The sequence below is a fragment of the Anticarsia gemmatalis genome, chromosome Z (genome assembly GCF_050436995.1).
Source record: "Anticarsia gemmatalis isolate Benzon Research Colony breed Stoneville strain chromosome Z, ilAntGemm2 primary, whole genome shotgun sequence".
Taxonomy (NCBI): Eukaryota; Metazoa; Arthropoda; class Insecta; order Lepidoptera; family Erebidae; genus Anticarsia; species Anticarsia gemmatalis.
Window position 1 is genome coordinate 14,215,121 of NC_134776.1, and position 121,896 is coordinate 14,337,016.

At 35.0% G+C, this 121,896-nt stretch overlaps 4 protein-coding genes across 23 annotated transcripts; 2 read left to right on the top strand and 2 right to left on the bottom strand.

Annotated features, from left to right (window-relative positions):
- Positions 1-23,249: 23,249 nt before the first annotated feature.
- LOC142986751 (uncharacterized) lies at positions 23,250-80,097 on the bottom strand. 6 transcript variants are annotated; one of them, XM_076135369.1, is made up of 15 exons: positions 79,979-80,097; positions 50,929-51,099; positions 50,245-50,310; positions 45,772-45,846; positions 38,917-39,231; positions 37,778-37,907; positions 36,586-36,745; positions 36,375-36,499; positions 35,865-36,286; positions 35,442-35,699; positions 35,229-35,367; positions 34,954-35,114; positions 28,641-28,765; positions 28,233-28,448; positions 23,250-27,899 (listed from the first exon to the last, which is right to left on the bottom strand). In XM_076135369.1, the coding sequence occupies exons 4-15, from the start codon at positions 45,811-45,813 to the stop codon at positions 27,827-27,829; spliced, it is 2,166 nt and encodes a 721-aa protein (XP_075991484.1). In that variant the 5' UTR covers positions 45,814-45,846; positions 50,245-50,310; positions 50,929-51,099; positions 79,979-80,097; the 3' UTR covers positions 23,250-27,826. The 6 variants fall into 6 exon arrangements, 5 of the variants coding, with proteins under 5 accessions (XP_075991484.1, XP_075991487.1, XP_075991485.1 ...); XM_076135372.1 differs by lacking the exons at positions 50,245-50,310; positions 50,929-51,099; positions 79,979-80,097 and adding an exon at positions 46,137-46,221; XM_076135370.1 differs by lacking the exons at positions 50,245-50,310; positions 50,929-51,099; positions 79,979-80,097 and having other exon boundaries at positions 45,772-45,912.
- On the top strand, positions 48,633-97,326 carry Hk (potassium voltage-gated channel subfamily A regulatory beta subunit hyperkinetic). 11 transcript variants are annotated; one of them, XM_076135382.1, is made up of 20 exons: positions 48,633-48,676; positions 48,761-48,855; positions 50,075-50,176; positions 50,973-51,116; positions 76,384-76,416; positions 80,775-80,886; positions 81,151-81,289; positions 88,937-89,010; positions 89,774-90,007; positions 90,069-90,177; positions 90,794-90,942; positions 91,023-91,102; positions 91,178-91,310; positions 91,407-91,543; positions 91,616-91,727; positions 91,798-91,913; positions 91,989-92,125; positions 92,204-92,369; positions 92,448-92,514; positions 92,591-97,326. In XM_076135382.1, the coding sequence occupies exons 4-18, from the start codon at positions 51,012-51,014 to the stop codon at positions 92,316-92,318; spliced, it is 1,785 nt and encodes a 594-aa protein (XP_075991497.1). In that variant the 5' UTR covers positions 48,633-48,676; positions 48,761-48,855; positions 50,075-50,176; positions 50,973-51,011; the 3' UTR covers positions 92,319-92,369; positions 92,448-92,514; positions 92,591-97,326. The 11 variants fall into 11 exon arrangements, with proteins under 11 accessions (XP_075991497.1, XP_075991489.1, XP_075991488.1 ...); XM_076135374.1 differs by lacking the exons at positions 48,633-48,676; positions 48,761-48,855; positions 50,075-50,176 and adding an exon at positions 81,351-81,373 and having other exon boundaries at positions 50,932-51,116; positions 81,151-81,266; XM_076135373.1 differs by lacking the exons at positions 48,633-48,676; positions 48,761-48,855; positions 50,075-50,176 and having other exon boundaries at positions 50,932-51,116.
- Positions 97,327-98,162: 836 nt separating this feature from the next.
- LOC142986235 (sodium-coupled monocarboxylate transporter 2-like) lies at positions 98,163-106,906 on the top strand. The gene is made up of 13 exons (XM_076134600.1): positions 98,163-98,408; positions 98,499-98,658; positions 98,814-98,931; positions 99,008-99,075; positions 99,601-99,755; positions 100,087-100,227; positions 100,675-100,893; positions 101,731-101,858; positions 102,937-103,079; positions 103,230-103,411; positions 104,078-104,198; positions 106,163-106,306; positions 106,734-106,906. Exons 1-13 carry the CDS (start codon positions 98,227-98,229, stop codon positions 106,779-106,781), a joined length of 1,809 nt encoding a protein of 602 aa, XP_075990715.1. The 5' UTR covers positions 98,163-98,226; the 3' UTR covers positions 106,782-106,906.
- A 1,626-nt stretch (positions 106,907-108,532) lies between these two features.
- Positions 108,533-121,410, bottom strand: zyd (sodium/potassium/calcium exchanger zydeco). 5 transcript variants are annotated; one of them, XM_076134739.1, is made up of 10 exons: positions 121,195-121,410; positions 111,676-111,858; positions 111,283-111,470; positions 111,018-111,204; positions 110,874-110,957; positions 110,442-110,779; positions 110,202-110,364; positions 110,033-110,134; positions 109,806-109,927; positions 108,533-109,631 (listed from the first exon to the last, which is right to left on the bottom strand). In XM_076134739.1, exons 1-10 carry the CDS (start codon positions 121,211-121,213, stop codon positions 109,404-109,406), a joined length of 1,614 nt encoding a protein of 537 aa, XP_075990854.1. In that variant the 5' UTR covers positions 121,214-121,410; the 3' UTR covers positions 108,533-109,403. The 5 variants fall into 5 exon arrangements, with proteins under 5 accessions (XP_075990854.1, XP_075990858.1, XP_075990856.1 ...); XM_076134743.1 differs by having other exon boundaries at positions 110,442-110,674; positions 110,874-110,939; positions 121,195-121,409; XM_076134741.1 differs by having other exon boundaries at positions 110,874-110,939; positions 121,195-121,409.
- Positions 121,411-121,896: the final 486 nt, after the last annotated feature.

Below are 121,896 nucleotides of genomic sequence, written 5' to 3' on the forward strand. Positions count from 1 at the left end.
ACTCGAGTCTAGATACGTTAGTCTAAGAACTATAGTGAATGTTTTTCATTATCTTGAAATTATCATTTATTATAATTCCCATGTATAAAATATGTATAAAATTTGTATACAATTCGAAACAAATAGAGAGTCGAGATGCTTTCAATATGAAAAATACTTTTTAATCGCCAATTGTCTCGAATTTCCGGAATTCTTTCTCCAATCTAGGAATTAATGTTTCAACGATATTAAAAAGTGTTTCACAGAAGTGCGCACTTCACGATATATGTTCTCTTTCTTTATAAATATTGTCACATAAATATTTCTGTAAAATAAATACCAACACCCTCGGGTATGCACTATCCATTCACTTAAATCTACAAATCCGGCCAGCCAAGACAGAATAGCGTTTGTCTATCTAAATTTCATCTAAAGTGTGCAATAGTTGTTACTATTTCTTATTCTTTTCAAACCATTTTCTCTGGCATTGGTGAGTTTAGTTCTAGAACAACGTACTTATGTGTAAAATACTTAAAGAAAATAATGCTTCATCGTTAAACATATTATCGCCCGGTATCACCAAGAGGTAAACCTTTTCCGTCAGAAATCTTTCTAATAAAAAATCTCATTATCTCTTATTCAGACCGTAGAAGATTACATTATAAGTATCCTAGAAAAAGAAAAAAGCGCGGGGAATTTTTCAATAGCCGCGAAGTTGCGGGCTGGTGTTAGTTTAGCAGGAATTCAAGTGCCATGGCATTTGCGTTAAAGCAAAATTTCACTATAATTTCAGTGAATTCTCTTCTCCCACATTTTCAGTGTAAAATCAAGTATGAAACAAACAGCTGGCACAAAACATACATGCATTGCTCTTGATGCATTATACCGGTATGAGTATATGCACATTATGAACAGTGCCCGCGAGGCCAGTGCTAACAAATGACAAAGTTCTGTTTACGCGCCAAATCAATATTGATAGTGACATTACACTAATTAATTGACTAAAATACTTATTTCGTATACAAAATTAGTTTAATAACAATAACCTTAAATAAAATGCCCTTTTCTTATGCTTTTTACGTACACAAGATAAAGTTTCTTTAGACCAGACACCGATCATATTGTGTTAAAGATTCATACAAAAAAGACTTAACTTCTTATGAGCACTACTTTTCCCAACTTTGTATCAATAAAGGGACTAAAACTTTTAACAATTGCGGCTTTAAAATAGTCTTGAGGTTTTTGTTGTTCTCATCGAATTCTACTTTTTCGAACGGTGAAATGTTATTTTTATTTTTGTAGTCTGGCAGAACATTGTCGCATTAAATCTACTTCTATGCGACTATGTATAGCTTAAGAACAAATAAGTAAATACCTCATGCGGTTTCGCCGTGGAAGGATTAGAAGAATGTCGAGTACGCCAATAGAACATTCTCTTTGGTGCGGTTGGCCAGAGCCGTCACTAGACATAGCAACTGTCGCGGACGTAGCAGCTGCGGCCCGACAATACCGCTCTAACATTCACTAACATAACATTTGGTCGCGTCGTCGGTCGCGGCCGGTGTGTGGCCGACCACACCGCAACCAAGTGGGATGCCTCGCACCGAAGCCCGACACTCGCGCGATACACAATATCTGCACCAGATTTATTTAAATTTAATCCAATAAATGCTTTACAAATATAAAAATGCAGGATTAAATAACCTCGCTTTTTCACGTGACGGATAGTTGGTGTTTTAATTTGCATTTTGTGAATTTAAAGTTCTCTTGTGTGTGCCAACAATGACCCCGGCACAAGCGGCGCTATGATGACATTTTTCTTTGCCGCTCTCTGTTCCGGACTGTCGACACGTCCTGTAAAAACAGTTCATTATGAACTTAAATGAAAGAGAATTAAAAAACCTGAACCGGAACCAGTTGAATGCCATTGTTTTTATAGTCTGAATCACAATGCAATGTTTAGATTTTTCCCACAACACACGTGCATGAATATTAAATGAACTACAAATTGAAATTGACAATGTGAAAAGTAAAATAACATTGACATCGCGGTATCGTGACAATCGCGTGGACCAACATTGTAGTATTGCGTGAAACTTTTAATGCAATCAATGCATATCGAGATTCCCTTGTCCGAATGTCATATATACAGAGTATTTGACGTTTTGACACGCATTCTGAATTATTCAGTTCCATGGAATACGCTACAGGTGCTGTTCATTTTTCATACAAAATTTCAATCTGCGATATTACCTATCTGCGATTATTTTAGACTGCACTGAAATATACTTTGTGTTGCAATCTACAATATTATTTCTAATCGTTCGATTATTGCGACAAAATAATACTTTAACAGGAAATGGTAGACTGAGTATGCCTATATTGCAAAGTGAAGAAAAACATGAAATAAAGCCCAGAACTACTGTATAAGAATTCTATAATAAGTATTCCACTTGCAGAAATAATAATATATCCATTGGAAACGGATATTTCGTTTTCATACTCCTGGAAAAATTGAACTGCAAAAAGTGGCAGATGAAAATTAAATTTCAACGCCGTGAATCATATGCGCTATGAAATCAAATATTTTGGGAAAACATGCAAGTAAACGTATTTTAAAATGAAAAGAGCGCGCATGATTTTGCGTAGCATCCATTTGCGGTAAATAAAGAGAAACCTCGAGCCAAGCATACGCCAATACGCAAAATATAAAGTCCATTCTTGAAAAATTACATTTTAAATACTGTTTCTTAAGTAATTTGAAAAAATCTGATTAATTTTATTTTGTACATAAACAACGGGAAAATATTGAAGTAAGAAATGCACCTTATAACGAACTCAGGTATTAATTACCTGCGAGGACATTGTTTAATAATGCAGTTTTTAATTAAATATACTTTAAAAAACATTGTTTTCAGTAAAACAATCAACGTTTGTTTACTCAGAATTGTGATATAATAAAGCAATTAACACTATCCTGGAAATGGTCAGCTCTGCGAATGCTCGGTCAACAGACGTACGATATTGATGAACGAAATGCTGTTCGCAATTTCACAGAATTTCCACATTAACCGCGGCAATAACTGCTTTTTTTAAACGTACCTTTTATATTTTCATCGATGCCAATTTGAGTATTGATATAGGAATTTTTCACTCTGATTTACGAATTTTATGTCCATTTCCAAAATCATATCCCGTTTATTTATACCTTAATATTACTGATAAAAAGAACCCTATGTGAGGCAAAGAGTTTTACCAATATTTAATTAGTTCGTAAAAGCATTAGAGAGGTAGACTGGCCGTCGGAACGGTAGATATCTGACACGTTTGTGTGTATTCCACTTGGATAAAACACTTTAAATGAACCTATTAGTGCACGATGAAACTGTATAAAATGGACTGGTTTGCCATAAAACGTGCAATTATATTATCACTTTGAAATTATAATACCACACGGCTTTTTCATACAATAACTCTGCGGCGTATACAAAGCCCGGCGATGTCAAAAAGTATTAACCTCGTTTTCAACACAAAAATGTGTCCGACACTGTTAAAAAATAAACAATTTTGTATTTCATACCTTTTTAATTTAGAATGCAATATTGTTTATTTTTTAGTCCAGTGTATTCTCAAAAAATGATATTATTATGATCTAGACAAATTTAGAATTTAAAATATACACTTTATATTCCTAAGTGAATTTTAACATCACGAAACATAATTTAGTATTAATAATTCGCAAAAGCAACAATGGTTTATAAGCTCCCGATAAGAAAAAAAGAATTATGCTTATTTAAAAACTTTAAGAATTTTACAGAGATAAAAAAGAAATACAATTAAGATTGGAGCAAAAAGGGGTGGCTCATTTGTATATCTACTATGAGACTGCTATAATTTTATAATGATAATAATATGATTTATTGGTGAAATAAAAAGTATTATTCCACTTAATAATTTATTAAAATAAATAAAATGTTTATACAGGATTCTCCTTCACTGAATTAATTATGTTAATTGCCATTTTTTTGTCGAATTATTCAAAGCTTCAAATATACACACATCAACACTGTCTAGGGATATTTTGTATTTACTCAATTATCTCAAAATTTATTAAAGATAACATGCAACATGTATATATTTCTATAAAGCCCATTTATCTGACTATACCTCAGAATAAAAAAAATCTCTAATTATTTTGCGTTAACAATTTTATAGTTAAATAAAGAAAAAACTAAAATAATGGTAAAACTAACAATGAATGTTTTTCTTCAGAAAATGTGAAAAATAAGAAAAAGTTATTGTTTTTAGCAGTTTTGTGAAAAATCAGTAGTCTATAAAGCCATCTATGACATTTATAGCAGTCCTGCAGCGATTTTTCATAATTTGGATAGAGTTATCCAAGTCTTACTGCGGTATATTGTCCCAGGTCCGGCTAAGATGCAAAAAAGTGGCTCTTCCGTTGCAATGTTCGCAGGGAAATTCCTCAAAGCTCTTCTTTGGGGCATACTCCACGCGTGCTCTATGGGTTTTAGGTCAGGTGATTGAGCGAGCCAGCTTAAGACCGATTTGTCGTGTTCCTGCAACCATCTCGTCACCGCTCTTGCTGTGTGCGGACGGGTGTTATCGTGAATGAGGGTGAATTCTTGGCCCATTTGAAGTTTATGGGGGTAGATTATCGGCATTAGCACCTCATTACGGTATTTTTTAGCCGTAATGGTGTTTCTGATCCAAACGCGGTCTGTTCGTCCACCGAGAATAATTTCCGCCCAAACCATCATTGTCCCGCAGTGCTATGAATGGACTTCCTGAGGATATCGCAGACGGCTATCACTACCAGAGACTCGCCAAACACGTACTCTACGTGAATCGAAATGAAAACCGAACCGGGACTCATCGGTAAACAGTAATACAGACTACGGGTTATCATCCCAGAGCAAAAGTACAGGGAACCCACTCTAGTCTTCGTCCGCGATTTCCTCAGCAGAGTGCTGGAGTACGAAGCGGTCTGCGAGCGTGAAAGTTATCTTCATGCAGCCTTTTCCTCGCAGTTTGATCACTCACAAGCAACTGGTGCTCTGACTGGAGCCTCCGAACCAACTGCATGGCCGTAACATTTGGTTTTCTTCTCACGGCAATTTGCAAAAATCGCTCTTGTCGATAAGTGGTTATTCGCTTTCCCCCTGGATACCTTTCAACCACTTCACTAGTAGCACGGTAGGATGACTATAACCTAGATATCACGTTTTGTCTTGTTCCAATCTCGTCAGCAATACTCCGTTGAGCAGCCACAGCGTAGAGCATGCCCACTGCCCATTGCTCATGCTTAGCATTGCTTTTCTCGTTATATAGCGCCGCTGCATGATGCACACAATAGATTTAACTCGAAATTAATCGATAACTTGTTATAAAACTTAAATCTGGCACAAAAAAATATCCCGATACTACAGTAGTTAAACAAAACTTGCGGACTTCGCAACCATTATGCCGCGTAATTATTTAATTTTTAATTATTTTTTATAAGTTCAAATTTAGAATCATCCAAAAAGGTTTAAAAAATAGTCTTTTAACAAAAGATTTTTAAACTGGCCAGTATTTTTTGAGTTTAAGAACTTTATACAAAATATCCCTAGACGGTGTTGATGTGTGTATTATTTATTAATATTTAATCTGAGTCAAAAGGCTTATTTCATTATTATTATTTCATACAATTATTTTCTGTATAATCTATATTGGTAATTTGATATTTTCTTGTGTATGAAATGGAGCATTTCGTTGCTCACTTTTCAGTTAGTTCACGTCTCCATTAAAAAAATAAGTATATAATTATGTCGCACGGGTTGAGATTAATCATAAAAGTTTATCTTATCTCATTACATTATAAAATAAGATAGCTGCGGTTATTTTTTAGAAGTTTAATAATTTGTTTCGAAGATGAGCGTCTTCGGCCTTCCGTATGAAATATTTATGAGCCAGTTGTTGTACAAAAAAGCTGGACGTTGTGGTGAGTGTACGCAGCCGAGTGCCGGTACTCGCCACCACCAACAACACCTCTGCCACACAACTTTATATATTTCTCTTTATGTTAACCCGGAAACTTTTTCATTTAGTTTTCTCCACTTTTATTTCAAAGATAACTATCAACCGGGAAAGTTTGACAGAATTAGATAAACTTATTCTCCCGTGGAAATGAGGTCAGCTTGCTCGGTTACGTGTATAAGCAGAAGCTCTATTCAGTTAATTGTCCTTGTGATAGAAACTCGCTTCTGCTACTGGTTATTTTTGAATTCTGGCACACCAGATACTGGACCGAATAAACTATTTCTAACTTAAACCTTGAATCACGTGAAGTGAGCCAAGCACAAATATCTCACCTCAAATCAACTCAATGAAACGCGGTACAAACCGGATTAAATGCTCAGTAAATAAAATGTTCCGCTTGAATAATATTCAGAGGTTGCCAATTGTTGCAAAAACAAAAGACATCTGTTGTGTTCGAGCATTCGTTGGTCAGAGGAGCAATTTATTAGCTTATTGTTGGGTTACTCGGTATAATCCAACAATAAGAAAAACAATAGCGTGCGCAACGTCGACATTGATTTCCGTGCTGCTATTTATGAGTTGAGGAAGCTCTTGTACGTATCTATAACAATACAATTGTCCCCCTAGCGATAGAGGCTACGGCGTTATTGCGCCACTTACAACTCGAGTAGCTAGGAATAGAAGGAGATTAGCAACAGGAATTCCAGCGTAATAACAGGCAAATGGCAAGCTAATAATTGAAGCGGTCTGCAACTCTTGATTACCGCAGAGAACATTCAACCGCCGGCGTCGTCAGAGCGCCTTGCCCACTCCTGACTTCACCTTGTTAGCCGCCTAAGTAATGATCTCTGACCACTAACTAAGCACTGGTGATTAATAGGTTTATGGTCAGTCAAGCCGCTCAGAAAGTTTACGCTGCTACCTATATAGAGCAGCGTATCAATCAATTCTTATTTGAGAACGTGATGGCTTTTTTCATACATATGTGAGGTAGCCGCCACCATTTCCAGTTTTGAATTTTTAACACAGAATAAATTCGATGCGATACAGCGCTATTTTTGTTATCTTTCAAATGATACCGAATATACGTCAAGCAGTGAAATGTTAATAGATATTATTATAAATTATTTAACAACTGTCTGTATATTTCTATTTGTTATCTGTATTCTTTTTACCCGTCGATCTATTTATTTTTTTGACGTCAATGTAATATCATATGCAAAAAGGCACAAAAGTATTATATTTCTTTATTCCACAATATAACATAGGTAATCATCTATTGACTTATTTTGATTTATGTGAACAAAAACAAAAATGTCCTAGATACAAGAAAAGTATAAATTGTTAGATTAATTGTTGGAACTTCGTTATCATTGGCGAGGTCCAAATTCAGTAAACGGAAGATTTATAAGTTTGTTACTACAAGTTTCAGTCACAGTGAAGTTTAGAACGTAGTCTCAACGGTTGAAGACTAAATTAAATCGTAAATGAAAAAGAATCGATAATTAAATCGTTATTTTGCTTAAGGATAATTAATAAAGTTTTCTATAAATCTTTTTAGACTGTATAAATTCGAATTATAGCCCACGTAACTGGGTTGTGGAGGTCCGTACAGTCACTCCATTTAAATTCTAATATTCAGCAGCATCCCATAACACTGGTCGCCAACCCAAACAGTGTTATAAAAAAAAGCTAGCCGATTATGATAAGTTTTTAAGAAGGAAATTCGAATTATTCAATGCGAAAAGTTCTTAAAACCTTTAAAAATATTATGCAGGTATGTTTCGTCATATATGTCAAGAAAAGTTTTCACTCGAAAATAATAACACGTTGATTAACAGGCTTGTCATGGCAAATACTTCTTCCTTTGTTTAATCGATTGTTTTTGTAGAACTTAATAGAAATGGACTCATTTATTACCGGTCGCGATCTAAATAGCCCTGTTCAATATTGATATGTGCATTGTGCATATTTACTGAATACATGAATAAGACATTCCGTTTAAACGATTCTTTTTAACTTTTGGCATCATAGCGTTTTTAAACTAAGCTGCAGCAGATAGGAAATCTTATGAAAATAAGCTCCACTTTACGGCTCGATAAAAAATTGGCAAAAATGTATTTGCGAAAAGTACTCCTAATCCTTGAAAATAGTAATTTAAAAATTTCCTGACTCATATAATACGTAGCATTTTGCTTCGTTAAAATTTCTACGAAATGGTTACCTCCAATTTTACGCGTCAGTATTTGTAAAGCAAGTTTAGATATCCATTGTTTACGTCGATTAAACAGGATAAACTAGATACACGACGATAAATCAGCGCTGTAGAGACGTTAGTACGTCGTCCTTCATTATTAGCGCCTTCATGAACAAGTAGCTCTTCACAGCGCGCCTCACTCCTCTTATACTTGCAATTTTATTACTAAGGTGCAGTTTTAGCAAATACGTAGATTGATTAATTCTCTAGTGTCTACTGGAGTAAGCTTCAAGTCTCTATTACTCGTATAACAGATTTTTAACTTGATTAGCCATACTAATACGCAAATAGACCAACTATAAATATAATTCCGGTAACACAAATTGTGGTAGTTACACAAAGTTTAATAAATGCCGTATCACGATCTAGTTTTCGTGTAAAGCCATATAACGAACTTATAAATGAATTATTGACAGTTAAAACTTTCTTAATGATAGATTCAGAACGGTGTTCGAGAATTGAATTAGATAGAGTGCGGCGGCGTCACGACGAATAGTCTAATTGTAACAAAGTTAAAGCTGTGATTCAATTAACCCGTTTTGGTGGCGGCCAATTATTCCGTGTATAACTAACCGCTCCCTCACTACAGCGAATTCATTGCGTAGGCCTCACTAGCCATTTGCACACTCTGTGCTTCTTACAAACAACCACATAAAAATACTTCATGGCCTACATAATTGTTAATGAGCTATGTAACCTTCCATATTTCATTAAGCGTCCAAGGACACGAGGAAGACTAATTTTCGTCGTTTCTAGATTGAACCCCGCAATGATATTTAACGTTTAACAAGCTTCCGAGTATTCAAATCCAGAATTAGCTTCAGTAAGTCATTAGAAAACTACATAAAAGTTATCGACAGGCAATAACTCGGATACTGGATAGCACTAGTAAAGTTCCCAGATCGGTTTCGTAACAAATGGCTGTTCAACAATTGAAGTTCTCTCCAATCAAAGTCTGATGCTACACAGTATTGATTCCGATATTTATTTGGGAAGTTTTATGTTCTGTTAAAAATAACAGAATTGCTTATGAAGAAATATGTGTATGTATTTCGGTAAAGTAAAAGATTCCTAGAAAAATTCCAACCCTAACCTTATTAGAGAAACGTAAGTATTCGGTGTTTACATGTGTAGCTTTTTATGTTAGTATCTAAATGCCTTTCTTAGAATATTGCTCTGTGTTGTACACAAACATTGTCGTCTTACTTTTACCTAATAATAGACTTTATCCACCTACTTTTGGTTGTTGTTTTAAATTAAATCAGTGGTTTTGCATAATCTACGCGCTGGGTATGCCAATAGAACTAATTCAGTCTTGAGAATTTCAAGCCAAAGGTTATTTAAGTAGTCATAAATAAGTCCTATAGATAATAATCCAGAATTACGATAAGCAAACCTAATTCATTATTTAAATAATAAGCATCGTGTGCAGAAAATTCAGTCGAGTTACAATACATAGTAGGTAACCGCCTAACCGGTATCATTGGCACCTTACGCAGGGAGTTCGTGAACGGTCGGTGAGGTAATTAATAAGATCGACCGAGTTCCAATCTCAACTTTATCTATTCAATTAGGCAGATGGACGCCGGTCAACGGTCATTTGTAAGTAATCAGTCGTATATTATGTGGACGCAGGAGCCGGGACCGAATACGTAGTTAGCTAATGATAACCCGTGCGGTGCGTGGCGGCGGTGGCGGCCAACAAGTCGTGGCCACCTACCTCGTTAAAAGGCGCTTCGCTCATCTGACAGTAACGATGATCGATGGCTTCGGGACTTCCCCTGTAATATCCGACACCCCGAACCCACTAAACAGTCGCCTCACACCCCACCAACTCCATCGAGACCCAAAAATTCTCCAAAATCTAAACACGTTGGATGTAGATGGAGATCAATACAACTATGCTTGATTAATAACGTTGATTGCGTGTGATAATGCGTGTAAATGTGTACGGCGCGTCCTCGGCCGGGACGTTCGCTAAGCGCTTGTGTACGCCGATGTTACGTTTACGTTGTTACTAAACGCGCCTATGAATAATTTGATAGTTTGCTTAGTTACACGACCTTTATTAAGTAGGTAAACGTCTTACATGCTAATCGCCTCTTAGCTCTAACACTTACAACTATTACAAAAATTACAATGCCAATCTTGTATGTAAATACATTTAATTCCATAGGATATTATTGTAAATATGAACTGCGGATAGAATAATATAAATGGAACAATATTTAACTTGCATGCTAAGAAATAATAACTCACAACGAAATAAAACTGCTAATTAATTAACCTAATAGCATATAACTAACTGATATTCTCCATAGGTAAACATGAGCATGTATTATTTACACTGGTCTGTTTGTCGTTTTAGCTACGTTGAAATAGTCATAGCTAAAATAAATATAAACATGCCAGATTTCCAATCAAACAAGTACACAGAGAGTTTATTAAAATATAGTACTGGTTGTTATACAATATTAGTGAATAACAATATTTTTTAATTACACCAAAATAAAACTGAAGGCTTGAACATTCAAAACGCTGTCGATATGAACGGTAGTCATAGTCGCTAAATCCTTTGAAACCCGGCTCAGTTTCAATCCCGGGATCAATCAAATTTTTAACAGGAAAACCCTAGTTCACATTTTCCATTTTCCAAACATGAAACTCGGCTATGGCTGAGAGAATTTAACATTTTTATATTGTTTCTTCACTATAATTAAAGATTTGTATTACGAGGTACATCCATCACGTAAAATATGACTTAAAAAATGTTTTGTAGAAGTTGTTTGCGAGCTCTGTAAAGTAGCTTTTACTAGCTAATTCTTTGAGTGAAAAGCGACGATTAAATCTACAAACATCACTTAATTAAAACACTGCTTAAAATAATTCATAATTTTAGCGAAACATAAAACAAAGTACAACAGGAAAGAAAAACCTGCTTTTAAAAGGTTAGTTAATTACATTAAAAAAGTCATGTTTAACAAGAAAATAAAAACAAAAATGCACTTGGCATTCTAAGCACCTTAACTACTTAAAAAAGCTTAACAATCCAGCTAGTTTATTTAATTAAAGTACAAAATAAGATGAACAGTCATGAGTAAAAATATGTAGACACAGTCATATTTTTATTTTTCACATTTTTTTGTATAAAAATATCAATTTGACTAATACTATCAGCATCACGATTTTCTATAGCCGGTACAACCGACTGTCGAGAAGTTTACATTTAAAATTTACTGATAAAGTAGTTCGTACGGCACCCACTGGAGGCGCTGATCAGGTTTTAATACAAAATTTGTATATAACTAGACGGTTTTTGGTAGTCGGTAGGGGTAGAAAATCGCGCCACTTGAAAAAAAAACGCAGCGATTGTATAATTACGTTTAAGTTTATAAACAGTAATCAAAATTTGAGTCTCATGCACAAAATTTAACGCTTGAGAAATTCTTACAATGTATACATATTTTTGCTTCCAACTGTACAAGTTGAACATAATGTTTCATTTAAAGACATGGCTTAAAAACGTGTTCTCATTGTCATTTCATCTGTACCTGAAGGTGTTACAAGATTATTGTAAAGCCAATTTGTTCTATGCACTGTAGTATTTATTAATTTATGAAATTAAATATTTTGAAATTTGCTTGCTGGAGAGTCCTTAAATCAGTTTTTGAAGTCACTACATAGCATGTGGATGGACTTAAGACCTAATAAACGAGAAGTAAGTACTAGGCAACCAACTTATGCTTTGACACTTGCAATCAAGACCGAAATTAACTGCCAGTCAAAACACAAAACAAGAAAGTCTAACCAGAAGGTTTTTTATTATAGCAAATTTCAAAATATTTGTACACGTATGGGCTTAGTTTCCTTATTAGCCTTTATTGCGTATCTTCAAAGGCGCATACTTAAATCTGACATTTGAAAACAAACTTAATTTTCACAATGAGGTAAACATATGATTTTATTGACATTGTAACCCACCTATTATTGAAATGACGCAATTCAATTTTCGCGTCGGTAGAGCAACCATTAAAATGCTTTTAGTACGAAATGCGGCCACTTCAATGGGCTTTACTGACATGTTGAGTATTGTAGAGTCATAGTCAATGCTTGTTATACCACGATTATTGTTAATCGATTACTTCAAATTCAGGTCAATTTATGCAAAGCTGCAGCAATACAAATATAGCTTGCATTTTTATTTTGTAGAGCGATTACGAATCCGGCGGGTCTGTATTTCGTTAATGGAAAATTCATCGCAGTTAGCATATGCCAAATAATATTAGATGTTTTATTTCTAACGCGAGCTAAAACAACTTCATGGAATAACAAATACATAATCGCCCAAAGTATCAAATACTGGGAACCCTATACTTTATTTACGAATATTTTATAGAACTGACAGCTAATATCTAAGAAAATAATTCAAAAAGTGCGAAGTATTTTTGGCGTAAAAACGAAATTTGTAACAATATTCAAAAGAACTTAAGTACCTTATTCATATTTTATGTAGTATCTTTAGTCCGTGCTCAGACTGTGTTCTCACCTTCATTACCTGTTTCATTTATTCCCTCGTTTAGACGTCTGTAGCCGTTAACTAGAAAACTTGGAATACTTAGAAACGCACAAGAAGTTGATAATTCATAACAAGTTTGAATAAATGTTTTAGAAGCAAGAGGATTGCTTCGCGTATGTGTAATTTCCGACTAACTTTCAAAGAATATGTATGGAGAAAGATCTCTCTCATTCACTACACTACTATACAGACAGCAAGTTTATTGATGTGGAACAGTTTTAAAAAACTCTAAGAGGGGTTTTCTTATGTTGTTGTTTGAACTACGTATTTTTTCATTTAGAAAGATAATTAAGGTTTTACGTGACAACTATAAAAATTTACCCATTACCGTCCCACTGCTGGACTGGGGTCCTATCCCGAGATGAGAAAGAGAATAGCCCTTGAGTCTACCACGTTGACCATATCAAACTTTAAGTTATCGTCATTATGGAAACCCTGTATTTAAAACGACGAGAGCTAAAACACTTTCACAATTGACTTTAACAATAGCAATGTATAAAAGAATATGAATTAAACCAATTGAAAGCTAGAACAGAAACTTAATTAAGCGATATTATCCAGTATCACAATTAATCCTGCTTTATTTAACCATCTTCGTTTATAGAACCAATTCCAAAGACTTAACGACAAAAGTCAACAGCACTTAGGCTCATAATGTTTGTTCTTGAAACTAGGAACTCAATAGAAAGCTATTTATACAAGACGCTTTGGTGTTTATTGAATTTCCTTGCTTTTATAGATATTACCGGGGAAAAGAATCCTCTCAATACTCCTCCGGCTTTTTTCTACTTGAAGTTTAAACCCAGGCTATTACTTGTACTATTTACACATAGGATTATATTCCGAATATTATTCCGGGACTTATTTACTTTACGTACCTAATGTACGTATACAATAGTAATCTGCATCTTTAATTACTTTAAAACCAGTCATCGAAAATCAGACGTTTTGTCCTACATTTACATGACGTATTGGCGGTAAAAATCTTATTGTGGAAATCCTTCATCGACATAAAAGGAGTAAAACAATTTCCTGAAATATGGCTAGTAACATCGCATTGGGTTACTCTATAAAGTCAGTAAATCGCGACAACCTATGCTAATAATTTGCGAAGGCTGGAGGTGCGCTGCGATGATAAAAAGGGTCAGCTATCTAGCGAGCGGAAGTATGGCATCACGCGGCTCGATCGATCAGTTATGTAGGTACTCAACCTTTTATCGGAAACCTACAGGCCACACTATACGTCCTACACTATTAGCTTTCATAGTTCGCAGAACAGATACGTATCTACTCACAGGAATCGTTATTGGCGGGGTCGTGCTGATGACAAAACAAAGGCCGCCATGATTGCTTCTGTCATACGCCATAGAACGGCAGTTTGCTTAGGTCTGTATATACAAACCACCCCTTTATATTAGTGTCCATCTGTCTGGATCGCCGATGAAATGTTTGTATGCCCGGAGGCTGTGTCCTCTCCATAGGTAAACTGTAAGCTTTTGCCTATGTCCACTCGGAAACTCCTAGCTCATAGCCCTGTTGATTCTGTAAGCGAATGTAGGTAGGTAAAGATAACACCGGTAAAAGTTGGACAAAACACAAACAATTCAGAAGCATGTACTGCCGACTATCTATGTTTTTCCCTCTAGCACTTTAGACGCTTCGGTAGTAAAGTTAGCGGGATAGAGAAAACACAGGCAAACCAGGCAACTATAATAAAATCAAGTAGTTATGTAGAGCTGGTAGTGTTCTCATCGCAACCTGTCAGTGTGCACGGAAACTACTACATGAATGCATTAAGCGCTTAGCATTTACGTCGATGACACTCGAACAAATTACATTAGCGGGAGAACGCTCAAGTGTTTTAGTAGCGGCGGCATTACTAAACAAGCATTCTCTGCTATATCACCTATATGCTTTGAAATTCGATTGCCCTATGAATACAACCTTGTTAACATAATAAATGAATAACTAATTCGTTTTGTTCCTCTTGTACTAATGAAGGGTGATTATCACATTAATTAATCAATGAAAATGTTGCGCGCCTCAGACACTAATTGGACTTGAAATAAACTACTTATCCAAACTAAAAATATTAGTGGGAGATTAAGGTTAGGTACTGATTAAAGTTATCTAACTTTGCAAGGAGACGATTACATTGCAGAATTAGGGTCTCGCTCATAAATAATCAACATGATTGGCTCTTATGAAAGTAAACTATGGCAGTGAAATAATATTCTGCAACGGGCCGAAAATGTTACAAGTAAACTAATACGATATTTGGAAACAAATCAAGAGTCAATAATAATCTTGTTTTTTTCTTGGGTATTATTTTAATTGACAGTGTTTTACTTTCTTTGTCGTTACTGCAATAATAAACATACGTAATATTTGTATCGGGAAAATGGCGAATGAACTCGTTAATAATTTCCTCATGACTTTCTATGAAGTAAACAATTTCACTTGCGGTGAAAATATTCTCGGAAAAATATATTGATTTATGTACAATATAATAATGTATTGCGGAGCGGACAAACGGGTAGGGGCTTCCTGACAATGTCAGTTTTAAATTCAATGCTGTTAGTGGACGGTGGTACGCGACGTTTCGTTGAAATATCGAAAAATAAAATACCACATAATATCTTAAAAGGTTTAAGACGCTTCAGTACAGTTCGATGCAGGTAAATAAAGTGGAAGAAAATCGGGAACGATGAATAATTTTAAAACTTTATGGAACAATAAACCAACTATCGAAGATCCGTACGTATCCGGCCATAACTTTCACGTGGCTAGTGGAAAAGCGTTCTCTATTTCAAAGTGCCATATGATGTTTGTTATTAATCAACTTTCAGCGACTCCATCTATCATCCATGGGGCCTGTGTCTACCGAGTAAAAATCTGAATACAGTGGATAGAAAGGGAAACTATATTTTTTACTGTTTAATAAAAATGTTTCGCTACTTTTTACGAAATGAATTATCAAATAACCTCAATTGGACGTTGGCGGTTTAAAACACGAAATGCGGCACCCACGCTCAACTTTTTTAAAAATATCACGTTCGTTGTAGACAGAGGTATACGGTAGCAGTGCATCAATACGCCCACGATACCTATGACATTTTTACTTGTTTGTATGTTTTTCAGTACCACTACTGAGAATTTCATAACCGAGAAAAAAGAATCCAATAACGCTGGGAATATCGAACTTTCGCACATGGAGCGAACAATTTGTGGCTTAAACTTAGGCTAGATCAATATTAATGCATTACTGCAGACAAAAGGAAGTTTGCTACATTACATACATATTAGTAGGTAAATGTTATGAAGGCGATGACCTTTTTATAAAACAATTTGCGTAGTAATTATATTTATTAATATGGAGTACCTAGGTACTTCAAATTTTGATAGTACTTTAAAAATACCGTCATATTTTTGGTCTATTTTGTAGCATAATGAAAGAACTTTACTCGTAAGTTAAGAAATGAAGTCCTAAAGAGCGGTACTTAACAAAGTAATTTAGCTTGAAAGAGAACTATGTCGATTAAATTATAACAATCCGCAAATAGTGATTATGAGGACAACGGAAGCTGCATAACTTGGACAAACAGTGAATTGTGTATAGCGGCATAAGCTTATGTGTAGAACATGCAAGTAAACATAAACACGGACGAGACACTGCAATGCACCAAGGCCTTGATTACTGGCATTACGGCGAAACACCACACTAGACGTATCACGCTAATAATAACATTATTATACCACCGCTCCGTCTCCATTTAATAATATTTGAAGTCCTCATAGATTTAACTCCGAGTTAAAAGGATCTTAAACTTTATTTTTGGGGTAAATATTTATGTATTTTCATTCATAATATGAATGAAAGATGGAGAACGATATGTGTTTAACTATTTCTATGTTCCCAATTTAACAACTCAGCTTGTTTTACGAATAATATAATAAGTCGATTCTAAACTTAACTTGGGTTTTATGAAGTTTATTCGTAAGTCGGAAAAAACAATTACTACGTTTTAAAGAATTAGTTGTATGTCGCAAAAGTTTATAATACTTACAACCAATGTACCTGATTCGAATGGACCAAGGGTACCCATAAACTCTTTGGCATTTTCGAGCCGTAACAGCAGTTATAGGTGACCACCACATGCCATCTAAATCTCTTTCCACAATCAACTAGCCTCACCATGCATGCATTCGTGCCTGTGTAGAGCTCAACCATTCCGATTTTTTCATAAGTTGTAAGGGCTTTTCATTTATCCCGTAATAACATTAACGTCTATCGGTAGGATTGAAAAGAACTGTTCTAATTATTTGTGTGTTAATGTGTAATGTAAAGGTAACCAAAGACTTTGACAAAGTAATTAACAATTGACAAAAAATGGTCGCTATTTTGCGGTCATACGGTGGTCTGCACGTGGTTTTGAGTTTCACTGTACTCATTGGAACTGATGGGTAACGACAAACATGTATAACATTTGTTACTTCCTTCCTGCAAAACTCAGTACGAACAAATACTACCTATTATCAAAAATATACAAACAAAATAAATAAGAAGGCTATTTGTTCCGTTTATATATTTTTAATATTGTATGGATAAATTGTAATACGATGAAAAATACAAATATTGAAAGGTTTTATTAAATCGTTGTGATAGCGGCATAAATAGATATGAAAGACTTGGTCGTAGGAGGTGACTTAATTATGATGTTCTTCCAAATGATTAGGTGCTATTTATGATCACTCGCTTCAAATTAATTTTATTGAATGTTGGGAAATCGGCCGATTACGTAGAATATTTTTTATCATTATATAATGCTGCCCACGAATAAAATACAGACACTACACATTTAGAACGGTAATATGCTATTAGTACCTATTAACCACGTTATATTTAGAAAATCTCTTAATTTCTTCCTCTGTAATGAGATATTTACGACTCACGAATAAAAACATTGTATTATTCCTACAAATTTTCGTAATACTTAGTATAGCTATTTCAAGAATTCATAAACAACAATGTTAGTAAAATTCAAAAAGATTTTTTTTTTCGAGATTGTAAACACCTCGAAATTTTTAATTAGAGCGTAATTTGTTTTCCTTAGCATTTCGATCTTGCTTCCTTTTATTTTTGTTATTATAATTCTTATTTTTCTGTTTAATTCGTATATCATTTTTAAGATAGATTCAGTTCAGTGCTGAATTGACTCTGAGTTCAGTAGAGCGTGTATTAGACACTTAAGAAGATTAAATGAGGCCTGTCAAGAATGTCAAATCTTCAATCCGAAGTTTGGGGATGATAAATGATGCATGAATAAATCAGTCCTACTAAAAACTCCATCATTGGTGAAAAGTTTACGGTAAAAGACGATCAGCTAGTTGAAATGGTTTATTTGACGAAAATAGACTGCCTATCGACCTATCGTATAATATCATGACCATATTGTACCTAGTGTGTATAAAATGAAATACCTTAATAAAAAAAAATGTGACTGCTCCACGAAACGTTTCGTAATATTTCTGTATTCAAAACATTAAGGTTATTGTAATCCATTAAATTAATTGTTTAGTAATAATGTTCCTAAATATGCACCGAAATATTTCTGGCATTCTTAAAAAAGGTGAATGAAGCAGATCATAAGGGATACAAAAATGTAAACAATGCAAAAATAACATATAGTCACGAGTAGCATCCGTCTTAGCACACCTTCAAAAAAGTACATAAAGATGGTAGAAGCGAGCGCAGTCTAAACTCTAAGTCGGCTCCCATGGGAACAAGGCGTGACATTATGTATGTAGAGCAGTCTTAAGGATCCGCCACATACGCTGCAACAATGTAAATACTTGTGCTCAATGCATGCAATCTTAAGCCAAACATACTCACTTATAGATAGCGTTAGCTCCTTCACCAAACTTAGAAAGTCAGCTTATTTTTTATGCAAATCACACTTTTGTAAGCGAAGAAACGATTATATAGAACGATAGCCTATTTTCTACCAAAATGGTATTTAATAACCGCCTCAGTGGTTCAGAAGGTAGTTCATAAATAAGGCTAAGAAGTTACGAATTCGATTTCCGAGGTCTTTCACATTGGGTTTTTCTGTAAAAACATTTGTGTAGTAATCGTTGGTATGTTCTTCTGTGAAGTATATGTAGGAAAGTTAAATCCTCATTTCTTGGAACGAGAATTAAAACATGATGAAGAAACGAACATCATTAACTTTCAAAGGAATCGAAAAAGGTGGAATATTACGAAAGTTAAACGTTGTAATAAATAAAGTGTGTCTGTCTCACTGCATGGTCTCCTCTCGTAATGAAAGAGGGATTACGCCTGAGTCCACTATGCTAGCCATGTGCGGGTAGGGGACTTAACATTCCTCCAAGAATTATTTTAAAGATTACTCAGGACGTAAAGTTTCATCACGATGTTTTCTACCCTGAAAAGAAAATAATGAATTTTATTTCACACTTTTCTTACAAAATTCATTTTGTGTTTGCCCAGATTTTGAACTCACGATCGCTTACTTAGGAAGCAAATGTCTATAACTGTTAGATATAATTGCTGAAATCGTTTATTTAATGTATAATATTTAATAATAATGCAAATTAATTAATCTAATTATATTTTTACAGATCTGACTGTTTAGACTCCTTTGCAAGACTTCATGAAATTAAATGGTCATTATTTTACCCATTGCTCCGAGAGAATAATTTAAATTTAAAATATTAATATAACGCATTAAAATAACGAGAAATAATATACGTAACATTTAATACTCATGTACATTTCCAGTTGCTTTATTTATTTACTGATCATCGCCCTCAAGCAAAAAACTTTTCTCTTATAATATTTTAATGAGTACAGGTAACCATTATTTAAGACATATCATAGCTATCTACGCATGCAATACTCGCGATGTGTTTTATAATACTCGACAGGAAACGAAATAACTGCTTTTCTCAATAAATAAGTATTTGAATTAATCATATAAGTACAGATATATTATCATTTAAGGTACGGTGCGTATCGATATATTATATCCACACATAAAACCACGGTTTTTTTCCTATACCTAGCGGTAGACCGACCAAAGAGAACAAAAAACAGAAACTGAAAAACTGCATCACAAACTAAAAAGTAAACTTTAACAGATAGTGACTCTTGCAAGCGCATCGACTATACTATACTACACATACGCTACAATCTGTTATAACATTAGACACATAACATATTAGTTACAATCTAGGCTATTAGTTAATTATGGCTATCAAACGTGAGTGCCGTTTGCGTTCAGGAGACAATAAAGACATACATGGCCATGCTGTACCAACTTAGTTTAATGACATGCGGAGATAACCACTCATGGAATTGGCTATGTCCTTTTGACATCTGTCTGTAAACGGTTCAGAGATTAACTAGACTGCCCAGTTAGTAGATCACTTAAGTTAAGATGTATTGAGTCATGCTATGTCTAAGTGCAAGCACATCCTATATGAATAGATTAGATGACCTTTGCCTTTATGTGAATAACGATAAGTAATTACTTATAGATAGAACAATTATCTGTACAGACAATATTCACGTTCGCGGTATGATAATCGCGTGAGTAAGTATCACGTATTACTGACACGACACCAAGAACAATTCTTGTGTTGAGAAGTCACAAGACGAAGACATCAAGTACAATACACCGAATACGTCCATTTTTGGATTGCACGATTTATATTTTGATTTTGTTTTGTATGGTATTAAACCTACCACCTTCTAGCACCGGCAGATGTGTGCTGACCAACGTAAGCACCGCCACGGGCGTTGTCAAAGTATTCCACGTAGCCACATAAAACTTAAAATAGCGGTGTCTGTAAGTATGACTTGATAATAAATACGGCAGGTAGTTAAGGATATGATTTTATGATATTTAAGAGCGGAGAGCGGACGGCAGGGCGCGACGTCGGCGGCGGGGTGCGTCGCTACCTCCACAACGTAACGGAAACAGGAGGTAAAACCGTCAGAAACCGGCGGGAAGTCGCTAGTACATCCGGTGCGACGTTCCATAGAGCCCTCTCTATATTATTTTGCTTCATTGTTGTTGTTGATTTACATAAATGATTTACGAGCACCCCGCTTTCTTAGGTGAAGTGAGGGCGAAAAACATTTTAATTGACGAGGAATAAACTTGCTCGCTAATACACCTGTTTATTTTTATTTATACACGCTTTAAGCAGTTCCGCTTCGTACCGGTCATGCAATCTAAAGAAAAGTAACAATCTCTCAGCTGTACAGGTTTTTTGTGTTTGTTCATTACTTGGAATACTCTCGAATAGTATAACTCTACCTGTTGTTTCGCAACACAAATTCTTAAGAGCGCTTACTTGATGTCTATATTTGATTAGGTACAATTAAGTTCTCGTATTTCCTGCTTACTAACTAACAAACCTACAAAAAATAAACTACTACTTATATATTTCCATGTGAGATTGGAACCCACTATTACCTTATCACTGATTCACGGACGTTGTCAGGTAGCTTCAGTCGGTGTGGGTCATTCACATCACGCTGAAAAATTCACACTATCTCATTGATAAATTATTTTTGCCGCCTCATTGTAGCCCCAAGAGTCTTCGCCTCCTATGTTACAGGACTTACGGAGATCTATATTTAGATAATAGAAGGTCTATATCCTTTTGTTACTTAAGCAATAAGCAAATATAAAAAAATAAATTAAATCTTAACTTAATAAACTAGCTAACTAGTTAGTTTAATTATAAACTGACACAAATCCGACTGTAAGTAAACGTTCCATCAATAAGGTTTTACCAGAAGTCTAGATCTCGATGCGTGTTGAATTTATTTCGAACTTAGTAAATACTTCTGAACAAACCACCCTCGAGGTATCGTATATAGTGTCCGTGTGCCCGTTACGCTCACTACTCCTCGCTAGGGCACGATTAACCAGAGCATTGACGTCACCTAGTCCGGCCAGCGCTGGCCACTGGACCACACAAGCATTGGGGACCTATTATCGAAATGAATTTTACTCTTTAATCTGCGTTAAGTGTACACATAGGTACTACATATCTGAAATGTATGTACATTTTCTTCGACTAAGATCGTATCTAGTACCTAAGAGGATAAGAAGGTGTTCAGTATATTATATCCATTCCGGTAATAACATGGAAATTAATTATTAAGGAGGTAAGTATTTATATTACTGAGGATGGAAGAGTCAAATACCACGTAGGTATGTCGACTACGCGCTATGAAATCTGAACTCGGAATATCTTCTGGCTTAGAGGATTTCTAAACATCTTAATTTCAATGTAAGGTACTGAAAATAGAAATTCACAAATGTTGTATCTAGAGGTACAACTATTGGTAAAAAGTACGTAGTAGAAAAGTAAAGACACTCTTTTTAGAGTAGAAAGTAGGTAAACTCGTACTCTGTTTTAGGTACTTTTGTATTAAGGTTAAAAAATAGTATATCTGAATAATATTACGATATAATATGCCTTCGCTATATTTTTGTCATAATAATCTGCCACTGCGATTACAAAGGCAGAACAGAATTTCACGTCCCTAATTTACAACTAACGCCATCTACAAAATCATTTCGGAACTGAAAATTATTGTCTGGAAAATAGCTACTTTCTCAACGTTATTTTTATAGGTTTTCTACATAGAATGAGTTCATTATGTTTTTTTCTAAAGTTGTTAACGCTTTGGAAGACAAAGCTGCGTTCGTTTTCAGCCTTAATTACAACTTAAGTAAATTACCGTATGCTGTTAAGCCTTATTTGTCAGTCTTTTGTCCCATAAAATGATGTCATGTTAGTAAAAACGTCCATATTATTGTAATATTCTATAAGGAGTATTAGATACCTACAGACTGGGCAGTACGTATAGCCCAGGATGTTGGGAGGTTCATTTGATCGGTAATGCCCTTAATTATGTTCTTCAATCGTCTCAATCACAATCCTTACTTCTTATTAAGCATCTCCGTGAATTCGTTCAATGCAGCCGTTATTTATAATACTGCCCAATGCTAGCTGCTTATCAATTAGCGAAACATAGTATCCATGAAATAAGCGTTACAGTATTTAATTATACTGGCAGTTATTTCTTTGAATCTGGTAAGAAATATATTTTATTGATTAGATAATAATAAGTTATAATAGGTTTATAGTGTGTTTATGAATAAGAGGGTTACTTTTTAAGCAGTTCTCAGTGGCAAATATTGATGAACTAATCATCTATCCATTGTAAATGAGAATATTCATAAAGTTAGTAACAAATATTTCAATCGGGCACGGCGTGTATTACCATAGTACCTGCAGTCAAATAATGATTTAACCTGTGGGAAGTATGTGAAATAAAATACAAACTTTAGAGACGAAGTTGTTTTTATTTTGTATGTACTCATTAACTTATTTTAAATTATCACAATGATAAAATATAAACCGAAGTTAGGAGACTTAAACTTATGGAAGATAAATATTAAGCTACCTAAATTTTAATAGTGTGTTAGACACTACTAACTTGTACACTGAAACAAAACATCGCTTGAGATTTATATAAATGCAACATTATAATAGTATCTACACAGATTAATTTACACGTTCTGACAAAATATAAAAACAAAACCTAGTTCACAAAAAATACGATAGTCCAATAATAATAAGGTACTTTTCAGATTTGACCGGAGTCATTGAAATAACTAATTTGCCTAAATTGATATGCATTTTCTACAATAAAGTCTGCACTCAAAAATACTAAGTCGGTACGTTATTTCATCAAAAAGTCGTATAAGATATTATGAACTCGAAATATGGTAGCGACTCAAAAACCAATTGCTAATTAACGAATAATGAGATCTTCTTGTGACAGTGCAGCAAACGTACAATCAACCATATTTATCTATCAAACAAATACTTTCGTAAAACGTCACGTTTACATCGATTCATTTTTAACTGCACTGTAAAGGTTTGCACTCACCAAAGGGAAGCAGGACAAAAACATTGTAAGCACACATTATGTGGAATTATTTAAAAGATCTTAACAAGTACATTTCGTATGTTTGAATGAATACTTCAACGGTCCATGGCGTGCCGTCCCGTTGGTAAGCACCAGCCTTAATACTACACACTAACACCTATTATTTAAAAATTCAAAATAACAATTGTAATCTACATAATACTTAAACTTAACACAAGTCGCTGTATCTACTCAACTACAGCCACAAGACATTTGTATCATCACTATTTGAAAACTCGAAGTATTCGAGTAAGATTTGAAATAATCCAATCATTTACACCTTAAGTCTGTGCATGTGTGTATGAATTATAGAAAATTTAGTAAGCAACATGATTTAGATAAATTATAATTATGTAGGCAAGTTTTTACCTTTTATGTTCATATATTCAATCAAATTTTCAGGTAGTCTGTTCATTGTAAAAACGTACTTGTGGCTACCTAGGGATGAAATGCAAACAGGACACGATTGTCATAAATACTCTAACTCAACATCATAATATTAAGTTTCGACACTTAAAAACAATTCCAAAAATCTAACATTAATTACATTACTACTTATTCATTATTTTTAATCTATATGACGGTACTATGACAATATCGTTACATTTATTTACAAGTAATCAAACATTTTACAGTAGGATTGCGAACATTAACATTACACTCGAAAATATTCGAAACAAATACATTTTTTTTACATTTTCGTTTTGAACCTTTGGAACAAGCAGACAAGTTAAATAATAATTAAAAATGAGGCATTACATAAAAAAAAACAATACACATTTTACGATTCACCTAAAAAAGTAGATTCTGAACAGACATTAAAGCATTAGATCACCTACACAACTTACACAAAAAACTCAACGTTCAACTATAAATACTAGGTACTTGTCGAACAGCAAAACTAAGAAATTACCTAATATAATTATGTAATAATACAAAATTTTGAACTAGACCGTAAAAAACTGCCTATCACACAACTAAGAACGTTTATACAGTAGAAGATAGGAGGGAGGGGGGGTGTTTAACATAAAGCACACATGGCTGTGCATCGGAGATCAAATAAGCCCTACAAATGGCAACATCTTACACTATTATATTACTGGAAAGACCGGAAAACGGGCGTTATACACTTATGACATTGACATCAATCTAATTATAGTAAATTCTGCGTCAGAAACATGCGACATGGAAATTGGAAACGTTATATCTCTAGTTCAATAATTCGAGGCTAATATTTGCTAGTTTATACAACCAACTGAACGCCTTCACGTAATTTACTAGACGCGATCGTTGATTCTACTGACTCTGGCTATATTTCAGCATTTAAGTTATTGATAATATTTGCAAAGATATTTTAAACCGCTTTTTTGTTCTTTATTAATTATATCCAATACATGTACCTTAGCGATAATATCGAATCCAAACATTGAATATAATATGTTTATACCATGAATCCATATTCCGACACAAGGTATATTTAGCTGCGAGTAACTGTGTTGTACAGTGAGGCAAATTAATCCGAGACAATTAAATTCATTCGTGCTTTTCAGAATGTTTGCTCAGTCGGATAAAGTCATAATATGGAACTTAAAAATCAAACTGGTGTAACAGCATCCGATTTCTCAGAATAATTACATTCATTTAAGAAGAGCACTTAAAAATAAATAAAAATTGTCCAATTAACAATATAAGAATAAGAAAAGCTCGGAAAATCACTTATTATTTTTGGCTTTATAACTTACAAGTATCGAGCCACTTGTATATTCATTTAATTATGCTCTCTAAACTATGGTCGAAAGTAGATCTTACCGATATTAATTACCTACGAATTGTTATATTTATTAATATTTACCACGCTATAATGATAACATATTATGTATGGTGACAATATATCTTGACTACCGGCTATGCTAGAATTTATGATAGATCTAATTGCTGGAAATAAATAGTAAGAGATTATAAGCCACTTATTCAAAGACTTTATTATACTGAATAGGACAAATAATTTAGACCTTCAATAATGTAGAACTAAACAGACTTAAAGCCTGCCTGGAATAATGGACATGGAGGTACTCTCTATTTTAACCAGTCAAACATTTAATAGCACTCACACGTAACTTAGCCAAAAATACCTGTTTGGTAAATTACAATTTTATGAATGAATACCTACATACATAATTTATTTCCCAAAATGGTGGTGCTGAATAGAAACTTATATAGCCGGTAACACAAAAACAAAACAGGACGTTACTTTTCTAAAATTTGAACTATATAAAAATAATTCATTATAAAAGAAGACAAGGAATGTATTTCAATCATATCACGATTTAAAAAAGATATAGAACTAAACGGTATGATGACACAGCAACACAAATAGTTCCTATTTTCGAATCAAAAATTTGCGAAGCATCTAAGTAAATAGAACTAAATATCTCAAAAAAGCGTTACTGAACTACGTCAATGAAACAGGTAATGATGTTTGTTTGCTGTGAACACGTTGCAAGGAGCCGGTAGATACTTCAAATTGTCGCTGATTATTAATGAATACGATAATTTATCATAAATTTACTTTCTAAGGGATTTTAAAATGTATTTACATAAGACATAGGTTATCACCTACACCTAGATATCAAACGGTTGAATTCTGCGCCATTATATTATAGATAGTAGTTTATTCGATTAATACATGACTACATGAACCTTAAATACAAGTACAATATTTTACGGTGTGGTCGAATGCCAAGTTGTCAAACGGTTTTTTTTTCTACACTAGTTTAATCATCCAGTAAGATAACTATGCTTACTTTGGCATTGACTATGTGTTAACTAACAGTACAATTATGACGAATAACCTATGCCATCGTGAGAATACGCAGCAACACCCATTTTCGGTACCTACAGTCTTCAATAATCACAGTCCATACCGATCTTGCGTCGCTTTAGGCCACGTTTCGTTTATCATGAGAAAATCCGATTCCTTCACTATCCTAACCCATTCCGCGCTTCATTTAGTGTAATTTGTCTTACAAATTACGTGGCCTTTGTAAACACAAAGATTTACGTTTATTTAATCTTATACGAACCTAATCATGTTATTTCGGCTTGTGCAAATGATACTTATTTGTTCTAAATATGTATTGAATTTAATGAAAATTTCACTTGATTAAAAACAATATTAAAAATGAATATATGATAATGTTTAAATTTCATGATTTAGACGTTTACTTTATTTTCCCAAAATGATTAGGTGGAGTTGATACTCTGTAATTAACCTAGAAGTACCATAATCATTTGATTTTTTCCGGTTAATGCAAATTATACTTAATCCTTCTTTAACATCGTATTGTTTATTTTAAAATAATTTGACTAATTTGAATCGACAATAAAAAATTAAGATCTTACGAATCAAGTAAATTTCGTGAATTTCGGCTTATGAAAATGATACTTATTCACTTATAAACGACTAGTTTATGACCTATATTTCTTTGCAATCAATTTCGAAGTACAATGCCCTAAATACAAACAATTTTCAACTCTGCCCTTCTTTTGGTCTGTCAGAAAATCTTTAATACAAAGCCAATGTTATACTGTCACGGCTGCATTAATTCCACTCTTAAACACGACAATGATCCGAACATATCCTATACGTCCGCTATTTACAAATTTCAGTCCATATCAATTCATTAAATATATACAAAAATCGGTTTACATTATCGACCAGTAGATAGAGAGCGAATTAATATATTATATAGGATAATATTAACTATAACAACATCAAAAACTGGTGGTTATGTCTGTCACACATTTTCGACACTACCTTAAATTGTGACAAAAACAGTTACACTTTCCTAAAACTTCTATTCCATATTATAGTCCATAGGCATGCTTAGAAGCATACAATTTATTCGGGTGGCTGCAAACGAGCCAGCAAATGCTAATGGAGCGTCTTCGAACGTTTCGATCTCTTAAGCGCCTTCGACGTTCGCACCCACGGAAGCATAAAGTCCCTGGAAGATTATACAACAATATTTTAAATACAATTCAGGTATAAATTACAAATATTTATTTAAAATGTCTCAATAAATTGTGGTCTACTAACGGTCAGTTTTTTCATACATATCTAATGTAATCGCTAAAGAGTCAATGGCTTTAGTTTGTCTTACTTGACAATTAAGTAGTAATCTGATTCTTCATAAAACAATCAGTAAACTCGTGAACTAACACTGACATTTTTACTTTACCCTATACCATACTTTAGCTCTTACTTTTGATGAAGAAACTGGCCGTAACTGATTCTTTCTGGCGAAGACATTTTCTGAATGAAGTATAATAATACTTACGCGGGCGGTAACTCAGGCAGATCTTCGCCGAAAGCCATGACGGGGAGCGTATCAGTGATCTCAATGATGCGCACGTCTCGCTGCGGCTGCGGCCAGATGGTGAACACGGAGGGCTGCTGGTAGGCGGGCGACGTGAAGCCGCTGCACCACGGGTCCCGCTGCCGCTGCCGAAGACGCTCCACGTGCCTCTGCTCCCTTATCCGCCTCATATGCCATCTAAAATTGATATGTAACGCTTAGAGAAGTAACACATATTTATTTGGTAAATGGTGTCTTAAACACATGACTTCAACTGTTAAGCGTAATAAAAACGCCATTAATTGTAAGAAGTACAGTAGTACCTTCACAGAGGACTATCAATAGGGCTCAGTTTTAAAAAGTATCAAAAATAAGGAATATTATATCTACCTCAATTGCCTTCGTTCTTCGGCCTCCAATTTTTGATGTCGTTTTTCAAAAACCTTATCATCTAAATTTTCCGTACCCTCTAATGTATAACAACTAGTATAGGGCTTTTCCCTCCAGCGCGGAACCTAGAAACATTTCAAACGTGTCAATACGCGGCTGGGTATCCTTTAAAATGACATCGACAACAAGAAATAAAAATCGTGTCAATTGACTTTACCATAAAACATACAACTGAAATTAACAAAACGAAAGAGTCTCTATTTACTTAAAAATTCTACATAAACATTCAACAACAATACAACGTAATTATAATAATTTAAAACAGAAACGCGAAAACTACACATTGATTACACTTTTTAGGGATTTCCTTTGAATTTATATTCGACTCCGGATAACCGCGATATAATTACTGAATTGCTTAATGTTCCCATCCTTGTCTTGCTATACTCAACGAGTATATAGATGAAATCCCTAAAAGATGTTAGTAGTTTGTTTCGTAAGAACGTAGTAATCAGAATTGATTGAAAATAATTTTATACCTTCGCTTTGCTAGATTATTATCTAATATTATAGCAATGCGACCGTGCATTAACTACTTTGATTTAATGAACTCCCACCACAGACCTATGTTACAAACTTCCTATTAGTTACCATATTAATGCATGACTGCCTCAACCCCTGTATAGTATTAGATAATAATCAAAATAAACAATGTTTATGACATTTTACCTTCATAATTGCTTTTACCTCTATATGAATTTTGAAATTTCCTACAAGGAAATTAAAAATAGTGTTAATTTTTTATTTTAGCTGGTTCTAATATTGCGGGTTTCTTAATCGTGTATCACAAGAACCTACAATATTAGAAGTGAATTCAAAAAATTTGTTTAATTTCCATTGCGTCAAAATTTTACCTTAGATAAGGCCCGCGAGGTTCTGATTTTTTAGAGGGTATTGGCAATATCCTATAACGAAATCAAAAAGATGTATTAATTTTATTGCACGACATATTAACGTTTTATATTATTTCTGGAATAATCTTATTATTTAATGACATAAGAACCTTCAATATCACAAAAAGGCATTGTAATTTCAACTTCTTCTGATACTGAAGGGCTAATAATGCTCTGACATAGAAATGTCATGAGAGCCTACCACATAACGTTATTTACGATCTCTTCTAGTTTTAGAAACGAAAGGTGTCAATCGTCTTGACTGATCAAAATAATTACTACCCTATAGTTTTAAATGTGACTATACAAGAGCGGCCCGAAACATGACAAATCTATGCCCGAGCGGTCCATATAAGTTTTTCAGTGATTAAATCGATTGAGTAGTATAAAGACGCCTTAATGCGCCCGGTAAACGTTAATACCTACTGTACTTTATTTGAAACAATCATTAATTATTTGACTTAACTGATATTTAAAGTATTATAATTGTTTGAAAAAATATTTAAACGTTTACCAGCCGATTGAAAGCCAGTGATTTATTTTTTCGAGAAAAGCTGGGTCCAATCTGCCGACAGAGCGTCATAATGACCTGAGGTTATTTTGAAGGATTATGCATAGGATTTGAACTGGAACCCCGAAGTATAACTAATTTATTATATCCGCCTCATAACATTGCTTGCCGTTTAAGGTCGGGAACGACTCCCCGAATTAACATTTTTTTCGCGATCGTAATCGGAACGTGCGCCATTCACCAAGACATTCACAGAAAAATCTGACCTTGAAAACTCTCCTTGTACTAACCAGTATTTAAATAAATACTTTTCTTCATTCCGCACGGATTCCTATAATCGCGCGTTACAAACTTATGCCATTTACTGTGTATAAAGCGACACGCTAAAAGTGGCAGTGCTCGCAACTACGGCCCGCGGCGGATCCTGAAGCTGGTAGCACGCAGCGGTCATCGCCGCGTCGTACACTGCGGGCATTGTCTTCAATTTCGTTCTCCTCGACCAAAATTCGATCATATCGTGGTCCATTGCGGCGACGTTGTGCCAATTCCAAACAAGGCTGGCAGAAGGCTCCGCCGCGGGCTTCGCTTTATAGAGAATTGCCGCTGCGAGCACCGGCGCGTGAAATGCATGATGCCTTTCGCAGGCAGGCCGCAAATATCTTTCCATTTCGAGCAAACGCACGTAAAACCGCTTCTCCGCAACGTAATCAAACGCTTTGTTTTAAGTTAGTGCGGGCCACGACGCCCAACCGTCCCTAAACGAAATATTACTCTGCTTGTCTTTTACGCAGTTACAGATTAACGACTTCCGAAATAAGAAGCCGAATGAGACTACTGAAAGGGCGGCCAAACACAAAATCTGACCGTTATAACCAAACCTAACAATAGTTCCAATCATCATATAAATTGACCGGTGGATCAATAAAATGGAAATGCATTTTGTGAAGTGATATCTTCACCGCAGCCTAGTTCTGATTCCTATGTATGTTACAGCTATCCAAGCCCACACATATGTAAAGATATTCTTATAAAATTGTCTGTAATTTGATGACACCACTATTTCCGAATAAACATTATTTTTTTGGGGTTATTTTCTAATATTTATATATATTGCCTATTTATATTTACCTGTAACTGGACTTCCACATATGTGTAGTCTTGGTTTGTGAAGTGATGTAATCAAATGTTTTATTTACAGCTTGTAATAGTTAAATGTCGCCAGCTGATACATTTTACGAAAATTAAAAATATATTTTGAATTGTATAAATAAATTACAAGCTGTATCAATATTGGTTAGCAATAATTGCCAAAAAACGAATAGAAAACAACAGAGAGTAAAAGTTTTTGGGTGTTGCAAAAACATTTTAAACAATAATAACTAGAGTATATGAATTCGTTTTACAATCTTACGGCTCCCATTTTATGTGACATAATTATGCCATGCTAAAAGAATCTACATTAAGTAGCTAATTTGAACGTCCATTCAAGTTTATAACTTGAATAAATCACCCTAATGTTAGTTACACACACAACCTATCGAAAATTAATTGGCAGTAACAATCACATACATGTATCCGACTGGCGACACCTAACCCGAAGATGTTTTAAATACGTGTTTTACAAGCAGTTTCTTAAATTGTGACTTTTCTGAACCACAAACCTACTGATAATGCTATTACAACAAAATAAAATGAACTCTTAAAACAAAACATTATAAAAATTCTGTAAAATTGTATAAAATTACAAATTATGATAAGTCAATTGACGAGGATTATATATCATTTAAGGCCAATTAGAAAACAGGTAATGTTCTCTAGAGCGGCTAATATCCCATTAGCTCACTATAGAGACAAATAATACAGTAAAATTAAAAACGCAAAGCTTAAATAATTAATCATATAGCAGATTGGCTGCTACAAAAATAAAATATAATACACAATTTTGAATATGTTCAAATTAAAACCGCGGTATACTACTTTATAATGTGAAAAAATAAAAAAACACTGGTCAAGATTGTAATAACATTCCGCTACCCTTTAGAAGATATTATGTAGTACATGCAATTAATTATTTATTTACATGCAATCGCAAGATTTCTCCTAAATCAGTCATATTATCCTCAATTTAGAATACAACATAGACCACCCAACCTCCAATATGATAAGATGTTTCAAGGATACTATTATAACATATTATTATATTAATTAAACTTTCTATTATTCTGTATGTATCCAATTTTATATGAAGCCCATTGGTCCAATAAATAGGCTTATTTTTTGTATTTTATAATCCACATTTGCGCTTTGGTAGTGCTAAATAACTATGAATACCCAAATTTGAACACATTGTAGGTTTACTGTTTCCCAAAGCCAATCCCTGCATTCTTGTGACGCAGGACCTGTTCCGATTATGTGCATCCATCGAACAAGCGATCTCCGAATAGTCGTAGCGAGGTAATGAACACCCTAATTACAAACCCACCCAATGCAAGTGTCTAATACTAGCGATATCCATACATTATATTATTGTATTTTGCCATTTATCTTAAACAGCAAGTACGTCCGCATTATTACGTAAAAATAACTATAAAATTATATGTAAAACAATTTTGTCCAGTGTTACAATTAACTTTAATTTGATTTAATCTATTTTTGTAGTGTTAAAGTAAGTAAATACTACATACTTTAGTTTCAGCTATATCTGTGAATTATAAATACATAAATTACATCTGAGTTTCAAAGAGGCTTGGGTAACTAAAATAGACAGGTATATTGCATTTGTTTTGTAAAAGATCCACCAGAATACATAGAACAATATAAATTGAGCAGCTAAACAGTATCGGTGCTGAGATATTAACAATAACGCCCTCAAGTAGTGACTTTACTCAATTTTTTTAAGAAATTATTAGTACTGTAGCACCCAAATCAGAATAAGAATCCAATGACAACTAATGATGATGTTTCCCATAAGCATATTCAATATTGACCTAATCAGCTTAAATAAATTGCATACAAATTTCAATCATAGCCGAAGGTTCAGGTGTTTTCCTGACTTGGCTCAGCCACAAATAAAGTGTTATAAAACCCTAAACATCTCAGTACTGATCTAATTTAGCTAGCTTATTTATTGATGTTGCTGCTGGGTACAAGGCCAGCAGGCCAAGGCGAGTGAAAGCAAGCGAGTGATTTACGCTCGCCTTTGCCGTTGTGCAGGCCAGCCAACAAACGCTCCCCTTCGTTCATTCATTCAGTTTACAATCTATGTGAGCAAAGGTACTCCTTAGTGGAACAAATTGTTCACATGCTATCGTAAACTCCCATTTGCATTCATTCACTCAGTCTGTCTTTATAGTACCTACATAATATAATTATAATTGAAATTAAAAAGCAGTAAAATCATGTCATATAATTATTACTATCTTATCACAGGTTAAAAGTTCAAATCCTAAAGTACATACAAATTGCATGCTAAAGTTGTTTCTGTAATTGCCTTTTTTGTCAGTATGAAGCCCTGCCCAGCAATAGTAGATGTACAATTATTATGTGTTTCTGTCTATTCTAGTGGTATCCATTATAAAACAAGATACAAATAAATCTGGCCACTTAGAAACAGATAATACATTTTTTTTTACCCAAGTCCCTATATTTATGAGATATATGTATTTGATATGAACATTCACTGAGGTATCATGTACTGTTAGAAAAAAATAGACTGTCAACTTATTGTCATTCATCGGCTGTCAGGATCGTTTTTTCTATCCCGCAGTGGTAAAATATACAAGGGAAGTCTTTACAAAGGAATAAATAGCAATAATAAGTTGTGATTAGACTTTAGTGATTGAATAACGTCTCACAAATTAAATCGATCAGAAATATCGTAAGATTGCTAAAAAAAGCTCAATTTGACGAAAAATATTACAAAATTACTATTGTCTATTATACAGGTTCAATGCCTTTTATTAAATTTATGTTTAAAGGCACTCAATAAAAATGTTTTAAAAAGCATGATTGAAATATATATTGTTTTAGCCTCAGTACATAATATCTCAGCGTAAGCTATTTAAAGACATTTTAATGATACTTATGTCCATATTAATAAGCCGCTTTCAATAATAAAATTAATATGACTACTGAATGAAAATACTAAGCAAAGCATCAGCATTGAAACTGTGCTATGTAAAGCATAAGGCAATGATAGCACAAGTAAAAATAATCCTTAAGCTCTATATTTAGAGATAGCACGTCCAGCATTTGTCAGCTCGGCAGCGCTTGTGCATTCTTTATAGCCAAGCAAATTAATAAAAGTACTATTAATTTACATTGATATAACATTTACATTTTGAATTGTATTGTACACAAAGTTTCTTATATAGTCTCAACACTAAGTTTTATATGTTTTTCAGTGTTGTTTATATTGCGGCATATTAATACGGACTGTTAGTATGTGTATGCAAGCCACTATTGACTCAATAGCTTGCAAACATTCGCCTATACACCGTTAGTTCATCTCAGAGACTAATTTGACAAAAGGAAAATTTAAAATATTTATGTTACCAGTACTTTTTATTTTGTGGTACTGTCATTATATTGGTTATGTCTGTTCTCGCTGTATAATACTCATCTTAACTTTACCACTTAGTTTTTTTCTTGTCAAAGAAATAAGTAAGTTTTAATGAATTACAATGCTTTAAAGCAATTGATGCTTGAGACTTATAATAACCATTAAAGCTTGGTCCCACAGGAAATGCCATTTTAGTCTCTAAGACAATAAAACAGGGTATAGTTAAACAAATATAAATCAAGTTAAATATTTGCAGTTTTTTCAATTGCTATTTAACTACATGTATACCTCTACTGATGGTTTGTCTGAAGGCTGGTCAATGTCATCCTTTGTTACTGAGGGGGAAAGCCCTAGGTACCAAGAAATGTCGGAATCACCCATCGCCGTATGATAAGGTATGTGTGATACCATTCCTGGTACTGGCGATTTTTTACCGCGACATGCGGCTGCTAAAACAAACAAAAATAAAATGCTAAATGTCCCAACATTTGGCCGAAAATTTCGCTTAACCTGTTTTTTTTTTTGCAACCATCAACAATATTATAACTGATCTGGATATCCACCTTTTCCTTTACTTTGTCTTCCTTTCGAAGCCGACCCTTTTGCTGCACTTTGTTTTGCTCCTTTTATGAGGCCTGTAGTAGAAAGCGCACGCTTTCTGCCTCGTTTACTTTCCGAACCACGATTTCCTGAAGGTTCCCCCTGTAACACGTCACAAAAAGAATAAAGGTATCCGGATTTATTAGACAGTAAATACTAATGTAATGATTAATTACCATTAGGAAATCTGGTGCCATCAAGCTAGTGGTCCGACCCCCTCGTTTTCTAGTTGGTTCAGGTGCTGGCCTCGCCAGACCCCTCGCTCTACTGTCCCCTACAACCTCACCTTGGCTCTCGAACTCATTGAAATCCTGCTCCGATGATTGTGCACAGATTTCTATCGTTTTAATGTCCATGGTCTCGAGAGCTTGCGCTGCATTTCCGGCCATGGTTGTGTCAGGGGTGGTATCGAGGTAACTGGACAATTCGTCGTTCTGTGCGATTGGAAAAGATAAATTTAGCGAGCTATTAGAGTCTCCGCATTTTTCATCAAATACAGATTTCCAATCTACGTCTGGTTCATTTTTAACTAGATCCAAATCTTGGACATGCACTACATCATGTTTGTATGACATCATTCCTGAAGCAGGATTATTTACCTCTTGGCTGTCATGGGTGATGGTGCTCGACAGGTTATACCTGCTGCCTAGGTTGATCGGGGTGGTCACACTAGTACTGGTCTCCGTCGCCGGCGCGTCGTAAATGCGCCGTAAACTAGTGGTTGTACTGTTTCCCATGAGATCAGTACAAACCTTCAGTCGACCGTGGTTTGTCTTTTGTAACATAAGCTTCGGTATCGGCGACTGCTCTCGCATGTCTGCTTCACCGAGTTGATAAGGGTCTTCTCCAGTCGGTGTAGTATCGATCAACTGCAGTCGATCCGACAACGACCCTGTGTAGTGCGTGGGTCTTTTTGAAAATGCCGATGTTTTCGATTTTCCGTAAGTGTTAAGCATTCCTTTCTTTTTGTTCACGTTGAAAGTACGATCGAAAGATGAATCATCGTCGTACATTGAGGTTGCTGTAAATCAATTGCACATCCAAATTATTATGCAGAAACATATAATAATATACAAATACTTGAACATAATGTAATAAACAAAGCCTACATGTGGGAGGCGGCTCCGGCGGCTCTTGTTTTATAGCCGGTGTCTTAGGCATGCGACTCAAGCTGCCGATACTGGTTGTAGTTTTTCGCCTGCTTCGTTGTATCTTATGAATGATTGCGTTTCCACTGAAACAACATAAGCGGTTATCTTACACTGTAGTCAAAAGAAACAACAACAACAACAAACAAAAATGAGTAAATAAATATGTTACCTATTGGTTGTTACGGTGTAAATTGGTTCCGGGCGTGTTTCAGGTTTGGCGTCCTTTTTGACTAAATTTGAACGTTTATTGTCAATCATTGTTTTGGGTTCAGCTTTTACTTTTTCGTCTAAAATTGATGATACTCCTAAATTGCTTAAATACGCTGCATCTGAAAGTGTTTATTAAAACATTTAACGAGTGCTTAAATACACACTCTTCAATTCTTAAACAGATTGCAAGTAACATAATCATACACAAATAACTTTTTAAGCACTTTTTAGATTTCACTGAAACTTGTTACGAAACCAAAATATATACACTTTTTTACTGATTCATTTTAAATTAAAAAACAATTTTATTGCAATAGGGATGCAACATAAAGACTATCTTTAGACTGAATTTGATACAGCGTGGCAAATATGCTACAATTATCCCGACCAGTTACAATTACGCTGATGGGCAGTCTGGGACCGAGTTATCAAATAACCATACTAGCCGGTTCAGCAGTGATTCCCACAAGAAACATAATGCTTCCTAGCGCCAGTATTGTTTGTTGTCATCATATTACAGACAGTATGTGAAAAAACAACCAGGTAATATGATTTTAAGTCCATGTTCCACAAAACGTTCCGTTTCCTATGAATTTCTCAGTAATACTACCTTACTAGTGAAATACTGCACCTACACCACACAAACTATAAATTTATAATAGTGTAGATATTTATAAACTGCTTATCGATTTTCGCTATACGAAAATAGATTGAAATCGAAACACTGAACTTTACAATGCATATTTGATTAAAGTCACCCAGGCTTGCATGCGGCGAATGGCCAGCCATCCGCTACTTCATAATTTAATTTTCTATTCCAATACCTAACTATGCTTCTATCATTAACCAACTTCATAAAAAGCCAGAAATAAACATTACAGTCCTTAATCTATGAAAGTAAAGCCTCATTTATTTGTATTTAAAATTTATCACGATATCTACGTAGTGAAACCATATAATCATAATAGATTGCATATTATGTCAGCCATTTATAATTTCAATAACATACATTAAAAACGGTCGAATTGAGAACCTTCTTTTCGATCGATATCGATTAAACACATAATACTGCCTACGTTGCTCCCTTAATCTCCTTAAATGTGTGTCAGTATATTCAGTAGGTATATAAGTAAACTAAATAAATTAATTACCTGTTTCCGTAGTCCTGCTTGGGTCAAAATGGTTCGGTGGATATGGTTTGACATCTTTCGGATCTTTATATGGATATTTATTATTTCTATTCTCTGCCAGCAGTATCTCACCATAGCTATTATACATCGCCTGAAAAAGTACTAATTGCTATAGAATCTGTCTTTTTAAATAACTCTTGAACCTAATTTTTCTTTAGAGATTAGGATAAATCAAAATGCTTGTTTGAGGGGCCTCTAACATCAATATAATTATTTCTCTTCTACTTTCCTTTACACATACATACAAAAAAAAGAGAAATTCAGTGAATACTGAGAACTTCAGACAGCCGTTAAATGTCCCATTATTATATTCTGTTCTGCCAAAAATGTAATGCAATCTAAATGTTGTAAAAATTTAATTCAATTCAAACAGATAAATTCAACAGCCCTAAAAGCTCCAAATTATGTGATTTGTATTATCAGAAGATAAATATGAAACCAATCAATCACATCTAAGAATTAAAAAGAACTGGAGTTCTTCACTTGGAATAATAAAAATATTTTCATGTTCTGCATGGAACCAGATAATGCATTTACACTCATGTGCATAAAAGCTAAAGTAAGTTAATGTATTCATCAGTTCCAATGTTCTTCTTAATTTTAACTAGTATGTCTTAAGTCAGAACTATTCTAGCCTCCCAATGCCTGATTTGGTTAAGCAACAGTTATGTCATTATAATTGACAAAAAATCTCCATCATTAGGTCCTCTACAATCAAGCCCATGGATGAAATGAGGCCTAAGGACACTGTACTCAGTAAGAAATTGATTACTATTGCCTTCTAATTATACGTCCATCTTAAGCAATCATGTAATTGAAACCGATTAGCAGCGCCGACAAATTGACTCTACTACAATAGCTAGGCGTCTCTGTGCTTATGGCTCACAGACGCAGGATATAAGGCTAAGAGAGGGGAGATAGGCTGAACGAAGAACAAAGGTATGTAGCTTTTGGCTGAGAAGAATGACATACATGAGCAGAAGCCACAAATGCACTGACGGCTAATTTCTTTACCACGCCCCATCACTGTATATTTCTCCAGGCTATTAACACCCACAGTATGTTTGATAAACAAAATATTACAATAATAATTTAATTACCGGTGTAGAAGATCCAGGTTCGATTTTGATAGTCGGCACCGCTGTAGAAGTTGATGGTAATGGCGACACAGACGTCGAGGCCGACGCTGACGTCGACGTAGACGTACACGCTGACGCCGACGCCGCAGCCAAAGCCGTTAATGAAGATAAACTTGCAGAGGGATGTATAGGTATATTTAAAGGTATAGGTATAGGTAATGGTGCTATAGCGGGTCCTGTCAATGGATGTAATACAGAGGACCCAGGAATTGTGAGGTGTGACTGCCGATGTTGGGTGAGTGCTCTCTTGTCCATACGACTCACTTTAGTTTTAAGCTGTAAATGTATAAACAGAGAGTTTTAAGTAAATCATTCAGTGGTGTAAGAGACTGGTAGCTGCAGTTACTTTTATTTCATTTTTAATTATTAAGCAGCATACAGAAAATGTTTTAGTTACAGCAAAATGGCTTGTTGGTGTAAATTTGTACAATGTCACTATTGATATTTGACATAATCATCATAAGCAAGCCAAAGATACAGGAATAAAATTGGATTGGTTTCACAAATGAACGGTCTTTAAATTAGAAAAAACGCATCAGCCAATTTTTGATATGACATGTTGCATTAGTTATTTTGAAACTTAGTTAACAAAGATTTAAAATAGAACTTTCTGTAACCATATCCAACAAATATCAATGCTCATGCTCTAAAATACGCTAGCTGTACATCTTTAACCCACACTTAGCCAGGGCAAGATTCTTTAACATCACTATTAAAATCAATCTTAAAGCATTTTTCAGTCTCATATCATAGCATGACTATAATTACAATTATAATACTATTTGCATGCATTTGCATGAGTAAACACAATACTAAACAGCACTGTCACTATTGAACACTGTGGTGTGACTATAACAAGTTATTAAGTGCTCTTTATATGCAAAATCTGACTATATACATCTTTTATGCCTAAAGTGTTCAAAACTTTACATGTTTCCAAGAATAAACTTTCAAAAGAAAATATTAAACAAAATACTGCCTCCTATCTTAGAGTATTGTTCTTTTTTTATGCAAATAGTACTGCCAATTGATAATAGGTAGTTGAATTCAATCAATAAAATAAAATATAGCTTTTTTAAACATATAATTTGACACTCGCTTAGCTCTGAATTCATTAATTTATGAAAGTGCAATGCAAATGACATTTGCAGCAAATATTTTAGTTAAAAAACTAAATTATATATTAATGTTAGTTAATTACTAGATATGAAATAACTAGAGCAGCTATGAGCTAAGCATCTAAAGCAATAATATGAATAAGCTATAAAATATTTTATTTATTTCCTGACTACCCCCTTTCCCGCCACTAAGTGCCTATTATAAACTATTCATTTAGTAAATCTAATCTGCAAATTACACAATCTATATGCAGTTTACTAAACAGTAGGTAGGCACATAGAACTATGATAATAATTTATACTTTGTAATACAATTAATCTAATATTACATTCTAAACTGGGAAGTGCTGTAGGAAATCTATTTGAAATATCTTATCTACAATAATATTAATAACATAAACAGTAAATCTAGATTTTACATAACTTGTGAAATGTATAAATATATTATAATTTTTCAATCATCTGCCTACCTATAAGTGTTATAAATCATATGTGTTACCTGTATACTATGTGTTAACCAAATATAATAACATTGTTTTTCACAGTCAGCAATTACAAGCTTTGTTTGTCAACATTAACATCATAGGTTAAGTGATGTACATTACTTCCATAGCAGAATAAATGGTACTAAATTCTATTTAAATTATAACTACTTGTATATGTACACAAGCTGATGTGCGTAATCTATAATATAATAGTGAATAATCATAAATACTTATATGTATACATCTTATAATGTACCAATAACACTACTTAAAAAAATGCTATATACATTTAACTAAGAATTAAGAAAATGAATGTGCGTTTGTTATATATTATAAAAACTACACAAAATTAAGTGTTATTATGTTACAATCGCTTTGTCATATTACATTTGGAATGTAACATCATTTCTTTCGCCCTTAGAACAAGTTTGATAGCATATTATTTCATATAAAATAGAAAATTGAATATAAACTCATTAGTTGAGATGCTTAGGCATGCTAATAGAATATAGCTTGAATATTTTATAAACAATAAATTACAACTGTTACAACGCACAGCCACTTCTAAGTATAATGTTTTACTATAATTTCTAAGGATTGATTCTACTCACCGTATCATTTTCTTGTTTCAATGCTTGATACACTTTGTCTTTTTTAGATATAACATCATTTTGTTGTTGAATTAAATCCAGATGATAGACAAGTAGCTCTTTCAGTTTTTTGTTTTGGTTCTCAGCAGCTGTGAGGCGCTCTGAGAGCCTTGCGATCTCTGTATTTGTGCTCACTACTAAATCCTTCTGATCAGTGACAACACAATGTGTAGAGATTTCCACGGCCTTGTCCAGTGAAAGAGTTTGTCGGCGGTCGGAACCCTCCGAGTGACATGCGTATATGTGGTCAAACGGAAAAGTCAGTGCCAAAGTGTCTTTCGATTCCAAAGGATCTAAAGTAGACAGATTCGCTGAGAGATTCACCAAATTCGATTCATTTACACTACTGCGACTGTTCATTTTTATAGGGAACCAATCGTAAGTCACCTACGACGAGCCTGCCGGCTGTCAAATACTAACTAACCGACACTACACTTTTGTTCGTTTCATTACAACTGAATTGATCATCTGATATAACGTACACATTAGCACATATTAAAATCGATGTCCACAGTTAATCAACAGCATTACATTGTCAAAACAGCGACAAACCTATGTAATATAGTATTCTATTCTGACATTTCTTTCACGCACATGCAAAATGATAAAAGACGCATAATAGCTGTGCAAGTGATCAATTCACGAATATTATGTAGCAAATACGTCCGAAAGTAAATCATTTGTAATTATTAATAAGTAATTATATTACTTTTATGATAAAATCACTAATTTATGGCAAAGTTTTTGAGTAAATTGAATAAAAATTGAAAAAATTCATCAACTAGCGTCAAGGCGTCAACCGTAGACATTTTTTTATTTTTTTTCTGCTCACTACTCCTTTGCGAACAGCCTCCATGATAGGGCGGAGAATGAACGGTGGATATTCTCGCTAGTCTCACCGATAAATGTTTAGAGGTTAGAAGCTGTCATGAATTTAGTTCGGGTAACATTAACTATTAAAATACTAGAAAATACTTTAAAAAAGCGACGAAATTTAATAATATAGCCGGCAAATAAATTTGATATTCTGGAAAAAAACAAAATTTACTTTACATTACTACCTACCTACGTAAAAAATAATTTATATTATGCAATGAATTACCTTCGGCTTAGGTGTCCTGACACTTTTAAATAAATTATTTAATACATATTAATTACACAGTGAAGACAAATTAAATGGAAGATTAATAAACTCCGTACATTACCACCTCTTTGATTAAATAAAAACGGTTCTAACTAATATTATTAGTACCTACTAAGTACTAGCTAGTACTTAAATATTTTTTTTACAAATTATAGGTACTTTGTATCCGAGCCGTTCGATGGTTTTTTTTATTTTTAACGCTATTACATTAATTATTTGAGTCAGTAAACGTTTAATCAAATCACTAGCATTTATAATCATTTATTTAATCACAGTTAGAGAGCGCGATAGAAACAAGCTGGTGCATACCTACCTATTGATTGGACGTTAATATTATGGTGCCAAACTAAAATCTCGATACAGATGGCGCTACGAGCGACTGTACAATTAATTATTTTAGTTATTATATACCTCCCTATATGTAATTGTAATTTTGATTAGTTACGTAATAATAATATTCTGAGTGTTCGAGGTGGTAGTCGCGCGCTTTCAAAATTAGTGCGTTACCAATGGCAATACTGTATTGATTCCTTCATTCTCTCAATAGTAACGGATTTTCTAATCTCTATTATTAAGATATCTAAGGATTACCGATATGATTTTTTTATATTTTATTTACACATAACATCACGCCTTTGTTGGTCAAGTAGACAGCAATTCAAGTTACCTACTAATTTTTAACTTAATTTTAGCAACAATAAAATAATACATTTAAAAATAGTAGGTACCTATTAGGTATATCGGCCCCAAAATCAAACCAGAGACTTCGTGGTCGTATTAAAAACAATTCATCGGTACCTATAGATATGTTTGTTCAGAATGGTTTAAAACGGTACAAAAATGAGCGACGGCAACCAAAGTAGGTAAAGCATAGTCTCTCGTGCAACATCCAAAAAGAAATATCGGCAATCTTCCTCTGTAGTGTAACTTTTGTACATTACAGCCAAAAGTTGTCTGAGCAATACGTACCTACTTATTTATTAATGTTGATACATACGACACAAAATCTAACCTAGATCAATCAATGGAATTTTTTTTACGACATGATTAGGTATAACGATACCTATTATAAGAAAATAAATTCAGACTCTTTGGTTTAACTATTATACGAGTTTTCGTCGTTACTTGCCACATCCAACCTACCTACCTACCTACCTACCGCTCGCTCCCCTGCTCGCTTTAAATAAACCCGAGCCGGCCCTCAAACGTTTTATTTAAATTTGATATAATATATTATAATAATATTTATAGTATTTAGTTATTATAGGTAACCTAGTGATTGTGAGAAACGGGTAAACCTACCTAAATATACGTATGAGTATTTATTGCATCGTCTATCTGCTGAGTCAAATTTCGGACGAATCGGGATTTGTGGACTAATATTATTAAGCATTGGGCTGTCTTCAAGCGGGGCTATCAAATATGTAGGTACCTACCTTACTACTTATCTACATCGATCACTTGCACAAAAAAAATCTTGGATTACTATGGTTAAAAAAAAACAAGAACGTATCTTATCCCAAAAAAAAAGACTTATAGGGTAACCGGGTGACAATGAATATCGGACGAAAAGGTTATGACGTCGCCAAAAACGGGACGTTTAGCAAGCCTAGTATGCATGCAAAATTTACTTACTTGTTTAATTTTAGCTAAGTACTTACAAATGCTAATGTGTCTTCAAGGTTTGTGAGATTGATCATGAATCGATCATAAAATAGACGTAATACTTACTAAAGAGGTAACTATCGTCACCTAATTCGTCCATAATTCCGTCCGTTGGTTTACGATGGTCCCAATTTTTGTCCCATATTAGGGATACTTATCCGACGTCGTATATGCGTTTTTTTACTGTGATTGGGTCCGTAACATCATCAAATATTGTCGTTTTTATTTTTCCCGTGGTACCTAATTAAAATATTTAGTTTTTATTAAAATAAAATAGCAGATATTACTATGTACTCTAATTTTGAATCCTAATGGGATAGTAGGAAAAATATATAAATATTATTCAGTTCATAATAAATCTATAATAGACAATAACTTTTTTATTAAACCCTACCTATGTAATTAACTGTATTTATGGCTAAAATTACTTGCTAATTTTACTTAGGTAAATTATATCTAGGTAAAACCTTACGTTAGGCTTATTATAAAAGCCCTCTCGGCAGGGGCTTGAATAAAATTTAACTGGTAATCAGCTTTGTTCACAATACTCTCTATTCCTAACCTCGCTTAATTACAATTTACATATCAGTCATCAGAGTCATCACAATCAATACACAATATTGTAAGAACACAACAACAGTACCATAATATATCCGCTTTGTTCTTTCATTATTCAATACCCTTACAAAAAAGCAAAGGGTATCAAATATGTAGGTACAGTGAGCTTTTCCTCCTATTGATTACTCACTGGAACGTATTCAGCGCTTCAGTCAATTCTACGGGAAATGCACTCTGTCTTTTTAATACTTAATGGGCTTTAGGGCTTAATAAATACTTATACGTAGGTACATACCACACACCAGCTATAAAGCTAGCTCGCAACATTGTTCCCCAAAACTATAAAACTTCTACTAGGACAATGACTGAATCCAATTCGGGTAATTTAACATTGCGTAGCCTTACATACAATATATTATTATGGGCGACATTCATACCTATACATAGTACGACAGTAGGATTATAAAATATGAGAATAAATCTATTTTTAGTGAAAAAATTGATCCAACCGTAACTGTTGAATAAATTTGGTTACAAGCGATTGCTGGCCCTTAGATATTTTCACAGTTATTTCTCATTCCATATCATATTAGTTAGAGATAGGTACAAAGATGAGACTTTGACCTAATTTTATCAGGCACTACCTTCAGTATCAAAACTTTTCATACAAATTACCTACGTCCAGTGCCGATGGATATAAATGGCTTAAATGTTTTATATAGATGTACCGCATCAAACACGTAGGTCGGTAAACCTACGATAACGTGACATAAAGACTCATTTAAATTTAATTTTTATTTTACAGTCTTTTTCATTTCTACTCACTTGTACGTAACTATCAGTTTCTAAGTGTTAGTATGTAGTGGTTTCTAAAGTTCCATTTATCAATGCTGGCGGGAATAATAGCTAACACAAATTACAGGTTAGTACTTCCACTTTAAAACCTTTAAACCTTCGTTTTAACTATGTTAACTATCAAACAATTACATAACCTAATACAAGTAAGTTTCTTCAATTTATCCTCAATACCACTTTTATATGTGAGTTCAATTGTCCACAGCCTTACAAACATTAATTAGAATCTACCCTGGCTAAATAGGGGTTGTGGCTGTTAAACCCCGCTTCAGTTTAATAGTAATTTTATAGTCATTTGCCCTTTTAAGAAACTGTATTCTTAGATATCGTGTTGTACTTACCGACACGATCGTGTCCGAACGACCTATTCTTTGTCGTCTCATTTTGGCGGTTTATGTAACGTTCCTTCGTTCAGTCTGGATAACGGCAGTCACCACCAGCGGGTTGAAGAACACATATGGAAGTAAACAGTACATATTGGAGATACTCTAAATTAAACAATAACACTAGATAAATTGAGATGAAAACACCCTAATTACTGTAGGGTACATCTATTTTATGGTTTTATTATTGTTGTGGGTAGATAGGTACTTTAGTACGGTCACAAATGTTTTATTAAATTATGTATAACATGTATTCTGTTGGCAAAGATTGTAATTTTCAGTTTTATAACTTTGTAGTATTGGTATATTCAAATACAAATTACCTTGTTAGTACGTGGTTGAGATATTCACACTATTAATAAAATTGTAAGTACACACTTCTTAACCAAAGTAATGGTAACATCAAAGTAACACACATGCAAGTTATTTGATAAACATTTAATTAAGCGGGTGAGGGAAGGTATAATCAGAATGCATGATTATGGACTTGATGGTATCTGCATCTAGATGATCACAATTTTTTTGGGTTATATTGAAACTAGTTTTTTTTCGCCAATGACATAATAACGTTTTACGATGAATGCCTCGAATTTTAGAATATGAAGAAAACGCAGTTTAAATGCAATGAGAAAATGAGGGGACTGATTTTCTGTTTGTGCGTTTTTTAAGATTATTCCAATGGTTCGATATTAAATGGATAAGCAAGATTTATTTTCGTTTATTCAATTGATTTAAATTATTTTCTAGTTGCCCATTGCTGTCGATGATATCATTGTTAATCAAGGAGCACAAAAAATGTCCTTTTTAATGTATGGAGTAGCATATGATGATTATTTATTTATTAATCACATTATGATTAATTAATACATTTTTATTATAGCGATTTTGATAATCATGTATTATTTAACTCACTGTTATTGTAGTAAAACTTACTTCTGTAATTTATGCATTGTTTTTTAAAAGATGTTTTGTGTTGTATACAAGAATGTATGTCGTAAAGGTTATCTTATTCATGGGGCTAAGTGAATAGCTGAGATCTCATACTCTGTAACAATAATATTTAAATGTGTTAGGTTATCTAAAGTGTCATCTTTCAGGATGTTTACGCCTAAGAAAATACTAAGCCTGTAGATTCTGAGATACTTTTTATGTAGTACCTACGCATTTCCCCTATTCTATTATGTATGTAGCTCCTCAATTATTTATTAGGAAGATACATCACTTGCCTATAGTCTGGTTTTTTACAATAGAAATACAATGTTGTCAGTGTAACAAAGATTCCTGAAGTCAAATGTTAATGTATTTAAGTTTATGGTAATAGGTACCAGGGAATTATTGAATAAGATTTAACTTTGTTCCTACTGCCTGTCTTTTCAATGCAGAGGAAGTAGGTATAGAATGTTTTGTGTGCTACAAATGATAACATTTTGACATAGATGAAAATCTTAAGTAATTTGAATAAATCTTTGTTGTTAGCTGTCGAAGATTGCTTGTGCCATTTTCTTTTTGAAAACATGACATATGTCTGCAATGTTTTCAGGTATAAATTAAATATTATTAATATATTGAGTGGCTTTGAAGCGTCAAAACTCAGGTACTATTACTTACTTCTAATTATGCAGTTTGTAGAAGCACTAAATGATATGTATAATATAACTTAGTAGCATCAAAACTCATATATTTTTGCGTACTTTTGATTGGGCAGGGTACCTCAGATAAGTTAGTATATTGTCAGGCACCTTAAGATAAACCTAAAGGTAGCGTATCTTAGGTATTATTATAGTTTGGAATGATTAAGATGGTTCTACTCCATTTTTAACGGCTACAATAAATAGTCACACTATTCCACCCAACCCTTGCAACAGGATAATGAAAATTATTTATTTTTTAAAGCTCTAATAGCTAAAAACGATTAGAGAAGTTCTGTTTTTGTCCTTTATATTTCGTAATTCATTCATTTTGTTTCAACAACAATGCAGAGGCTAACTCTAAATTATAAAAATATTTATTATTTATAACATTTTTTACATGTTATCTTTATCTTTTTATGCCGTCACATAGTGTGTAAACTTGAAGCATAAACCCAGAACAGATAATGATTTAACCCCAAATCCCCCTCGTCTGGGTTCGGGTCTCCTTCAATGAAAGGGGTGGAGGCTGGGGAGAAATAAAAACAACCCCCCCAAGCTCCGGGGGAATTATGTTTGACAATCCGAGGTAATTTCATTTTTAACTGTGTATCTTGTACAATATTACGATTTTAAAATGGAGGATTGTCCTTTGATGTATTAGAAAGATATAGCTTTTGTGGTGTTTAAGATTTAAAAGTTGTATTGTTATACAAAAAGTCTTGTATGTTTCTGAACCATCTAATGAAAGGAATTTGTTGCTTCGAGTCAAGTATTGTTGATAAACAGTCATTTCAACCAAACAAACTTTTTTTTTTTAGTTTGGTACATGTTTTAAAATAATATCCAACAGCAATTTATGCCCATGATTATTGAAGAGAAACAGAACAAAGCTATTGGTTTAAACATAAAATTTGGGTAAAATAAGGCTTGTAAGGCAACGTTTGTTTGTTTTTCACTGTGTGGCCTTTACAAAGAGTCAAATACAAGGGACTGTAGCGTTGCTAAAACGCGGTGAAGCGTCTTGGCCAGTTGCCAATCAGTTCCATACAACGTAACTTCACTGTGAATCTACCATGAAAATAAACGTCTATGAATAAATTCTTACGGTTAATACGTTTCAGTCTACGTTCGAAGTTGTTAGACGTGATCGGAATTTTTCAGTTTCACTTAACGTTGTTGTGAATTTGTAAAACTGGCGCATCAGTTTTGGATATCGTACCATCCACCGACTGGTAGGTGTATGGAAGACAACAAACTGTGTCATCTTGTTTTTTATTTGTTTCGCGTGATAAATATTTTGAAACATTGTTGATTAGGAGCCAAACATGCCTCCAGCGGTGACGAGACGCCCCCTATTCCTGAGGAGGAGCTCGAGCAGCAAAAGATTGAACATGAGAGGCAAGTCCAGAAGGTAATGTCATTTGAAATTCATTTATGTTATAATTATTTTGATTAGCTCAAATTATAGTACCTCCTTAAGATATGTTTGAGTGTCTAGACAAACTAAATTGAATTTCTTACTATTGTTTGCCAAAAGCGACAAAATCATGTCAAATTATGTCAATTCAACTTCAACACGCACTTAATTATTTACCATAGTTTCATATCAAATTCATGAATAGTTAAGAACCATTTTCAAATATTTCTCTTTGACTTCAAAAAGTAATTTACTAGAAATATTATTAGAAACTGCCGTAAAAGAAGGTTAATCCTCATAAATAGTATAAATATTACACACGTTATATAGAAGGTATCATCTTAGATCTAGACAGGAAATGGCTGCCAGAAAAAACACCAATAAAGTAAAACAATAAACATTTATTATTTATCATGCATTTTCAAACATTGAGTACTTACATGCGAAGTACAGAAAATTTATTAGTCAATAACATAGCACTCAGTACTTAGTCACATTAATAACAACTCACAAAAAGCCAAAAAAAACTTAAAGACATTTACAAATAGTTCCTTAACTAAAACAGTATGAATGATGAAAGTATGACTGATGTGAATGAGTTAGGTCTTATTATTTATTCAATCTCTCAAAATTCAATGAGTAGGTAATTAACCTGACTACTCTCAGCTAGCCCGCCCTCTCAACCCTGTTATAAGTGAATCTAGTTAACTTGTTGAAGATAGTAAACTAAATAATGTTAGCAATTCACTCCCCGTCTACCGTGGGAGCCTTCCATTCATGAAATAATGGCTTCAACAAACATTCGTAAGTTAGTTCAACACATTAGCATATTGAACTGTTTCACAGCGTCACTGTTTCCAAATTAAATGTAATTACAACTGAGCTTTATTTAAAACGCAGCTCGCCATTAACTGCAAATTTAATGATAAGTCTCAATTATTTAAATCCTAGGACTCAACAAGTGCGCTAACCAAATTATTTGGTCACTCAAGCATAATTAACTTGATTGGCATGATGATTTTATTGTAATTTAATGTGCCAAAAACTTCTCAACAGTATATACTTGTCTGTAGAGCATTATGCGACTACCCTAAGCTATGGTACCCATAACTCTTGAATAAATACTTTAATTAACAGCCTGGTTGTAAGTCTTTTACTAACAACACTAGGCTAATCAATATATTTGTCTACAACACTTTTGGTAATATTTAAGGAGAAAGTGTGCCAAGCGAGGGAAGCAGAAGAGATAAGACAGCTCGACATTGAGTTGCTTCATCAACGGGCTATCGAAGCTGAGGAGGAGCAGAAGAGAGAGGTAACATCAATCACTTTTATACTTAGATAACCATTGATAAATGAATTCGAATCATGAATGTAGCTCACCAAGGTAATGCGACATCTTCAGACATTCCTGCCACCCGGCAGACCACAGCACACGTCCAACGGTAACTGGAGAGAGATATATTAACACTGATTAGTAAAAATCACAACACAATTCACACTTGATACACTTAAGACTTCGTTACACTTTGAATTTGCTTAATGGTTCACGTTATCTAACAGTACTGAACATTTGAATATTCCATTTTATTCACTCACTGCTTGAGGATTTTATTAATGTTCTCAATGTGGTTAGCTACCAGCTACACAATATGTTAACGGAGCACTGTGAGTGAACACAAATTGGTACTAAATTATTGCAAGTCACAACGGGCGGAAGCGATCGATAATGGCATATAACCTATTTGTAAGAAAAGGGTTTGTTAGGTTTTAAAATCACTGTAAACACTTTGTAATTTCTCACAAACAATAACACAATACTAGCAGAGGCATCAGCGGTCTCGGACACCTCCATCGGGGCTCAGATGACCCAGATTTATCCCGGACGCCGATCTACATACGAGGTCGCCATTTGCAATGCAACTATTTGTCATTGCACTAAGGACGATAAATCACGATATTTCATTACAAATAAATCTAGGCGCAGCGTTTCTGTATGTTAAATACCCGAATTGCATTGGAAATGAACAATTAAGATAGGCTAAAGCACGCAAGCACTATATTTACCTATTATGTAAGATGTCTAGTGTTTGTGTCCGGATTCGATGCAGATTGCGGAGGCCGTGCACGCCGTCGAAGAACTCCGAGGGATGAACACGTCGTGGTCGCACCACCGGCTCTGCGACCTGCAGCGGCAGGCGGCGCGGCTCCGTCACAGTCGGCCCTCGATCCCGGACACTACGAAATACCACCGCGTTAGTACTGGTTCATTACAACGTCAGACCTATCTATTTTCCTATCGACCTTTTGATAACGACACATGCGCGAAAGTGCAATGCAACAACCATCCATCTCAGTTTGGCCTATTAAAAACTGGCGTGGGTAGGAGCCGTGGGTGCGCACCGGTTAGGGGGTGGCGCCACCCACTTTAAACTTTTACTTTTTCTGGATTCGTTCTCCGATGCACTAAGATGGCTTCGCATTAAACATTATGCGTAATGTTCTAATTAAGGGATATTTTTCTTAGTTTAAGGGAAATTTCAATTGTTGTAGTTAACATTTCGTGATTAGGGGCTGTATATAAATTAAGTACATAAATGTTATTGTTTCCAAAATTTTCCGTATTATCATGCTAGTTTCTCACGGGGTAGGCAAAGGCTGAAGATGTGTCTCATTTCATAATTCCATAGATAGGTAAAAAAGCATGGCTTTAACTAAAAATAAGCTTAACACTTTAACGAATGGAATACCAAATGTATATCCAATTTTAATGTGATATACTGACCATATTGATTTGTCATCGCTTTAAACAATAACTCTCAATCAACGCGTGGCTAGTAGGGGTTGAAATTGGTGTGATTGAAATTGGAATGGCAAAAAATTTGCTATTTGCAGGAGATAAAAATAAAACAACATGTTATTTTCGTTAGTTTAGTTTTACGTATTTTCTAAAGCTATTAACGTATAAATTATTGTTTAGGCTCTTGTAAACACAATCATAGAAAGCTTCAAAGTAGAAACACATATTATGTTTTTATAAAAACTTTACTGATTTAGAGGTATAATATTTAATGCCTCTAACGATCAAGAAAGGCCAGTTTCGATATCTTTGTAGGCTCAAGACATTTTAATCATATATCAACGATTAAAAGAATATCAGGAGAATATAAATAGAACTTTCTGTACACTCTGTAACTTTAACTATCAGATAGAAATATACGTTAAATGGTAGATATCCGAGAGTCGTCAAACCGGCTCTTATGTTTTTACTGTCATTTTTCTTAGACTGCCTCTGTTAATCGTCTGACTCGACTGTTAATCATGAGGTCTCGGGTTCGATTTCCGGGTCGGGCAAAGTACTATTGGTCTTTTCTCATTTTTAATAGAATATTTCTCAAAAATGATTTATGTGTTCGGTAGATAGCGATAAGTTCGGCCACTATTACATGGGGCTAATATTGTTAAAGGCGAAACGTAGGTGTATCTCATACATCTCTAGGCTCTTGCTTTACCAACATTTTCGCTTCTTAACAACCCGAAAGATGACGTTATATTTATTCTTAATTTTAATTCATTTTTCGTTGGTATGAAAGGTAAATGTTTTATCGTTATGTCACTTTATAAACGAGCCAATTTAAGTGGGTTAGCTTTAATGGTGCATGTGGCAGTAGCCCGCCATAACGATTTAATGGGTGTCGTGGTTTTAATTACCATGCGAAGCCAACGCTTGTTTGGTTAAATAATTAAGTGCTGTTTTAGGGTTTTGGTTATACTTTTTACTCTTGTTTTGTACGTACATTTTTAAAGTATCAGGCTATTCAGATACTTATCATTTATTTCGTAAACTTTGTACGAAGTAATGAAATGGTCATATAATTTATGCTCTTTTGGAAATACTGGTTAGTTTTTGATTGTCAATTTATTGTTTCCTACAATTAGATATTGATGGTTAACGGTTACAGCTAGTAAATTGGTGTCTTATAAGTTGTCTCAAACAGATTAACTGTACCTATGCCTGATACATCTATACTAATATTATAAAGCTGAAGAGTTTGCTTGTTTGTTTGTTTGTTTGTTTATTTGAACGCGCTAATCTCAGGAACTACGGCTCCGATTTGAAAAATTCTTTCAGTGTTAGATAGCCCATTTATCGAGGAAGGTTATAGGCTATATATCATCACGCTACGACCAATAGGAGCAGAGCAGCAGTAAAAAATGTTACAAAAACGGGGAAAATTTTGACCCTCACTTATGTGACGCAAGCGAAGTTGCGCGGGTCAGCTAGTTAATAATGAAAGTCATTGTCGATTAAGATAACATTCGCATCAAAGTTAAAAAAAATCAATCGCGCTTCGGGGGACATGACATGAGTCAATGACCGGCGTTAAGCCAAAATTTTCCTCAGAGATTTCCTTTAAGACGTAGATATACGGGAAAATGAGAAATGTTATTTGAAATTCGTTCATCCATCCTCTCGGGAGTTGAAACCTTCAATGTTTTTTAGCTTGTAGTACGAGGAGTATTTGTGTTTCGATAAAGAAAGAGGCATGATAAATGATAATATTTTTGAAAATTCATCAGAAGGGTAAAATAGAGTGGCATTTATAGATTTGACTCGATGACTATCTTAAAATGTTATAACTCTTAATTTTGTTGAATAAATTACGCTTAAAAATATAGGTACATAGATACTAGTAAGATTGTTCAGAAAATAAGGCTCATCATTATATTTTTTTTATAATTTGAAATTTGAGATTTTCCGACACACACATAATAATCTATGTAAATTTTGTAACCGTGACGAAATTAATTAATAAGTATTCTAATTGACGCGACACTATAACTAGACTATGTATTATTGTCTCGCGGGGGGACGGTGGCTTCGCCCCTGCTGCGCCGACCGCCCGCGGCTTCGCCCCTAGTGCGCCGACCGGGTGCCGCGCGCCGCCACGACGCGCCGACGCGACCGCCCGATGCGTCGCACTGCGCCGACGCGAGCGCCCGCCGCCGCGCCACGCAAGCCTCCCAACTCGCCCCGGCCAACAACTTCATAGCGCGAAAGCCTCTATGTTACCCACAGTACATACATACGTACCATCACGTATGCTATACCCAAACGGTGCAGGCAGAGGTGTATGAAATATACACGTGTTTCGCTATTGCAATGTTTGTCTATTGCCATACATTTAACAAGCTAGAAAAGATTGAACTACTATTGAGACTGTTCTGATATAAATTAGAAAAGCCTTAAATCACTTTGCTTCATGATTAGCAGTCGTTTTACACTACTGCCTAGCTAGAACATTTGTCCGTAATTTTTGACAAATTTAAATATATTTATCATTACGCGAGCATTAGGTACATGCAATATCTAATGAATTCATCTCTTCTATATACATGGTCCGAACATTAAAAAAAATTCGTCAACAAGCAGTTACCCAGTCCGATCCTGTGGATTAAATGAGCAGAAATTTTCCGCCCTTAATGATGCACAAAAATATTACAAAAGCATCTATTAGGGGGTTAAATAGAGCATCAATGGATGTTTCGAAAATGTATCCCAAAAAGAGGGATCCAATACCTTAATTATTTGTATTTAGAATAAGAAAGGATGAGGCTCAAGTTCAAAGTCTGTGTTATTCCGAAATTTGAAAGTATGGAAAACAGTGTGATATGATTGGCATATAAGGGTACAGAATAAGTATTTGCATAGAATGCTCTAGATGTGGTCACGTTGGTAGTGGCGGAGGGTCCACTACAAGCAATTGGCTGGGAGACATCCCACGGTACGGAAATAGCACTGGGGTCGATTTGACTCGTTAGGTTCGGTTATGCTGCGGCTACACTAGATGGCGAAGATTCGTGTCATGACATAAGTTCGGGTTCGTACCATGACGAAGCTTGGCCCCATAAAAATAAGCGTCGCGATAATTAGAGATGAAGGAAGAGATGGTTGCGAATATGGTAGTTTATAATACTAGTCTCACAATCAACCAAAGAGCGTGTGAAGCCAAACGCACGAAATTAGTCGCGGCAAAACCTTTTGATGTGCGGTAAATTACCGACAGCAACGAGAAGGGCATTTTTATTCGTTAAGATGTTTTGCGTTTTTATAAAAAAACCTCCCGTATTCCTCTTGTGTCGCGGGGACTTTTACAACGATACAAACAACGGCCACAAAGTACAACCAACCAAAACGCAATGGTGGTGCCGTTGCGAGCACCTTAACTACTACGCCACAGAGGCCGTCATTGCGACAACGCAAATCTTCGCGTTTTCGCGATAGTGTGGCTCCAGCATTACATATACATAAATGCATACTGATAACATAGAACTATCCCGTAGTTTATCAGTTAAAGCGACAATATAATTATTTCACGTGTTAATATATACGTTGTTAAAATGGAAGGTCTGAATTTTAAATCCTGTTTATTAATTAGTTTATGATAAGATCAACTTAAACGATATCACCATTATAAACAGTTTTCATAATTAGCCTCACTTTCCGACTATAGGAAGAAACTAAGATTCTTTTTAAATTGAAAGTCACGTAACGTGTATCCCCACGGGGAAAGGCAGATAACAAAAAATTGCTTATTCATTTACGAGTAACAGTAATTTAGGAGTACATGTTTAATGTTCTTATGTTATTATCGTTATTATTGTCTGTCATCATCATTAATGTTAATACTAATTAAATAAGCGATTAATCCATAACTTGCTTAAAAGAATAGTAGAACCAATTTTGACCCCCTATGGTACCCTCCAAAAAGCCAATATTATTGAATTATATTGAAGCACTTCACATTTGAAAAAAAAATCTACTTCTTCATTCTAAAGAACATTGACCATTCATTAGCAGAAGTTGGACCAAATGTGACCCAGTAATAAAACATGGGAGATTATGTACTCTAGGTATACACTACTCTATACACATGTCCTAAAATGAAATCTCAAAAAATGAGTGACGATGACATTCATTTGCACTGTATGATGCAATAAATAAATTTAAATATAATATTATTAAGACAGTCATTAGTAAGATAATAATCATTATAAGAACTAGGGGTTTGGTTACTTAATACAAAGGGGCAATTCCTCGCAATAAAATTATCGGCTCTCTCTCTCCTCTAACCTGCCAATACACAATGTTATTGTATAATGGGTAAAACAATAACAGGTCCATTACATATAATTAATTTAAAAGGAAAGTTATTTCGAGGAATAGGCGAACAACTTATAAAAATTCGCATTTTGGCTATTAACATTGCAAATGTTCGCTAGCCCCTATGAGACCGACAAAACAAAATGTACTTTAGAATTGTATATCTCTAAAAGATCCACATAATCTTAACCGTATATAATATGCGTATCTCCAAAGGATAACCCTCAGGAATAGAAAATGCGAACACGTAGACAGACCCGGCAGGAGATTTTGTTTTGAATTATGTAAATTATAACTATTATTGGAATTATCAATGAAATCATATTATTAATATCTTTTTATTTTATCACTTAACATAGTCATTAGCCATTTTCGCTCACCGGTCGGTTAACGTTCAGCGGGTTAAGCAACGCTTGGCACGGCCTATCGTGGCCATCACTTATATTTTACTATATTTTTTTCATTATTCACCTCAAAGAGTACAATGTAGGGGACATTGTACTCTTTGAGGTGAATCACGCAGGGACGGGATATCAGATACAAATTTATAAAAAAAATTGTTTATTTTTGGACAACTCACATGCAGTCATCTGACTCCAAACTAAAGAGATCCGGTGCTAATAGATAACATGACAACTAATAAACATACTTATCTCAACCTACTTAAAAATCTATTAAATAATCGTAGTTATGTTACGGCCAACTACCTAATAAACCCCCTCCCTCTATAGTACCCTCCTGGAGGCTAAATTTTAAATAATACTGGCACACTTTACATTTACATAATAATTTGTACGTTTTTACAAAGGAAACAAATTATAATTAGCATACTGTTTACTCAAAAAAATACAATCTTTCCGTGTGTATTATAAACGTTGATATAACGTCCGTAGTAAAACGACCGTCCGTAAACGTCCTACATTATTTTTAAGAGAAATATTTTGCGGTACAGTTCCTATTTTTTTTTTGTACAAACTGCAATAAGTCTGAATGACTTTAGCACTAACGTTTAGAGAACAATTTATAAATTATATGCTTTCTTTCCTACACGCCATGGATAAAACTGAGAACGCATGGAAATTGTCTTTATTAATCAACTTAATGTACTCTTTAATGTATCTAAAATATTTATTGAACTATCAAACAATTAAGATTGGCTATAATGTATTGGAACAAAGTATTCACTTTAGAAAATTTTAAAAACTTTAGAACACGCATAGTTTATAATCTTGATACTTTTCATACCGGGAATTATTTTCACGCTTACAAAGTCACCATCAGAACTGAATAATAAATCAGAACATAGGTAATTATAATTGCATAATACGGTAACTGGGCGTCAGTCGTGACAATTAACATTAGAGACGACCGGCTCGGATTGATTAGATTAGGGACTCCGGTTGCGCGACGTCTGATTTGCATACGAAACGACTTTAAGGTCCTAGTGGTCGACGCTAGGAACTTGCTACTTGACTAAGTTGAAGGGTAAAATGTCCCAAACTCAAACTGTAATATAACTTTCATTATTCGAGCCGTTCGTAATCATTAAATCATTAAAAATGAATGTAGTAAACCTATAGTAACCGCTATAAAAAACGCGGTAAACGATAAACATCCTAAATGCTTATGCTACGTCAAATTATTATTTTTGTTATTAAAATGTTGAATGATTATAGACAAACGACATATTAATCACGCATTGGGTCCCAGCGGAAAAGCAATTTTTGTGGCAAGTTATGTTTAATCCGAACCAGATTAGGCTAGTAGTATTATAACCTCTGTAAATACACAAGACCAACTTCACGGACAGCAACATCACGGAGACCAGGCGTGACGCTGTACAAATAAAGATGATGAGAAAAATCAACTAAAGCGCTAGATCGCAATCCCAACGGTGCATGAGACTACGAGGCTTTCTCAGGGTGGACAAATAATATTATATTATGTTCCGCAGGGTCCCGTTTTTACTCTCATGGCTTAAAGACACCGTGTTTTAAATCAATTTTATCAGTCTGACTGCAACTTATCGATAGACTTAGTATTTCCAATCATTATGAATTTATCATTATAGTCTCGAAAGTAAGAAAGTCTCCAACCATAGGCATGGTAGACTCAAGGCCTGACCCGTCCCTTCTTCCGGGGTGAAATACTTGTCTAACAGTGGAACAATAATAGGTTTATTTATTATTAAATAATACAGAAGGGCCGTAAATCGGTGAGATCTTACTCAATGAAATGATCTTACCAATTTGTCAGCTAAGATTCGTTAAGGGACTTGATGTTCCTATTATAACAACACCGGTATTCATTTATTATGGATGTTTTCCGTCAGACAGATGGTTGGTTATATTAGTCTAATCAATTAGAATTTGCGGTTGGATAACGAATTAGTTGGCCAGTTTATCTGTGAGTTAAGAATCATTTTGTGGAATTTAATTTGTTGATTATTTTTTATCTTCACTAACTTAATATACCTTAAACTTTTTGTTTTAAAATAATCCCCTGGCCGATACTCGTCTATACCGGCTAATTTCCTTGAAACCAGCCAACGCAAGACTTCGTTGATAATGTTCAAATGTGTGGAAAATGCAGGTAGGTACACTTTCGGTTCTTTTACACTCTAGCCTGGTGGGATAGCTAGACCGCCACTACCAGTGAGAGAACTTTATGTGCTCTCCGAGGCACGAAGGTCTGTCCTTATCTTCCTAATTGCAGAAAATGACTTAGAAATTTTTCGTCGCATACGTGACAGGATTCGCACTCTAACTTGAGACTCTTGATGTAAAAAAGGTCTGGTATAAATACGAGTCGTACACTATAACACCATTTAAAATATGATGGCAAACTAGTGGCCGTAAACAAATTTCCCTACTACTAATTTGAAGAAATCAGTTTTCACAACAATTTGTATTGCCATTCCTATTAGTAAAAGCCTGATGTTAGCCTATAAATTGCCTCAAAAATAACTATTCAATATAAGTTGTCGATATTAACATCCGGCGTTCGGACAAACCAACAAACTCTTCAGTTTTATATTATTTGTATAGATTTAAAACGTATAAAATTGAAAGCACATAGGTACTAGTAGCAAAACTAGTGGTTTACGTAAAGTGGTTTTAGGAAAATCAAGAGCAGTCTTAATTATATTTTATTAATTTGTAAGCAACGAGAAACAGTCTTTCACAAACAATACACCTTTTTAGTGTTTTTATTCTAAGTAAAGCGCAGTAGTAAACAAAAGTCACCTACCTGAGTGTATGCGACAGAATGAAATATAAACTGTTCTTATTGTTTATTATTCCTTGTAATGCATCTACATTGCGTCTGTATAGAGTAGGAGCTACTTATAGCTGCAAATACAAGTGTCAGCAATCTGCCATTGCAGTGTCAAGTGACCCAAGTATCTTCCCATTGTGACGCGATGTGATGTACCATATTAAGATAATACATTTAATTTGAATAAATCGCACTTTATAAAAGTTTTACGAATCTTTTAGTGCTCGAGATGGACAACAGTGGGGCTGTGAGAGCTCTGAGGCTAGCGAATACTACGCTTAATAATTAAGTTACCCATTTGGGTACGGAGCTTTATCAAATATGCATATTTTTAACTGACTTTACAAAGAGGACGAGGTTCACAATTCTGTCTGTATTTTATTATGATTGTCATCTCATAACCTTATTGGATGGAGTAATGAACCGATTTTAATGAGTGATTGTATTCTAATGTATAATAGACCTGACAGTCAGCCTGCGACCACGGCGAGTGCAACCTGCGCCGTAACGTTGGGCATTTTAAGGTAAAATGCGTGTTCGCGTTAATTCCCGTATTCTATTATACATTAAACATGCAACGCGAGAGTTTAAAAGTTATGATTGTATTCTATTTGAAAGCTGGTGATTTCTATGTGGTTATATTTTAATAAGGTCAAGCTTAGAAGAGTAGTATGGACAGTAATTTTAAAAATGTGTAACTTTCCCTACATTAATGATCGTGGTTACGGCCAAGTGACATTCAGCTTTGTTTTTGAAAAAAAAAATTTGCACACAACAATTATTTAAATTCAAATGACCTCGTAAGTAAGGGTGACAGTTTGAAGAGCTCTAAACCGATGTTTATTTAAATTAACTACTGTTAAACCTGTGTATGGTTTATTTACTAAATTGATTGATGGGGGTCAGCCTCAATTGAATTTGGAAATTATATCCAAATTGTAACAACATTGGTAAGGTAAATACGATAAAATAGATATTTCTTAATAGTTAGGTGTCAGGTTGTTGATCAGTCTTGAGAAAAGAACTTAGCCGAAGACAACACAGAGCGTAATAGTTTTGTTATATAATTATGTATTTAGAAGTAGGTATATAAGTACGTTTATCAGTTGTCTGGTTACCATAGTACAAGCTCTGCCTAGTTTGGAATCAGATGACCGTATGTCAGGTGTCCATAAATATTTATTTATTTCTGAAGGATATTTATTTGAAGTTTTTTCCAAAACGGCAGTGTTTTATTTGTTGTAATCGTAGTTTGTTTGATTGTAGTAAGTAGTAATTGGATATTATATTACATACTTTTAACGATTTGTGACTAAGTAATACATCAAGTAACACTTAGTTCACCAAGGTGGAGCTTTAATGTACCTCTGATACGACTAGGTATACACGGTTACTTTATAGACCCTTACTTAACTTCACCAGTAGCCGACCGTCTGGTATGTGGATGCTGGTTGACCTTTTTGGAAAACTACTTGTAAGCAACAACAAATACTTGTGAGGAAAATAAAATATTTATCGAAATTACAAGTCTTGCCTGTTACTACAATTTTTTAATTAATAAAAACATTTGGATTTAATTAAACAAACCAGTTAAATCATATGCCTACGTCAAGACTAATTATAAAGTTACTAAAAGATTATATTCAATATTTTAATTGAATATAATGGAAATATTGGTATCGAGAGCTCGCTCATTAGGATGCATGGCACACCTAGATGAACCATATTGGTTCACCACCGCGTCACCGTCAGAAACGCGTTTTACTTTCATGGCTGCATTTTCTGCACGTAGAATGGGAAAATGAACGTCATTTAAAAATGTATATGAGCGCTTAATTCCTCTGCAACAGTCTAATACGAACGAATGTTAATTCGTTTTGGCTGTAGGAAAATTCGTTAACACGGCCTTTTGTAACTTTATTGAATAACCTATCAACGACTGCTGTTATTTATAAAATCACGCTTGTTGCATCTGTAGACAAGTTAAAACAAAAAAATATCTTTCCTATTACAATGCTATTTCAATATAATTCAAAAACCGAGTTTGAAATAAAATGACGCTTTAATGGCACCATAAAACCAACATTATATATCATCAATATATGCAAACATTTGCATTTTCAAAGATACCCCAAATACCATTCGACACATCTGGATCAAATTTCATTGGGACTACATATAAAGCACTAGCTTTCAAACAAAAAAAGAACTCTTCCTAACAAAAGGGTAGAGGCGGTAACCAAAACACAGACGAATTGAGAATCTACTTTTTCTTTTTGTAGCCAATTCAATATAGGGACGATTCTATGTTGGGCTGGTCAAACAATTGCAACAGAAGTCGCAGTAATTCATAGTCCTGGCCTACAATGACCTGTTAAACGAAAAGCTCAAAAAGAATAAGGCAAGTAAAGCGTAAATTATTGCTGTCTACGAGGGCAATAACCTCTTGCTTTATTCTTGCACTAGTCGTGTATCTCTAGCTAACTTTGTAATTGCTTAATTAAGGTCTCGTTGCGGATACGACAGAGGAAATTGTTATCATTCAACTATACTATTTAGTACTTTCCCTAGAGATATTTTATATTCAACTCTATGAATAACCAATCGTATTTTAACCAGTTTAAAGAACTGCATTCATATTAGGTCGGGGAATAGTATTTTCGCATTATAGTATGTATGAACTTGTTATAAAATCTTTTCTCTACTCAAAAAAGCTCGATATTTGGGTACCTCACGAGCTCATGAAAGAAACCTAATGAACCGTGTACTCATTTTTGATTCTTGAAGTCATAGAGATTTTATTATATGTTCATACATACTTTAATGCAAAAAGACTGTTTCCTCGACCTAATATTTATAGACTTTCAGTTGTTACTTAAGAATATAGAATCCTTAAGATAAGATATTTACCTGAGCAGTCTCACCCACATCTTCAAAAACTACAACCATATTAATAATCTAGCTCTAAATTATTCTAACACATTTTGCAAAGGAAACGTATCAAGTAGCCTACTTTCAGCGGAATGTAGAGGCCTGTATTGATTTCGCAAAATAGGTCGCTCAGTAATTTGATTGCTGACATTCATGCCAAGAACACCTCCACACGAGGAAGTAAAGAGAAATGCGAATCTGTGGATTGATTTTTACTTTAAAACCGTTAATTAACAACCAAAATTTACTTTTGTTAATTAGTTAATAGCTTTTGCTCAATCATTTGCAGTTTTGTATCGTTCTAATATCTCGATGTTCCTATTTGAAAACTGCGATTGTATGACGTATGAAACATTGTAGCAACCACGCTATCTTGATATTTATCAGTAATTACGTGCTCCATCATACCATGTCATAAAACTGAAAATCAATACACAACACATGGGTTATAACATGTGAAAACTTATGCCAAATCGCGTTGAAACTTAAAGAAAATCATTCAAAGCTCTTTCCCTAAGTGCTACACTGTGCTACGATTTGCTACGGTCATAAATTTTAAGATGACTCGTAGCACAATTTGATTCAGTGGGGACGCAATGAGCTCTCCCCTTCTACGCTGAAAAGCTCAAATCTTAAGGGAACCGTAGGCAATTTCACGGTACTTAGCGTCGTAGACTAATTAGGATGCTACTGAATAGACGTAAGGTTAAATAACATACTAACACAGTCATTTTGGTCATTTTATATTGAATACTGCAAGTTTTTAAGCTTTTAGTTATAACTTTGAAGAACTTTTGCTTTGAAGGCTAAAAGTCTCGTAAAAAATATATTTTCAGCATGTTTTACAACTCATATACTCCTCTGACCATTAAACAACAATAAAATAGTGCTAATACACGTTAAAACGTACAAAAAAAATAATTTTCGAGGGAGGTTTCGCTGTTTCAAGTAGAACAAAGTGTCGGGGATAAATTTTATATTGCGCGCGGTCTAAGCCGGGCGGCGCCTGCTGTAAGAAGAGAAAGAGAGTGAGATCCTCATGATCTTCAGATAGAAAAAAAAAATCTTCAGATGTGAGTCTCGGAAAAAAAATTCTAAGTCCAGGGAGACCGAAGTTATTGCAGAAAAACGGTTGGAACCAGTCGTAGGAGCCTGGAAACCTTACATACCAGTAAAAAAAAATTTTTTTTTGACCTCCCTTTCTGTCTATGTACCTATCTCTTAAGAGTAGGTATTTATTTAAAGTTTAAAGAATATTTTATTATTTTTAATTTTTTATTATAGAATAGCACCTTTATAATTATCTAATGATCTTGATTATCTTGATTACTAATATACAAATAAAAAGAAAAAGAAAGAAAATTTTAATTCCCATTCCACTTGTGCCTCATTCTATTTCTTAAGATAGGTCAACCCTCTTCTAACAGTATATAAATAACATTTTAAAGTGTTAATAGTAAAATCTAATAAAAATAATACACCTTATCAATAAGAGAAGAGCCAGAATTGAACTGAATTTGACTTTAATTCCAATCTCTTTTATAAGCCAATCATTGGTTGCAGCAAAAACTAGCAAAAACTAAACTTCTAGTCTCAAAAGGCACCTTACTAATTAGGCAAACACCAGAATTGACCATAAACCCCAGAATTTAAGCACTAAAACATCATCCTACATTAATAACCCACTATAATACAACTAGTAATATTAGAATCATTAACATAACTCACTAAGTTATGTCACAAATGCAGGTCAATGCCGAAAATAATTGTGGTTACGAAATGCCGCAGTGTCGCATAACCTGAATACAATGGATAGGTACATATGTACCTATCTAACTTTCCAAGAGAACAGTTTCCATTTATCTTATTATCGTCGACAACTTGGTCATAAAGATTTTCAAGCCGCCTGAAAGGCATTTAACGTGACTTCCAAAGCATGAAGACGCTCAGAATACACAAATCACACAAATACCACTTAGCAGCTCTATGGTGGTCTATGGAATGACCGCGATAAAGTTGCTTAACCCCCAGATCGTTTACCGACCGGTGAGCGCCACTGGCTATTAGCGAACTACTATTACTGCCGACCATCTAATGTAGGTAATCACAAAATCTATAAAACATTCATATAAAAAGTGACACAACAACTAAAGTTTCTCAAGCCTTCTCTCCTTAAAGCATTTAACATACTCTCTAAAACACAGAGACGCTCAGTTTAAACACCACTAAACGGCCTTTATGACGATCTATATAGAATGACTGCGACAAAGTTTGCTTAACCCACAGATCGTTTACCGAACGGCTAGTAGCGAACTACTAGTACTGCCTACCATTCAAAAGAAAACACTTGTAGTTAAGTATTCTACGCCAAAGCCGACTCGCCGACATGTCGACGACAAAATATCGCACACTTTTTTTCGAGTATACAAGTTACACGGCATGATATATTTTTTCATGTTGAAGCGCCAATCTTTATTTTGTAGACTCAAACAATACTCAAAATGTATCCCAATGTTAAAAGACGAACTTTTACTTTCAAGAAACAAACGCCTTGAACTCAAACTTGAGAATGACAAAAGAAAAATGTAGAACAAAAACAATGTTTGAATGTGGCCGGTTACCAGTACTTAACAAACACAATGTCATCCGGCGTAGTATACCCGGAGGTGTAAAGAGATGGGTGTGATATTCACCCAAGTTTCGCGATTAACAATCTTAGTTCAGTTTAATAGGGGTAGTTGGCAATGGCAAGCTTATTGCTAGTTATCAGGCAAGTTACCAAAGTCCGGGCTGTTATTGATCAATATTCATAATACAAAGAACTAGTACTATCCATCCTCCAAAATCTTCCTTAAATGTATACAAGTGACATAGGTCACGTCACATAAGTCAAGTAGGTGGTAATACCACGGCTGAGCGATTTATGACCCGCCGCTAGTCACCCCTCTCGCTACAACGTTTGTATAAGCCATAAACACCCCTCGATAGTTAGGGGAAGCTGGTTTTAAACTCATGTTAAACATTTATGATCGGTATCAACATTTATTAGTACTGCATAGCTAGTTATTTTAGAAGAAAATCAATATAGTGTAACATCTTCATACCAATATGCGCCTCTGCTTACACCTTCGAGTATTACAGGCGTGATAAGATAACAAGTTCCTTAACACAGTTCTTGAGGGTATGCTAAGTCCTCAACCCGCTCTTGGCCAGCGAGGTAGACTCAAAGCCTAACGCTCTCACTCATTTCAGAAGAACACCTTTGGTCAGCAGTAGTACAATAATGGGTTCATTAAAAGTATTTTACTACATAATTCCAAGTTTTCAACAGTCTAGCTTTTGATAGTCTTTGTAAAATTGGAAACAATGGTTGTAATCACGCAATATTAATTTACTTCTTAGCGTGTTATCAAATTTCTTCAACTTGTCTAATGATATTCTCAATAGCAGCCCTAAGCTTGATAATGACCAGTATGCGGCAAAAAGCTCATCCGTAATAACCTTAAACGGAAAACCCATTTCAATTTCTGCTTACACTTTACCTTACGAAACACGTGATGTAAACAGAGAAAATCTGAAATAAAGAAAACAATACATCTATCCAAATGAAATAACCCTCACTAAATACAAGCTCAATCATCTTAAAACACTCAAATGTTTCATATAAGTCTCTCCATATGAGTTAGTAGTAAAACCTACAATATTTTTAGCAAAATCGTCTCTTACGTAAAGAGTTGCATAACGAATACCGACTATGTTCTAGTGCGACTGAAGACCGTTAAAATCAGCTGTTATGCGAACAACCACGGCATGACCTCGACCGATCGCTTGCCTGTTAACCACGAACATGTTTCAGCAAATGAATGCAAAGTGATATCGACGTCACTGGTGAACGATTGTATTGCTGCCATTCACTTTCGTGAAATGAAAAGTGAGTTTTCTTGCTATGAGCTTGTAGGCTTGACGGTCGAACTCGTCTCTATCACTTACGTTTGAGCAAAGTCAAGAAGAAAATATGTCAAGAATGTTGACCTCTGTCAGTGTACGAAATGAAACACTATTATCTAAACCATTATCTAATATCTTGATAATTGCAAGCTCTGCTCCACCCTCAAATAGAATAAATTGCTAGCTTACAGCAAAGAAACAGAGATTAATTACTGTCCAACTACTTAATGGTTTCTATGCGAAACGAATAAAGCTGGGCGGTAAATCCACGAGCTTAGTGAATGTTAGAGACTTCTTTTTAACTTACTACGATAGATATATATTTCTGATTAAAAGTAGTACCAAACCAAAGACTATTTAACCTACAGTGTCCCAAAGTTGGGCAAAGATTTTCCCCAACCTCCTTCACCAATCTCTATTCTCGGCCTTTTCCTTCCACCCATCCCACCACAAATCTTATAGCCTAAAAATGTACTAGACTTTTCGCTAAACTGGAAAAAAGTTCATATTAACATAATGTTCTCGTAGATTATACAACACGTGTGGTTTCAAGTACCGCGGGCAGCTGCGGTTAATAATGTGTGCTGCTAAAAAAAGACTACTTAATTCAGTTGCCGGCTATATCTACGGAATAAAAAGATACTATTCTATTAGGTTAGGTTTTCTGTCAGAAGTAGTTCAATATCAGATTGGTATCAGAAGGTAATCTGCCTTTCAACCTAAATATTGATTTCCTCGTGGTTGGCGGTACCACCGCAAAATCAAACCTAACACAAACCTTCAAGTGTAGTTCAAATTTAACCCTAAATAGGAGTTGTTAGCTTCCGAAACCTCCCACCGTTTGCTATAACCGGTAACCTACACTCATAACAAAAGCTTATGCGCTCATATAGCTGAGTAAAAGCAAACATCAAATAGCACCGCGCGGTCTGCATGAACTCCTAAGAGACTTGTCCGACACGAAAAACAATGCTAACCATGTTCAATTGCGATGTAAAACGCGCACTTTCCCTAGAGTCACGTTCCACATCAACGTATTGAAAAATGGCTCGTAAATGGCTCGTAAATGGCCTTACCGATCGAAACCAGCCAGATGGAACCCGTCAATAAGCTTCTGTAAAGTTCTGTATCTTATTTTTGTCATATTGACTAATAATATCTGACTAATGATAAGAAGACGGTACCTTTAAAAACGAATGAGTTTACATCGTTTCCTATACCCACCAGCAGCATACCGATAAAACACATATAGCTAACGCACCCCCATAAAGATAAGTGAAAGCAAACATTGAATGGTGCTGCGCGGTCTGCCTGAACTCCTAAGAGAATTGTCTGATACGAAAACAATGCAAAACAAGTTTAATTGCAATAGAAAACGTGCGCAATCGCTCGAGTCGCGTCTCAAACGAACGTATTAAAAAATGCCACCTAATCTAAAGTTTCTACGATAGTCCATTGCATTGCGAAGGAAAAAATTCAAAGCACACAGGAAACCCCATGCAAATGTACGTTTCTGAGCTTATTGCGGCTTAGATTTACCCACAATATTATTTAATGAAATTATAAAATTTTATCTCCTTCGGAAATGAATGAAAGATTCAGATTGGTATCCGTCACGCTGACTAACCTAGGAACTTGTAATATAAAATAAAATGAACCCATTGCTGCCCCACTGCAGTGCAAGTGTTTTTCCTTTCGGAACGGAAGACAGGCTAGGCTTACAAGACATCGAGTCCTCCACGCTAATCAAGGGCAGGCTAAACTTTGTATCCTTTTCAATAAATGTTACAAAGATATTTCATAAATGAATGTATAGAGTTTTACCAAAATGTCTTTTTAACCATTAGACAAAATGATAGTCATTTCTTTAAAAAATAAGTTTCAAATTGTGATATTAATTAGCTGCCTTCATCGACAACAGTTTTATTTCGTCATACCAAAAAATGCGAGTAAATATATCTAATAGTAGCACATTAACATAAACTGGTGGAAGGCTCTTCTATAAACAATGAAAAACAAGTAAAACAGCAGTGAAACAGTGCATTGTCGCTTGACACATGTTCTTGTGGAACGTACAAAATGTCTGTCTGCTGTCATGATTTGAATATTCAACTAGATATCACTCGCGAACGCGACCACCTCATCATCACTTCAAACACATCTCGATCTTCCGAATGCCACGCGATGATTAGTTTTTACTTATGTAATAGTGGAAGACGCTTTTAGACAAAAATTATTGGTGATATCGGCCCAGTACTTAGTAGTTCCAGAGGTAAGTGCATTAAATCTTTGAACGTCTCGTACTTTCATAATTTGAACTCCTGAAATGTCGTTATAACCCCTAACTTATACACAAAAAAGTAAAATAAAAATGTTGATATTAGATACTAAAAATCTAATTCACCTTTCAGCCTCCTTCACACTCATAAGTTTGTTTTGAGTAAAAAGTTCAGAGACAAACAGCCTTACTTTCGGATAATAAAAAATTGCGCAACGATTCTATATGTCTGTAGGTAACATTTATAAATACACACCAACCTTTATCCTAAATGCCAGCAATAATTAAAAAGCAGCTTGTATACCAAATACCAATGAAACACCCATTAGACCTAAGAAAAAAACAAAATCAATCATAATAACTCTTCCACTATAGTATGATTAGATTTATCATGGCCTACTGTTATGAGGTATTTCACATTTAAATAACTAGCATGAACTAGCGTTAAAAACTCATTGGCCTAGTAGCCTCTTGTATATAAAACTGTTTGAAGGCAGGCCTTTTTTATTATCAAAATCATTAACTGACTTTTTCTGCTACTAGTAATCATATAAACCAACAAACACGGGGTAATTTTCCAGTATTTAAGCGCTTATCGAAAACCGTTCGGTTCGGACCAGGCCAGCTACCGGACACGTCCAACATCCGGGCTTCGGCCTGGTATGTCCGGTATTCGATTCCGGTGTCGCCATGTATCGAGTTCCGATATTACAGAGACTCATTTGCTCTACCTCTGGAACTGGTTGTTAATTCGGAAATTGTAACTGAGTACGATCATTCATTTACCGTATAAAAATGATCAGGTTAGTGTCACATCATTTTTGATTGATTGTCAGTAGCTCCGCGCATCAATCATAGATCATCGATCAATTATATCAACCACATTGTAAACCTTTTGAAAGAGAAGAAAAGCCGGTGCCTGTCTTGGTAGCTCTTTTCATAAGTCTCTATCCGGGCTAGCGGTAGATTTAGTAAATAACTAAAATAACCACTAATGAAGTGTCAACATTAATTGACCTAAATTAATAAATGATTTAATTTTGATTTCGAAGTTGTTCAAGCCGTCCTAAGGCCTGCGTCTAAGCTTTACGACTGTTGTCTTAATTAACAATGACCAGAACCGTATTTTAAGGTGTCTTTTTAAGCACGATAGCAGCTAAAATATGTATAACCATCTAGTGAATAATCGCCTTAAGGTTGCAAAACCCACTGATCTTTTACCGAGCCGTGAATGCAAAAAGTTACACCCCTATTATATGAGGGTAATTGAATAATCAAACTTTTTTATTTGATTCGGCATTAATATTTTTTTAAACACTTATTAGCGCTATAATAACTAAACTTCACTAGCCAATGCCTTAGTAACTCTTAGATAAAAGTTCTATTGATACCTTGTAAGAACTACAAGATGTTGTGTCTATAACCTTTTAAATTAATTCATAATTAGATAGTATTTAAGCTGTTATAACACTGAGGAAAGAAAGTATTCCCTTTAACCTTGACGTTTTCCACCCTAAGCCAACGGCCTCACAAATAAAGTAACCAAAGATCATAGATTCAAAACTGAAATTACAATTAATATGTGCAAATCCCTCCAGTATTACCTGCCCGAACGCAAAATGTACCGACTCATATAATTTAATCGTACCGAAGTTACTTCAGGAGGGCAGAGAGTCCCGAAGGGCCCTCAGTCAGGGGGAGGTAATACTCGTACTTTTAATGGGCTTTGGAAGTAAACTTTGAAAAAATCCAACGTGCGTCCTATTTGAAGCCAAGATACGATATTGTGTGGGTTGTTTCTTTAATCGCAGTTTTGATACGTTTCATTACGTTAAAACTAATTAAATATTAAAGAGGATTCATAAATCAATTTAACAGCTACAAAGCCAAAATAACTAGGATTTTTATACAAGTCGATACTTTATAATTTATTTTGCTCAGACACCCGACACCTCAAAGCCAAGCCGAAATAAGATTATACTTGATACATACATCTTCTTGAAATTCGCGTATAAATGTGACGGTTTCTCAACGAAATTCACTAAACAAACTCAAACTCCTAAAACTTTGTACTTAAGCAACAAACAACAACATGAATGTGTACCAAGACACAAATATTAAATTTGTTGGCGACTTAAGATATACTTAACCGAAATGTAGTAGAAACAAGGATTTAGAAATATCCAGATTTTTTTTTAAATATACATATGTGCAAATCCTTGATACGTCATAATTTACTAGACAGATAATCAAAATACTAAATGTTGTGTAAAGTTAAATTATAATATTATTAGTATACCGTATTATAATTTTGAAATCTTATATTTTGTAAGATAGACGAATTAACACAGGTCGTTAGCAAAAATTTACAAGAATATGAAAGTAGCATTGTTTAACAGCAGAGTAAAAAGAAATAAAGGCACAGTAGTCAGGCAAAATTACAAACATAATAAAATGAAAAAGAAAACTAAAAAAGAACTAAACTCAAACAAAAGAAAACCACTATCAAGGCTATTTAAAAACCAAAAAAATAAACTGAGCGAGAATTCAAAAAATGAATTCCATTTAGAAACTAGTGAACGCGTTGGCAACCGTGAAACCGCATACCGTTTATCAAAAGATTTTCGGACTAAAGGTTTTAAATCTCCTGAAGCTTTGAGGTTCAAAAATTGTGTGAAAACGTTGGAATTTCTCGACCAAAGCGTTTTATTGCCTCATGGTTTGTAAAAACCTCGGGAACGACCGATTTAGCTATTTTATTTTGCAAATTTTCGTTAATACACAAGGAAAGGGTAGAAAATACTAATGAAATACATAGTTAAAAATAAATAACTTCTTTAAACCCACTCCATACTCTAAGTTACCTATAACACTTAAGTTGCCTGTTACTAAACCACCGGCAGCTAGATCAGAGTACTTAAAATGCTCTACAAAGTATGTAGGGGAGCTTAACTTTTTCCATTAACTCCCACACATCTAGGACGTAACGTGTAAACTTCAGAAATCGCGCGATTTTTCTATTTTCACGTTGGGTATCTCCCAAGAGATTATCTCAATGACCGGCCATTGACCTTTCACCTCGAACCCTTATTTCATAATGTAAAGCTGTCTACCTGTCTATATGTTTCACGGCCAAACCGATTTAAACGAATTTGGAAAATTACTGGAATCCATTTTGATATTTTTTATTTTGAAAGATGATGCTTCCCATCTGTGCCCACTTGACCCATATTTGAAGAGTAGATATTAGGTAGATATAATTAAAATGCATAATTTAAAGTCTTTTAGGTAAAAGCTATTCTGATAAGATGGGGAAAATCTCGCTAAGTTAAGAAGACATTAGCATCCCCAGTGATATTCTATCCCCACTTTAGCGTAATCAAAAAATAATAAAGATTAATTGAATCTCTGTATTATCATCATATTTGGGATAATGTGTTAGCCGTATAGATATTCAAGCTCTGAATCGTACAAGGTCGATTCTTAAGCCTACCGACCTATATTGGCTAAGGCTAATATGCGTTACATAATGAGTCACACCAGCACATCAAAATATGACTATTACACATACTGCATTTAATTTGTGTACTTATGCTGATAATAATAGTTTTTGTTTTATCAAAATCGGATCAAAATTACCGAAGTTACAGCGTTATAAAGTTTCACTGCTTTTTTAAATTTGCGTTGCTTCGCGCGCTATGCGCTGACGTCACGACGCAACAGACACGCTTGTTCGACTGCGGGTGATGCGGAGTTTTGATTTGAAAAGTGATTTGCATTTAATATTTAAAGAGTCTGAGTATGTGTTTGTGTTATAAATTTAATCATCGTGTTTTTTGTAAAATAATATATCCTCGATCTCCGTCGCCACGCACACAATCATCAACTAGACCCAGGTAAAGAATGTTGAACTCGTATACTTCAATAATATTTATGTGTGTAGTTAACAATAAAATTGAAAGTTTGTTAGAACTGGCATTACAAATAATGATTGTAACGTACCTACCAAGTGTAAATTTGGAAAACATAGTTTTAAAATAATATTATAAAAAAACAAAATTGTCACCCCTGCCTCTGACTTAAGTCAGGTTGATGGCTATCATATGAACGCATGAATCTACTCTGTAGGTAGGTAGTCTTATATGATAGGGTGTGTAATGAGAACTTTTAAACTAACATTTTAATTTTGATATTATTAGATTTAATAAACATGGGTTCTTTTTTCAAAACAAAAAACCAACGCCAACTCAACCGCCGCACTCGGCTCGCCGCCTCCTGTGAGGTCATTGAACTGCTTATTAAATAATATCAACTGTTAGGTAGAAGTTCATTGCTAGGTATGTACGAACATGATATGGCATCTTGATCTTGAGGAAGTGTTCAAAAGGCAAAAAACTTATATTTAACATTTGCGCTTGACAGTATCAGAACCGGGCTTTAAGTTTTAGACTAGGTGTCTTTTGCAAAAATATAAAACAGTTTACATGGTACAGAAAAAAACGATTTTCGGGGTGTTTTTTCACTGGAGTTAGTACACATAGGAACAATACAATATTTTCTAACCATTTTGTTTGTCCACTATAAGCAAAACAAATTATTTAAAGCGAAACCGCGAGAGCGCAACGAGCCTATGTAGGTATCGGCAAGTACTAACGAAATAGCAGTGTCGTGAGATGACGTCACACGGCCGTGCGGCCGCTTCGCCGGAGTTTGGCGCGAAGGCCATACTTTGACGTTTAATATCTCGGTCATTTTTGAAGATACGAAAAAAATTAAAACAGATTTTTTATCCTTGAAGTACCTAGTTTTTAAATATGCTCATAACAAAAATCATTGGTGTGACTCATTGCGTTAATTCCAACAATATGCCCACATAATATTAACTGAAACGTCTTTATGGAACGTTGTTAGAGGTTTCTTTAGGCGTTAATGCGTATTTATTTCTATTGAACACTTTTGAACTCACTTTTTTTTATTTTATTTTTTTTTTTTTTTTTTCGCCAATGTGTATATATAGTTTTAATTTTAATAATTTCATGTAAATATTTATTTATATAAGTTCTGTACAGTTTCTAAAACCTCTTGTACCTATTAAATAAAATTAGAAGCAATAAAAAAAAAAAAAAATCACAAAAAGATTAGAGGACAATAGTAACAATGTAGTTTCTAAGTCCTAAGTGTTCTTTACAATGTTGGTTGGTACATTGTAAAGAACACTGCCTCCAAGTCTTAAATAAATGAGTGTTATAGTAACGTTAGTAATTAATTTTAAAAAATACTCTATAACGAGTTACATAATATCATTGTTATCTACAAAAATCGTAACTTTATTTTCTCTCAAAACTTACTGGATCGGTTCTGATGAACTTTCTTTTACAGACTAGTGTTAACATACAAAATCCACTATCTTGTATGTTTTGTCGATGCACCTGGTCCATTTTTATAAATGAATGGTAATAATACCTAGACTTAAAAATCTTGCACTGTTATATTTTTCTCTATTTGTAAATTTGAATTTACTACATTACTTTACTACTTATTTAATACATTTTGAACGAAACTACGCGAATCGTATTACTTTGAGGTTAATACTTCGCAATTTTACACGAAGAAAGCTTTTATGGCATATTTCAGAGTAGCTGATGTTACTAGCAGTCAAGTAACCTAATAACTGAAGATATTATTTACGAGTAAATAAATAGAATAAAGTAACTAACTGAGTAACACTAAAACCAATCTCAAGAATTCCATAAGACTATGCCTTTAACAGACCTAAGACTATGCCTCTAACAGACCTTAGTGATTTAATCGATTAGAAAAATCACCCCACTTGTTTCAAAAGCTGACAGCTGACTTCCCCTAACAGTTGCGAAAGATTTCTTTAAATGAACTGCTCCTACAAAAGTCTATCTCTACCAGCTCTGAAGATCTAACCTATTTTCACGCGCAAATTAATTGACATACAGTAATAGAATCGTACCCTACATTCTACGGAAAAACCTTTTACTTTTTAAAAGTAAATTTTAAATGGATACTAATAGATTTTATCTATTCCTGTTCGGATACGGGTTAAGTGTCTGCTCGCGGGATGAGGGATTCTTGATGCGATTACTATACATGCTTATTCCAAATATACTACGTCAAAATGTCACCCTTCATGAGACCGCGATAGGGTGGTGAAATCTGTACGAATAACTTCGGTTTTTCAAACTAGCAGTCTGTCAACTTCAAAATTCCCGACTACGAAATGTATGGAAATTGTAACATCGACAAAACTGACATAAAAATTCAGTTATCGCCTTCAGCTGGGGTGCGATGAGGCAATACAAAATCTATGACGATTAGTGAAAAGTCGTGGGTGAAAGTTGGTACAGTTTTATCATTTAAGACAATAGATAGATAGGTAAGTAGACTTGCGTAGGTGGTGCCCCCGCATAGACGTGTTAAACTACAATTAAATACGTATTAGAACATAACAGAAGGAAGTGCCTAGGCTATTTGAAAGGACTATTTTTAGAGACGCTAAGTAATAGTTATAATTTTTTTAACATGTTTTTTGTAAGATACTTAAATAAGTAAACCACTAAAATAAATTATGAAACAAAAAAGCAAAAACCAGTTAAAATAAGTAAAAATAACATGTAAGAGTAATAGGGAAATAAAGAATCTCTAGATCTGATTCATATTTCGTATCGGATAAAGTGCTATTTATCCAAAGTCGTATCCTTTTTACTTTCTAAATTTCCATCTTATTTATCTATTATTTATTATAGTGCATCTAAGTAAAACAATATTTTAAATAGAACTTGAACTGAAAATGCTTCCTTATTAATATTTACTAACATCAACAACCTTCTCCCTTAATGGTATTATTATCTACTAACATCAAAACAGAGTGACGAAATGAAGTCATTTTTTATCTGGAGATAGTTTCAATATTGAAAACAGCAAAGACTATTTCTCAACACGGAAAAATAAGAAATAATTTCCCCAGGAAAACCAGTAGTAAGGACATGATATAACCGTGTAACTGCAGTAACGTATGTAATAGTTCGACGCGCAGCTAACAGATGGCGTGTGTAACGCCGCGAACAGTACAATGTAATATTTAGCCAAACTTCCCACATTTTACGAATGTAGTTTTAAGTGTCATCTCGTTCATAGTAACCCAGTATAATGGTCTAGATTCATTGGTGGTCTATGCTAGTAGGCCAGTGAATCTTTGGGTCAAGCAAACTTAGCGCGGACATTCTATAGATGGCTGCATAGTTGTATTTGAGCTGACCATCTCCATACTTCGGAGGGCATGTAAAACGTCGGCCCCGGTTTTTATTAATTAATATTACAGTCACCAAGCCATGTCAAAAGCATTCGGGTGGCTTGAACATCTTTGACACTAGGTTAACTAAGTTTATACAAAACTTCGAAATGACTATATTCTAGTTGCGTTAACGTCTAGCCTATTCTAACCTGTCTAGCAAGAACACTGACATAAAACCATTTAACCGCAAGACAGCGCCTATCAGTATTTGAAAGATGAAGATTGCCTTTAAAGTTATGTGTCTCTCAGATACGAAAGCCTAACTCAGACCATCTCCATTTTGAGCGCCAGTTCTACTAAATGTGATAGATTCTTTAAAGACTAACACCAACGGCTTTACACAGCTCAAACTAGCTTTTCTAATTGCTTTGGCTTTATAATAATATCATTCCAAGATGTACATCGCTGACATTAAACTTTGATACCAAAAGAAAAATTCATCCCCAAAATCATTAATCGAATTATGAATCTTTCCTTTTTTTAAGTCGGTTAACTCTTGTTAGAAAATAACCTAGTTTCTTGGTCAATCTAATAGGAATTGTAAAAAGTAAGACAATGTGATGTTGATGAAGTTTATATAAAACAGTCCTATTTTTCTTATAGCCTGCTGACTATCTTAGCAAATCTAGAAGTATGGTAAATATTTTAAGTTAATACAGTTTTAGTTTTCCAAAAACACATTTGAGTGTGTATAGTTTTGTTTTTTTATATTTGTTTTTTCGGTGTGAAGATTTGCATGTCGTTTTCTTAACTGTAAGGCGCTCGTCGGAACTAGTCCATGGCTTGTAATGGTTATCAATCGCTCACGTTTTTTTTACTTGTAAATTAATTAACAATAATTGAAATGTAAGCAATTATTGTTAATTAATATTTATTCATAGTGAGAATGAGTAGCAATTTTTGTTTTCAGTCATCAAATAGTGCATGATTCTGATTGACACCAAAAACGTTTGATAAATTATTTTTTAAGGTTATTTCGAAATCTAACAAATTGATTATATTTTTCTACTAAATATTCTACTTACGAAAACCTAAGAGTATATAAAATAGTTAGCTTATTAGACCTTCTACCTTTATAACATAAAAACGAAAGCTACCACAGAAAACCTCGGAAGAAACCATAAAATTGCTTTTGTGTTTCCATCGATGCATGTTAAGTACTGCCTAGATTTATGTAACTATAAAGTGGGAAGGGGTGGGTGATCTGGATATGAACTCTAACCTTTAAGTAGGGGGGAAGCGCGAGATGAGACGGCAACAGTCGGTTCATCGGCTACATTCGTTCCCACATGCGCGGTGCAACGCGTCCTATTGTCGTCTCGCTCTAACGGGCGAGTCCATTTGTGTATTACAATAGTTCGTTATGTTCGTAACTACAATACAAGGTTCGCTAATAGTTGACATATGCGATACGCGAGTTCATAATTTGCGTCTTACTTAGATGTGACTTACTTTAATCTTATTATGACGCATACAAAGAAGAATGACATTAACTTTGCAAGTTAGGCCTCCAACTTTTTTTTAAAGATTGTTTTTATATAATGAGGTCTATTATTAATTTTCCGAGACAGAAAAATATCTGTTTGTTTCAAATGAGCAGGTTAAACTAGCCAGCCAAAATTATGCTCATAAAAGTTTAAAGCATAATTGCGGAGTTAAGTTTATAATTTAAAAATGACTACAATGAATTAGATTACAGAGCTAAAGTTTATGGTTTTACACTTTTGTTATCACTGTTTATATTTTTAATTACGATTTAAAGGATTTTATTCCTCTATTGTCACAATATACAGTTTATTAAAGATCAGGTTTAATTACAACATACAAATTACTTTGATGAAGTAGCTAAGGCTTATCTTTTTTCATAATTCTATAAGTGTTTACTTTCAAATGTAGGTAAGTGTAGCTCTTTTAGAAATATAAGAACCTTGTAATATGATAATAATCATGAAAGTTAAACTATAATCCAAGACGAAAATAAAGTCAACCGTTTTAAAAATAGTAATCGTTGTTTAAAGAAAGTGACATTTAATAACAATATACTTTCTGTGATAAGACGCAAGCAATCTTATTTTAAAAGCCGAGACAATATCTTACAGTTGACCTTTTTGTTCAGCAAGACGGAAAGACAGCAATAGTTTTAGTTGGAGACAAAAGAAAAACGTCCCGTCTTTGTTTCAATACTTTCAAAGAAACAACTTTGCAGGAGACAATTTATTTTGTATTTTTTAACTTAATACCTTCCGAGATTCATCGTAGGCTTTGGTCATTAATAACTCAAATGGACTGTATAAATTCTTGCAGGCAATTACTTTTTTAAATTTTATATTGCACTTTCAAGACAAACACTTCCAACACAGCATTTAAAGCAAAATGCAAAGTTTGTCTCAAACTATTAGTCGAATAGATTGAGAAATCAATTTTTCTGTTAAGAAACATTAAATTAAATGATCTTTAAAACAGTTTTGGGCAACTCACACATTGTTATCTGCTGTCAAACTAAGCAGAGCTTGTACTATAATGACCAAATAACTGATAAACATGTTCTATACTTCATTAACAGTAAGCACACTATCAAATCTATCTAATGGAAGATTGGGCTTAATGATAAACATAGAACACAACCTATCACCGTTGTAACATAGCCTTCTGTCTAGCTTCAAGGAAAAATACTGAAACAATTGACATCCTAATCTTTAGCTTGTGTAATTGTAATTAATGGCTATTAGAGATGGTTTAGGTACCGTTAAACCAAATATATTATGTTTGTGTAAAAGATTTAGATGGCCAAAGTAAAATTATCTTTGATTAAGAAACATCCTCGTTTACGGCAAAAAGGTCTATATGGGGATAAGAAGTTTAGTGATATTCTGTATACTATTTAAATAGCTTCAAAACTGTTCTATGGCTACGTTCAAATGTTATAATCGAAGAAAACTATGCTAGTAACTTAAGAAACATTTGATTGAACTTGTTTAGACTTATTATCCAAAGAACTTAATCTGTGGCAATAATAGAGGGCTGAAATAAAAATTTTAGGTGATATGCCTGACTACAAACAAGTTTATGTTAATCAATATTAATAATCAATATTAATAATCAATGTTAATAATAAAAAATCAATGTTTAAATTTAATGTATATCATATTTTGATAGCTCAAAACAGTTATAGCGACGGTCAAATGTTGTAACCGAAGAATACTGTGCAAGTACCTTTTAAAACATTAGATTGACCTTATTTATATTTATTAACCAAATAACTAAATCTGTTGAAATTATATAGGACTGAAATAAAAATGGTATTATTATGCTTAAGTCCCTGATTACCCGTTTGAGTCAGGTTCAACAATCTTTAAATCAAGAAACAGATATGTAAAGTAAGAACGTGGGTTTAGCGGCGCGTCTCAATTTGGGAGCCGAGACGCTCCAAATCTCTTATGTAAATATACACAGTATAAGACGTTGTTTTCTTCCCGAAAACTTGGCTGACACAGTATCGCGTCTTGATAGAATAATGTCACTAAATGCATGAGATTGTTTGATTTAGTAAGACAGAAAGTTTTTTATGAGTGGTTTTTGCTTGGATTGCTTATAATTTGGTATTTTTATTTCCTAACCTTAATTGAGAGCAGTGAATTTGAACAGATTTTTTTTTGTACTGACTATTTGAACATTTAGTTTAATCATTTTATTAAATTAAAAATAAACTGACTCGCGCCAAAAACCAGTAAAGCGGGAATTTTTACAGAGTACAGAAGTACTCTGTAAAAATTCCCGTCGGCGCTCAGAGCCTCAAATCCTTTCACTGCCTAGATCTTTATTAGGCCGCCTAATGAACTGCCTAGTCGTCAAATTGAATCGTCGGGGAGTTTTTTAATTGAGCCGTCGCGTCAATGGAACCGGCACAATTGCACTCAAAAGCTCGTAAAAAGGTAATCAAAAGAGTACGCGAATAATTGGATGAGTACGCTTGAGGTAGAAAAATGTACCGTAAATGTTTAAATATTCATCATAGACTGGTATTTTTGACAAATGTAAGTATGTTTGATAATGATGTAGAAATTACATAATTTTGTAGAAATCTTTGTTTATCAATGGAATATGCTAGGATAGGTTAACAAAAACAATAATAAAATATACAGCACAAAAACAAAGTGACATAAAATGTTAAAAAATTACAAATAATTGCTTCACTTACCAATTACATCTCGGACTGATGAACAAATTATCTTTGTAATATGAATTTACATAAAATTTAGTTTTAATAAAAAGAGTCACTGCCGGACGCACCAGTTAAAAGTTCAATCACACTAACAACTAGTAGTGCAAGGCGTCGCAGTACCTGTGCCGATTTACCGACGCATCCCGAGCCTGGACGAATAATCAATACAGGGAATCTGGGCGTCTAGATAAACCTAAATACACCTATATCACTCAAAACTTCACCAGAGCACCACGTCTGCATTCAAATACTGATTGCGCACTGTGTTTTTAAATTTTGTGATCAAATCTCTGTTACTAGACGAAAATCTAGACTATACGGAAGTCTACGTGACCAGCCATTACTCTTGTCATATTTTATTGAATTTCGACACATGCGCGAATATATTGACCTATAAAAATTGCAATCAGGATAATTTACAGGATGCACATTTTCTAGGTCGCGCCACTCTCTCCTTGGCGCCGCACGGTACGCGTCTCCGCGCATAAACAGTGCTAAAAACCTATTAAATAAAGAAGAAGTAGAGAACAGAAGTGAACTACGTGTTTGTGAATATAAATCACGCGATGGCGGTTTGAAATTTTGATTTACCTGTTGATCGGTCGCTGAACTTTGAGTGCATTTACAGAATGGCCGCGCCGCCCATTTCTGTGCATATCGATTGTTTCCTATCGCGCTAATTTCTCGTGTTTTCAAGAAATATCTTTCAGATGGAATTAAACTGTGAATGATTGAAATGATTTGAAACAAAATGCTGCAACATTTTCTGCAGAGTGTGCTGAAGAAAACTAGCAGTGCTCAACTTACTAAGCCGCAGTCCAGCCAAAGCATTGAAGACGGCGACGCAATTTACATAAACCTCAGTCATTTAGGACCTCACCAAGGTACGTGTCTCACTAATTGTTCACCCCTCACATCTGTCTCAGCGTCAATATAATTGTCAATATTAAATGGCTGTATTAATTGTATGTTACTGGTGGTCCTCAAAATATATTAATTTGCACCAGATTCTCAATGCTCTAAAGAGCACGATGTATGTAAAATGCTTTAAGTTGTAGTTCATCTCATTTTAGTCAGTGGCGCCGCGCCCATTGCCAATAACGGGTGATGGGTGTGGCTAATTAACAGTAACATAAAACACGTTTCAGATGAACCAGTGGACATCGACGGTTGCTGTGAAACGTCGATCTGTGCCATCAATGCACAGTCGCTACCCTGGAGAGCGTCTGCTAGTGACATCAGTCCACATTCATCAAAAGATCTGGTTCGTGCGCCATCATGTCCTGGGTATGCAAATCTTATCTTATTTATATAATTACTAACATATTTTCATTATTATTACATGCAGGCGCCAAGACGTCGTAGGTTACGGTAATGATCCCATATTACTCTAATTTTTATTGGTATATTTGGTACGTTGGGCATGTATGTATGTCATCGGAGATCTCTAAGTGTTAGTTATCCCCTATAGTCAATGTTTGTGTGTGTAATTAATAATCTGTACTTCTGTTCCTCCCCTTTGCACAAAAAGCTCTCTATCTATATTAAACCTTCCTTTATGAACCTCAATGTTCTATAACGACTATACGAAGTGATAGTGAAACTATACTGAAATAGAAAGTTAGTCATAAGTTATTCATGTGTAAAGCTGCACAGCTACTCGAAGACTCATAAATCTCAGTTAATATTAGGGGCGGATATTCAGATAGTTAAGGTAGGATATAATGCTAGGAGCGAGTAGGTATATTCTCTAGGAACACGGATAATTTTATGGATTAATATTTTCTGTAGTCAACGATAAGTGCCAAGCCCAAGCAAGGTGCGCATTAGGACCTGATAAACTCATATTACTACTGATATTTTAACATGACGTTATTACATGAAAACGCTAACTGCTAGCTGGTTCTACGAATTTACTTCTTCTTTTGAACTGCTCAATGTCATTTAAAAATGATTTGAGCTAACTAACTCGTTTGCCTCCTTGACATGCCTAATAATTGTAATAGTCATTGTTGACCACGCCCACTTGAAATATTAATTGTTAATGTCATTCCAAGATATTAAGTATCAATGAGTGGCATAAATCATTTGATTTGATTAATTATTTCCACCCTTATAAAAACGAGATCATTTCAACTTATGTTGCGTTACGTTGTTTTACCTTACGTCTTTTACTTCTGCGTTTAAAGTGTTCAATCTAATGTACAGGTAATTCGAACTGCCCCACCCTCATGCATCTCTTATATAGCTTAACGGCCGTGACTTTAATTAACCAAATTGTTCATTGATTGATAACCACGCCCTATTTATATAATTATATAATGACAAGATTTTAACAGTGCTATTTGAAGGACTTAAGCTGTTGTCAAAGTTATTTAAGTCTCCCGAGGTTTCATGACATGACTTAACGATTACAGTATTATTTGACAGAAACCGGGATTGATTGTTGACCACACCCTACTGATGCCTTTATGGCAGGGGTTCCCAACCTTTTCTTAGTCCGGGACCACTTTTATATTATTCTTGTTACCAGGGACCCCTATGTTAGTATATTAAAGATAAAGTGTAATAATCAACCTGAAATCCTTTTAAAATTTATAATTTTAAAGTCATTTGCGGACCACATTTTGACGTCGCGGACCACATTTTGTATTTGGCGGACCCCTGGTGGTCAGCGGACCTTCGGTTGGGAACCACTGCTTTATGGTGTGATTATGACATAAAGCTTGACATTATGACAAATAATAAAAACATGATCCGTACATATTCTGCAGTCTTATTCTACGAATTTACCTTTTCTTTTGAACTGCATGCGCTATTGTCACAGGACTTAACGACTGTTTATAATATTATTTGACATAAACCGGGATTAACATTTGACCACGCCCTACTGATGTATTTACAGTGTGGTCATGACATACAAGATGTTAACTGTCAATGGATTTAGTAAACTATTACCACCGTTTAAGAATCATTATCATAACAAATGCTGTCTGTTTTTATCTGTTTAAGTACTTAAGCTAATATTAAAGTTATTAAAGCCACCGTGGCTTCCTGATATGATTCGGCTGTTATTTTAGTTGATAAAAACGGGATCGATTTTTGACCACGCCCTACTGCTGCATTTATTGTGTGGTCATGACATATGTTGGTACTGCTTAATATTATGACAAGATGATAACTGTCATAATGGATTCAGTAAACTACTACCTCTATTATATAATCATTATAATTACTTGGTCTTACGCCTTTAACTTAGTCTTTCTAAGTACTTTTAAAGCTAATGTCAAAATCATTCAAGCTACAAGGCTCCCTGACATAACTGAATGACCGTTATTTGACAAAAACCGGGATTGACATTTGACCACGCCCTACTGAGGTCATGGCATGCATCTTGTGTGTTGTGAATGTTATATTTGATTTAATTTACCAATTCCATCGATATAAAAACATAATCGTGATAATTGTTGCCTTGTCCTACGTGTTTTCTTCTTCTTTCGCTGAAGGCTGAAGCTTATGTCAGGGAAATTGAAGCCATCACAATTATTAAAGCTACCGGGCTTCCAGACATAACTTAACGACCGTTATTTGACAAAAACCGGGATTGACATTTGACCACGCTCTAATGAGGTAATGACATGCATCTTGACATTATGACAAGATGTCATATTCGACTTGATTAACTAATTCCACCGTTATCAAAATATGATCGTGATAATTGTTGCCTTGTCCTACGTGTTTACTTCTTCTTTAGCTGATGGTTGGAGCTAATGTTAGGGAAATTGAAGCCATCACAATTATTAAAGCTACCGGGCTCCCTGACATAACTTAACGACCGTTATTTGACAAAAACCGGGATTGACATTTGACCACGCCCTTCTGGGGTCATGACACGCATCTTGACATTATAACAAGATGTTATATTTGATTTGATTTACTAATTCTACCGTTATAAAAATATGATCGTGATGATTGTTGCCTTCTCCTACGTGTTTACTTCTTCTTTGGCTGATGGCTGAAGCTAATGTTAGGGAAATTGAAGCAATCACAATTATTAAAGCTACCGGGCTTCCAGACATAACTTAACAACCGTTATTTGACAAAAACCGGGATTGACATTTGACCACGCCCTACAGAGGTCATGACATGCATCTTGACATTATAACAAGTTATCATATCTGATTTGATTATGTTACTAATTTCACCGTTTTAAAAACATGATCATGACAATTGTTGCCTTCGTACGTAGTTACTACGAGTTTACTCTTTCTTTGGCTGAAGGCTGAAGCTAATGTTACGGAAATTGAAGCCATTCAAGGGTCCCTGAAATTATTTAATGTTATTTTATTTAAAAATGCTGGAACAAATTGTTGACCACGCCCTGTTGATGTGTGTATTGATTGGTCATGAATGACATACATTGATATTTATTTTATGATTTAAGATGACATGACAACTGTCATGACTGACAGTTTAGAAATGTACAACATTTTTGTTTTACCGTTTCGGTACGACGGTTTTTATCATAAAAAATGGCGCATTTTATTAATTGAAATAATTAACTATTTAATTGCAATAATTTGCTTATAAATACGGCGCCGCTTTTCGGATCTAATGTCTATTTATAATTTTGAACTCGCAAGGTATTACATTACTTGTGTTTCAAACTAGGTAGTTATGTGACTAAGCCGTGTTCAAGATGTTTGGAAAAGTCTACAGAACATTGGACTTACAGCCTAGCCCCCCCTTATTTTTTGATGAGTCTCTTGCTCAGCTGTGGGACATTAAAGAGTTAATTAGCCTTAAACATAGTCAAAACTTATTCCTTTAACACCTTTTTTGCTTCTTTAAAGCATACTACTACAACCCTTTTAAATAGTAACGTGTACAGTCGGGCAAGGGGTTTTCGGGTCTTTGCAATTCCTGTTGGAATTTTCTCAATGACCCAGGGTTTGGCAACTTGCCCAGTGTACTTCGACGGGGCCGCCCCCTGTTCCTCTGGAGCGACATTATTAACGGAACGGAACGTGTTTGTATTTCATACACCCTCGAGTATAATACAGACTTGAAGTTACAAAAAATATTTATCACCATTACTATTTTAAAGTACTTAATTCCACCTATCGCGCCTGTCTGTCAGTTTGTTCGCGATTAATTCAAAAACTACTATACGGTTTTTTCATGCGGTTTTCATTTATAGTAACAGGGATTCCGAAGAAATGAGAAAGGCTTAATGTATAATTTGTTAAGATTAATCTGGTTTAACCCTTGCGAATAGGAGGCGGGCTGCTAATATAAAAAAAATCAAACGTGATAGATAGCAAATATTTGTTCTTTTGATTGCACTTGTATGGGTAGGGGCCGTCTGTGGTAATATTTTGCTCAGTGGAACTGAATAAATAAGTGAAGGGTCGTCGGGGGTGACGCGCTCCCCTGCAACCTTAGTACGTGACCAAAACAAGCGATTAATTCGAACAATAATTAAATTTTAACAATCATGATAACTAAACAAGCAACTTTTTTCGTAGGTTTTTGATTTAACGGATTATAAAAGTTGTTGAGGCTAAAATAATAATGGCTTACGGCTCAAATTATAATAATTTCTCGTAACAATAGTAATAAAAAAATATGCACTTATTATAGTCAAATTCACCGGCTGGTTATGTGACTAGTGGGGAAGTAAAGTTTATCGCAGTCAACTAATTGATGGGTGGGAGGAAACATGTTTATAATGTGCTTCTTCGTGAATTAGAGGGAAAGCACAATTGCTAAGTCAGCTGTTAAGATAAAGCTGATGCCTTTATATGGCTTCTTTCACAATAGTTTGATCACTTCAATCATTTACCTCCACCTGGCCCCTACACGCATATACTTACGTAAAATTCTGATGTTGTTCTTCTTTACAAAGATAATACAGAATGGGCAAGTTTACGTAATAAACAATGTGCCCTCAAGTTAAGAAGAATTAAGTATACTTTAGTTTACACATAATCACAAAGATGGCAACATTTGTCGATAATGGCTCACTTACTTTCAATTTATAGTGTACCAATCACAAATCAATGTAGAAATTCACCAAAAGATTATCACTTTCAGATATCATGAGAGCTCATCCGACACCAAGCTGACCCTGACTACCTGGCCTTGTATGCCAGTGCCATCAATATTTATAGCTGTTAGTTCACAACTAACAATGTAAACAACCCGAGACTGTGATTCAGGCAGAAGTTCAGCAGCGCTGTTCAAACTTTATGAACATGTTTCGTTCAGTTTATGAACCGCGAGAAAGTTATCACGCCAGTAAACCTGAGACATCGGCTTAAAGATATTTGTTCTATAAAAGATATAAGAACTTTAACTTACGGAGTTATACAGTAAAACTTCCGGTTTCATTTTTAGATTTAATTTAATGTGGCCACCTAAGGCTATTGAAGACTTGCTTTTCTTATGAGGACTGTACTTACTCTTGAAATAATTTAGTATAGTGGTGCAAATATTTATAACTCTTTTACCGCTCGGTTGCCACAATGTCTAGGTCGATTTAAGTGCATGTACAGGGTCACAAATGTTATGTAATGAATTCATTCGACCAGCCAGCATACTTGTCAAGTTGTCAGTATACGGTTGTGTACCAATCCAAACGATAGAGTAGGATAGTAGTAAGTTCTTCTAATACTATATAGAATGTCTGATTGATAGATGCACAAGAAATGTCAAATGCTAAGGAAACGTGAGGAGCATCGTGAGACCAACTAAGTCTACAAATGGGTCATAACAGCACATGCGCCATGCGCATGTGCGAGGGAGAGGCGCTCTGCGCAGCTCCCTGCGCCGACAGGCAACCTATCGCTGGTGTCCTCACACCCGCAATACAGTCTAGCAGGTTCGCAGTTTGTTCGAAGACGTGTCGCACCGCTACACCGCAAATGTTGAGTACGTAGAACATCCAGGCCTACCCTGGTGAGTGCGATACTCCTCACGGCTACGGTTCTCTTATTCGTGTTCACTAAACGACAGTTTGACATACTATTTACTTAATTTTCAACGTGACTATAGACTTGCGCTTAGATGTTACGACAACGTGGATCACCTTATCTCGTGTTCCCTTAGCTGACTAGATGTTAGCGTTAGGGCATGCATGCTTCTCTGTGTTTACCTTACTATCCTTGAGTGTGTAACTGAACTAAACCCGCCGTGTCCTATCCCAGTGGGGTGAATTCGTGGGTCGGTGTGCGGAGACGTATGAACGTTTCGTTACAGATAAGATGTTTGTAGGGAGTTAAGATGCCGTTGCTAAGCGTAGGAGCGGAATGAGGCGACACGAGATGCAATGCAAGGGGGTGGAGGTCGGCGGCGGCAAGGAGGGCTCGCAAATGTCGCGAAGCGAGTCCACCATCAGCCGGTGCACCCCACATACTCCTCTCGGCCCCCCGGACAGCGTGAGCGTCGACTCCAACCCCATGCCCACCATATATCGGTAACCGTATATCCCAAAATCCGCCAACAAGAGAGAAGACGTACTTAAATTGTCACCACTACATGCTGCTCTGTCTGTCTCAGCAAAAGTTTACTTAATTTCCAATGTTTTTACAATCTAAGTGAACGTAACGATACATACTTGACTAAAAACCTTGAACAACAAAAAGCAAGATCAATGTTATGTCTTCTCTCTGAGGCCAATAAAGCTGAGAGCGCACTACGCCGCATCGCGCACCGCGATCGTCGCATGCGAGTAGGTATCACAATAAGCTTTTATGTTAGGCGGGTGTTCAATTCCAAAATGAATTGTGGATCAATCACCTAAGCCGGTGGTGTCAGTGAGGGGAAACGAATTGACGATGCCGCCTAAGATAACGGCGGTTATAGTTTTACGATCGCTTGGCTTGCCTCATGCTGTTCGTCGGGAGAGTTGGCCGACCCGCGACACACAGGTAATATCAAATGGTATTGTGTCACATTGTCTCTTCACCACCTTGCCTTACACCTACTCCCTGGCTTTCAATATGTTTCCTGCTTTTACAACTAGTTGACTCCGCCATCCCGTAACAAGACTTATAAATAAAGAGATTTATGACTAAATCGAAACTTAAATATTATTAAGACAATTAATTTAACAAAATAGGTCACTATCACAAACTAGAACAACTTTAGGTTCAATGCATGTCTATATCACAGTAGTGCCTTGAAATCTAATAGAAAAATGTATAAAATCCTCATGTAAAATTAGTCTATTATATTACCTCATTATGATAGATGGACACGCTGTATCATATTTATATTTGTTAAATTTAATTTACTTGTTTATATCTAGATGATGTTTATACTAAAATTTTGATAAAACAAAACACATTTTTTTGGCATATCGTTCATTAAAAGTAGTTTGAAGTAGTACGAAACTCGTTCATCATCAGTAGATTCATGGTCCACCGACTCTTAAATATGTCATCGGATAAAATATTTGTAACGATTGTCGTGAATTTAAACCGAAACATAATTATAATCTCAATCATTAAATTAATATTTGAGTCAGTCAAAAGTGTCTACGTAGAATGGTATTTCCTACGAGTGATGATACAAAAACTGCTGCCTAAAAATAATAACATCTCTCAATAAATGTAGCGACACAAATTGTGTTGAGCATAAAATAATAGGAGTAGTGGCGAGCTATAAATTATAAAATTTTAGACACTTTTAAACTTTCTTATAGCACATCGGCGGTTTTATTTATAAAACAATGCCACGTATTAAATAAAAAACTAAATTTGTTTTCTAATTTAGTCTCTGCGCGAAGTTCGAAATGCCGCCAGTGAATTGAAAAGTGTTTCAATCGTGACTCTGAAATATATTTTCATTAATATCATAAAAGCGTCGTTCAGTTGGGACTGATGAAGAAAGTGCAAAGATAGTAATGTCGAAATGTTTATATTTGTCTAGGTGTCGGGCCCCAATCGCCTCACTTGATTGCATGGACGACTTCAGTGCAAATTCACAACAGATGCTGGATCAAGGTACGTCAGGCGAGCTCAATGTATGATTTAATAATACCAAAATGTTTTGTACACGTGGTGTCACCGACGAGCGGCGCGTTTATATGTGTCGTGTATCAAATAATAATATCGTTAGGAAACGTTTGAATTATTTTGCATTGATTCCATTAAATTGTGACGATATAACGGTGTTTACTAGCTTTTGATCGAGGATGTGATAACCTCAATACATTGAGGAGTGCAGGCGAAATGCGTCACATCTCTTCCATAATGCTAATTTATGAAAGATACTTCTAGATTGTTTTTGAACAGGACAATGTCCCACTCTCATGAATCAACAAATAGATTCAGCTTGTAACGTTGCCCGATGAATTTGATGATTGCAAATTTAGTACTCTAGTAACAAAATAAGCATGAAATGATTTCTGTGTTTACGAAAATAATATACACAAAGTACAGCGCCTGAGTACCAGTTAGTTCACCGGTTGAATTCAAAGAACAACTAAAGAATTCTGAGTGTACACAAAACGTGCTGTCCATCTCGTTGTGACATGTCACATATTGTTTGTTATGTCGTCACATTAACCTTGAAAATGGCACTCTTATGTATATTACTTTATATTGGTGTAAAAAGATTTACAAGTACAATTTAATGGTTGTTTAAGTGAAAAATGTAAAATGATTTACCAATTAGATCCGCGCTTAACTGGTTACACTGCAATTTGAATAAAAATAGTGCAAGCGATTTTGGAGATGATTTATTAAATGGACGTTTTGCTCACAGCTGGAGAAGTTAACATCTCAAGGCACATGTCAACTTATATGGGAAACCACACTACCATGCCATCAGTGGTAACTCCCGGACTACGCTACAAAAACCTCGGCAAATCAGGACTCAGGGTGCCCAACATCGGCCTGGGAATATGGAACATGCTAAACGAGGAATGTGCCGAAGATGTTATTATGACTGCTCTGGAAAACGGCATCAATCTCTTTGACTTATCAGAAGCACATTGTGGTATGTTGCTTTGACGCGTCTCTCTGTTATAAGAATTGTCTATATTGCATCTATAAATAAGGACCTTATCTTTCAGCTAAGGGCGAGGCTGAGCTGGGTAAAATACTAAAGAAAAGAAACGTTAGAAGGACGAGCATAATAATTACAACGAAAATATACTGGAGCACCAAGTAAGTGATAGTGGGTAACAGGTGTAGATGACTCTCTGTCACCCTGTCTTTTCACTTACCTGTTACTTGTTATAACATAATACTACTTACTTTACTGCACGATGATTCATAATAGATGGACTCTTCTATCATAGAGTAGATGACAAACATTACTTAACACGAAGACAGAAGAAAATGTAATGAGACTTCGTAGATGGATGTGTGATGCTCTGTTACTTAGAAATGTATCTTGATGGTATATTGGTACAGTAGTAGATGGAACAAAGTATAATATTGACGTCGATTTCATTCATATGTGGATTGTTTATGAGTTGTTTTGTTTACTTATGGACTTGTCTGTGTACTTGTAGAAGAGTTTGACTCATGTCACCTAGCAGCATTGATGTTCCCATCGTGACTAACATTGAGTATGTGTACTTGTACTAATAAATCTCATTACATTTTAGTTTAGCAACCACGGACTAACTGTAACTTGTACATTGTAAAGATGAGTGATGAAAGCTTTTACTTAGCTGTTAGGATGAACTTGCTACAAACACTACGATACACTAACGCTTGATTATTGATGCTTGTCGCTGGCTAGTCGCTAACATATTCTGAACTCTCCATTTACTAGGTTTGCTCATACTAATAACAGGTCGGATGAAAGAGGCCTCTCTCGTAAACATATTGTTGAAAGTGTAAAGGCGTCGTTGGCAAGGCTTCAGGTTGAATATATCGATGTAGTGCTCTTGCACAAAGTGGACCCTGTTTGTCCCATGGAAGGTTAGTTCACTCTCAATATCCTTTGTATTTAAGTTCGGAGATGGGGAATATACTTAATTCAATCATCTTGTTTTCAACAGAACTAGTCCGAGCGATGAACTTTGTCATAAATCAGGGATGGGTCATGTACTGGGGCACGGCTCGTTGGTCGCCCTCTGAGGTAATCTCTCGTTACGAAAATATTGTTGATGCACTCCTCCTTTAAGGCATTTCGACATGTAAATTATATTTGCAGATAATGGATGCTTACACAAACTGCAGGCAGTTCAACTGCATCACACCAATTGTTGAACAAACAGAGTACCACATGTTCTGTAGGGAAAAACCTGAACTGTACATGCCAGAGCTATACCACAAAATTGGAGTTGGTAAGAAATATGCACCTACATATATTCTGTGTATCATTTCCACATAACACAAGAACATGAGATACACATGTCATAAACTTATTGGTCTGTTTTCAGGTATGATGGTGTGGTCCGCCATAACGACGGGAAAAGGCCTGGGCCGTGAAGAAATAACTGGCCTGTTCGCTAAGTCACGTTTTAACAGAAAATATAGTACATTCAGCTGGTGCGAGGAGGATCTCGCTGTGCCTGAAGTATATTACTACATGTTTTATTCTTTTTATTGAATTATGTTCTATTTCGTATATATTTGCTTATGTTTATAGACTTGTTATGTGCAGATGCGTAGCTCCGGCAGCAAGGAGCAAGTGACGGGAGAGGAGCCACGCACATACGGTGACAAGCTTCGTGATTTATCAAACTTAGCGAACTCATTAAGTATGTGTTTTTCCTTTTGTGTATATTTTTAGGTACATAATCACTACTAATTTATCCTTTATGACAACAGATTGCTCAATGAGTCAGTTGGCTGTGGCTTGGTGCCTAAAGAATGAATCAGTCAATTGCCTTCTCCTGGGGGCCACAAGCGTCGAACAGTTCAAAGAAAACATACATGCTTTACAGGTACTTTATCTTATTTACATCTATTTAAACACTATTACGTTAAACCTTATATAAAACTGTTTTCTTCGTAACTAGATTGTACCGCAACTGACACCATCGGTGATGGTGGAGATTGAAAGACTGCTGGCAAACAAACCGCAGCGGCCGCCGATGGTGTCGACATTAGCTATGCGCAATCAACAGAATAATAACACAGTGCGAGTGGACATGACGTAAGTATGCTACTTACATTTTGACTTTGTGTTGGTTATACTGATTCTAATACTAAAAGGTTGTTATTTCGCAAACAGTGGAGCCACCACATCAGGCGCTGGATCGCCAAAGCCGGAGGGTGAGGCCGCCGGTGAGGGCGAGGCGTCGACCCCCGGTAAGGAGTCCGGGAGAGCCTTTTGTGAGATTCAGTGACCGTGGTGGCGCGGAAGCACTGACTCTGCTTCCAAATCTAGTAAATCAAAGGTAAGCAAATAACCTAGAACAACAAATATAACGCTTATAAATTACCTTCGAAAAATACATCGGCTTTCTATTTTCTAGGAATCACTCAAGGAATCAAAACCGAAATTCTTCCTGAACAACGCTGGAGAGGTGATCAAACGTACAGGTAAGGCTTCGTTTTCACTCAAACATTTCTTAACTCTCGTGATTCAAACTAACCGGTGTCTTGTCTATGGGTGCAGAGCAAGATGGAGTATCAACTGACGTGGTAGTATCAGTGTCATCACTGAAGGGTAAGCAGCCAGCAAGCGGTGGCAGCAAGGTGAAGAAGTCAAAGTCGGACACGGCACGGCCGCGATCCGCTTCTTTACAAAGGTCTTCTTCCGGCCAGCTATCCATCGCTCGAGATCGCAGAAGGTCAAGGCTGGACTTATCTTCACCAGCTGACTTGTAAATTCCAGTGGTTCAGGACGTAAAGTGAGTGCGCAACATAACTTTGATTGAAAAACCGCAACGTAACATGTAGAGTTGCTTGGAGAATAGACAATGGGATTGATTGCGTTTACAATTGTGATTCCGGGGAGATTCGTCTACAACTGACACGAGTACTAACATAAATGTATTATAATTATCTACACGAAGCGAATATGTCGGATGATTGGCACCTTTTACCGATATTTCAGCTCGACCTGTACTCTAACTATACAAAAAAACGTCACTTAACAATATAACATTAACATTCAATTGGAAAAAGGAACGATAGGTTCTTCGAAATGTAGAATATTTACCTACAGTGACTTACGTAAACTAAGTGCAGATCCAGAAGTGATCGTCAAAACATATTGTGAAGTAAAGTTGAATGGACTAAAAGTGATTGAGAAAGCGCTGTGATGGTTAGAGATATTTAATCAAAAGTATTTCTATGGATGGATTAAATCCTCCTTGTATGTTTAACAGCAAGTATTTAAAATCGTAAAATTCTCTGTACTAGGATGTATTGAAACTCAAATTTAGCAAATAGTGTAAAGATCGTCAAAGTAATTGTTTAAAATGTAGGTAATGTTCGTAACGACATGCCAGTAGCGTTAGATAGAGATGTTAGGATATTGATCTTGTATTATTTCTCGTACTCGTAGTGAAGGCACTCGTGACAGATAAATTGTCCAAGTAGATACTTAGCAAACGTAATTGAATTATTACTATATCTTTAATAATCGTAGTGTACAACACGATGTTTAGAAATCATGGTCTCCCAAACAGTAGACAGCAAAGTTTAGATTCGAGGCAGCTCTACTTCGTATCGAGTTAGGCTCTCACGTTTTATATGAAGGAATTCTTCCACACAAGCTTGTAAATAACCGAATGGATTTCAATGATTCCTTTGAATACTGATATTAGAAGTTGAGTATTTTATGAATAAAAAATTGAATGGTTTTACTAATCTGAATATCGCTTCCACTGATCCGCGTTTCTCTTAATAAATGATATTATCTGGCTTAAACATGTTAGCTTTATTTTTTCGCTGCACGCCATATTTTCTCGGTATTTTTATATTTGGTCTACTTTATATGCGAACAGAAATAAATTTTCATCAAAATAAAGTCGGAATTCAAATAAAGCGGTAAGGAACCCGTCATATAATTATAAATAAATAATAGGTATGAACGTTCTGTGCGCAGTCGGAGCTATTATTCGAATGTTCGTGAGCGGAGCAGGACTGATTTCGACATAATAATCGGTATCTATTGTAGTCCTTTTAACATCGAATGTTATCGCATGAATTGAGCGTAGTCAGATCGCTCGTTGTTACCAGGTAGCAAGGATTACATCACTTTGCTGCTTCATTGCTCCTACGTTCTCATATAAGCATAAAGTTTTGACGCTAAGCTATAGAAAATTTACGAAATCTTGATAATAACGCGTATTGCTCGCTTTATTCACCAGTAGATGCCAGTCTTAGGTCAGGGCTGCAGATTAGTGCTATATTTTAACTAGTATTACTTACTATGGCGCGATTATCTCTACGTTGATTTTTCTTAGTTATTGATATCGTATTTCTTCTATCCCTGATTTATCTCATGAGATAGGATTTGTGGTAGAGGGCTAAAGGTTTGCATCGTAACGGGAGGTAATTATTAGTATATGTCTGTTATGTCTTATCCATACAGAGGTTTATAATAAACAAATAATATTTGCAGTATAAGTTATCGATATAAATATATAACAACAATTGGATTAAGTATGTGTCTATATATTCAAATTATCAATTATGTGTCGTGCAGATTATATAATAATATGTCATTGGATGTTCTAGTATATTTATTCGCAATTAAGAATAATTTTAAGGAAAAGAAAATGTCGCAGAATTCAAATTATGTATAAGTCAAAATGCGTCGAGTACTCTCCGCGTTAATAACATATAAGTATTAAATATATTATAACTAATTAATATATTAACAAATTAATATATTTTTATGGACATTACATTTATATATATACATTTATATATTTATTTATTGATTTGATTTATATTTTGATTGAATTACAAATTATACAGGTATTATAAATAATTTGAAAGTTATTATTACTATTCATTTCATTTCTTTATACAGACGCGAAGCAACTCTTATTGATTTTTACAATTGGTTTCTTAAATATTTATTTCATATATTAAATAAGATTATATACTTGGTATTGTGGTAAGTCCATGTGCAATCGACGTTCACGATAAAACCTTTGATTACATTTCGGTACAATTACATCATTAAAATTACAATTTTAAACAAACAGCTTTTCAATATTTCATTCGGGTATTATATAAAAATATATTATTTTCGTCAGTAAGTAATGTTTGTCAAAATTTTCAATGATTAACCTCAGAAGTCACTTACATTCAATTAAAATAGTAGTATTTTTCTTTATGTACTACGAAAAACAGTCATTCAACCAAAGCATTTATACACCAGTACTATAAAACAGATAAAAAATATCATAAAATAAAAGTACATAGATACAGTTACGATCGTATGAAACCAGTATAGAGTATCAGTCATTATTTAATAGAGCAGAGGTGTCAAGAGTGCCCGAAGGTCGAATGCACATAGCACTCCGTGTTAAATGCGGTGCCATGGTTATGCAAACAGTAAAAAAAAATATCGCTATAATTTCATGATCTTTAAAATTGCAATCGATAATTAACACGATAAAATAATAATTAACTGATTATAAATATTACTTTTAGTCTTACATTTGAAAACATAAACGTTTTAACCCTTAACGCTTAAAAATATATTCAGCTAATCAGTTTAATAGGACCTGTGACATCACAACTATCAAACCAATGGATCTAATTGATACAGGTTCTTTCCGTTTATATGGTCGAGATGATACTTACCATTGTTTAGAAAAATATGTTGTAACACTCGAAAATGAACAGCTCATTTTTTCAAAAAGATTAACTAACTATTAAAGGCCCCATTACTTTTCTTATATTTATTTATTAACACGGATTAGAATTTCGATTTTATTCAGTCATTAACTTAAATTTTCGTATAAATGGCATCGTGTTTAAGTAGATGATCCCTATTGGTGTGCTTCGAAGTAGTGATGACCATCCATAGATGTGTTTAGTTCCCCACGCGATCCCATAGATTTAATATAGTTTTAAATTAATTTTAGTGTAAAAATTTCATGAGATACACCAGAGATACCTCGAATGAATGTACATACAGTTGATGTTTAGCATTAATTGTAAAATAAAACGATCCGATGTTGTAAAGAGTATATTATATTTATTAATTTGTAAGATTATAATGATTTAAGCCAGGTTCACTTGGTCTGCATTATGTATAGCCGTTAAAAAAGATATCAGATATTAAATATATTGTATAGTGAATAACAACGTACAATATTTGAATAAATTTAATATTCTCGGGTACAACCAGGTGAAACCATAATAGGTACAGTTAAAATATCAATTTAATATTATAAATAATGACTTTGCCGGAACCGCTAAACTTGGTCAATTGCCTGGAATTTGAATGAATCTAAACAAAAATCTCTTCATTCCAGAATATGTCGCAATTTAAGGCAATTATATGAGTATCTTCATGACTTTAAAATGCAAACCAATAAGGAGCCGGCTTAATCAGATATCGCGTAATATTTAATGAATATGAATATGAAGAGTTATATTAACAGTAGTTGCGTTAGCTTCGTAAGCTTTGTAACATACGTTCGGAGTCCTGTACCTGTCTATAAGAGATATGTATCGTGAAAGATAAATAATTGATAGCCGATCATTGTGTCGTTAAGCAGCTTGTGAAATATCGAGGCACCGCTAGTAGATAACACCTAGGAAAGCGAGGCACTAATACCCAATGTTTAAACCTTTAGAATAAAATATTGTATAATACGTTATACCCTAGCGGCACAGTACTTAAATTGTAATATTAAGAAGAATAGGCACTTGATGGCCTTGTACAATACAGTTATATATTCTATATCATATCCTACGGGATTATATGTAATTATATTGATAAATACTTCCTCTGTGTATCGTGTCCATGTAATGAGAGTCACAATTCAATATGTAACAATAAATTACCAACTGATTTTCATCCGTTACATGGGCACACAATTCTATATTATAATATTAAATTACATGTTCTAAGGTGAAAATTATTGTGTACTTAAGTGTCGTCTAATCTATAAGTGTATAAAGGTACTAAATAAATTAAAACAATATCATATCTTTGACTATTCGTAAATGTCTTATAAATTAGGGGGAAACAATATTATCATTGTAATACTTTGAGGATGTAAAATGTCAACTTATTACTAGTAAAATAGTCATAGCTTAATTCTAACTAATATGGCTTTTAAGCGAAACTGCACAGCCAACTTAAAATATTTCTATTCGTTTTAATGTTTAAGCCAGAAACATGTATTAACACAACTTACGGAAATAAAGTGAATAAAAGTACTTTTGATTTTTATTAAGATAACCCTTTACTCAATAACTAAGATTATTTAATCGCCAGATAACTTTAAGTACCTCTATTTGAGGAATATATTACTATTATTTGATATTATGATAGTTAATAAATATAACAAAACTCCGTAAATAAAGTCATCCGGCGACTAAAAAATCTGTCCTAAAACACTATAATGATTATGACGTTCATTTAGGGCAAATGGTAAAGCGAATAACTTGTACATTTCTTGTTGAACGAAGTTACACACAATCTACACTATAATTGCTTTTACTCATAGTTTCTCGCTATTAACTATGCTCAAACATACTTACATACAAATGCAGAAATGTGCGCCATACAGCAAATTAGCTTCCACCATACTTTACGGCCTACATTGTTCTCTAATGACCTAGCGACACACATTTTATCCTAGTCCTTACATAGTCTCGCTACTAGACAGATACACTGTAGCTTATTGTGCGCTCACTTTCCTACTTTAAAGTCTCATAATAAACACAGATATACTATACAATTTACATTTAGCAATTCGTTAGTTCATATTTATATTGTTAATAAATATATTTGTTAATAATATACTTGTGCAAGTTAAACATTGCATCGAATGTTGGAGGAGCGCACATTGGATACGATGTGTCATTAACATATTGTGTGGGCCAGCCGTGAGTCGCGGAGCCCGCGACATGCGACTACACCGGTAACTGCTCAATTAACCATCCTCATCCCTCCAACGGGCCACTCCGAGATCCTTCCAAGGATAAATATAGCAACGTTCCAGCTGCATGTTCCGCTCCGTAAATGCCTATTGTATACCGAGATGGAGTTTAAGTGTCATAGTGAACGGACGCGCGACCTCTCTCTGTGTACACACGTAAACCAACAACATGACGGTCATATACTTCGACTGGCTCGACTACCTCGTCTTCGGGGCGATGCTTCTCTTCTCCGCCCTGATAGGGGTGTACTTCGCGTTCTTCGCAAGCAAAAAACAGAACACTACCGCCGAGTATCTCATGGGCGGGAAAACTATGGGGATGTTTCCCATATCTATGTCGCTGATTGCCAGGTACTAACTACTTATTCCATTTAAATCGCGACGAATGCTTTGTTTTAACTCGTAATTAATGCTTTTTAAATATGAATTTTGTTGTTCCAGTTATATATCAGGTATATCGTTACTAGGTCTGCCAGCCGAAATGTACACGTATGGCACTCAGCTGTGGACTATAGTACTGTCTGAATGGGCTGTATCACTCACTATAGCCGTTGTTTACCTGCCTGTATTTTATAATTTGCAGATCACTTCTACTTATGAGGTAAATAAATATTTGTTTTGTTGTCAAATAAAATGGAGTAGTGATATTAGTGTCATTTGCATTATAATTTGCACAGTGAAAATAAAGAATGGTTAGATTAATAATGAGGAGTGAAATAATTTCTTAATTTTTTTAAACTATGTTTGTGTTTTCAGTATTTACGTTTGAGATTTAGCCAAAATGTACGACTATTGGGTTCCATAATATTTATCATCAAAATGCTGTTGTACATACCGATAGTCATTTACGTGCCAGCGTTAGCATTTAGTCAAGGTTTGTTGTTGACATAAAATTGCCTTAAGCTTAGCGAAAATTTAGTGCAACTGCTAATGTATGCCTTATTTTCCAGTGACGGGTATTAATTTACACATGATAACACCTATAGTTTGCATCGTGTGTATTTTTTACACGACTCTTGTAAGTATATCTGTGTCATTCCGATCTCTTTACTGACCCTATTCTATCCCCGCTACAATAAACAAATTGCTATAGTCTAGAATCGTCTGGGATCGAGGTCGTCTAAATCAGACTTATGTAGGTACACTTGGAGGTAATATGTTTTAAACTGATTTAATAGTATATTTTTATATGGAAACTGGAGCTAAATTTCATCCGAATATAGTACAATTATATCCCGTTGATTCCATTCCCGTGGCAATTTTGATCGAAATCTATACAAACTTTGTCTCGACTGTTACAAGCATTTTTTTTAACCCATTACTGTCACACTGGCGGGCAAGGGTCTCCTCCCAAACGAAGGGGAGGGATTAGGCCTTGAGTCCACCACACTGGCTAAGTGCAGGTTGGGGACTTAAAGACAAGCATATATAATTAAAACATAATTATACATTTTAGTTTAGTTGCTTAAAAATTATGGTCATACATAAATTTCTGTGATATTTTTTTATGAATATATAGATTTATGCGAAATATATTCCACAGGGGGGTCTGAAAGCCGTGGTGTGGACGGACACACTACAAACTGTACTTATGTATTTCGGCGTTGTATTTGTACTTGCCTACGGTACCTGGCGTCTCGGGGGAGTATCGAATGTGTGGGAAATAAACAAACGGGGAGAACGACTTGATTTTTTAAAGTGAGTAGATAATTCCGTTTCAATATTTAATCTGTACTTGTATCAGCCGATGCTGTGTGCTTACTGATTGTGACGGATAGCTGTGTATGTCGCTCTTATCGCGTGTCGTTTTTGTCGATTTGATTCCAGCTACTGAACATTTGTAATTACTCAATAATTATTTTTTTAAACATTTCCTTTATCACAGATTAAGATATAACACCGCAATTGTATAGTTCTATTAAATAAATACAAAATTAACTGACCATGATAATATATGTTAAGTTATCATTGGATGGTGTTCTTTTATAAAGTTATCATTTCGTATTGTTGATATTTTGTTTCTTTGCAGTATGGACCTGGACCCTACGATCCGCCACACGTTCTGGTCGACTGTGTTTGGTAATTATTTCAGTTGGCTGGCTTCGTGCTCAGTCAATCAGGCCATGGTACAAAGATGCCTTGCGTTATCCTCATTAAAAAGAGCTAGGATGTAAGTAATTTTATTACACGATTATACCATACTTAGTTTTTTATAGACTTCCTTATGTGCAGCGAAATGATACAGTCTTGATAGGTTTATTGTTCTAGTCCTAATAGCATTAACTTATGTTTCATGTCCAACTTAATTCAATTAAAAGTATCTTTATTATTAGTTATTACTACTGGCCTAATCCATGTGATTTCGTAAAGTTATTTTTCAGATACTTCCATAAATTAATAAATCAATCATTATTGATATTAGAAAAATATCTAAACTTAGAAAAATATTGCTTTTGTAAATATTCTTTCTGCTTAAAAAATTTAGTTCTAAGAATATCATCATTGGCCTGTGTCCATCTATTAGATACAAATGATTCATATGGTGTGAGAATAAGTTTATTATTCAATTTAAAATTGTTGCTTAATAAATCGATAAAACCAATTCATATATTTTTAGCACAATATACATAATGGCAGTTGGTCTATTCATCATCGTATCTCTCTGCTGTTACACTGGGCTGGTGATCTACGCCACGTTCGCGACCTGCGACCCGCTCTCCACGGGCGCCATTAGGAAGAGCGATCAATTGTTGCCGTACTTTGTCATGACCATCACCGGGTCGATACCTGCATTGCCTGGGATATTCATGAGCGGAGTCTTCAGCGCCGCCTTGAGGTATAGTTACGGTGAGAAACGCCGTTTTTTTAACATTATATGTTAATTTTTTTGGTTATTATATTTGGTGTTACGTGGACAAAGTGTCATAAATATGTTTGCAATATTTAGTTTAATTATTTATTAGTAGTATTCGTAATGGTGTAAAAAGAAAGAGGCTTATGCTTTAAAATTACTGGAGTAGAATGCCTAAATAATTCTTAGGACTAAAGGAAGGCTAAGGCTAATTTGTTCAGGGTAGTCTTCAAACAGGGTTTTTTACGTAAATTTTTTCAACGCAATTTTTGCTACGCTTTCCATAGAAACATAAAACAAAATAACTTAATATTTGGAAAGCAAGTAATAAAAAGCTGCTGTTATTTTAATACCACTCACGCAGGGTAGAATTACACAAAATAACATAGGCTTGTCAAAACTATAGCTACGATCAAGCGGCCAAACATCAGAGACTTGATGGCACCGAATGTTTTAACTTATTAATATTTTTCGATCGATGCACCTGCCTCTGACCGACTTATCTAGTTTCAAAACAATAATGTCAATTGTTTGTATAAAATTGGGTAGCTGCCTGGGTTAACGAAAAAATATTAAACTATCGTACTCGAAAAAGGTTTATCTAAAATGCTCACGCTTTGTACCTTTTTCGTAAATAATGTTGAAATTGTAATTATTACAGACCGAAACATTTTATTAGACACTCATTTGATATCAACGAAAATCTGCAATCGTGACGTCACTACGTCGTATTTCTATACTAAAATGTATTTTTGACATTTCATAAAGAGTAGATTTTACTGGTAGGCAACTACCGTATTACATGCACTTGTTCTCTTTTAGTTCTATGTCCACTGGTTTGAACTCCATGTGTGGAGTCATTTTCGAAGACTTGATCAGGCCGGCGTACAACAAACCTATTTCTGAAAGGACTGCCAGTTTTATCATGAAGATTACTGTCGTTATAATTGGTGCGTATTCATTTTTCACTAGAAATCAACAAATTATGTTATAAGTGACTAAATATTGGGACTTGATTTAAACATGGTATCGTAAACGCAGTTACCTATTCTCTTTACCATTCACTTTTGGACTGGAAGTAGATGCTTGGTATGAAATTACAATACAGATATCGTAAGCAGTGTAAAATCATGTCAGTAAAAAAATACTGTATCACCTACTTTAATTTATGAATCTTGAGGGTAGCTTTAATAAAGTATATGGGTACAAGTAAACACCATTAACCGCATTCCAAATCAAAAGGCTTTGTGAGTATCTTGTACGTGTTTAAAAAACTCAAAGCAATTGAAAATATCAATACCACAAAGTAAAAACCTGTGACAAGTATCGCTACTCATTATGTATCAAAACACTCGCGTTAATTACAAATGACAATCATTTGCGAGGTTTCCTTGTTCCGCTACATATGTTGTCGTACCACACTGATTTATTACTTGAAACACATTGTTGCCTGACATTAATCAACGTACACCTAAACAGAAGTGTTTAATTAACTTGCATGTTTCAGCAACACTGTTTAATGAGCCCAGATTTATTTGTAGTTATAAATTCCTGCCTCTTCGATTTAGACTGGTAGTTACGTTAATTTACGTTAACAAGTATACTAAACTTTCGATGTTATCGTGTCCAGTAATTGACATTTGGATTCACTTAAAAATAGCCTGGCATATGAAAATGGTGATGATACAAAACTATTACAAAAATGTTATCTAGTCATCAGTAGATTATCGCTCCCTGACAACTCAATTACAACTATCGTTGACTTAGAAACAACTAACGAAACGTGTTCATTATTTTCTATTAGACCAACAATATTTCGCTAATTAATTGCAAAGTAAAGTTGAATTACTCCTTGTATATCACTGTCGATACTAACGCACGATATATGTTAGTTCTAAACGGATATTTATGTTGAACAATTCATTACAGTGTGCTATATTATCTATCAAATTGCGGCCTTAAACTCGACAAAACATGGTAAAGAAAAGTTTTTTGAAGGGATCTTACTAATCCATTTCTACTTTTTAGGTGCTACATGCGTCGCACTAGTATTCTTAGTGGAACACATGGGGGCCCTGATTCAAGCAGGAAAGAGCCTCGCTGGCATCACAGCTGGTAGTCTGCTGGGACTCTTCTCAATGGGCCTGTTTCTACCTTGGATCAACGCTACTGTGAATATAAACACTTCCCAAGCATGCCTTTCATAATATACCGAAATGCACGTATTTGCATGACATTTATTCGAAGGTGACTAAAGTTACTTTATGAAATAATGCCCGTAGTTTTAGGTCTAGATGTAAAGACAAAGTTGTTTTACACAGGGTGCTTTGACGGGCGGTGTGGCATCAACATTGCTAGTCGGATGGATCTCCCTCGGTACCCAGGCAGCTATGATCCGTGGAGAGATTGTCGTTGCTCCGAAACCAGTATCGGTATCCGGCTGCCCAGTGAATACGACACTGCCTACGACTGTTGCATCCCATCTCACGGTAGAGTTTGACAGGTAAGAAGAACGAGGAATCTATTAATTTTAGTTCACCGGTGCTATTTCCTTAGTTAAAATAAACGGCAATGACCCAACAATCAGCTCGCTAGTGGTCATAATTCGTTTATTGTATTAAAACTGCAATGAATTTCTTTTATTTATATTCACAGATCTGTGTATAATTGTGAAATGTGACAATAATATATTATTGCTTTTTAATTTTTCCTGATGTATTTTAGTGATCGCGTGTATAAGGTGTTTAGTAAAATTTTGGTGAAATAAAATTTTGTCATTTTCTCCCGATATATTAAAAGAAAAGAATTATATTAAGGATTTTGCTATGTCTATGATTGCAAATATACTGTATCGTGGATTGAAGACACACGCGATCACAATACACTCGCAATAATTGAACGAACAAAATATAAAAGTGAAATAAAACTTTAACTAACCTAACCTAACCCCTCCCTCGTTCGGGAGAAGACCCTTGCCCAGCAGCGAGACAGTAAAGGGTTAAAAAAACATTACAAGATACTCATAGAAAAAGACCTAACAGAAATTGTTCTTGAAAAAGCAAAACCTCGTGATTCCTTCAACTATTTACATCACAAGTGGCTGTTATGAGTATTTACATCACTGGTTTATTTTTAGTGTGGGAACGATAACGAGTGGTATTATTAACAGGTCAGGCACATTCTTCCTGTACAGACTGAGCTACTTGTATTACACGCTTGTCGGTATGATTGTGTGTATCATCGTCGGCTCCGTCGTCTCATATTTCACGCAACCCAACGACCCAGCAATGGTAAGATTTATTCTTAAGTAGTTGTTGTAAACAGATTATTTTCTTGAAGGTCAAGGTTTGGAATTTTGTAGTTTTTAGGTACAATAACATCATGCATGCTAGTCCTATGTAGTATAAGACGAGGGCATATACTGGGCTCGTTACCTAATTCTGATTTACTATAGAAAAGAAATGAGGAAATCCCAATAGTCAGCACGAAATTCGACAAGAGACAGGTATTTTGGCCTCAGAAAGGCGACTGTGATTGACGTTTTTATTCAAAATACTTTTTCCTCTACTTGATTTAGCCTATGTGGATCATAGGCTTATGGGTCTGAAATTTAACACAGGACTACCACGTTTTTAAGGTGCTATAAGCGTTATCTTTTAAAAACAGTCTAGTCACTCCTTGTACATAACATAAACTGCAGCAGATAACAATTGTACTAATCATAACTAGTTTTAACAACCCCTATACAGTTTCAATACAAACTTCTTAACGAATGACTGCAGTCTCTATTGCAGCCCTCCTAGGACATATGAAAGCATCTTGTTACGAACCACGAGTTCGTACGTTTTCTATTGTGAGGATAACGATGTAGTCCATACCACAGCATCCAATTAGCGCTGTATGGTACAGGATATAACGACAGAGTTATTGAATTGAAACTCTTCGTGTATTCCCCTTTACCTAGACGTCGTCAATAAAACCTAACGACCTCTTTGAGTAACGACTACTGTTTTACTAGAGTACGTTTTATCTAAACCTATGTTTTATTCAATGGTGCTTTTCAGTGTTTACGACCCCAAGTATGGAGGGGTACATTTAGATGTACTATTTTGTTCCAGCTATTACAAATGTTAATTAAAAAAGAACATCCTGGAGTTCCTTAACCGTGATATAATGCGATTATTAGTATTAGCATCTCATCTAGATAAGTCAACGAGCGTTCATCCTGTAATTCCCAAATAAATTAATAACAAAATATAGGCATGGTGACACTTGTGGAGACAGTTACAATTAAGATAAGCCTGAACTAAGAAAACTTATCAAGTTTTCTTCGTTACCAAATGTGTCAACTGGTTACCTATTTAGAAACGATATCCCATGCAATGTTATTGGAAACCAATAACGTGGCATTCGTGCAGCCGTATTTCCAAGGCTGAGCGCTGCATAACATTTATTTTTTAAAGCAATATTATCGATTTTTATATTGCTGCAAGACATGTCAGTATTACATGATGACTTCATAGTAAAATACAACAATTATGCGTTATATTTGCATCAGCCGTTTATCATGTCGTAAATTAAATTACATTCCTGTTGCATGTACCTTTAACACTTTGAACACGTCGCATGCAAGATCGCTATCTGTTCCTTAATAGACGATTAGCCAAATTGGTAGTCAAGGCGTGTGAAGTGTATTTGAACAGTCAGTCACATATAAAGCTACGTTTACATACGAAGCATAGATAAAATGACATTCACAATATTTTGAAATGTATGCTACGCTGTACGTGCTACGGGTTGGCGTAGCGTGGCGTAGCGTGGCGTAGCACTAATTATCTTCTCAAAATTAACTAAACAGTATGTTGGTATACATCGTAGCTAGTTTCATGTAGGAACTGGGCATTTGTTCATGGTGCAAGATAATATTCTTTAGAAAGTAGTGCACTTATTAAGATTATATGCCAGCGCTGTTACGGCCTGGACACGCTACGTGCTACGCCACAATACGCCAGCTCGTAGTGTATTATAAGTTCCGTGAATACTGCGAAACAGTCGGTACTACAATACGCAGTACCACCTAGATTATTGTTTAGTGGCATCTGATTTGGTGTAAACAGCAAGAATAATATCCATGCTGTTTTCGTTACCACAGGTATCAGACAAAGTTTACGTTTAAACACACCTTTATCTTTATATAAGGACAACAGTCATGTGCGTTCAACAATGTGAAGTGTTTTAATGGGTCATTGATCAGGTGCACCGGGACTTGCTGACGCCGGTGATCCACCGCTGGCTGCCGGAGCAACACCCGCACTGCCGCCGCCCCCGCCTCACACAGCACGACATCGAGCTTCACGCGAGGGAGCTCGAACAATTGAGGGCACACGCTACGTACAACGTACGTAGTATTTTTGACTGCAGCTACCTTTGGGCACATCCTGTATTAAAGTTTATGGTGATTTCACCCACGCATGTTATAAGATGTCTCGTGATCTTTAATTCCTATGTAAGTATATAAAGTAGGATATGTAAACTGAGGTTTCGATATATTAAAGTTTTAGCCTAACCTTCTAAAAGAGCGTGTGTGTAAAGGCACCTAACGACTTACATGATTTGGGTTTGGTTTACTCACGTGACCATACCTCAGCGACACTAGTGTTTAATTTGCTCATAGCCCTTTTTTTATTAGCGTAATGACTAATCTCTTACCTATAGTAATCTTAGAACTAGGTTTCAATTACGTCTACCTCCATGGTAACAATGTGCGGTGTCATTAAACTAAATCAAGGAATACAATATCATGATAACTGAGTATTATTTTTCAGAAAACTGGTGGACCTCCAGAAGCAGATCCAAGAAACAATAACTATTAATTTGTACCTGTCTATGTGATAGATTTAAATAAATATTATTTGATTAAGAAAAATGTTCAATAATTATAATTTATTAATTATAGGTAAATAAATAAATATTCTCGATCATTGCTGTATTATTTAGTCATTGTAGATTACATGTTATGTGAATTGATTTAGGTCAATTCAACTTAACATACTTACATACATATAAAATCACTCCTTTTCCTGATAGTAGCGGGCACAGGCCAGAGAACGCCAGTTAGTAAAATCTTTACAAACTTCCCTTGCTTCACTCTCATCCATACTACGCACCTGACCTTTTTGCAAGACATAACGGGGATTGATGTGTGTATGTATTTACATAACAATATCAAACAACTTAAACGTATAAAAGTTATTCATAACAGTAACTGATCCTGCCATTATTTGCCCATAGGTCTCATATTGGAGGAATCCTTTAAAAGGACAACAAACCAGCTTTCTTCCACACTACGCAATACAATAATAAAATGATATTATGTTTTTCTAGTAAATACTTTTTTTTAAATACACGCCTGAAATTTTATTCTCTCCAAGAGATCGGCCAGTGAGATAAGCAATCACAAAGACTTAATCAGTCCTTATAAAATTATTAAAATGCTCATGAGTAAAGAGCCATAGTGAAAACACTAGCATCGTATTTTCTTTGGGATCAAATGAGTGCCTAATATAATGGTTCAGACTGTAACAAATTTTATTTCTAAATGATTAACGGAAAAATATAACGTAGCATGAGCATTTCCAATAAACCTTACAAGTACAAGTTTAATCATGTTTCATAACCCTACTGAGTAGTCAGAATGTGGTTCTTGTTTTCTTTTACATCCCAAATTCATATAATACCTTATAGTTCTTTTTATTGGTCTCGTCATTATAAAACATAAAAGTTACCACCGTTTTTTTATAAAAAAAGGTAGGTGCAAAGTGATTTTGTTTGTAGGAGGCGGTACCTTTTATTTTATTTTTTTGCATCACGCTAAAGGCATAGAGGCCGTTTGAAGGTCAAATATGATAAGTAGAATGTTAAAATAAAATAACTTTTTGTCAACATTTGATAAATATTTCAAAACATGTAAAAGATCTACGTCAACTGATTCTAAAAAGTTCACATTAGACAAAACTAAGTGTAAACACGTGTCCTCGTGTACATTTAAGCAAGTAAAAAAAATAAACACTTGTCTATGTCACTCACTCACGTGCCTTTAGAGAAACACTAGATGTAAAATAATTCGTCTGTTTTCTTTTTTAGACTAAATTTGTACCCACCTATTTATATTCCATTCTTTCAAAGCTGATTTGAAATTCTATTAGGACTGTATTCAAAAATATTCGAGGTTGTCTAAAATAGGATTTGGAAGTAGGTATCGGCTGTCGTACAAATTTTTATTTCAACTAGCTGACCCGCGCAACTTCGCTTGCGTCACTTAAGAGAATGGGTCAAAAGTTTCCCCGTTTTTGTAACATTTTTCGTTGCTACTCCGCTCCTAATGACCGTAGCGTGATGTTTTATAGCCTATAGCCTTCCTCGATAAATAGGCTATCTAACACTGAAATAATTTTTCAAATCGGACCAGCAGTTCCTGAGATTAGCGCGTTCAAACAAACAAACAAACAAACAATCAAACAAACTCTTCAGCTTTATAATATTAGTATAGATGATAGTTTGTATGAATCGTTTATTACTAAAAAGTAAAGGATTTATGTAGGGAGATCTAGATAAAACAATGAAATATCTATAGATATATTTAATTACTCTTAAAGACAGTTACAATACGTCGTATATTATGTATTTACATCAACTTATTTGTATCGAGATTACTGTTTGTGAGAATACTAACAATTTTATCGTACTGGAACTTTCCAGGTTTTATACCTATTATACTTTTTGCTCTTATATGTTTTCACAAAGCAAACACGAGATGTGACACACCAGACGTTTAACTATGCTTAAAAGTAATTTTCTTCTAAAAATAAAATTATCTTACGTCATAAAAACATCAATCGCATTACAATTTAATAAAGTTGAAATATATTTTCGTTAATTGCATATGTAAAGATAGGGAAAGAATTGAGGAGAGTTGTAATATAATTTTCGCGCTGACAATCAGAAAGGTATCACATGTCGTCCTGCTTTGTTTTTAATATTATTTACGTTCCTACAATAAAGTGTCAGAAATAAATCCTACTGTTAGCGGCTACTTATACTTCAAGTATCGTAGAATGCTCTTGACATTATGTCCTAGCTATACTTCAATGCTATCTTATTGAATCTACGTCGACTGCTAACAGAACATACTCGGCGAGTATGCGATAGATACGACCCTGTGCAATCAATCAAGTTTGCGTCACTTCTACATTACTGTTAATAATTAATAAAAACAAAACTAAACAAAATGATACGCGCGCCTTTGTTTTAGAAATAGCTATTGTAAATTCAAACATAACCGAATAGATGTAACATATGAAACCGAATACTTATAAAGTACACGCATAAGTTTCAGCACACATTACATGTTATGATCGTGAAACAGTCTGCAAGAGGCAACACGATGACCATTTTTACACTTCTTCTTGTCATTATGTCCAGAACACTTGGTAAGCCTAAGATTTTAGTTCACTTCTCTTGCACGTGCGAACATTGACGGGGAAGAAGACGTTAAGTTCGATAAGAGTGGCGAGCACCAGGAACATGGCGTACATGGCGAGACAAGCGCGCCCCACCGCCGCGTCCAGCTTGAACTTATTGAACCAGAACGTTAAATACAGCAGCAGAAGCGTCGACAGCAACGATATCGCCGAGTACTCCAGCCCCATCGAGTTAATCTTCACCTGTTAACATCATTTTATTACATTTACACTCGGCGTAGCCTGCGAGCTTAACTCAAATCGCTTAGCAATTTGCATTTTAATGTCGCAATTTAGCAGAGCTCAGCCATTTTCATTTACATAAAATATAAAAGTTGTCATTCGCAATTTAAATTGACATAAAAATATTAGTCTAACCCAGTAGTGACCCGGCTCTGCTGGAGTGAGTGAAGCCTTGATAAGCCACGGGAGCCCGAGGCAAAGTAGAATGTCGAAAGTGTTTGATCCGATAGAATTACTGATGCCCATGGAGCCATGACCTGTTTCAAATGACAAATGTATTTTAAAAACACATTATACATTCCTTTATCAAAAAATAGCAAAATGAAAAAGTCCACAATACTAAATGAAGGACAATCGTATACCTTGTTTTGCTACTATTACGCTAGACACGGCCTCCGGTACTGAAGTGCCAGCTGCCAGGAACGTTATACCCATCACTGAGTCTGGTATCATTAATGTGTCACCTAAAAAATACGATCATGAATATTTGCCCATCTTTCACGAAACTTACCAACATTGTTCCTGTCTTACCAATAATGGTTATCATCCAGGCCACGATGTAAGACAGCGATCCTATCCATACAATACACATGATAAATGTAAGAGGGAACCAATTTTTGAACCGTGGCTTCTCGCAGTCCGGGATTGTAAACAAAAATACAAGATGTATCGGCCAAGTTACAATCCATGCCGTCTGAAACATAGCACAAAACGTTCATTAGCCATCAACGCAATAAGAACAAAAGGTAAGCCCTTGTTAGATAAACCCACCTTTGTGAAACAGCTTCTTCCAGATGGCCACTTCCATAGCGAGTGTTCGTATTCGTCCACTGCTTTGTTATTTTCTTCAGAATTGGTTTGTTGCACGCTTTCGTCAATGGTGGCCACATCCATGTCATTGTTCTTAGACTCGATGTCAATACAAATGTTATTTCCCTTTTCACCGTCCACGGCTGGTTGCTTCGCAGATTGCGATGTCTCAATTTCAGACTTCTCATTTTTATCTGGGTAAAGAGATAACGTGGGTTTTATATTCCCATTGTGTTGATGATGATCCAGAGGTAAATCATTTTTGTTTAGAGGTGAAACTTGTTTATCATCTTTAAGTTCTGGAAATTTAAACAATAACACAAGAGATGTCTTATTGTCGCGGAAAATATTTATGAGTGATAAGAATGAAATGATTAAGTATCAAGTACCCACCGTTCTCTGTGCCCTCTTGTTTCTCGTCATTCTTCTTGAGCATGTTCGACACGCATTTCCAGCTTCCTGAAAAATAACATCTTTCTATAACAGACCAATATAGCGCACTGTCTGCAGATCCTGCCACCGGTCTTAAATACCCACCTTTAGCGAAATTCTGAATAGATTTGTCATAATACATGATGCATATGTAGACACCGTACAGCATGACGAGAAGGAACGCTTCGTACCACTGAACGTATTCATCGTGCATGATGCAAATGAGAATAGATACTGTGATTCCGTAAGCCAGGCAATCTCGTGTCAGCGGCCACCAGTCGAGAGGTACCACCTGAAAATATTATGAGATAGATTGTAGTCTCGTTTCGTGAGTACTTAGAAAATTTGAAGGTATGAAGAGATGAAGTACCATTCCAGCGCCGATACCACAGCAGGCAGCAACAGCAAGGATGTTGAAGACAGCAGAGCCCACGATAGTGCCGACGCCAATGTCTCCCTCTGTGATGAATGTACCGATGACGTTGACGAACAGTTCAGGAGCCGATGTCGCCGCTGCCATGAATGTAGCACCGGCCACATCGTTAGTCATGTTCAGAGCTGGAACAGTTTAAGGTGATATTTTAACAACGCACATAATATTTTAACTACAGCGTAATTAACCGAAGAATAAATAAAAAAAAACATTGATAGAAAGAGTGGAAAATAAATAGTGCTTTCTGTAAAGAAATTTTGTGATAGTCATGGTATGTAATAATAGAACAAAAAAGGACTAGAACGATCGAAGAATAATCCTCATCCTCACCATGGCAGATTTTCTCGACTGCTGGCACGAAGAACTTGTCGCAGACGACAGCGAGAGCGATGAAGAGGTAGATGGATATAAGCGCATGAAGCACGATGGCTCCATGCTGCCGCTGCAGCTCGGTGAACAACCCCGCCGGGAAGTCATCGATGGCCGGCGGTGTACAGTTGCGTACAAGACTCTCTGAAACATATACAGACTCAAGTTAGAAAACATTTCTAAATGGTTTTATCGTCCATACATATAGTTAAATCCGGATTGATCTGAGCCCCCAGTCCTAAAGATCTGCAATCTCGAAAGGTAAATTTATATTTGTTTAACAATGATGTTCATAACAAAGTTGTTTTATTCTCGTTTTCCATCTACCTGTATCTGATTCAGAACTCGTTAACGTTTCCTATTCTATGTTGTGTTTGTCATAACTACTTTGTCTTCACTCGCCAGTGAGTTCATTTAACTTTTACAGAATGAACAGTCTGCACATGGCTTTGCGTTTGCGTTCACCCTCGTGCATATTGTATGAAAATGTAACAAGCTCATAACTTTATAACAGCCCTACGATTGTTGAAGTTTTAATTGAACAATACAGCCACAAACAAACTTCGCTGCTTTAATTAAAAGTCAACAAGCGTGTATTTCGTCCGTATATTGCAAAGCGCAACCTACGACTTCTTTATGAGCCCTGCGCCAGACCGTGATTGAATTGCACTGTAGTTGACAAACACATAAGTACGTATAGTAAATATAAACAGCCCCTGAGAGGCCATATTAGTGCAGTTCCCCTGAAGGCTCTCTCATTGCATTACGTATTTACTTTGCAACGGCACCGCAATATTGGAGTGAACGTTTGCAGTAATTACGCCAGAGTATACTTGGTCGCCTTCTATTTGCGAGAGAGTGCTTAGAACGTGGACACATTAAATTGTAAACTAATAAAGATATATATTTCCTACATACAGTAGTTTTCTGATGGCTTTCAAGGTACCTAAGATCACATTCGTAAGATAATAGAAGAAGTACATAGAATAGTACAAGGGTTGTAAGTTTAAAAAGCCAGTACAGATGATTCAGTTGTAACCCTGGTTTTTAAACTGAAAGTACCGTAAATTATTAGCGTGATTATAAAAAACTTTCTTAGTTTAAATAGATACTTAACAAGTCTCAAAAATATAAAACTACAATAACAACACAGATGCATAGCAACTTGTTAACGTGGCTATTTGTAACTTAATACAGTCACGACACAAAACAAAGTCATTGTCAATTTTGTTATAACGTAATAACGCAGTTTACATTGTCGCATACAATGTAATTCAGTTGCCTACGTTATACATATTCTCATTTTTCTACATAGTAAAACAGTATGCGGTAAAATGTAAAAAAAAATGCTTTCTACATAGTTATTACTACATATACTATTCAAGTCAGATCGTGGCGTCAGCAGATCAAAGGTACTGTGTGATCCACGAAGTTTTCATAGTCCTTTTGTAGTCATTTTCCATATACGGTTACTTTGCCCAGTCGAGTGAACTCAGATCGAATGTTCAGCGAGGGGATAACGCGTCACTGGGTGCCATCGCATACATGTATAGCCGATACACGATCCATCTAATAAAAAAATCAAGAGGTCCGCATGAATAAAATATGAAAAAATAAAACAGCTGCCTTTTTTCCCTGTACGCTAAGGCACTCAATTTCGTTGGTAATGTTTTGAGTCTTATGTAAAAGGGCTCATATACTGCCATTAACCGCAAATATAACGTAACGTTCCTGAGTGTCTTCTTATACGAAAACTTAAGGCACTCCCTCATACCTAACAATGGATTCTAGAACATCGCAAACGCTACACCAAGGACCACGGAAGCATTCTAAAATAAAACATAATACTATAATATTTGCAATTTCAATACAATAGAATAAAGTAACGCAACAACAAGGTATTGGATTAGGAGTGACGGTCGCAAGTTAACTGTTGCACTCAGCCTGCAATCATCCTTAGAATGGTATTGAAGCTGGCCGTGCGGCGTGCGCGCAATAGGCGCACGTCACCCGCGCCTGGTCTATGGTCATGGTCAATCAAAACTACCTACGATTGAGGCTCTTTGATTATTGAAGGTGAAGACTTAACTCTCAGGGACACTGGCGATGATGATTCTGCTCATTGGTCTCAAAATATGACTTGTCCGTAGACTTGTAACATTTTGTTATTAGATATGAACATGTCTATTTTTACTATTTATTAGGGTAACTAAACCATTTCTTAAAACCATACGAATACCTTCTAAAACCTTTGTTTATAGGGATTAATCTCAGATACCACGACATTGACTTTGGTCAAAATTCAATTTAAACTTTTCACACCTAGTTGTCCAAACTGTCCATATCTGTTTAAACTTTAACTTAATCGTAGATTACATTAAAATACAAAAAAAAATGTATCGAACCGAAAGCAATGTCTATTACGAATAACGTAACTTTCCTTTTTTTCAATCGGGGTATTATTGGAAAGCCGCGGAAAGTAGACGACTTTGCGCTATAATGTTAGCAAAAACAAAGACTGGCTGGTCTACAAAGAGAATTATGTCGAAGAGCAAATATAACTACAATATTTCAATATTCAATTGGAGTATTCAATCATAGCTGCACAATGTAAGTCGTTACTACGGAACCTTGCACTTTGTGCGACCTGAGGCGCACTGGCCAATTATGCCTAGCGCATACATTCTGAGCTAGCTCCCAAGCAAGCAATAGTTACCATTCAAGACCAATGTATGAGAGGAATTATCTTTGGAAGGTTACAAGGTTAGGATGATCGAGCATGTAGGTACTCTTCTACTTGATAGAAGAATACCGTCAATGCTATTGAGTTATTATGTGCGTATGCGTTTGCTGACTTGAATTGTTACTTTAAGAATGATGTGAAGGATTTTTTGCTACTGCTAGGAACGTTTTAAGAAATAAGTTGTTTACTCTGCGGGGTTTTTACATAGTATGAGTTGTGGAAAATGCTCTCAAATCATTTTCTTTTACGTAAAGTCTAAAGCATTTCGTGCAGGTAATTTGAATAGCATTTACTTTGCATAAGGGTAATGCATTTAATTTTTGCTTACTTATCATGTATCAATAATGCCTCGAAAATATAAGTAATATGGTATACTTCATTCTGGTGTATTTTACGTCATAATATTTAGTTTTTAACTCAGTCATTGTGTCGGTGTGAGTGTTAGAAGAGAACCCTACTTCCCGTATCTAGGTGTCGTAAGAGAGAGATTGCGTTACGTGATCGAGTACCCACATCCACCGATTATAAATGTAACATCTCATCTCAGGCTGTTGCTTTGTTCTTAGTTTTATGGCAATTATATCAGAATGTAATTAATTTTGTAAAAAAAGATAGAATCAACTAAGCGGTGGGTTATTCTAAAGACACCCAATCCAAAAACGAAATATCTTTTCTTTTGTTTATCGACTTTTTTTGAAAAGCGTTCCTCGTATTGAGATCTAATAATTACAAAACGATAACTACTTCAGAAAAATGGGTATAACGAGTCCCAATTAAAATATGTTACTAATGAATTTTCTTTGACATTTAAGCTGCATGGTTTATATTATAATTTTAGAGATATTTAAAAAATGTGTTGAAATTTTTTTTTTGCACATATAGGCAAACCGGCTCAAGTTAACACCAGCGAGTTACATAGCCCTTTACCTAAAAAAAACAAACCAGGATAGGTAATTAATCCCGTTTACAAGTAAATTTTAATTACGTAGGCAAAGTTACAAAACATGTATTGTTTAAAATCCTACAGTATCTTTTTGGAGGAAAGAATCACTACACGTCATATTTGTTTGAAACGCATTTGACTTAAGATAAGAATATAATCCGTCTGATAAGATATAATTAATCCTTAGTTATTCATATTTCTAGAGCAATAACTAAATCAGGTAATCGGTAGTTAGATATTAATTGTTTTGATCTGCGGCCACTGGCCTCGTACTGCTACTGATGATCTAATTCTATGTAATTATCACTATTTCTTTATTTTTAAGGTATACCGTACCGTTAAATTAATAATAATATTTCATTATTATCAATTTAAAGTACTTCTGTATATTATAAATAAACTTCCTGAAGTGCTTAGATAATTCTGAATGTAAAATTACCAGATGAATCTAGAACCTTCTAGAATTTCACTTCTTTTATATTTAGATTCACAAACATATCTACTACTTCCCCAACTGTAAGATTAGTTATTTTAAGTTATTTAATATAGTGAAATAATATACAAGTCTATCAACGCTGTTACAGAAAGAAAATCAAACGAAAATTAGCAAAGGCATTAATGAATCACGACAAAATTTTCTAAAAGATCAAATTTTCCAGTATTTCTCAGATAAATTACTCGAAAACGACGTACTGCCTTTAGAATCAAGTATAAAATATCTAAACTACCATACGGTTTAGGCCACATGAGTAGATGTAATAACCACAGCAGGTAAGAGGGTACCAGCTGAATGAATCGCACATATCTATCAATTTGCTTTAAATAGAATACAACGCGATCTAGGTTACGTTACGAGTAATGTCGCTGTGTTCAGCGCTGCGATTTAGTATTTTAGATGTCAAGGGCCATAATGAATACCTTGAAGCTTTGCTTTAAATATAAGGTTATCACTTGCCTTTTAGTATTTTTCCATTTATAGAGAACTATAGAAGAAATAATCGGGTAATAGTAATGTCTAAGCGACTTACTCGAGCGGTTAAATTGACGTAAAGTTCACTTGAAAATATGTAATAGCCTTATGTACCCATGCACATTTTTGTGAACATCGTAACCGTCGCCGTTTTTTTCATTGTCTAACAGTTGCTAACCATTAACACACCCCCAAACTACAGCACTTGCAATTCCAAAAACCTACAGGAGATTTTAAATATTTCCGATATAATGGTAAAAAGTAAAAAGTAATTTTATTTAAATTCATTTTTGTCCCAGTCCTTGTTACGGAAACTAGACCCATCTTTAAACTAAACTGGCTATCAAATCCGTCACTAAACACCAAATAAGACATAAAAAGCACCGACGCGACGGATCGTCCGTAAAAATTAAATCTCCAGAATTAAATATTTACTTGCCCTTAAAATGTAATCTTGGCAGCAAATATTTTACATTAACTTAAAGTGGAGAAATTGCCGTGAAGGGCACGGCTAATATTTTCAAGAATATTCAGGTCTAGGGCGCCTCAGTCGTCCCGTGACCACGACAGGCGCAATTCGGTCGGAAGAAAAAGGTTGATCTGAAGCAAATGTAAATGTGCCTGTAACCAATCGCGATCCTATCGATATGTAAGTGGACAAAAAATAATAATTGAATAACAACGGAATAGTGAAATAACAAGTGAAATAATACTCTGTGCTTACGTATATTTAACTGTTTCGTCTACAGAAGCTCTCCGTTTCTGAAATTCTCTTTTAGTTTATGAAATAGACATCAAAATTTGTGACAATAACAATGACAGTATTCAATGTAAACTCATCAATAATTATATTATTTCTGAATCTCTAACCACCGAGCTCATCTCATATAATATTTAACTGAAATAAAAACTCTTTTTATATACTATATTTGTTGACAGCACTTTTTTTTTAAGAAAACCACCAATAGATAAAGCCGAATTTCAAAAAAAATTGTGTTTTAAAATTCGATTCTTCGGACTGTCAATTTAAAAGTGGCCTAACAAAAATAAATTAAGTAAGTTTCAAAATATGTGTTTAAACCGATTTTAAATTTAAAATAAATAGTAGATACTCTTATTATTATAGTTAACAAATATAACTTCTTAATCCACAATCGCGCTTACCCTTTGACCAAACAAAATTTGATAATATTTGTATTGCTTATCCGTATGCAAATAAAACAAATATCCAGTCCAAGTGCATATAATTTACCTGATTGCACCGTGTACTGAATAAATAACAAAAGAAAGAAGGTCATTTTTGATTCCACTAAGTAAAAGTATAAAAATGGAAATCAGCAATTTTTATGTCATACTAGCCGACCCGCGCAACTTCGCTTGCGTTACATAAGCGTTAAAATTTTTCCCCGTTTTTGTAACATTTTTCACTGGTACTCTGCTCCTATTGGTAGTACCTCGATAAATGGACTATCTAACACTGAAAGAATTTTTCAAATCGGACCAGTAGTTCCTGAGATTAGCGCGTTCAAACAAACAAACAAACTCTTCAGCTTTATAATATTAGTATAGATTTTAACGACCTATTACGTTAGGAACTTGAGAAATCATCAATCATGCTAAGTTTTTCTTTAGTCGTAAAAAACATCCTGTATTTAAAACGGGCGAATTTCATAATTGTATGTCTTAACTTCAAAAGTTATAATGTTTATCAATCACGCCAAATCTTCCGTTCGGATTCTTCAATGGCACATATGTAGGTATCTTTTAACGTAGATAAACACGTAGGATACTTTTTTTTACTCGGGAAATCTTTTCACGCGAAAGCGAACTAACTGTTATGCTATATTTTAACTAAGTACATAGGATGAGGAGGACGAAAAATGAGCATACTTGACAATTTTTTTTTATGCGAAATACACAATTTCCTTATAATATATAGACAATGAGCTACTTTGAGTACTGAAGTGTTCATACATCTGCAGACACTTACACCGCGTGTTTCCTGATATCCTTGCGATGAAGATTAGTAAGCACTTCTAAACACCCACTCCAATTTGTTATTGATAATAATTAATTAAATACCAATTAATATGTCCGTGTTCCTGGATAATTATGTTATTGTTTATTTTACAAGTCAATATCTCATATTTCTAAACACAGCATTTAAAAATTAGGCAAGAGAGGCCAAAACTTTATTTATTTGGACAAAATCCCGCGTAAAATCTATATTATAAATATTTTTTCCATTATAAATGAAATACTTCGCGATGTTAGTTGCGCTTGATCTATCTTAACGAAATCATGATCATAATCATCATGTAAACTTTAAGCAAGTATCTTGTATGTTTTTCGGTGCGTAAGATGAGCATAATTAACTTTATGGACTTATGTGGGGTCCATATATTCTGACTGAATACAAAATAGTCAACAATTCTCTTAGACCTCCGCCTAACAAAACCTTACCTTAGTTTGCGAGCACGTTAATCTAGCTTCCCAGCTCGCTGACTATCAATCTTTCCATATTCCAAAAGCATTTTAGTTGCCAAAGAGATAACTTAATAGGAAGAAACCTCACACGCTTGCGAAGACGCCTATAAGAAAAGGTGTACAGAACAAAAAAACTATCCTTGCCACTTATAAGTATTCAATGCACGATCGATTGATTTTTTAATTTATCAGAAGCGAAACATAGTCAAAAAATGCTTTAAAGTACAATTAAACATAATTCACATACACACGCGTAATTTTTAGAATGTTCCTCATTATCAAAATTGTACTAATCTTGTTAAAGAGGGCCAGTTGAATTTGTGTAATAGCCAGTGAGCCGACAAGACAAGTACACATAGGTTTAGCAAAGTGCCATGGCGTGCTTGGTTAACCAACGCACATCCTGCGCCACTCTAAAAACGGCTCCTTCAAATAGCAAAGTCAACAAGCCAATCGTGGGCAAATTGTCTCAAATTACTGCTGCACTAACTTGTTTAACCGAATTAACTGATTTTAGAAAATACGACTTGCCGTGTTGCCGTGTTGAGATCGTGTTAATATACCTCCGTGCCAAATTGTGCATGTCAAGCCTTGTTAGTTTAGACACTCGCACATCACCAAGTGCACTATCAAGGAAATTGACAGATCAGAGATGGCAGGAAGTCCGCATTAACGTCGCATAAGTCGTCTTTCGATCCACTGCTCTTACTTGTTGCTCAACAAGCCACAGATAATAATGGGTTTCCGAATTACCAACGCAGCCAATTTAAGGGAAATTATTTTACCTCTTAACACATATCAGTTTGACCTAATTAGACCCAGCTTTGTATTAAGAATTTGCGATCAAACAATTATGATCCTTTCAAATACTTTTTTAAGATTTCGTAAACGTTTGAAGACAATCAAATGGAAGGAAGATTTTGGAAAATGACAGCAAGAGGTCACGTGAAGACAACCGGAGCTCAACCTTGCTCGCTGACAGCCCTGAGTGGACGACGGCCAATTGACAATTTGCGCGAGGACCGACCGGATGAGGCGCCGAGTCGGAGCTCATGCCTCCCCCTTCTAACTTTAAGACCGGCGGCCTAACTGCGGCAAATGGCTATAATATCGAATTTACTTAATCAAACGTAAGCGCACACGACATTTCACGCACTATGTACCACGCGTAACTACTTGATGCAACATCGTGCGTCCTCCAGATAAACAACACTCCATCAAGTCAAGTTACCATTATTCCTTACATGTGCTGAGACAAGTGGTTCACTTCTGAAACAATTATTCCTTTCCTGAGATCATGTATCATAACCGAACAGATGCTAAAAATAGATGTCGATCAATTCAACACAGAACCAATTATTTACTGCCCACGAAGCATTAATCCTCATGATTTCCATCGTATTGTGATCAAGGGTACATGTTCGTAACTGCACGGAACATTCACGCAATTGAGAAAATAGCAAAAATGCGCGTTCCGAAAGATTTAAGACTCATTTACAAAAACAGACGAAAGGCAGTTTTCGAATGTAGCAAGTATTGAGGCAGGTCGGTCGTCATTTATTTAAATCCACACAATGGGTGGACATCGGCAACTAGGAAAACAAGGTGCGGTTGCTAGGTACACTAATGTTGTTGCGCTATAATCAACACTAATTCGTTTACAGAAAGGCCAATGGCCATCGGGTGAGCATCGAGCCACGCCCGTGTTTCGACATTTTCATCAATAGGAATCGTCACATGTTAGGCTAAACAAGAAAACTGACGGTTTTATTCCAAGCATTTTTATTATTAAAGAGCAAAATACACGATACAAAGCAGCTGACTATAATATATGTTGATTGGTGCCAGTGCAGCACGTTTGTTTTTATTTACAGTGCAACACCTACGCAGATAGCCTTACAAACAAATGAATAGCCGAGTTCGTAAATAAATGAATACAATTACATAGTCGTATACGAGATATTCGTACCTGGTGGTGCAGTAGCCATGGCCGCGACAGTCAGTCTTCCATACTTACGCTGGTGTCGGAGCGGCGCCGGCTCCGTGGAGTGAGCCCGGGTGGTCACAGCTGCGAGCGACACTACATTCACTTTCCACACTTGGATCGCTGATTATAATCTTCTTCGCTACTCCATTTGATTCACTTCGCAATAGTGAGTGACCTAGCCGTTCAACGAGAATTGGACGCACTTCCGACCTCCTTCTACATAACCTTGCCGCGTTGGTAACCGCACTTCACCAGGATCAGCGGCCCGAAGACTGTATCTCCAAAACGCTAGAAATGTGCCGAATCTCCCAATCCGGACCCTCGATAAATAGTAAGACATGGACTCGTACCTCGATCGGAGGTATTCATATTGGTGTAGTGTTGTGTGGAGCGCGACGCAGGCGACCGAGGACGTCGCCACTGGCGTCCGAATGCCGCCGCTCACGCTCAAACGGACATAATGGACCCGCCGGAGAGCTCGTCAAAAGAAGAATACGGGGGCCAATTATTTATTTCCATACAATACACGTACGTCGGCCGGCGCTCGGGCGCAGTGCGGGAGTGACTCCCGGAGCGAGCTCGTGCTCCTTGCGCCGCCTGCGATCCGCCAGATCGCGTCGCCTGCGCCGCAACACATCAAATATATGATCTTCGTCTATAACACCTAAATCGATCTCTTATTTTCTTAAGTAACTTGAAAAAAATAAAAGATATTAAGATTCCAGGTACTTTTCAATACCTTTATTATTTCTGTCTACATACATTGTCGTGCAATAGGATTCGAATCCTAAATATTATTTAGGAACACAAAGAACGTATCATAAATCAAGTAAATTCCCACATACACTTTAGTAGTTAGTGGAGCGCACTGAGCTCTGATTTTAATAATCCGTGGGGTCAAACGTCAATTTACAGGCCCTTCCCGCGGCGGCTCAGAGTACCGAGGTGCCGCTCAGTCGGCACGCGACTTTTACAATTAGACTTAATTAAAAGATTTGAGCACGGACATTCGTAGTAAACCAACGATCATGGATATGACTCATACGACAATA

Bases quoted from the DNA above. Each gene is read 5' to 3' on its own strand.
- LOC142986751 (XM_076135367.1), bottom strand. From the start codon at position 41,568: ATGAACAGTCGCAGTAGTGTAAATGAATCGAATTTGGTGAATCTCTCA. The intron at 35,700-35,864 runs GTAAATAATCCT...CCAATCGCACAG, and splicing joins TCACCCATGACAGCCAAGAG to AACGACGAATTGTCCAGTTA. The intron at 28,766-34,953 runs GTATACATGTAG...AAATGTTTCTAG, and splicing joins CAGACAAACCATCAGTAGAG to GTTCCGCGCTGGAGGGAAAA.
- Hk (XM_076135373.1), top strand. From the start codon at position 50,967: ATGCAGATTGCGGAGGCCGTGCACGCCGTCGAAGAACTCCGAGGGATG. The intron at 76,417-80,774 runs GTAAATATTTTA...CATTTTCTGCAG, and splicing joins TTAGCAAATCTAGAAGTATG to AGTGTGCTGAAGAAAACTAG. The intron at 91,311-91,406 runs GTAAGAAATATG...GTCTGTTTTCAG, and splicing joins ATACCACAAAATTGGAGTTG to GTATGATGGTGTGGTCCGCC.
- LOC142986235 (XM_076134600.1), top strand. From the start codon at position 98,227: ATGACGGTCATATACTTCGACTGGCTCGACTACCTCGTCTTCGGGGCG. The intron at 98,932-99,007 runs GTTTGTTGTTGA...CTTATTTTCCAG, and splicing joins AGCGTTAGCATTTAGTCAAG to TGACGGGTATTAATTTACAC. The intron at 103,080-103,229 runs GTGAATATAAAC...TGTTTTACACAG, and splicing joins TACCTTGGATCAACGCTACT to GGTGCTTTGACGGGCGGTGT.
- zyd (XM_076134739.1), bottom strand. The intron at 111,205-111,282 runs GTACTTCATCTC...TAATATTTTCAG, and splicing joins GTGGTATCGGCGCTGGAATG to GTGGTACCTCTCGACTGGTG. The intron at 110,365-110,441 runs GTGGGTTTATCT...GCTATGTTTCAG, and splicing joins GAAGAAGCTGTTTCACAAAG to ACGGCATGGATTGTAACTTG.